The 123,261-nt window shown below is 45.1% G+C and overlaps 7 protein-coding genes across 35 annotated transcripts in view; 4 read left to right on the plus strand and 3 right to left on the minus strand.

Moving 5' to 3' along the window:
- The window catches only part of SYCE2 (synaptonemal complex central element protein 2), a 6,956-nt gene extending 3,703 nt beyond the window's left edge, over positions 1-3,253 (plus strand). The window contains exons 3-4 of the mRNA XM_007489130.3: positions 2,188-2,398; positions 2,926-3,253. Of these exons, the coding sequence (XP_007489192.1) occupies positions 2,188-2,398; positions 2,926-3,120 (406 nt within the window). The 3' untranslated portion in view covers positions 3,121-3,253. The remainder of the gene's footprint in view (positions 1-2,187; positions 2,399-2,925) is intronic.
- A 6,306-nt stretch (positions 3,254-9,559) lies between these two features.
- On the minus strand, positions 9,560-32,176 carry GCDH (glutaryl-CoA dehydrogenase). The gene is made up of 11 exons (XM_001377725.4): positions 32,055-32,176; positions 31,676-31,794; positions 28,297-28,440; positions 27,955-28,017; positions 19,091-19,261; positions 17,714-17,843; positions 17,012-17,228; positions 16,512-16,615; positions 15,918-16,043; positions 14,109-14,269; positions 9,560-10,143 (listed from the first exon to the last, which is right to left on the minus strand). Exons 2-11 carry the CDS (start codon positions 31,773-31,775, stop codon positions 10,070-10,072), a joined length of 1,290 nt encoding a protein of 429 aa, XP_001377762.2. The 5' UTR covers positions 31,776-31,794; positions 32,055-32,176; the 3' UTR covers positions 9,560-10,069.
- Positions 32,177-40,271: 8,095 nt separating this feature from the next.
- KLF1 (KLF transcription factor 1) lies at positions 40,272-43,484 on the plus strand. Its single transcript, XM_007489132.2, has 3 exons — positions 40,272-40,519; positions 41,419-42,244; positions 42,732-43,484. The coding sequence occupies exons 1-3, from the start codon at positions 40,424-40,426 to the stop codon at positions 42,905-42,907; spliced, it is 1,098 nt and encodes a 365-aa protein (XP_007489194.1). The 5' UTR covers positions 40,272-40,423; the 3' UTR covers positions 42,908-43,484.
- Positions 43,485-47,526: 4,042 nt separating this feature from the next.
- On the plus strand, positions 47,527-50,469 carry DNASE2 (deoxyribonuclease 2, lysosomal). The gene is made up of 6 exons (XM_007489133.2): positions 47,527-47,994; positions 48,703-48,871; positions 48,975-49,053; positions 49,343-49,504; positions 49,630-49,827; positions 50,033-50,469. Exons 1-6 carry the CDS (start codon positions 47,900-47,902, stop codon positions 50,380-50,382), a joined length of 1,053 nt encoding a protein of 350 aa, XP_007489195.1. The 5' UTR covers positions 47,527-47,899; the 3' UTR covers positions 50,383-50,469.
- An 8,441-nt stretch (positions 50,470-58,910) lies between these two features.
- MAST1 (microtubule associated serine/threonine kinase 1) lies at positions 58,911-92,650 on the minus strand. Of its 24 annotated transcripts, none has more exons than XM_056822664.1 (28): positions 92,549-92,650; positions 85,728-85,759; positions 85,010-85,030; positions 83,233-83,321; positions 82,629-82,704; positions 71,477-71,555; positions 70,949-71,109; positions 70,745-70,820; positions 70,107-70,316; positions 69,796-69,897; positions 69,464-69,596; positions 69,203-69,270; positions 69,016-69,101; positions 68,656-68,864; positions 65,885-66,023; positions 65,192-65,324; positions 64,950-65,115; positions 64,434-64,535; positions 64,214-64,336; positions 63,976-64,085; positions 63,701-63,867; positions 63,271-63,518; positions 62,325-62,513; positions 62,004-62,233; positions 61,231-61,353; positions 60,945-61,081; positions 60,469-60,656; positions 58,911-60,370 (listed from the first exon to the last, which is right to left on the minus strand). In XM_056822664.1, exons 1-28 carry the CDS (start codon positions 92,618-92,620, stop codon positions 59,031-59,033), a joined length of 4,809 nt encoding a protein of 1,602 aa, XP_056678642.1. In that variant the 5' UTR covers positions 92,621-92,650; the 3' UTR covers positions 58,911-59,030. The 24 variants fall into 24 exon arrangements, with proteins under 24 accessions (XP_056678642.1, XP_056678645.1, XP_056678644.1 ...); XM_056822667.1 differs by having other exon boundaries at positions 60,469-60,653; positions 62,004-62,230; positions 85,010-85,033; XM_056822666.1 differs by having other exon boundaries at positions 62,004-62,230; positions 85,010-85,033.
- On the plus strand, positions 82,233-96,960 carry RTBDN (retbindin). 6 transcript variants are annotated; one of them, XM_007488467.3, is made up of 7 exons: positions 82,233-82,543; positions 92,097-92,390; positions 94,231-94,423; positions 94,719-94,779; positions 95,089-95,217; positions 95,963-96,059; positions 96,384-96,960. In XM_007488467.3, exons 2-7 carry the CDS (start codon positions 92,160-92,162, stop codon positions 96,741-96,743), a joined length of 1,071 nt encoding a protein of 356 aa, XP_007488529.1. In that variant the 5' UTR covers positions 82,233-82,543; positions 92,097-92,159; the 3' UTR covers positions 96,744-96,960. The 6 variants fall into 6 exon arrangements, 4 of the variants coding, with proteins under 4 accessions (XP_007488529.1, XP_007488531.1, XP_007488532.1 ...); XM_007488469.3 differs by lacking the exon at positions 82,233-82,543 and having other exon boundaries at positions 91,368-93,475; positions 94,081-94,423; XM_007488470.3 differs by lacking the exon at positions 82,233-82,543 and having other exon boundaries at positions 91,368-93,475.
- Positions 96,961-102,681: 5,721 nt separating this feature from the next.
- On the minus strand, positions 102,682-104,583 carry LOC100009856 (V-type proton ATPase subunit d 1-like). Its single transcript, XM_056822687.1, has one exon. The coding sequence runs from the start codon at positions 104,531-104,533 to the stop codon at positions 103,478-103,480; it is 1,056 nt and encodes a 351-aa protein (XP_056678665.1). The 5' UTR covers positions 104,534-104,583; the 3' UTR covers positions 102,682-103,477.
- Positions 104,584-123,261: the final 18,678 nt, after the last annotated feature.

Below are 123,261 nucleotides of genomic sequence, written 5' to 3' on the forward strand. Positions count from 1 at the left end.
TGGATTTTATAGTTTATTTGGTAGGAAATGAGGAGTACAAGGAAAGTTTGTTAATAGAGGAGCAACACCATTGTAATAATGTACTAAGAAAATTACTCAGGCTGTAGTGTGAAGAATGGATTGAGAGAAGGGAGAGCCTACAGCAAAAAGAAGAATTAATAAAGGCAAGAAGTGCTGATGGCCAGAATTAGAGTAGGTTGTAGTAGAGAGAAAGGGGCATATGAAAGAAACAGGTTTTGTACCAGCTCCAACTCTGTTATTTTAAACATTACTAAATTCAGAACAGAACTGGAGAAAGAGAGCAATTTGGAATGCCTTTGGGTTTACCAAAGGAAAGAATTCTGGGACAGTCTGTCCATTTTTGACACTCTGTATTTTTATAAGGAGCTAGGTTCAAATTTATCATGGTCCATTGCAAAAAGCACTGAATTTAGACTCATAAGACTTGTGTTCAAATTTCTGTTCTCCCATGGACCTTAGCCAAGTCACCTACCTTTCATGAACCTCAATTTCCTCATCTATAAAATTTGGGGTGGGGGAAGGGGTTGGCCCAGGCAACTTCTAAGGGCCATTATAGCAATAGAGCTATAATCCTATGACAAAGTTAAATGATATGTGGAAGGCCACTGGAATTAGTGACAGAGCTAGGACTTGATCTCAGGTTATATGATTCTAGGCCAGTACTCTTTCCATGAATACCACACTGCATCTCTTGATAATCTTTAATGTCCCCTCTACCTCTGAAATGTTCTGAATTTGAGTTTAAACCCAGTTCACCTTTAAAAAGGCAATGAGGTTTTTTTAGACATTACAACCCCCAATAGAGTATATAAGAGTAGATAGACCTAGTTATCAAATGCTTAGCAGAATAATTAAGTAGTTAGTACATTTATTTTATGGGGAAAGCTATGTTCTCATGCCTTGGCTCTATCCCCCACCCCCCTTCTGGAAGTGTTTCAGAGGAACATCATTATGCCTGGAGCTGAAGATTTTGTCTTGTTCCTCCTCGAATGTTTGATTAACTGGCCACGTCTCTTGAGGGTTGCTGCCTGTGGTGTTCGTAAGTGGCATGTGTATTGTTTACTTGTATTTCTGTGAAAAGCGACAAAGCTAATCACAGCAGGCTTCTCTGGCTTCCACTCCAGCCAATCACAACTTTACCTTAACAGATGGCTTGGTTTACTGAGGCCTGTTCCCGCCACTGTTACCACAGGCGGAATGCCAGCACAGGCAAGGCTGTGGAACTGGATGTCCTAATCCTTCCAACAGCATTAGGGATTGAAGGAGATCCTGAGGACAGACTAGAATATATTAATGCAGCAGCGATTGATTGAGCCTCAGCTCACAGCCTTACACACACAAGGATGTCAATGTAAAGCCCTTTGCATGTGGGCTTTCTTCCCTGGACTTTATCCATGCCACCTCAACAAAATCCACTAAGGAAATGGAGGAGAGGATTCATTTTCTTTATTAAGCTTAATTGGCGAATGCAGGCATAGAGAGGCTTGTGATTAATTAGCATCCTGATTAATATGCAGCTGCCTTAGTATTAAGAAAAATTAAATATAAAAGAATAGATCCCCATGGGAGAGGCTAGTCAAATAAACATGATTTCTGGGAACATCTGATTTGGTCTTTTGTTTTATGTATAAATTTGAATTCGCTGGATTAATCCAATCATCTTCCATTTGCTTTGAGTCAAAGGAATGATTCCATCATGAGATATCTCTCCTCATGTAGGAGTGGTTTTTGGCTATAAGCAGCCTGAGAAGGATTTATATTGGTAACCCAAGGGGAAAGAACAAATCTTATTTTCTTTCATTTCAAAGCCTAAGAAAGAAAAGAAGGTCCAGAGGGGAAGGATGGGGATAGGGCAAAATCCCTAGAACTTGAGAGGTTTCATTTAATTCTTTCCCATCCCCAGATTTGTGCCCAGTGTCATTGTCACATAATGACAAAATTGGAAGGGTCCAATTGCTTCAACTATAAGATGAAGAAATAGAGGTCTTATGAGGTGAATTGAGTCACTCTAGGTCATATAGTGGAGCACAGAAGACTTAAACCTAGATCTCCTAAATTCTGGCTTTCTGCTCTTTCCACCACACCATGCTGGCTTCCCTTTCTTGAGATATGCTTCATGCAACCCCCCTTAAACATGCATTCTGCTCTTTCCCTTCTGTCATCCAGGCATAGATTTTCTAGCCCTTCACTGTCAGTCTCCAATGCAGACAGCCACACAGAAACCTTGGATGGGAAGACATCAAGTTTCTTTGTAGCTCTGGATGCCAGCATCGAAACTTTACAAAAAAGGGCCCAGCAGCTGATTGACAGCATCAATGAAAGCAGGCAGAAGGACCACACGCTCATGAGCAACTTCAGAGACAGCCTCAAGATGAAGGTAGAAAACCTTAAGTAATAACTAGCCAGAAGTGTCAGACTTTTGAGAAACTGCTTGGACTACAGTAAAAGCACAACAGTTCGTCAGGCAGGGCCAGTTGCTACAGTTTTCTTTAAGGAAGAAGGTGTTCTTTCTCTTAGGCCAAAACCAGAATTATTACCTCTCCATAAAAGAACTAGTGGTAACATTTAGTCCCAGATTTCTTCTTCTTACTATTTGAGCTTTAGCTGCAGTAGCCCACACTCTCCAGGCTAAGCATCACTGTGAACGTGAGTGAAATCCAGGGAAGTCTGAACATTTAGAGAATGCTTATTCTTTGTTTTAGGGTCTGATCCTTTTTGAAATTTTAGATTAAAAAAATCGCTTTTTTTTTCCCTACTTCATTATTCTAAGAGCAGAGAGTAGCATTTTTACCATCTCTAAGGGGAAAGCATTACAGAAAAACACAGAAAGGGCCTGTTTAGAATAAACACTTTATTTCTATTCCTGTTTAATTCCTGAAGAATATTTATCTTTTGCCTTCAAAGGTGTCAGATTTGGTTGAGAAGTTGGAAGAAAGGATGTATCAAATTTATGATCATCATAACAAGCTCATTCAAGAGAAGCTGCAAGAGTTCTCAGAAAAGATGGAGAAGATCAATAATTTAGAAACTGAGCTCAAACAAGTCTGCCACACTGTGGAAACTGTATACAAAGACTTGTGTGTGCAGCCTGAAATATGATAGTATCCCAGGAAAAGACCACCTGAGAAAAGAGTTGTAAGTCAATGAGCATGAGAACAAAGCTAAGATAAAATTAAATGTTGCACACATTACAATAATAAACATTCTTCACATGTGCTGTTCTACTTGAAAATGATTTGCTCTTTAAACAGCTTATACCAGAAAGTACAAAATCAAATGGTTGTTAAAATTAACATAAAAAGGTAGGTTAAATTCTTGTATGCAAGGATACTCTGGGGTAAATGGTTTCTTTCTTTCTTTTTTCTTTTTAAAAAAATTTTTTGGGACAGCTAAGTGACTCAGTAGATAAAGAGTCAGGCCTAGAGACAAGGTCCTGGGTTCAAATTTGGCCTCAGCCACTTCTTAGCTGTGTGGCCCAGGTCAAGTGATTTAACCCTACTTGTCTAGCCTTTGCTGCTCTTCTGCCTTAGAATTGGTGTGCCAATTCTAAGAAAATAAGGGTTTAAAGGTATTTTTGTTCTTTTTTCCAATTATATATAAAGATAATTTTTAACATTGATTTCTTAAAATTTTGAGTTCCAAAGTCCCTCCCTCCCTTCCCTCCCCCTTCATTAAGAAAACAAGTAATTTGATAAAGGCTATGCATGTGCAGTTATGCAAATCATATTAGTCACATTGTGAAAGAAAGCACAGACTAATAAAAACACACAAATAAAGAAAGTAAAAAATAATATGCATCTATTCGCATTCAGACTCCATCATTCTTTTTCTCCAGAGTTGGATAGCATTTTTCATCACAAGTCCTTTGGAATCATCTTGAATCTTTCTATTCCTGAGATGTAAAAAATAGACTCGAATACAGGACTACAATCCCCACGAGCCTTTGCTCCAGTTCCCCAGAATGCCTTGTAATCTTACCTGGGCCGAGATGGAGAAGGTATTTAAGCTGATTCAAAGGCTTTTGAGGCCGCTCTCTCTCTCTTGGCTCTTTTTGGACTTCCGTTTTGGAGCAGGTGGTCTCTTGCGTGATGTGAGGTTATTTTGTCTAGGCCTCTGGCCTAGGCACATGTTTCTTACTTGTATATTCTTTAATCTTTAACTTTTAATAAACCTCTAAAAAATAAAATACTTCTTGCAGAGAGAAACTAATTTCTACCTGCCTCAGTCTCCCCATCTCCCCTAAATTTTAATCTTTACAGAGAATAACCAAGTCATTCACAGTAGATCATTCTACAATATTATTGCTATGTACAATGTTCTCCTGGTCCTGTTCTGTTCACTTGACTTTGCATAGTTCATATGAGTCTTTCCAGGTTTTTCTGAAAGCATCCTGTTCATCATTTCTTATGGCACAATAGTATTTCATCACAATCATATACAACTTGTTCCACCATACCATAGATGTTGGGAAGTCCCCTCAATTTCCAGTTCTTTACTACCACAAAAAGAGTTGCTATGCATATTTTGTATGTATATATCCTTTTCCTTTTTTTTTTTAATGTCTTTGGATAAAGACTTAGTAGTGATATTGCTGGGTCAAAGGAGATACACATTTTGATAGTTCTTTGGGCATAGTTCCAAATTGCTCCAGAATTGTTAGATTAGTTCACAACTCCACCTTTAGTGTTCCAATTTTCCCACATCCCCTCCCACATTTGTCATTTTCCTTTTCCATCATATTAGTCAACCTAATGAGTATGAGAAAGTACCTAAGTGGTTTTCATCTGCATTTCTCTAATCAACAGTGATTTACAGCATTTTTTCATGAGTATAGATAGCTTTGATTTCTTTCTCTGAAAACTACCTTTTCATATCTTTTGACTATTCATCACCTGGGGAAATTCTTGTATTCTTATAAATTTGACTCTATATCTGAGAAATGAAGTCTTTATCAGAGAAGCTTGCTATAAATTGTTTTTGTTATGATTACTATGTATTTTCCTCCATCATATTTTCTTCCCTTTTATTCTCTCTCTCTCCTTTTACCCTGTCTCTCCTCAAAAGTGTTTTGCTTCTATCACCCCCCCAATCCACTCTCCTTTCTATCTATGCTCTGTCCTTGTCTTATCCCCTTCCCCAATACTTTGATAAATTTCTATTCCCAACTGAATATGCATGTTATTCCCTCATTGAGCCAGTTCCAATGAGAATAAAGTTCAAGTGTTATCTTCTACCCCCTCCCTATCTTGTCCTCCACTATAAAAGCTCTTTCAGGGGGCAGGTGGGTGGCTCAGTGGATTGAGAGCTAGGTCTAGGGAGGTCCTAGGTTCAAATCTGGCCTCAAGACACTTCCTAGTTGTGTGACCTTGAGCTATTCTCCTGGTTCTGCTCATTTTACTCTTCATTAGTTCATGTAAGTCTTTCCAGGTTTTTTTTTAAAGCTTCCAGCTCATTATTTCTAATGGCACAATAGTGTTCCATTACAATCATATGCCACAACTTATCCAGCCATTCCCCAGTTGATGAACATTCCCTCACTTTCAATTTTTTTGCCACCACAAAAAATCCTGTTATAAATATTTTTGTTTCTATAGGTCTTCATTTAAAAAAAAATGTCTTTGGGATACAGACAATACATATTTCTGGGTCATAGAGTATGTACGATTTTATAGCCCTTTGGGCATAGTTCCAATTGTTCTCAGAATGGTTGAATCAGTTTACAACTCCCCCAACAATGCACTGGTGTCTCAGTTTTTCCATGTTATATTCAACTTTTGTCATTTTTCATTTGTCATAAGAGCTAATTTGATAGGTGAAAGGTGGAACTTCAGTGTAGTATACATTTCTCTAATTTAGTGATTTAGAGCACTTTTTCACTTAACTATACATAGTTTTGAAAACTTCATCTGAAAACTGCCTGTATATATCCTTTGACCATTTATCATAACTTGTATTCTTATACATTTGACTCATTTCTCAATGTATTTGAGAAGTTTTATTAGAGAAACTAATAAAATTTTTTCACCATTATGATTACTATGTATTACCCTCCATCTTATTTTCCATCTGTTTTTCCTTCTCTCTCCTTTCACCCTGTCTATTCTCAAAATTGTTTTGCTCCTGACCACCACCTTTCCCAATTTGCCCTCCCTTCTATCATGCCCCCTACCTTTTCTTATCCCTTTCCTCTTTTACTTTCCTGTAGAATAAGATAGATTTTTATATCTAGCTGAGTGTGTATGTTCCTCCCTCTTTGAGCCAATTCCAATGAGAGTAAGGTTCAAATTCTCCTCTCTGCTCCCCCACCCCATATTTTACTCCACTATAAAAGTTTTTCATGCCTCTTTTGTGTGAGACAATTTATCCAATTCTACCTCTCCCTTAACCCTTCTCAGTGCATTCCTCACTCCTTAGTTTTTATTTTTTTAGATATTAATCCATCATAGTCAACTTATACCTGTGTCCTCTGTTTAATGTATATTCCTCCTAATTGTCATAAAAATGATAAAGTTTGTAGGCATTACAAGTATCATCTTCCCATGTAGGGATATAAACAACTTAGCTTTCTTGAATCCTTTATGATTTCTTTTTCCTGTTTATCATTGTATGCTTCTCTTGAGTTTTGTATTTGAGAGCCAAATTTTCTATTCAGCTCTGGTCTTCAGGAATGCTTGAAAGTCTTCTATTTCATTGAATACCCATCCCTCCCCAGAAGGATTATACTAAGTTTTGCTAGGTAGGAAATTCTTGGATTCATTCCTAGCTCCTTTTGCCATCTGGAATTTCACATTCTAGGACCTTGGATCCTTCATGTAGAAGCTGCTAAGTCTTATATTATCCTAATTGTAACTTTGAATTGTTTCTTTCTGTCTGCTTGCAGTATTTTCTCCTTGGCCCGGGAGTTCTAGAATTTGGCCATAGTATTCCTGGGAGTTTTTATTTTGGGATCTCTTTCAGGAGGTGATTAATGGATTCTTCCAGTTTCTATTTTTACCCTGGTTTTAGGATATCAAGGTAAGTTTTCCTTGATAATTATGGCTTTAAGATAGTCCAATAAATTTTCAATAATATCTCTTCAAATTATTTTCCAGGTCCATTGTTTTCCAATGAGATATTTCACATTTTCTTCCCTGTTGTCAAAATAACTTTGAGTTTCTTCTTTTGTTTGCTCATTTTCTAGTCTTTTTCTTGATTTTTATCTTAAAAAATTACAAAGATGGGCTCTGTTCCTGTGGTCAAAGGGGTACAATCCCAAGCTTCCAATTCTTTGTACAGCTGCTTTCAGAATTAGCTCCAGGGATCTATAAGTTTTCAGTTCATCCAAAGTGGTACAATCTAAGGAGAGGTGTGTTTAATACTTTCCTGGCTTATGTTCTAGTCTGTGAGGGACCACAAACACACTTTTCCACCTTGAAACTGTGACTAGAGTATCTTGCTCCCCTGTGGCAGCAAGTACTTGTATTCTAGTTTTTCTCTTTGCCCTGGAATTGTGACCTGGATCTCTGTATGGGTAATGCATTAGAATTCTGCATCCAGAGCCAGCAAAGAGCTATAATTTCCTTCTAACTAGTCATCTGATCCCATTCCCATCCATGGGATGAGAATTCCAAAAGCAGCTGCTGCTGATTCAGGTGCTCCAAAGGCCTATGCTGGCTTGATTAGTTGCGGCCTCATTTGACACAACAGTCTATGCTCTACTCCCACTCCAGAGCAAAAGACCTTTTGTGTTGACCTTTTAAGTTGTCTTGGATAGAATAATTGTTTCATCTTTTTTTGTGGGTTCAGCCACTCCAGAATTTATTGAGACATTATATCAGAATTGTTTGGTGTGTAATTTGGGAAAGATCAGGAGTGGTCCTGTTCCTTCTCCAACATCTAGGCTCTGCCCCAGTTCAACTCTTCTTAAATTATCTCTCTCCAAACTATTTTATAGGTCAGTTATTTTGTCAATTAGTTATTTCACATTTTCTTCTATTTTTTTTATTCTTTTGATTTTACTTTATTGTTCTTTGATGTCTTAGAGTCATTAGTTTTCATTTGCCCAAATCTAATTTTTAAGAAATTATTTTTGTTACTGAGCTTTTTGTACCTCCTTTTCCATTTGGCCAGTTCCACTTTTTAAGAAGTTCTTTTCTTCAGTGGATTTTTTTTTTGGCCTTGTTCACCATTTGGCCTATTCCATTTTTTTAGGGTGTTTTTTTTTTTAGTATTTTTGTGCCTCCTTTATCAAGCTGCTGACTCTCTTAAAATTTATTTTCTAGCATCATTTTCATTTCTTTTCCCAATTTTTCCTTTATCTCTCTTATTTGATTTTTTAAAATCCTTTTTGAGATCTTCCAGGTCTGAGACTAATTCACATTTTTCTTTAAGGCTTTGGGTGTAAATGTTTTGACTGTAGTTTAAAAAAACTCGTCTTAGAATAGATACTAAGTTTCAATTTGAAGGCAGAAGAGTGGTAAAGACTGGGCATTTAGGCCTGTGACTTGCATCAAATTTGAATCCAAGTCCTCTTGATTCCAAGCCTGGCACTCTGTCCACTATGCTATTTACCTACCTTTTTGTAGTCTTCTGAGTTTGGGTTTTAATCTTCCGTGTCACCAAAGTAACTATATGGTCAGGTCCTTTTTTCTGGCGTTTGCTCATGTTCCCAGCCTATTTCTTGACTTTTAACTTTATGTTAAAGTTGGAGTCTACTCTCTCCCAGGCTTTAAGGTTTTTTGTGTTGTTATTTTCAGAGTTAGTTTTGAGAGTACATAACTTTCCATTCTTCCAAGTTGGTATGATCTAAGAAAAGGTTCCCTGATTCCCTGAGGCCACATGCTCCAGTATGCTAGTGCTCCTTCTTGCCCTGGGACTGTGACCTAGAACCATGAATGGGCAATGTACCCAATACCAGCAAAAGATCCCATATAATCTCCTTCTGACCAACTGTCCAACTCCTTTACTATCTGTAAACTGAAAACTCCAAAAGCCATTACTATTTAGTTGCTCCCAAGACTTGCTGCTGGGTTGCTGGGATCCAGCCTGTGCTGGACTGTGCCCCACTCTCACCCCAACGAAACAGACTTTTCCTGCCAACCTTCTAAGTTGTCTTCAGCTAAAAAATTATTTTATACTGTCCTTGTGTGGGTTCTGCTGCTCCAAAATTTGTTTTGAGTTATTATTTTAAAGTAGTTGGGAGGGGAATTTGGGATAGCTCAGGTAAATTTCTGCCTGTACTCCCCTATCTTTTGGGTTAAATTTTGAATATTTGCCAGTCACCACAATGTCCTGTTCTTCCTAGAATCTCTATGCCATTCAATCCTCTAAACACTGGAACAAATCAGACTTGAAGGACTTCAGCAATTTACATTCTTATTTTAAAAAACCACAAATTATCAAGTGGACAAATGCCAAAGCTAGGGTATGTTGGGAGAAATATGGGTACTAATTAGTATTTTTAGCTGTCTTACAAAGTGATCCCCCCACAAAAAAATCTTACTTTTCTAGCAATCCTCCTTTCTTTTTTCTTACTCAGAACTAAAAGGCATGGGCACAGTTTTGATCAGCAACACATGGTCTTTATTAATTCACTTGTTTCCAATCTGCTCCCAAGTCCAGGACACTGAATAATACTCCTGGAAATGAGTGAGCAATCAGTGGGGTCGGAAGGCATAAGAGCAAGGAAGCATTATAAGTTTGGGTGAGAGACTTTAGTTAACTCAGTTACAAATCAGCAGCTTCACAGAAGTTGCTCTGAAGTTCATTCTTCTTTCTCTTACCCCCTAATTAAAAAACCACTTGTTTCCCAAGTTATATAAAATTAATCATAGTTGGTGAGTTGAAAGGGCATGGCATAGTGTGTACAATCACATTCTTTCAGCATTTTAACAGAAGAGTTGATTTTAGAGCAAGGCACATTGAGATTACAGAAATTCGTTTCTTCAGTTTCAATTTCCATCTTCCAGAAAGGAAAGTAATAGCCACTTTCCCAGAAAAGCAGACTTCACACAAGATGAAATGACTACTTTTTCTGAAGGATGTTCATCAGCTCTTAAATAAAACAGGCTTATTTCCCACTAGTGAATGACTGAATTCCCGTGATAGCTCTCCCAAGGATCAGGGCATGGATGTCATGAGTACCTGAAGAAAGAGAATTGAGAGAAGCAGATTGTTTTAGCTGGCCTCAGAGTAGATAAAATTAAGAGTCTTCTTTTGCCAGTTTTTTATTCTATTAGTCATTGACATCTCTGACGATCTGATGTAAAGGCTCCAACTCACATGGTGATCAGAATTGTTGTAGTCAATACCTCCTGCCACAATCAGACTGGAAGTCAGCCTGCCTTTAGGGAAGAGCCTTTGGGACCACTTGGAAATAGGGGCCAATGGAAAGCAGAGGGGTTCCTAACATCCAAACACAGCCCCTGGATTTTTTTTTTAAACCCTTACCTTCCATTTTGGAATCAATACTCTGTATTGGTTCCAAGGCAAAAGAGCAGTAAGGGCTAGGCAATGGGGGTCAAGTGACTTGCCCAGGGTCACACAGCTGGGAAGTGTCTGAGACCCTAGAACCTCCCGTCTCTAGGCCTGACTCTCAATCCACTGAGCCACCCAGCTGCCCCCAGCCCCTGACTTTTGAAGAGTCGACAATGGGTAAATACCCCTGCTTCTGACAGGACTGAATGCACATCACATCTAGTGTCATATGCCCAACATGAATCCCTTAATCTTGAGAACTAGCCTCAGGCAGCACACGAATCCAGACTATAATCATACCTTCCTGCCCTAGCAAGCCCAAGGCCAAAAGAGCTATTGTGTCCACCACAAAAGTGTTGGGGCTTATTCCTAATACAATGAGGAACAGGAAACACATATTATGCCCCACTTATCCTCAATTAGTTAGCTTTTTCCCAAGCTTTTGCTTGGGATTCTGGCGATTTTGATCTAGTCCCAAGTATGCCAATGAATCATTGTAACTTTAGGCTACTCACTTCTCCTTGAATTCATTTCTTCTTTTTGCAAAATGAAAAGATGGAACCAGATCTCTAAGGCCCCTTCTAGCTCTAGAATTTTATTTTCAAAAAAAGGCCCTATGACTGTCTGTCCTTTGATCCAGCCATAGCACTGCTGGGTCTGTACCCCAAAGAGATAATAAGGAAAAAGACTTGTACAAGAATATTCATAGCTGCACTCTTTGTGGTGGCCAAAAACTGGAAAATGAGGGGATGCCCTTCAATTGGGGAATGGCTGAACAAATTGTGGTATTTGTTGGTGATGGAATACTATTATGCTCAAAGGAATAATAAAGTGGAGGAGTTCCATGGGGACTGGAACAACCTCCAGGAAGTGATGCAGAGCGAGAGGAGCAGAACCAGGAAAACATTGTACACAGACTGATAGACTGTGGTACAATCGAAGGTGATAGACTTCTCCATTAGGGTCAATGCAATGTCCCTGAACAATCTGCAGGGATCTAAAAACACTATCCACAAGCAGAGGATAAACTGTGGGAGTAAAAACACCAGGAAAAGCAACTGCTTGACTACAGGGGTTGAGGGGATATGACTGAGGAGAGACTCTAAATGAACACTCTAATGCAAATACCAACAACATGGAAATGGGTTCGAATCAAGAACACATGTGATACCCAGTGGAATCATGCATCAGCTATGGGAGGGGAGGGCGGGGGGAGGAAAAGAAAATGATCTTTGTTTCCAATGAATAGTGTTTGGAAATGACCAAATAAAACAATGTTTAAAAAAATCTTAAAAAAAAACAAACGGTCCTATGGGTTAACAGGTCAAAGATACAATCCTTGGAAAATGAACCACAGGGGACAATTATGAAATTGTTTTAAAATGTTCTGCTCATATCCCAACATCCCATTGTTCAATCCAACAAACATTTATTTCATTCTTATTACATGAGAAGCATTTGTGATAGCCACTCAGGATATGAAGACTAAAAACTAAATATTTGCTAGACCTTCAAGAGCTTATATTTTATGGTGTACGTGTACGCAAAAGTGTAATCACAAAGTATATGCAAAATATTACAAAGTAATTTAAAGAGGGAGAGAGCATTAATGACTTGGGGGAGCAGCATCAAGAAAGACCTCAAGGAGGCAGCACCTGAGCTATTCTTTGAGGGAATGAATCCAGCAATTCTAAGAGCAGAAATGAGAGAGGGTGGTAGAGATTAGGGACCACCTATGAAGTCTGGAGCTGGAATGTCATGTACAAGCTTCAATGATAACAGCACTAGGCCTATCAAAGATATCAAAGAAAAAGACATGTATTTACTTATGGCAGCTCTTCATGTCAAAGCAAAAAACTGGTATATCAATTAGGAATAAGTGAAGAAATGATGGCATATAAATATGCTATTATTATTCAGGCCTTTTAGTCGTGTCCAACTCTGTGACCCCCTCTGTGGTTTTCTTGGCAAAGGTACTGGAGTTTTATGCCATTTCCTTCTCCATTTTATTTTACAAATAAAGAAATTGAAACCGTTTAAGTGATTTGCTTAGGATCATATAATCTGAGAGTGGATTTGAACTCAGTTCTTCCTGACCACAGACCCAGTGATTTATTGACTTTACCACCTAGCTGCCCAGCATATACATCTGAGAGAATAAATATTTTTGTGACATTAGAAAAAATGAAAGAGACAATTTTAGAGAAGCCTGGGAAGACTTATATGATGCACAACAAGATACGTAAACCAGAATAATTTATGCAGTAACAATAACATTAATAAAGAAAACAATTTCAAAAGACTTAAGAACTCTCACCAGTTAAATGACCAATCTCTTGAGGACTCAAAAGGAAGTATGCTACCTACCTTCTGATGGAGGAATCAAGGTGGATTTGTTTTTCTTGACAATATTAGTTTGCAACAAGGATTGTATTTTTCTTTATTTGGGAAGAGTATTTGAAGGGGAAAGGGGAGCAAGCAACAGCATTACCAAAAAAAGAAGAAAAGAAAGGGCCATTGAAGAATTTTTTTAAATGCATCGAAGAGAATAGAAAGCAGTTGAGAAGGAAACACAAGCAGCATAGCTTTGAAAACTAATAAAATTTATCATATACTTTTAAAAAAGCAAGCTATACATGGACAACTGGGTGGCTCAGTGGATTGAGGTCCTAGATTCGAATCTGACCTCAGACATTCCCCAGTTGTGTGACCCTGGGCAAGTCACCTAGCCCTTACCACTTTTCTACCTTGGAACCAATACACAGTATTGATTCTAAGATGGAAGGTTAGGGTTTTTTTTTTTTTAAAGCAAGCTATACATAAAAGGAATTCTTTATTTTACAAAGCATTCCCTTTTTCTGTCCTATTTTATATATGGAAATCTTTCTTGGTGTTTGTAAAGTTCAGAATTAAAACTTTAAAACTCTCAAAAAATGACTGCAAAGAGTAGCTAGAAGGCCAGTTTGATCTGAACATAGATAGCATGGATAAAGAAGAGTATTAGGAAAGTATCCTTGGAAGGCAGACAGGAACCAGATTGTGGAGGACTTTAAAACCTAGGATTAGGATTCTATAATTTATCCTAGAAGCAACAGGGAGCCACTGGAAATTTTTGAATAGGAGAGTTAATACTGTTAAAACAGAGATTTACTATATATCAGTTTGGCAGGCCTGTGGACAGAATGGAGAGAGACAGCTGGAAATAAAGAGACTAATTAGGAGGGTAATGAAATAGTCTAGACAAGGAGTGATGGAGGTCCTAAACTAGGGGTCGGATACAAGGGATGTCATGGAGGTTGAATCGGTAAGATATGGCAAAGACTGGTTGTGGGGTTTGATGGAGAGAGAAGAGTACAGGATAACACCTTACTTGCAAACCTGAGTGACTAGAATGGCGGTACACCAAACAGAATAAGCGAAGTTTGGAGGAAGGGATTTTTAGGGACAAATAACCAACCAATTCTATTTTGGACATGCACTGGTTTTATGGGTCAACATTTGTCATCAATTTGCCCAATGTCAAAAGCAGAGCTAAAACTGGAATCCAAGTCTCTCTCCTTTGCCAATTCACTGACCTATTCAGAATCATGGAGGCCACGGGCCTTCTGTCTGCCTCCGAACAGGGTCCTCACCTTCGTAAGTGTTTACAGCTTCCAAGTTCATGACGTGCCGGATCACATGATACTCATCAGAAATCCCATTCCCACCAAGCATGTCACGGGCCTGTCTGGCAATATCAAGAGCTTTGCCACAATTGTTCCTCTTCAGCAATGAAACCATTTCTGGGGTGGCCCTAGAACACACACACACACAGTTAATCCCACTGATTAGACTGATGAAGGAGAAACTCTGACACCTTCCATGGCTCCCTATAACCTCCTAAATTAAATCCAAACTGTCCCTGCCTTTATCTGTCAAAATTTTATCCATGTCAGGAGCTGCCTCCTTGGGGAAACCTTCTTCTCCATCCCTAGTTAGAAGTGATTTCCCCCTTCCCTGGATCCCCACAGTATCTCTCTCCTATGGTTGTGTTCAGATCCTGTTTCATATTACAATGATTTGGCTAGATAGCACCACTACTGCTGCCCACTGCTGCCTGATACCAGCATCAGTGCTAAGCATGGAACCTTACACAACAAGGGTTTAGATAGACAACAATCTGGGAATACTTGGTAAACTGAATTCCTCATATAGGAAAGGAAGGGATTGGACCCAGTGATTTCTAAGGTCCCTTCTTGGCCCTTCCCATTGGAGTCAAGAACTCGATGACATCCTGGGGCAGGGCAAAAAAATCTCTTAAGAACAAGAGACTGAATCTTGGAACCAGTTCTCTGTCCCCATCTTGACTGTGAGCCCTGTACTTTGCCACCTTCTTTGGCATGGAGATATTGGGCTCTCTGCATCCCAAGATATTGCAAGGAGGCAGCCACAGGCCAGTCAATGCACAACAAGTGTGGGAGCCTCAAAACTCTGGTTCTGAATGACAGGGAGTTGGCATTGTAAAACTTGCCTTAGTGAGTTCCTCAATACATTTTAAAAATTCATTAAAAAAATAAACCTACCCAATACTGTCCTTATTTTATGATCTCTGTACACAAAGGGGTATGTGAGTTTTAAATATAGATTTATTAGAGCATGTAATGTGTACATACACTTTAGATTGTATTTCTATATTACCATAATTTTATGCTAATTTAATAAACCTAATGCAAATGTCTCATCTCCAGAAAAAAGGATGGAAAGCCTGTGATTCCTAGGAACTGACATGTTTGTGTATGGCTGTTCTTCATGCTAAGCAAACTCAAGAAAACTTAAGTTTACATAAAGGATCATTTGGAGAAAGATTTTGCCATCAAGTTCTTATGAAAAACTGCCCAACAGGGGCTGGTCACCTTGAGGCAAATCACTTACCCACAAAGCATGTCCCTACTTCCTCCCTGAATTTTTAAGAAGCTCGCCTATTAGTCTAATTAAAAACGGATCGTCAACCCTCTTAGAGCTCCTAGCTTCTGGCCCACGGCTTAAGTATTTCCTCTTGTATGTGACCCTTCCTGGGTCTCCTCAGGGATAAATGTACTTTGCATAACTTCGGAGGTGCTTTGTATTTACCAATCTGTAACTATGTATTGCCAAGGAGGAAGAGGACTTGGGGGCAGTAACTATTTCATTTTTGCCTTTCCACCCTGCAGTGCCTTGCACAGGCTTAAAAACTGTTTCTTGAATCACACTGAAGGAAAGAAGGTACATTATGAGAGGGCAACATGTAGTTGAAGGGCTGTTGCTAGGCTATGGTGCTAACGTGCCGGCTTAATGTATATAGATGCTTTCACAACCAACGGCTCTTGTCCCTCACCTACTGTGCTTGGTGGACCTAGTTAGCCCCAAAGCAGCCAGCCTCTACCTGGCCAGCCCTTCACCCAGCCTTGGTCCGAGCCCCATACTTGTCCTGGTCCTTCAAGCGCCCAAGCTGTAGGCATGCATGTAGACCCAGGGTGATCTCTGTGAGCATATCAGCCAGTTTCTTCTGGATGAGCTGGTTTTTAGCCAATGGGACTCCAAACTGCTTCCTGGATATATGAGGGCAAGAAGAAGAAGCAAAAGCAGAACAAATAGAGATATCAAAAAAGACCACAGGCCTTGAGGTGGCTGGAAGAAGGCACTGAGGGAGCAATGGAAAACTTCTTGGAGGCAAAATGATGCATTTCTGCAATATTCCAACTGAGGAGCCCAAGATCAGGACAGAGAACCCTAGGAAGCCTGCCCAACCATCACAGCCACTGCAGTGAAGATCGCCACGGGGAAGGCTCTCATCTTCTTCTTCACTCCCACCCCTCCAGTGTTGGGCGTGCTCCCCTCCAACCCTAGGCTAGACTCTGTCATGCCTTTCTAAAGCCCCTCCACTTCTACAATCAGGCCAAACCCATCTCCTCCAGGAAACTTGCCCTGATCAGACTTATACTTTGGGGCCATCTCGGGTACTACCCAGGGTGAAGGGAAGAGGAGGAATGGAGAAGAAAGGTCCCAGCTCCAGTTACCTGTCTAGGGTGTACTGCCGAGCAGTATGCATACAGAACTCTGCAGCACCCAGTGCCCCCCAAGCAATGCCAAATCGAGCTGTAGTCAGACATCCAAAGGGGCCCTGTGGAAAGAGAGAAGGGGCTGAGCAACCTTTCTGTGGCAAGGATTTGGTGGTGGGTCTTCATAGGACACTGGAACATCCTCATCTAGGGAATTGCTAGAAAGAATCTTAAAAACCATCTAGCCTAATCTTATTTTACTGAGAAATAAGCAGAGGTTCAAGGAGGCTAAATGACTTGGTCAAAGTCAAAGAGTGAGTAGTAGTGTCAGGTTTGGAACTCATGTCCCCTCCCTAAATCCAATGCCCTTTTTTCCATATCATGCCAAACCCCTCAAATCTCCCCTCTTCCATAGACCTTGATTATCCTCATGCCCATTCTCAGGGCCTGGGGATACCTATTACCTACTAGCCTCCCTCCTCCTCTCCTGTCCTTTTTCTGACCCTGATGTCACTCACAGAAAGGCCAGATGCATGAGGCAGCAAATTCTGTTCGGGTACTTCCACGTCATCCATAAGGATCATTCCTGTGATTGAGGACCGAAGTGCAAACTTTCCCTCGATTTTGGGAGCTGACAATCCACGCATCCCCTTCTCTAACAGGAAGCCCCGCACTTTACCATCCTCGCACACAGCCCAGACCACAAATAGGTCAGCCACAGGTGAATTCGTGATCCTAAGGGAAGGGATAGGGAATAGCTTTGACGAGATCCCCTTCTCCAATAAGTTCTCCACCACCAAAGACCCATCCATCCTGTTCTTCAAGCCTTCATAGGATGATAAATATTTGAAGCCAGGGGGCAGCTGGGTAGCTCAGTGGATTGAGAGCTAGACCTAGAGATGGGAGGTCCTGGGTTCAAATCTGACCTCAGACACTTCCCAGCTGTGTGACCCTGGGCAAGTCGCTTGACCCCCATTGCCTAGCCCTTACCACTCTTCTGCCTTGGAGCCAATACACAGTATTGACTCCAAGATGGAAGGTAAGGGTTTAAAAAAAATATTTGAAGCCAGTAGGGACCTAAAACCATTATCTTGGTAGTCCAACCCTCTTATTCTATAGATACTGAGCCTGAGTTCTAGAGAGGAATTTGTCCAAAGTTATTCAGTCAATAAGCATCAAAGCCAGGAGGGAGCCCCCTCCCCACCCCTTCACCCTCTCACCAGGTCTTGGAGCCATTCAGGGTATAGGTCTTGCTGGCTGCATTGTATCGGGCCTTGGTCTCCATACTGCCTGGGTCACTTCCATGATTGGGTTCCGTCAATCCAAAGCAGCCCAGGATTTCCCCCTTTGCTGTCAATCAAACCCATTGTCATAGAACTCCTATTTCCCCAAGGAATTTCTCCCCTTCCCCAGATCACCTCCCTATAATTCCCATTCCACAGGTATCTCCACGGCTCTTGGAACTTGCAAAGTTCTAACTAGCAGGCACCAATGAAATTCAATAATCCTGGGGAGACTGGTGGTGGGAATGTCGATCAGCAGGATTGATGTCAAGGGGGGAAATTTATGGGTCATGGGTTAACTAGTTGGGAAAATGCTTAGGGGTCTCAGGAAGAGGATCACTGAAGGGCTGGCAGGTTTGGGAATCTGAATCCGATTTTGGGGTATATTAATGAGGGCAGAGCTCAGGAGTCCATAGTGGGTCAGCAGATTCAGAAAGACTTGTTTGGGATCTAAAACCAGATAGTGGGAAGGGAATGGGGTGGGGAGAGAAGAATTACAGGAAGAGTAATGGACTCACAAAAGTAGACCACAAAGAATTGGTAGGTCTGAGAGGGAATTTAGACATTATCTAATTCAGTTCCTTTATTTTGTATATAGTAACACCGAAACCCTGAGTAGTTAACTATCTTGTCCAGTCACACAGCCAGGAATAGAATCCAGATCTCTTGACTTCAAAGACTAGAAAAGGCTGCTTCTTGCTCAAAGGACTCAGGGAAGGCCAGCTGAGAAAGGACTCAGGGATCCTTGAAGAGTGGGTTAAATTAGAAACTGAGCTTGGAAGAAACCTCAGAGGCCATCTAGACCCACCTAAACTCGAATAAGAGTGCCACACATCATTTACCCAATAGGGAGTCACCCAACCTTTGCTTGGAGACCTCTAGGGGGACCAGCTACCTCCCTGAGCATCCATTGGACAGCTCTAATTGTTAGACAGTTTTCCCCAAAATCAAGTATGAAATTTCCTCTCTGCATCTTCTACTCTTTACCCCAGTTATGCTTCTCTGGAAAAACTAAAAAAAAATTTACTCCCTCCTTCATGTGATAGCACTTCATATATTTGAAGATAGCTATCCTTTTAGCCCTTAAGTTTTCTTTTCTATAGCAAAGGAGGGGGATTAGGGTTCCATGGCTGGTCAGTTGGGAATGGAGCACTAGGGTCCAAGGAAGTTCAGGGTCCTACATAGATTAGGAGGTTCTAGAAAGATCAAGGCATCTGAGTCAGTCAATAAGGGAGAGACTAAGGAGCCCTTGGAGGGTCAGTGGGCTCAGGAAGATGGATGAAGACTCTTCTATTCCAAGTGCACTGCTCTCACCCAGTCGGGGCAGGAACCTTTGCCGCTGCTCTTCAGAGCCATAGGCATAGATGGGGAACATGACCAAGGAGGACTGGACGCTCATGGTTGACCGGAAGCCACTGTCTACACGCTCTAGTTCCCGAGTCAGAAGTCCATAGGCTACATTTGAGGTTCCAGCACAGCCATACCCTAGAAAAACAAGCACAGTCCATCAGATAGGCTGGGTCCATAATCCCCAGGAACTTCTGGAGGAGAACAATCACTGAGCTGATAGAAATCATTCTATCACCCTCGGGCTGGCCCATGGAGATGAATAGCCCATGGCTCAGACCCAATCCCCAGCCCCACAATTCTATTTTTTTCCAACATTTTCCCATTTTTACATGATTCTTGTCTTCCTCCCTTCTTTCCTGCCCTCTCCCAGAGTTAACAAGCAATTCTATCTGGGTTATACATATATTACCACTCAAATCCTATTTCCATATTATTCATTTTGTAATAATCTTTTAAAACCAAAACCCCAAATCACACGTCCATATAAACGTGTGATAATCATATGCTTTTCTTCTGTGTTTCTACTCCCACAGTTCTTTCTCTAGAGGTGGATAGCGTTCTTTCTCATAAGTCCTTCAGAATAGTCCTGGATCATTTCATTGCTATTAACAGCAAAGTCTATCACACTTGATCATCCCACAGTGTTTCAGTTACTGTGTATGCTATCCTGATTCTACTTATTTCACTCCGAGTCAGTTCATGCAGGTCTTTCCAGTCTCCCTGAAATCATCCTGCTCATCATTCCTTTGAGCACAATAGTATTCCATCACCATCACGTACCACAATTTGTTCATCCATTTCCCAATTGAAGGACATCCCCTCATTTTCCAATTTTTGCCATCACAAAAAGTGCAACTATAAATATTTTTGTATAAACAGGTCCTTTCCCATTTTTTTTATCTCTTTGGGATACAGACCCAGTAGTGGTATTGCTGGATCAAAGGACATGCATTCTTTTAAAGCCCTTTGGCCAGCCCCACAATTCTTAAAAAAGTTGAAATTTATATGTGCTCCCAGCTAACTTCATTGTCAATAATTATTGTCCAGCATGAAGGACAGCAAACTGTTGGCAAAGAGATCTCTGATGCCATGTGTTAAGAATAAATAAGGGTTAAATTGTAACATGGTATGATTTTAGGGTGAAGTCAACTAAAGTTCTTTCACTTTTGCCAAGAACAGATATGCATATAATTGAACCAAACCTAAACTGACTGTTCTGTCAATTATATCCCAACATTATTGATGTATATAAATCCTGACAAAAACTTTCCAATGAAGAAACAATTAGATCAAAATTCTGAAAAATAAATTTTGAAGAAATAGTTGTATCATGCTCAAATTACTTTTGGATTACTACTTTGATACCTGGATCAAAAAATTTCATGGTCTCTTGCAGAATGCCTAAAGGCATATACTGCTTTTTTTGTTTGTTTTTTTAAACCCTCACCTTCCATCTTAGATGTATTGTGTATATTGGTTCCAAGGCAGAAGAATGGTAAGGGCTAGGCAATGGGGGTTAAGTGACTTACCCAAGGTCACACAGCTAGGAAGTGTGTGAGGCCAGATTTGAATCCAGGATCTCCCGTCTCTAGGCCTGGCTCTCAATCCACTGAGCAACCCAGCTGCCCCCATAAATACTAAGTTTCTTTTTGGGAACTCTCGGGAGGAAAGGCACCTGCTGTGGCTACTATATGCCTTTGGTTTCAGGGGGGAGATAGGGGAAAGGGGCAGTTGCACTTCATGTTGGAAAAAAAACCCAAGTTAAAGAAATCGATTCTATAATAATAATGATACTGGCTTGATAAGAGGAATTAAGCCAACTATAACTAGTGCCAATTTATGACTATAAAGATAAGCCATGGCCATGTGTTAAGAAATATCCTTTGTTTGAAGCTCAAATTGGAGGAATATTGCCAATAATAGAAGACTTAGAAAAATATAAGGAGTTATTAATAAAGTCCCCCATGTAATACTCCTACCCTACTGGTAAGAAAAGAAGGATATTAGGTTATAATAAATAAAGGTCAACCAGTTTGTACAAGATTTAAGAGCTATAAATAAATGTTATTCCTATGACTCCTGTTGTTCCTAATCCTGTTACCATTATAACTTCTGTACCTCTGACTGGATGAGTTTTTTCAAGGATCAAGGATGTTCTGGCTTCTTTTCCATTCTATTAACTGAAGAATCTAAATTCTTGTTTGCTTTTACTTAAAGAATTTCTCAAGGGTTTCATGAATCCCCTACTATCTTGAAAGAAAATTTAAAGTTGCTTTTTTTACCAAAAGGGTCTTCCTTTCAATATGAAAATGATTTATTGATAACTTCTGAAACTGAAGGACAAAATAAGATTGAAACTCTTGCTTTGCTTAAGTTCTTAGCTACACAAGGATGTGAAGTATCCTTGGACCAGCTACAATATTGCCTGCTAGAGGTGAAATAAATAGGATGTTTCTTCTCTGAAAATGGAAAGGATGTATTGTCCTCCAAAGAGACCAATTCTAAGAAGGAGGACTGCACATACTAAAAAATTGCTGCACAATTTTTTCAGTTTGATAAGGCTACTGGAGACAGTGGATTGCCACCTTTCCTGAAATTGTTAGGTTTAAAAAATTTTTTTAACTTTTATTTTCTGTCTTAGTAACAACTTCAAGACAGAAAGGCAAAGGCTGGGCAAATGGGGTTAAGTTACTTGCCCTGGATCACACAGCTAGGATGTATCTGAGGCCACATTTGAACCCAGGACCTCCCCCTTCTAAACCTCACTCTCAATCCACTGAGCCACCTAGCTGCCATATTAGTCTTTAATTCTGATGCGGCATAATAATTTCTCTAATGCCTTAGAATGTAAAGAAAACCTGAACAGGCCCTTTTAACCTTAAGAGAGCCAAAGCATCTCCTCTAGCATTAGAAAGATTCAATATTAATAAGCCTTTCCATTTACTTTGCCATGAAAAAGATGGGATGCCAAGATTAGAGCTATATCACTAATCCACAGCTTTTTTTCTCAATTTAATTGGACCCCACTTCACTGTCCTCAGGGTGCCAAAATGCCTGTGGCATTTACTATGGCTCTGGCTGATAAGGGAGAAATTACAGGCCTTAACCTGAGGACATGTTCCCCTATATGCATGTTCTCTGTAGTTAGGAATTTCGAGCAGGGCATAACAGAGAAAGCTGACAGCATGAGACCCTGCAGACCAACATTCCACTCAGAACTCCCAGGACTGGGACTGGACACAGGCAGTTGCTGGAGAGAAAGCTGGTGGACTCTGGAGGAGAGGGAAGCTGTTTTCTTTAGCTGCCAGGAAATTGGACCAGCTGGAAGGAGTGGTTGAGTGAGTGATTACCCCACACTGGTGGACAGTGTGTGTGTGTTAATCCTCATCCCCTCCTGAATCCTGTGAGGACTCTTCATTCTGAGACTGCTGTCTGGATCAAAGAAGGCCTCTTGGTTGTGAGATCTCTTTGGGCCCCAGTTGTCTTTGCCCCTACAAATCCTTTGCTAACTTTAATTGTTCTTTTAATTAGTTAGGTTAAGATAATTTTAGAAAGTTTAGGGTTTTAATATCTGCAGTGGGGTTAGAAGTAAGGTAGTCCCTTTCTTTCTCCTTTTAGGTAAATAAACTTTTATTTTATATACATATAGCTTGTTTAATCCTTCCTTTTAACCCTCCCCATAACATCCCCAAGATATGGCTATGTCCATGTCTGAGTCCATTAGATCCACTTTTGTCTCTAAGTCGGCAAACTATTTGTGAACAAGTCTGATTATCTTAAGAACCAATAGGATAAGAGTAGGGACTTTTTTTCTGCTGAAAGTTTCAAACTTTTCAAAAGACATAATCTCTCCTAATACTGGTCAGGATGGGAATGTAAGGAGAAAAAGAAGATGGGGAAGAAGGAGATTCTCTCCCCTTTGTGAAATTTAGAGAAATGCAAACTTGTGAACTGAAAGAAAATCTATTTACCATGAATTTCCAAATTGTGGATTAAAAATTTGAGTAAGTTTGGGGTTGCATTTCCCCAGTACTAGGGCACATACAAATAGCAGACCCCTTTCTCTCTTCTCTTGAATGATAGATTTATTGTTTTAATGTAAGGAAAGAAGGTGAATAAACAGAACTAAAACCAATTTAAAAGTTCTATCTACGATGAAATCCAAAAGCAGAGGAAGAAAAAAGCAAACAGATTTTGCAGTTTTTAAGCCTTCTCTGGTGAACCTCCTACTATTAACTCTTCTTTCCAACTTAAGAGTTTAGATCAAAAAGCAAAATCACCAATTAACTAGTGATTTTTTTAAAGATCAAAACTGTTAGATGAGTGAAATTTTTTTATGTAAGGTAATTTAGAATGTCACATGATTTGCTATTAGTTTTATGTTGTGCCTGTTTTAAGTAAAACTGTCAAGTATTTAGTTGGGCATATTTTGTTTTAAAATGAATAATAGTAATAATTACTTTGTGTTTGGGGAAAAATACAAAAGCCTTTGTAAATTCTTATCATCTATAAATTTTGGGGGGGATTTGTCAAGTCTGAATCTTCAGCCTTAGCAAGGAGCTATAAGAATGCTATGGCTAGAGGCAAACTAGGTGGTTCACTGGATAGAGAGCCAGGCCAGGAGTTAGGAGGAGCTGAGTTCAAATCTGCTCTCAAACATTTTCTAGTTGTGTGACTCTGGGCAAGTTACTTAACCCCAATTACCTTTCCTTATTGGTCTTCTGCCTTGGAACTGATACTTAATATCAGTTCTAAAATGGAAGATAAGAATTTTTAAAAGAATGTTATGATTAATGAATGCCTTATTTAGAATTCATAAACTGGCAAAAAATAAATGTTTTTACTGAGAAACTGAGATTCCCTCTTCCAATACAAATTACTCACAAAGTGATGGATAATTTACAAGTTTGCTTCTAGTGTAGAAGTGATTTATATGATTATTTGTCTATTAATTATGAAAATTATGAAATTACACCTAGAATAATATGTATTGATGTTATATCTTTAAATTGAATATCAACAGATTTTAAAGGATTTTTTTAACCTTGACGTTAAAATGCAATACCTTATGAATTCCAGGTCAACAGTAGCCAGTTCAGTGTTTTTCTGGGTTCTGATTGAACTGTCATGCATTCACCATATATGTAAAAATCTAGAATGTGATTATTTTCCTAATTTCTAATGATTGATTTTTATACCAGGATATGTTTATTAAACTAGAAAAGAAAGATGTTGAATGAATGCTTTTGAAAAAATTTTGTATGTACTTACTAAGTACAAAAATAAATGTTTCTACTTATTGCTAACTAACTTATTGCCACATAAAAAACAACAATCATGGAAATGGGTTCGAGTCAAGAACACATGTGACACCCAGTGGAATCACGCGTCGGCTATGGGGGTTGGGGGGGAGGAAAAGAAAATGATCTTTGTCTTTAATGAATAATGCTTGGAAATGATCAAATAAAATATTATTTAAAAAAAACAATCATACATTGCTCTAAATTGTAAGTAGTGGAACTTGATATGTGAAGTGAAACCTTACCTTCCATCTTGGAGTCAATACTGTGTATCAGCTCCAAGGCAGAAGAGTGGTAAGGGCTAGGCAATGGGGGTCAAGTGACTTGCCCAGGGTCACACAACTGAGAAGTGTCTGAGGCCAGATTTGAACCTAGGACCTCCTAGAACCTCCTGTCTCTAGGCCTGGCTCTCAATTCACTGAGCCACCCAGCTGCCTCTTTGCTCTGAGTTTTGATCACAGATGTAACTAGTGTTAAACTGATACTCCCATCATTCAAAGGAAAATGCCAGGAACAACTCAAAAGGAAGCACCAACTGAAAAATACTATTGGTGCACATGGATGACTAGGAAGGTTGAGAAAAAATCTTTATGAAGGTAATGGCAAGACCTCTTGAAGCAGTTTCCCTCCTATGATATTTCTTTTCCAAACAGGAATATTTCCCACCTAGATGATTCTGAGACTGGCTATTATGCCCTGTGAATAATATGGAACTTGAATATAGGACTGACTGTTCTAAAAGGTATCTAAGACTTTCACTTGAAATCAGAGTTCATTGAATTTTGTCCTCGTATACCTAAGATAATTCAGTCTATGATATTAGGCTTAGATCCAAGGGAATAGTAGCTACTAGTAAAACCATGTCCTTCCTCTTGTCAGAATAAATTTCTTTGAAAATGTCAAGAGAACTGCAAATTAAAAAAAAAATTTAATGGATTTTAATGCTACAATCAATGAGAATCTTTGCTCTCCTAAAATGGAATGCAAATATACAGGACTTATTGCTTTGATTTTGTTGTTCTGAATTTATGACAGTAATTTTTAACTTCTAAGCCTAGATGTCTAAGACAAATCAGTTCTCAGGCTTGTCATTTCCTTGTTCATTGGTTTAATAGTTATATATTCATGTATAAGATTATGTCTACATAGTATTATATCTTAACTGAATGATATGATGATAGGGTAAAGCTGTGATGTGATAAATATGTAAAAGTTTTCATTTTTAATGGATTAGTACACTTTACTTCAGGAAAAGTCACAATATTATACCATTTCCACTTGAGAACTAAGATATATATGGCTAGTTTTTAAGTGTCTTCCACCGGATCAAAGTATATACTTAAAGGTCTCATGAGAGCTGTAATTGTACCAGCAGCCTTAGAAGTTTGGCTGTTGGGCCAGTGAAAAACAATGGAAAAGGTCAAGGAAAAGTGGTGATCCTATAATTATCCATTTTAAACTTTATCTTGGGGCTAACAGAAAACTATTACATCTCTTTCACTTCCATTTGAATATCTATAGATATCTACAAGTCTACCACCCAAATGCCTAAAAACACAGGCTTTGGAGAGGTTTTAGTTATTGTTATCCATAGGATCTCAAGTTGGATTGACGCTTTTACCGATACAACTATTTAATTTAATTAGTTGTCGAGAAACTTTTTAAATCGTGTTAAGTTCTTGCCATCTCTCTATGGCTCTCTCTCTCAATCTCTGTCTCTCAAGAGACAGATGGGATTATTTTACAAAGACAGGTCCTCACAGATCTTCTTCCTCTAAGACCCTTCCTCAGACTTACTCATACCACATACAGGGGCCAGGTAAAGATAAAAGGAAAAACGAGAGGTGAAGACTGAAACTCCCTGAACTTTCAGATGAGTTACAAGTAGATAAATGTAATGTTCTTCCTATAGCTCTGATGTTTTTAAGGTTAATTCTATATGGTTTAAACTGGCTTTCATCACATGAACTAATTACTGGAAAGCCAATGTGACTGAGTTTTTAAGATCCCATTAAATCATACCAAGTTTTATCATTAGTGGGTTTATGCAGCATTAAGGTAGCTTGGAATCTGAAAAATGGAACTAGTGAAAGAAAGACCTCTACAAATATGTCCCAAAACTAAGGTTCTTTCCAAGTACTGTTTTGGTTTGTTTCGAAACCCTTACCTTCTGTCTTAGAATTGATATGAAGTATTAGTTCCAAGACAGAAGAGCAGTAAGGGCTAGGCAACTGGGATTAAATGACTTGCCCAGGGTCACACAGGTAGGAAGGCCAGATTTGAACTCAACTCCAAACCTGACTCTCTATCCTCTAAGTCATTCAGCTGCCCCTGTTCCAGGTACTGTTAAATTGTTAGCCTGATCAAAGACCCTGAGATGTGATTCAGAGACACATAACTGAATGGACCAAAATGAACAATTTGTGGATAATGGTTTAGAACAGATCCCTCTGACATAGAATTTCCAAGGAAAAATGCTTCCAGAAGCAGATGATTTCATGAACTACATAGCTAACCCCCAAATGAAAGAATAAGAAACTCAGTGTTTAAATAGACATTAATTTAATGTCACACACATGTTCACCCAAACTCTTAATATTATCCAGTATGTGAATTGCATTTGGGAGTTAGGGAATGGTACAGGATATTTTAAGGGATATTCTCTGAAAGTAAACATTTTCTAAATTTTCTGATTCAACCTTGTAATATTATTAGTTTTGTTATTAATGGTGCTGCTCTGGACATGTTGGTTATACAAATATGTGTATAATCACAAGTCAATATGACTTTTGAAAAGATTTGAACTCTCTGAGAAAGTGATACTATATGGTCAGGGTGCCAGGGCGGGAGTAAGGAAGATCTGGGTTCAGATCAATACTTAGTCTCAATTCTAAGACCTAGAAAATAAGGATTAAAAAAAAAGAAAGTGATACTATAAAATAATATCAAAAGGAGGAATTTACAAGGAATAAATGAGGGTTAAACTGTAACAGAGTACAGTATTAGCATATACCTATACCTATGGATCACCTAAAATTCTTTAGCTCCTTCTAAGAACAGATGTCCCTACTTGAATCAAACCTAAATAGATTGTTCTGCCAATGTTGTTAATGTATCTAAGTCCTGGTAAAATTACCAATGGAGAAACAACTGGATGACAATTCTGAAAAATAAATGATCAGAAATAGTTGATGTATGTATGAGTTACTTTTAGATACCTATAAAAGTTACTACTCTCTTCCTTGCAAAAAAAGTGCTGTTGCTGATTTTCCTCTTAGACCCTGCACGCTGCCTACGGGTATATTTTCTGGACTTTTTTGGTAAATTTTGTACTATTTCAAAGACTGTCTCTATACATTCTCATTCCAACCTGACACTGGCACACAGTAAATTCTTAATAAATACTTATTTTTTTGTACTGGGAACAAACTAGAGACCCAAACTTTGTCCTAGCCTCTGTTGTTCAAGACAGCAAGCTCACAGGGAGAGACAAGAAACAGGAAGAAAGTTGGAATGTCTTCTACCTACCTTGAATGGTCGGACCTAGCACACCCAGTTCCCCCATCTCTGAAACAATCTCCCGGTGAAACACTACAAGAATAAGAAAACACAGTCCATAAATGTTTGGACAAACCTGAGGCCTAATTCCAGCCCCTCCTCCTTCCCTAGTCCTAAGGAGAGATTCCAATCTTGTCTCTAGGGAGACAATCTTGTCTTCCAAGGCTTATGGGAAAAAGACAAGACCTTCAGGCTCTCTGCTATTCCCAACCCCAAAGGGCCTCCATTCTTGATTGTTCCTGAAGAGACAATCTTTGGGGCTAAAGGGAAGCCACCCTCCTCTGAGGCCTTGCTCTCACCCAAGACCAATACCTTCATTCCGATTAGCCAGGAGAATCCGGGGCATCAGCTTTTCCTGGCAGTAGGTTCGGAAAGTATCTCGGGTCAGGATCTCATCAGGGGTCAGCTGTGCTTCCAGAAGAAGTGGGTCCTGCCAATTGAATGTAGGGCGGGAAGCTTGAAGGGGCAAAGACAAGAGGATGTTAGGGTAAGAGGAATGAAGTTCTGCTCATTGCTCAACCCGTTCCCAGCTCTGTTCTCCTACTCTGAATAAAGAAAAAGCTGGCTTTGTTTCTTGATTGAAATACTTCCTAAAAGCACTACCCAGGACAAGCCATTTTTACCTCTCTGAGTCTCAGTTTACCCATCCATAAAATGCGGATAATATTCCCTGTGGATCTTCTCTATCAGAGTTGTTTTTCACTGTGCGAGAACTTTGCAAATCTTGAATGGTTTACAGAAATGGGAGCCCCTGTTATTCACCTAAAAATTATCCCTCTTCCTCTCCCAACCCACTCATTCACAGGGCTTTGGTTAGGGTTTGAAATCTGACCAGATTCTGCGACTAGTGGGCCAGAGATGAGGCAAGGCACTAGACATCATATTCTGGCTTGTTCATACATTTACTCATCAAAGACTTCTAAAGCATTGTGCTTAGACTTGGGGACACAGAGTTAAGGTAAGACAGAATATCAGTCTTTATGCATCTTGGTCATGAAGACATTCCTTCATTCATTCAACAAATTGTGAATATCTGTGCTTAAGCGTGGTGAGTCGGTATTTACCTAAGACATAGTCCTCGCTCCTACTGAGCTGTAAACCCTGGAATGTTGATGATACAAATCCAGATAAGTATAACACTCACTGGGACATGTTACAGAAGTAGAGAAAGTGTGCTATGCATGCATCAAATCCAGAAGCTACGTATTATCTCTAGAATCACATAGAAACTTCCACTGGATTGGGAGCCCCTTCGGGGCAAGGACTGTCTTTTGCCTGCCTGAATCCTCGGTGCTTAGCAAAGTACCTGGCACAAGGTAGGTGCTTAATAAATGTTGCCTGATTAGCTGGTATGGAAAGCTCTTCATACCCTGGGTCTGCCCTACCTCTCCACCCTTTCCGAACAATTCATTACTCTCCACCATGCGGGATGGTCCAACCATGATAGCCTTCTTGTTGCTCCTCACACACAATATTCAGCTTTCCTTCCCTTCTCCATGTCTCTGCCTATCCCCAGGGCTTAGCCTCAACCCAGTTTCTTGGCATCATTGGTTTTTGTCAAGATACAGCTCAAGGGCTGCCTTCTGCCTGAGACCTTTCCTGATTCCCCCTCACCCAGCTGCTACTGTTTTCTGTCCCAAGGTTATGCTGTATCTGCTTTGTATGTGTGCATATCTATATGTATACCTGTTGTTTCCCTGAGTAAAATATAAGCTCCTCAATGACATCTAATTAATTGCTTTTGTCTTTATATCACCAGCATCTAGCACTGTGCCTGACACCTAGTAGGTCCTTGGTAAGTGCTTCTGGTCAGCTAGATGGTACAGTGGATACAGCAAAACTTGAGTTCAAATTTGGCCTCAGATACTTCCCAACTGTGTGACCCTAGGCAAGTCATTTAACCCTGTTGGCCTCAATTTTCTCATTTGTAAAATGAGCTGGAAAAGACAATAATCCACTCCAGTATCTGTGTCAAGAAAACCCAAAATGGGATCACAAAGAGTTGGACATGACTGAAAAGATTGAGCAATAACAAAATATCTTTACACAAGCCACAGATAAGTAAGTGCTCGTTGACTGAGGAAAAGATGGGGATCCAAGATTAGGGAAAGCTTCCTGAAGGTTCATAGAATCATAGATTTAGAGTTGTAAGAGACCTTATCAGTCAGAGTCCAGTCCTCTGATTTTATAGAGGAAGAGCCTGAGATATAGAGTGGATAAGTCATTTGCCCAGAGTCAAAGATATATAGGTAATGTCTAAGGTAGGATGGTGCTAAAGGATGACTAGGAATTTAACTAGTTAAGAACGGTAAGGAAAGAGGTCCAGGCATCTTGAATAGTTTGGGAAAAGGCTCAGTGCAGGAGAGTGCCACGGTGTTTGGAAAGAACATGGTCCAGTTTGGTTGGAGGACTGTAACTCAAACTAGAAAGGTAAGGGAGGTGCTAGATGCTGGAGTGCCTGGAATGCAAGGCAGGACTATAATCAGCACCAAACATTTTTGAGCTAAGGAGTGGCACATGTAGATCCATATAGAAGAATGTGAAAGAGAGGGGCAGGGGAGAAAGGGAGAGGAAAGAAGGGAGACAGGAGACGAGATAGAGAGGGGGAAACTAAAAGAACCTGACTCTGAGCAGGGTTTTTAACCTTTTTTGTGTTATGGACCTCTTTGGCAATCTGCTAACACTTCTGACCTTTGTTCAGAATGTTTTTTAAATAGCTGCAGAAAATGCTACATTTTGTTTTAGTTGAAGGTTAGTGAAAATAAAGATGTATTTTGTTTTCCATCCAAGTTAACAGGCTCCCTGAAATCTATCCATCCAACACCAGGTTAGGAACTTCTGACTTGGAGAATTCATTCCAAAAATCAAATTGAGAGGGGGAGGTAATCAGGGGAGTTGCCTCAATCAGCTAGATAAGTAAGAAGATTTTGGTCTTTTCTAGGACTTAGACTGTATCATACTTTGGACACACTCTTTGGAACATCATGCAAGCCAGGATTCACAGGATGATAAATTGGTTGACTATCACTCTAATGGACTGTTTTGGGAGGAGCCACTCTTTTATGCTGGCCTATAAAATTCATGAATACTTCCCTGCCCCCATTCTTTTTATATTTAGGTCCACTAAAAACACCTAGCCATTTCCAAGAGACACCAAAGTACAAGTCTAAAGTTCCACAGGAAGATATCACTACATGTTTCAACAAAGGAAGTTTCTTTTAACCTCCTAAACTAACTTGTATTAAGTATCACACTGGGGAATAACACCTACAAAAGTGCGGTACTTTCTGCTCTCTAGAAACTAACCAACTTAACTGTTTTACAGAGAAGGAAACAGGCCAGAGAATGTAAAATAAAGTGCAAGATCACATAGCTAGTAAGCAGCATAATCAGAATTTGAATCTGGGAACCCTGAACCCAAATCCAGCGTTCTTTATAACGTCTTGACTGCCTTTCTTGGATGGTCAAGTCCAGAGGTTCCCCTGGACTCTTCTTGCATAAGGGCAAAAGTGTCCCGGGGGATGAAAATCTTAATAGACCAGGGAGTCTGTGAAAGGGGCACTGAAACTGGAGAAAGGGTCGATGCTTGTTACTAACTGAGCAGATGTCTTTCCCTCCTGGGTATGGTTTAAGTGAGCTCTTATGCTTCCTTCCAGCTTTAACTCCCCGTTCTTCCCTTGTCCCTACTCACCCCGGGTCGCAGCCTGGGCGGTTCGGCCTCTCACCAAGGCCAGGATTGGGCTGTGGACTTGGCTCAGGAGCCGCCACGTGGATACACCCTTCAGCGCCATGGGGTGGAAGGGAGGCTGCCTGAAAGAGGAGGAAGAGAAACTCAAGGTTCAGGTCTCCTGCCTGCCTTCAGTCCCGAGATTCTGTCCTAGCGAGAACCCATTTCCCCGAGGGAAAGACTAGAACGTGGGAAGGGGCACTGGAGTCCAGGTCAGGATGGCAGCTTCAACCCTAGTAGGGGAAGCCGAGAGGATACGACTTTCCACAAACCCAGACTCCTCCAGTCCCTCGGCCCGGGAGAACGACCCCCTCCCCCCGGCCCAAATCCAAGTGGGAATCACCCGTAGGTTACGAAGTCCGAGAGTCAGCTAGATCTGGACCACAAAAATTCAGTGGTACTGAAGGGGGAGGAGCACATTTCTGCCCCTTTATTGGTCCGAATGTAAGCGGCTCTGCACTGAGAGGGGCGGGAGTGTGTCTTCTTAAAGGGGCAATAGCTAACCTTTCTCTGATGAAGCCTAATAGCCCTCACAAACAGAGCAGGCCTCTTTAAACAAGCCTAGCACAGTGAAGGCGCTTGGGCAGAGAGCAGAAGTCCGTTCTGATTGGCCATGAAAGAGGTAACCTTTAACTGTCACTCCCATTGGTCCGCTATAGGGGCGTCCTGTGGGCTGCGTTGATCCTTGGAGGGTTTTTTTTGCGTCCCATGGGAGAGACTCTATTCCTAAAGAGCAAATGAATCCTGTAGGCAGGCAGGGGTCCGGCGGGGTTGAAGCTCTGAGGCTTTGACGCCCGGACTTTTCCTCCTTTCACTGGACCCAGGGATCTCTGGGATGAGGAAGAGGCTCTGGACTTCTGAGAAAGATAATGCAATCGATTACATATCGGCTTGTAATGTGAAGTGTTGGTCATTTTTATTAATGCAAATGGCCATGTTATCACTCTTGGTATATGATGGTACATTTAGAGAATCAACCAAAAAACTAACTGAAACAATGAAAGACTTTGGCAAAGTTGCAAGATGTAAAATAAGCCCACATAAATTATCAGCACTTCTATATATTACCAATAAAATCCAACAGTAAGAGGTAGACATAGAAATTCCACTCCAAATAACTGTAGAATCTAGTACAGGTTAAGAAATAGAAGGGTGGATCAATGAAATAAACTTGGGGTAAATGACCTCAGCAATCTAGTCCCAGCTTTTGGGATAAAGACTCACTATTTGATAAAAACTGGGAAAATTGGAAAACAATATGGCAAAATTAAATTTAGATCAATATCTCACACCCTATACCAAAATCAGGTAAAAGTGGGTATATGATTTAAACATAAAGAGTGATATGGAGAGGTAGAGGAGAGCCTGATTGCAAATACTAGACTGAGAGGTTTCATTTTAACTTAAAGACAATGAGTGTCTCCTAAAGACACTTTTTGGGGGTAATTCCTAATAGGGAGAATGCCCAGGTGGATAATATTATAGAATCATATAATCATTAAAAAACACACACACTTTACTTTCTGTCCTAGTAACAGCTCTTAAGACAGAAGGGCAATGACTATGCAAATGGAGTTGTGACTTGCCCAATTCACACAGTTAGGAAGAGTCTGAAATCAAATTTGAACCCAGGTCCTCCCAAATTCAGGCTTGGTGCTCTAGCTCCTGAGCCACCTAGTGGCCCCTCATAAAAGGGCATCTTGTGAATCCATAACAGCCCCTTTTCTAAGCACTAGAGTAATTTATTGGGTAGACTGAGCTTATTCAGATTTGCCTACTCAGAGGCACTTTAGCAAAGCAGATAAGAAGTGGACTTCAAGTCAGAAGACCTATTTAAGTCAACATATACTGTTGGTGTGACCCTGAGACAGTCAGTTAACATCTCAGTGCTCTAAGCAAGTCTCTAAGGGTAGAAAATGCTGAGAAGTTGTTGACATGCCTTGATAGGGGGAGGTTTACCACCTAGAACAGTGATGGTAAACTTCTTAGAGATGTGAGTAATGTGAGAAATGTCCTCAGGCATGCATGGAGAAGGGGAGAGGAGTAGTCTAACCCTGCATCCCTCTGGCTTTCTAGTAATGAACTCTGGAGAATTCTGTGCTAGGATGATGGTGTGTGTCCCCACAGAGAGAGCTCTGAGTGCCCCCTCTGGCACCTGTTCCATAGGTTCGCCACCATGGACCTAGCATTTCCCTATATCTCTAAAGTCATAGGTCCAATCCCTAGCCTCTGACCTATGACTTTAGAGATATAGGGAAATGCTATTCCACTCCACCCCCATAACCATTATGGTTTTGTTTTTTGTCAGATCTGATCTGGACCATGAAAGAACATTTGTGCTTTCTGATCTGAGCCATGGAAGGGCAGCTGGGCACTGGGCTTCATCTTGGGGAAAAGGTTGTATATCCTATCAGCCTCCACATCAAGGAGCAGGCAGATTCAGAACTATATTTTTTAAAGACCAGAAACATAAGTTGATATTGGGTTACCCATTTTTTCCATTGGTACTTTTCCTCCTTAATTTATATATGCCATATTCATAGTGGGATTCTGCAGAGATCTTTGAGAGCTGGCTTGCAACAGACTCCTGGGGAATAAGGGAGGAAGAATAAATAGAGGGGGAACTCGACCTATGTTTTCATTGTTATAAGGGATCCCCAGTGAGGAAAATGCCTTCTATCACCACCTGCTCTACAATTTATAGTGTAACCTGAGAACTTGGCCTAGTAACTTTCCCAGAGTCAGTCATAGAGCCAAGGTGTTTCAAAAGTAGGAAATAAGGGAGATGGCATCAAATTCTCCATCACATGGACAAAAGCCATTATTCTCCTTTTTTCCATGAAAATATTCATTCCTTCTTCTCCTCCAGGGATGCGGCTGCAGGGAAAGAACCAGGTTTTTTTCTCACTCCAAGGCTGGAGCTTCAGAGTTGGAATCAGAGTAAGACATGGACTAAGATTCCCAGGGACCAGTGTTCCTACAGTCACCAAGGGAAGACTTGTCCTTGGCATGTGGATATTCCATACAAATCCTTTCTCATCTTGGCCTCTTCTGGTCTTGTCTTCCTACAAGTCTCAGTTTAGGTACTACCTCTAGAGGGGTCCTTCCCTGAAAATGCTCTGATTTGGGGATTAACCCAATCTTTTCTGCATTCCATAGACTGACTTCATTGATAATGGCTTATAAGGTACTAGAATTCAGCACAGTTTTTATGGGACTGAATGGGACAATTTTATTATTGAGTGTTGGGAGGTGCACTTTCAAAAAGGCACACTTCCAAGTAGAATGTAAGCTCCCTGGTGGCAGGTACTGTTTCATTTTTGTCTGTTTCTCTGGCACCTAATATAGTGCCAGGCCATGTAGTAGTAGTAGTCTCTCAGTAACCGAGGATGACGATTGTCTTTGTGCATTTTTGTGCACAAAGACACTTGTACGTGAAGATTTAAGTGGAAAAGTCGATGCACAGAGACAGTCCCACTCTCTCGGCGTTGGGAGCCTGGGTCCATTGGCATGAAAAGTCATTACACCTGGAGACTTCCTCAGCTGCATTGGATGGCCGTGTTGTCTTTTGTGCTCCAACACGCCCTAAGCACTCCACAGTGCCTTGCTGCATCGCCATCTCAGCCGTTGAACCTTCTTGTTGGTTTCTTCTGTCTGTTCCGCCAAAACAGACCTTAATTAATGTCTTTTTAACTAAACTGAATTTCCTGATCTCCACCCCAATTAGGGCTCCTTCCCTTTTCCAATGATTACATATTGACTTTTGGATGCACATTCTTTCCCTTTTGGGTCTCAAGGTCCTTGACTTATAAACTCATTTTAGTCTTTGTGTCCCTATTGGCTGGCACAGTTCCTAGCTTAATAAATGCTTGTTGTTTGGTTGATGGTGCAGTGATATTCTTGGAATGGAATGGAAGCTTTTTGGAGGATAGCAATGGGGTTTCCTTTTGTTCCTGCAATGGCTACCAGCAGAGCTGGCATTTAATAGATTTTCGCCGATTTGAACTGAGCAGGGAAGTGTCAGATCCAGGACTTGGGAAAATTATTCTGCTAGCTATGTAGGGGATGGATGGATTGAAAAGGGAAGAGTCTGGAAAACAGGAGACCAATTAGCAGGACCATAACCAACAACTCTTTTTTTATTGAAAATTTTTATTTACTTAATTAATTTAGAATACTTTTCCATGGTTACATGATTCATGTTCTTTCCCTCCCCTCCCCACCATAGCCAAAGAGCAATTCCACTGGGTTTTACATGTGTCATTGATCAAGACCTATTTCCCTATTATTGATGATTGCACTAGGGTGATCCCTTAGAGTCTACATCCCCAATCATATCCCCATTGACCCATGTGATCAAGCAGTCATTTTTCTTCTGTCTTTCTGCTCCCACAGTTCTTCCTCTGGATGTGGATAGGGTTCTTCCTCATGAGTCCCTCAGAATTGTCCCGAGTCTTTGCATTGCTGCTAGTAGAGAAGTCCATTATATTCGATTGTACCATAGCATATCAGACTCTGTGTATAAGACATTACCAGGAACACTTGCAGCTAGACTGAACTCACACTTGTGGGAAGGGGGTGCTAGTAAAGAGGACAGCACACTGTGATGCAGTTATTCTGGAAGAGAGGAAAGATTATCAGAAGGACCATACTATATCTTAAAGCCCAGGATCCTCAGATCTAGGAGAAAGCAAAGGGAAGGCAATATGAAACAGGAATGATACAACTATGGGATTTGTAGATGGTGAATTAGGTCTGGAGACTATAGTGTGAGAAAGGAAGGCTGGAAGGAAAAAATAATTTCCCCTGCTTTTTTAGTGCCCCAGAAAAAAGTCCTTGTTGCTCTACCCTAGTTACTCTGCCAAGTAGGAAGATATTGAAAGAGTCTAAACCAAAGATAATAAGGGTCTCAACCAAGGGGGTTGTTGTATCAGTGGAGGGAAAAGGATAGATGCAAGAAATGTCATAGATACAGAAATGACAAAATTTAGTGGCTGACTGGATATGGGAGAGTGAGAAGTCTAGGATGACTCTAAGGTTATGAACCTGTGTACTTTGGAGGGTAGTGTCCTCAACAGAAAAAAGGAAGTTCAGAGGAGGGTCAGGTTTAGAGAGGAAGGTCCATAGGTTTTGTTTTAGATTTGTTGAGTTCAAAGAACCTAGGAGACATCTAAGAGGAAGTTGATCAGTCAGGACTAGTATTTGCGTTTGCAAATCATATGACTAAGCATGCTCTCTCTTCTCCTTCAACTTTGAGCTCCTTGAGAGAAGGGGCCATAGTTTTTGCCTTCCAGTGGATCCCTAGCACTTAGCACATGCCTGATGAGCTTAACAAATGTTTGTTGATTGATTGACAAAAATAAGTAGTTAACTGTCACAGTAGGATAAGGCTAACTCAAGTCCTGTCACTCTAAGTTCAACACTCTTCCTCCTGTATCCCACTCTATCCTTTTATAATTGTGGGCATAGAATTGATACCTGAAGGCACGAGAACTGAGCAATGTCCACAACAATGTGTATGGAGGACCCAAAGGGTAAACACCCACAATCAGAGGATATGTTATAGATGACTGATAATCCTGCGAAGGGAACTGAGGGCTGGTCAGGTCAGAAAGCTAGTGCGAGAAGCAAAAGAAGGCAATGTCATGAAAACTCTAGAGCAGACAGAGTTTCCTGAAAGAGGGGGCAGTCATCCACATCCCACAGGCCAGAGAAGTCACGAAGAATGAAGACTGAGAACTGGCCATTGGATTATTTATTTGTTTTAGATCGAACATTTAAAATATCATTGGTAACCATTTTTTCTTCTTTTTTTAAACCCTTACTGTTTGTCTTAGTAATAACTTTATTTAGGCAGACAGGTAAGGGCCAGGCAAACAGGAATAAGTGACTTGCCCAAGGTCACATAGGTAAGAAGTATCTGAGGCCAGATTTGAATCCAGGTTCTCCAATTGCAAACCTAATGCACTATCCACTATGTTACCTAATTTCCCCTATCCTTTGTAACCTTGAAAGGAATAGTTGAACTATAGGGTCAGTAGCCAAATTGCAAGGAATAAATAAATAAGTAATGAGGAATCAGATGAAGAAGGAAGTTTGGCAAGAAAGGGAGAAGAGTTGTGGGGAATGCATAAGGAGAAGGTGAGGGAGATGTGCCATAGACCTAGTGTTGTTTCAGTCATGCCCAACTCTTCATGACCCCATTTGGGGTTTTCTTGGCAAAGATGCTGGAGTGGTTTGCCATTTCCTTCTCCGGCTCATTTTATAGTTGAGGAAATGGAGGCAAACAGAGTTAAGTGACTTGCCCAGGGTCACCCAGCTAGAAAGTATCTGAGGCCAGATTTGAACCCAGGAAGACTCAGTTTCTTGTCTCCAGGCCTAGTGCTCTGTCCACAACACTACCCTTTGACGTAGTGGACATGCTTAATAAATAAATGCTTGTTGATTTTATTTTTATTATTAGCTTTATGATTGGGTGTAAGAGTCTGCATCTATAGCTGTGTGTAATGACGAGTGTGTGATTCTGTACAGCTTTTTTTAATGGCTGTGACTGTGATTGGGGATGTGACCTTGCACGTCTGTGTACAATAGTCCTTGTATGTGATTGATATGAATTCATTTTGGCGCCGTATGGTTGGGTGTGACTGCATGTATCTGTGTAGTGCTATCATTATGAGCCAGCTGGATCTGTTTTACACCCCAGTAAGCTTCCTGACAGTAGGACTGAGTGTCCCCAGTCCCGGGGACCTGAAAGGCTTAAAGATCTGTGACCTCACTGCTAATCCACCCTCCCCCCCATTCCCATCCCACCCTATATTCCAGAGTTGGTTTAACCAACTTAACATGTAATTGAGGGGGTGTCGAGGTGGCTCAAGGGTTTGAGAGCCAGGCCTGGAGTTGGGAGGTCCTGGGTTCAAATGACACTTTCTATCTGTATGATCCTGTGCAAGTCACTTAACCCCCATTGCCTAGACCCTTACTGCTCTTCTCCATTGGAATCAATACTTAGGATCAATTCTAAGATAGAAAGCACGCGTTTTTAAAAATGTAATTGAGGAATATTTAACAAAATAAATAAAAAACAATAAAATGTAGATGATTTTACACTTTAACACTAAGTCAACATGCTGTCCTTACAGATGAGTAGTCCCCATTGCTATTTGTTTAACAACACTGCTCTCTTCTTTTATAAGTGGGGAAACTGAGGCCCAGAGACGGACAGGGTACCGCGGGAGTGAAGGGTCTTTGACTTGAGGCTCCTGGCCTGGCCTGGGTTCTTGGGCTGTTGGGTTCGAGCCTGGTATCTATGCTGGATGTGCACACAAGGGGAGGTGCTGGGACCAGGGCTGCCGAGGCCGGGGGAGTCAGAGGGGTCACTTCAAGGACAGGCCCAGGGATAGAACTTCCTGGGACAGACCCCACCCTGGGGTGAGAAGGGTGGGAGGGCGGGAGGTCAAGGGTCAACTTCCCCTTCTGCTCCCACTCCCTCCCACCCCAGCCTGGCCACACCTGCTGATCCCTCTGTGTGGCCCCTCAATGTAATCAGAATCACCGGCCTGGTTACGTGCTGATAGCAGGGCATCCAGACTCAACCGTCCTGCTCGTTGGGCCCAGCTGAGAGACCAGATAAAGAAGCAAGGGTTAGGAGGGGGTAGGTGTTGCCCTACCCCCTCTCTCCCTAGAACAACAGAGCAGGCAGTACCTGCTGAGAGCTTCCATCCCCGAAGATGCCCCCCAACATGCATGAACGTACAATTCATGGGCCTGCTGGAGTGGGAGCTCTGAGTCACCCACCAGGGCTCCATTATCCATCTGGGCAGGCTCCTTGGAGGAGGTGGGCTTTCTTTGGCCACTTTTGTGTAAGTTAGATAGAAATAGGACAAGGAGAAGAGGGGAGCCTATAATCCAAGAGGAGTAAGGGTAAGACCCACAGACCCCCAATACAAGCTCCTTCCCTTCCTGGCCTTTCCCCCAGGTCTCATTAGATCCCAGGCTCAGAGGGGAAGGCCCTCCTCTGATCTCCCCTAATTTCTACTTCCTTTTCCTGACCCACTCACCCCTGGGGGGCACACCGAGTGAGCAGGCCCAGTTCTTGCAGCAGCAAAATGGAACAGACTTTTAAAATTATATTCCTTTGGGCCTCCTCCTAACCCCCTACGTCTGCGTCCTCCTTGCCCCAGCATGGCCCTAAACTCTCGCCCTGGAAGGGATAGGAGGGGTCCCTCCGAGGAGACCCTCCATCTAAGGACTCTTCAGCATGGGAGATGAAGGATCCCGGATTCCTGATCTGAAGCGTGGAGGCGGCACAGCTGGGCAGTGGGAGTCTGTGGCTTAGGGCCTGGACCATCCGTGGAGAGGGGCAGGTCTTGGTGTAGGTGTAGACATGAGGGTTGGATGTGGGGGGGCATCCTTGGTCCGGGTCTAGGCTTGGTCTCTGGGCAGGCACTAGACAGAGCAGAGAGGGGCAGGAGGAGGAGTTTCAGGGGGTGGCTGAAAGCCGTGAGCCCCAAGAGCAGATGTTTGTCTCTAAGAACTTGTAACCCTGGGGCTCCCCCACCCCCCTTATCAGTCTTCTCCCGGCCAATCAGCTGCAGGCAGAGAGGCTGAGCTGTAGGGATCTCAAAGCCCTCAGAGGCTGTATCCAGATGGAGCTGGAGGTGAGAAGGGCTCAAGGAAGGCTGAACCTGGGGAGACAGAAGTTTGGCTGCTGCAATGGCCTCCCTGGCAGAACCTTCTTTGCCATCCATCAACAACCTGGCCAGCCTGGGACTGGGGCCCCTGCAGGACACACAGACCAGGAGCCACAAGGTGGAAAACAGGGTGGTGCCAGGGGATAGGAGTGGAACAGGGAAGGGGGTCTGAAGCAGGGCTGGACTGGGGGCTTAGAAACTTGCTTTGGGTTTGGGCTGGGCTGGGAGTTTGGGAGGGGGCCTGATAAAGGATGTCTGGAAGGGCAGCTAGGAAGCACAGTGGACAGAGTGCCAGCCTGGAGTCAGGAGGTCCTAGGTTCAAAACTGGCCTCAGATACTTCCTAGCTAGCTGTATGACCCTAGGCAAGTCACTTAACCCTGATTGCCTAGAATCTTGTCAGTCTTCTGTCTTAGAATTGATACTAAGAAAGAAGGTAAGAGTTTAAAAAAGAAAAGAAAAGAAAGGAAGCATGGGACCATGGGAAAACTGAGGCTCTGAGTTAATTGGGGTATGGTTTAGAGCCAGAGAGGCCAAAATATCCCGTCCCTCCCTTTGCCTATGGGGTCTTTGAATGACCTGTATGGACAAATATGCTTTTACAAGACTACCTCTCCTTGCACTTACCTCTAGGAGAAAGGAGGAAAAAGGAGGGAAAGGGCCCTAAGGCCCCAAGTGGGAAACCGAGGCACAGCTTGGGACTTCCCGCCAGCCTAGCCTGGGCTCCATGTGTCCTCAGCTCCCCCATCCCCCTTGCCATCTCAATATGTGAGTCTAGATAACAGTCTTATCTGTTCCTTCCAGTCTCAGGGCCCAGGAATGCTTTCCTCCACATGTCGGTGGATGGGGTGCAACAGGGGTTGGGGAATAGAGAGACAAAGAAGCAAAGTCCTATCTCTCAGGACCCCCAGGCCTGACCCCTCTTTCTAGACTGGAGGACAGAGAGACCTAGGCATGGAGGCCCTCGGACCTCTCTTCTGAGGAGTCTGACACTGCCTCATCTTCTATCTCCCTGACAGTGGTGGCAAATAGATGAGCCTCAGGATGTGGACCTCCAAGGGGCTGGTCAATGGCCTTACCAGGTGAAACAGGAACATCGAGACCCAGGACTCTGGCCTGAGCAGATTGAAGGGGACAGAGGGGCAGAGGGAGATGACCCTTGCTGGGACCTGGATTTTCTTCTCACCAACTTCCCTGGGCCAGGACCAGGGCCAGGGCCAGGGTTGGGACCAGGGCCAGGTGTGGGGTCAGGACCAGGGCCAGGACCTGAGCTATGCCTAGCTCATCCTTGTGGCCTGTTCCCTGAGGGCCCAGGCCTTATGGCTGAGCTCCAGGATCCCAAGGAGCAACCCAACTGGGGCTGCTCGGTCCCTCGGCCCCTAGCCGTGGATGCAGTGCCCTATGGAGCAAACGCCTTGCCTCCAGGTCCCAGCCCCAGTCTCAAAGTTCAGACAGGGCTACCCCCGTACTCACCTTCCTGTCTTAGGGAGGGAGGGGGCAGCTTCCTCCAGCCTGGGCCTGGGTACCCAGGACCCACCACTCCGGTGATGGCTCCCTATGGGCTGCTGGGGACATACTCTACCTTCTACCCAGCCCCTCACTACCAAGCCCGATTCCAGCTGTATCGGAGAGAGCCCGCACCAAGCTCCAGCCCGGGGTCGGGGTCCTTGGCCTTCCTGGGTCCCCCAGCGCCTTCCGAGCCAGTGGACGAGGCCACCAGGCCCAAGCGAAGTCGCCGGCCTTGGGCCCGGAAGCGCCAGGCAGCTCACACGTGTGGACACCCAGGCTGTGGGAAGACTTACACCAAGAGTTCCCACCTCAAGGCCCATCTAAGAACCCACACAGGTGAGAGCCTAGTCCAGAGCTGTGGGAGGAGGCCATCTGCCTTATGGGCCATTGATAATCCTTTGGAGAGCTCTGATGGAGGAGGGGGAGGCTCATGACCATTCTCTTGAGATCCCTGCACTCCAGGCATTATGGGGGATGTCATAAATAATCTCCGGGCATATCCTGGAGGAATGAGGTTATCGGTTCTCCCTAAGGGTCCCCACACCGTGGTGGCCAAGGGTACACCAGGTGGGGGGTGTCATGGAAAGTTGTCCCTGGCATTGTGGATGAGAAGCTAAGCTTCTCGTGGGTACCCTAGATGGGAGGGTGAAGGCAAATTGATCAGGTCCCCAGCCCCCTCTTCTGGGTAGGGATGAGGTCCTCTGACACTGCCTCATCTTCTGTCTCTTTGACAGTGTTGGCAAATAGATGTCATTTGGGAAGGTTTGGGGGTTTCACATACACACACATGCACATGCCAAGGGAAAATCTACCTCCCACCTAGGAGAGAAACCCTACGCTTGCTCCTGGGAAGACTGCGGCTGGAAGTTCGCCCGCTCTGATGAGCTGACCCGCCATTACCGGAAGCATACTGGGCAGCGCCCCTTCCAGTGCCAGCTGTGTTCACGTGCCTTTTCCCGTTCAGACCACCTCGCCTTGCATATGAAGCGCCACCTGTGAGGCTAAGCCTGGCCTCCAGGAACAGGATGGAGCCCCAGGCAGAGCCTGGGATAAGCCACAGAGAGGAAACCATAGGTAAAAGACTTTGGACCAAGCCATAACCTGGATCGTGGAAGGAGGCAGAGACAGAGGGAATCACAGGGCGCCCAGAAACAGAAGCCCCAATGGCCAATGGACTGAGATCTCGAGCCCAGCCCAATAGCTGGCCATTTCCTGCTGGGGACTGCCAGCCAACAGCCACCCTCAGCTCTGGGCACTGGACCCATGAGGAGTGTTGTCTGTCCTTGGGGCTGCCATGCCTCTGCCCTCATCTGCCCTCTAGACCCTACTGCAGCTCCTCAGAAGGGATCTCCTCTGGGCACAGGCTCCCCACTTTCCTCTGGATGCCCTCCTAGTGATTACCAAACCGTTGCTGTAAATGGTTAATGCTCCTCACCCCACCCTCCCTCCAGTCCCAGCCTGCCCCTCTCCTCCAGCCTAAGCCCATCTATGGACAGTCTGGGGCTGGGCTGCCCAGAACCTGCTTTGTCAAAACTGCCTTTCCCCTGCTGTTCTTGGATAAAATTTCAGATTCTGACTGGCTTGACTTTGTCAGGGACAGGGTGGGGAGACAGAGCTGGGGACAAGAGAGTCCTGAAGGAGTTGTTGGGGAAACACCCCCAAGTGTGTGGTAGGGTTTCACCCCAAGAATGGGAGACTCAAGTCCGGTTTGATCCAGAAGAAAAGAATTTTATTTAAAGAAGAGGTTTAAGGTGATATTGTGGATGGAATAGCCTGGGGGCTAATAGAGTAGCCCAAGGGTGATAGAGTGGCAGTCCAGGTATGGTTCAGGGTTCACATATTTATTGAGGGTCTGGGAGTTTCTAGGGAAATCTTCCCTTTCTCCCAAACCCTGGAAAATGGGCATGGCTAAATTTAGGTGGTGGTGTGGGTCTGAGTTTGGACACTTATGTCATAAGGAATAAGGAGCAGACACAGGTTTGGGGGATTCTTTTAATACCTGAGCCCTTAGTGCACAGGTCCATATTCCCCCCATTGTTCACCACTCATCTCTCTTCCTTTCCAGAATGTTCTCTTCAATGATGGGAATGGGGAGGGGGATGCAATCCATTGGAGAACCACTAAAAGTAATTCATTCTACCCAACAGTAAAATAAAAAATATGAGAAATTAATAAATCCACTAGGCACAAAGCTGATGGCCAGCATAGAACATCATAGATCCCATATATAGAATGAATGGGTAACTGATCAACAATAGGGATTCTGCAGTTCATGCTTGAATAATGCTGTTTGCAGTTGATGCTTAACTGGTGAGAAGAGCAAACTTTCAGAGGATGAAGGTCCTGTTCTATTACTGTCCCTCACTGCCCACTGCCAGCTGCCAGCAACCCCACACATGCCTGATCCAACAAGAAGAATACCAGAGTAGACATGGGAAATCCCAGCTCTTGCATCTGCCTTACTGTCCCAGGAAGGGCAGGTCAGAGCTTGGGCTAAGATGGCCCAGCCTCAGTTTGTGCTCTGTGAATACAAAAAGAGACAAAAACAGCCTCTGTCATTAAGATGCCTGGATGCAAATGGAGGAGATGATATGTCAAAAAAAAAAAAAACCAAACACATGCTTCAACATGACCAGGGTAGAAACATGTTTTGCATGATTATACATGTAGAACTTAGATCAAATTGCTTAAGGTCTCCTGGAAGTAGGAGGGAACAAGGGAGGGAGAGAATTTGGAGCTCACAATGTTAGAAAACAAATGTTAAAAGTGATTTTTACATGTGATGGGGAAATATTATGTATTTTTTTAAGTCACTTTCATTGACTGGGGTCTAAAAAGGCTAGGATTCCAGAAGGAAGGGAGGGAATAAAAGGCTAGTAGAAATAACTAGGTTGCCCAGTGGATAGAGTGACAGGTCTGAGATGAGAGGTCCTGGGTTCAAATCTATCCTCCAACACTTCTAGCTCTGTGGTCCTAAGCAAGTCACTTAATCCAAATTGGCTAGAACTTCTGCCTTGGAACCAATATTTAGTATCCATTCTACGACAGGTGAGAGTTTAAAAAGAAACAAACAAACAAATAAATGAACAAATGAATGAATGAATAAAAGGCTAGCTTTGAAGTTAAAAAAGGGGGTGCTTCTGTGGTATAGTTAGTATAAATTGAAGGGGATGGTGGGAAAGCTCCAAAACCTTGAAGGGAACTAAGAAAGAATCCTTCAGCAAGTGGGATTTAAGCTGGATCTTGAAGAAAGCCAGGGAAAGTTAGGAGTGATAAGGGAGAACATTCCAGATGTGGGGGGTAGCCAAAAAAGGTGGAATGTCTTGTGGGGGGAACCGCAAGGAGGCCCATATAACTGGATCATGGCATACATTCAGGGGAATAATGTATAAGATTAGTCAGGTAAGAAGGGGTCACACTGGGAAGGGTTTTAAAAGCCAAATAGAGGGTTTTATATTTGATCCTGAAAGCAACAGAGAGTCACTAGAGCTTATTGAGTGGGAAGGTGGAGACATGGTCAGATCTCTGCTTTAGGAAAAAATTACTTTGGCAGCTGATCAGAGGATGGATAAAAGTGAAGTGGAGAGATGATGAAGGGACATCACAATTGTTGAATCAATTGGAAGGGACATTAGAGATCATCTAGTCCATGCTAAGGAGACCCTGAAAGGGTAGGTGACTTATCCAAAGTCATACAAAGTAAATAGCAGAATTAAAAAAAAGGGGTAGGAAATGGAGGTTAAGTGACTTGCCCAGAGAAGTGTCTGAGGTCAAATTTAAACCCAGGACCTCCCATCTCTAGGCCTGGCTTTCAATCCACTGAGTCACCCAGCTGCCCCCTAATTCTTTTTTTAATTAAGTTTATCTATTTAATTAATCAATTAATTTAGAATATTTTCTCATGGTTACATGATTCATGTTCTTTCCCTCCCCTCCTACTAATCCCTCCCATTGCCAAAGAGCAATTCCACTGAGTTTTACATGTGTCATTGATCAAGACTTATTTCCATATTATTATTTGCACTATGGTGATCACTTAGAGTTTATATCCCCATCTTGGTATCATTTCTAAGAGAGAAAATTAACAGGGGCTAGGCAGTTGGGATTTAAGTGATATAGTTAGGAAGTGTCTGAGGCCACATCCTTTGAAATGGGAGATCCTGGGTTCTCCAGGCCTGGCATCTATCCATTATGCTATCTAATTGCCCCATGATTAACAGAGATAGATAGATAAATAGATAGGGAGATAGAGCTCATTTGTACATAGTTATTTGCATATTTTCTCCCCCATTAGGCTGTGTGCTCCCTGAGGGTAGGGACTTTCCTCTTTTTTCCCTATTCCTAGCCCTTAGCACAGTGCCTGACACATAAAAAATGCTTAATGTTTTTACTGACTGATAGGGGCCAGGGAAGATGATCACTTCCAATGTCCTTACTCAGTTGTCCTTAAGGTTGATGTGGACCATTCTGGAAATGAAGGACAGACTCCAGGAAGACGGTGGAAGGCTGGAAGGAAGGGACAGGAGAGCCTCTGATCATTTCAGGCTCATTAGTAGAAAAGGCCACTAGATGAGATCAAGAGCCTAGCTGAGTGTCAATGGGTCAATAACTACTTGCTTTTTCATTTTCTCCATGGCATTGCCAGCATAAATTATCAAGAGCTGGCTTTCAGCTTTGGTGATAGTTTTGTGTGTTTAGTAGTTTTTCTTCTTCCTTAAAAATATCTTCAGCAGAGGAAGCATGGTGTGTATAGCAGTGTACAGCATTGTATTTGAGGGCGTCGAAGGATCTAGGTTCAAATATCCAGATCTAAAACTTGACCACCTGTAATTCTGGGCAAGTCCTGTTTCTTCTCTAAGTATGTTCCCTCGTCTATACAATTAAATAAAATAACCTCAAAAGTCTCCTTCTAGTTCTAAAATCTATGACCCTCTAAGGCTAACTCACTTGCCCCAAACCACACAGCTAGTGACACAACTCCATTCCCAGGTATTTGGCTCCACATCCAAGAGATCTGTTACCTTATCCTGGAGAATGAACTGAGAAAAAGCAGGAAAGGCAGGGGTGGGAATCAGATGGTGGGAGGTCTAAAATACTGAACAGGGAGATGTAACTTTTCTAGGTAGGCAATAGGGAACACCCCTGCCCCTGCAAAGGGTGGAGACCCCAACTAGGGGTGCCCTGAGGAGAGTGATGGGGTAGGGATAATTAAATCCCTCTTCTCCCTTCACCAAATCCCAATGATCTTCTCTGGCCGTCCCATCTCAAGCTCTATTGCCCATCTTGGTGCGAGGAAGGGAAATAAATCCAACCCTCCATCCCAGCCCTAGGAGCCTTCAGGAGGCGATTGCAGGTCCTAGAATCTCAATCCTGGGCCGGAAGGAATGTCCTCTACGAGAATTTTTTGCCGTAGGTCCTGCAGGTGGTTAAGAAAGGAGTGGTTATCCCATTATTTTACAGACTGCAAAACCAAAGCCCAAAGACAGCTAAGTTAATAGTCTCCAGGTGGCTTGAGAGTTAGGAGGAGGAGTCTGGCTGGAAATGCAGTGGGCGGATCATGGGCGGGCCAGACTGGAGGGGCGGGGTCAAGGGCGGGATCAGTGGCGTGGGGGCTGTAATGGGGGGGGCGGGCCCCGGAAGGGTGAAACTTACTCAGTGGGTTTAAAGCCCCAGGGCAGAGGGAAAGGTGATACTGGGGCCTGCCCTGGGCTGAGGGGCTTTCCCTTCCCCCTCCTGGGCGGCGACCTTTAACTCTAGAGCCCTAGAGCTGCCGGCATGATTTAGGGAAGTGAGAGTTTGTGAGGGAAATCTCGGGGTCTGTGTCTTGTGCTCAGCCCCAGCTGACACACTGCGGAGCCTCTCAGGCCTGGCCCCTAGATTCCCCACTCCACGGTTGGCGCTGTGATCGGCCAGCGCTGTTCCAGGGAGGGGACCTCACCTCCAGCGCCCACTCTCCCGCCTGCTTCTTTCAGACCTCCTCCTCCTCGCCTCATGACTGTCCTCCTGCTCCTGGCAGGACTCCTGCCGGCTGCCGCCGCCGCCGCCACCATCTCCTGCTATGGAGACGCTGGACAGCCGGTGGACTGGTGAGTGACAGATTCCTCCAAACTTTCCTTCCCTCGCTTTTCGTGGAGAGAGCAGGAGATGATGGGATTCCCACTCTCCACTTATTACTTTGGTGATGTTCTTGGGCAAGCCCCTTCTGGGCTGTGGGACTCAGTTTCCCCAAATGTAAAATGAGGGGATTGAACAGATGAAGATCCACCTAGAGCCAGCGGCATCCCTGACCACAGTGTCTTTCTGTCTTTTTCCACAGCTTCCTCTGCCTGTCTTCCCATTCTTATTCTTTCTGCCTTTTTCATTTTTGCTATGAAACTGTAATGACCAAGTAGCATCTTTCATTGTCTTTATTTCTTAGCTATGCAGTGCTGATATGGTTTGCTTTAAAAAATGATCTAAGGCTAATTGCTCAGTGTGGGATAGTGGGTAAATGGCTACGGTTGGGGTACTTGTGGGGCCTTTCTCTTAGGGTACCCAGTCTTAGCTATAGATCTAGATCCTGGAATGAGTCCTGGCTTGAGAGTCAGGAGAACTGGGTTTAAATCCTATTTCTATGGCCTTGGACAAGTCCCTTCCTCTCAAATTTCCCCATATGTAAACTAAGAGGCTGAGACTAGAAGATGGCCTCTAAAGTTCCTTTTTTATTTAAATTCTACAAAAGTCCACTGCTCTGGCCACAGGCTAGTTTTCTCTCTCTTCTTCCCTGGTTACCTTGCTCCTTCTTTCTTCCCCAGGTTCGTGATCTACAAACTACCTGCCCTGACCAATTCCTTGAAAGGACTCACCTACATGTATCTAGATGGGAACAGTGGGGGCTGGCAAAAGGGTGCCACATCGATCAATAGCACCCAAGGGTCTATGGGGCAGACCTTGAATCAGCTCTACAAAGGAAACTTGAGTGAGGTGAGGGCCAGGTGCTTCAGGGAGGTGATCCTAGGAGCACAGTGGGCAGGGCTGGGGACTAGCATGGTACCCTATTCATGTTTTACCTTATATTTCCCTTTAGTTGGCCTACGTATTGTACAATGACCAGCCACCCTCAGGTAATGGCAGCCCTGACACCGACTACCGAGGACACACCAAGGGTGAGACTCAGCCTTCTGTGTCCATGTCTGAGATTGATATATTATTCCTCTATTTCCTGTCCTTAAGTGGCCCATTCTTCTCTCTGTGTTCCTTGTAACTCAGGTGACCCATATTTTCCCAGCTGTATTCAAGTCAGGCTCACCTTCCTGCAAGTGTCAGGGCTAGGCTGGGCTGATCAAGAAATTTTAATCCTGCAGTTTTGTTCATCTCTCCCATCAGCTTCTGGGACCTCTGGGCCTCTCCGTGTCTTCTAGCCCCTTTGTCTGAGCTTCCCCCTCTCCATTCTAGGTGTGCTTCTTCTGAACAAAGATGGCGGCATCTGGTTGGTCCACAGTGTCCCTCGATTCCCGCCACCTGCTAAATCATCCTACAGCTGGCCCCCTAATGCCCAGACCTATGGACAGACCCTATTCTGTGTCACCTTCAGCTATAGCCAGTTCCAAGAGATTGGTGAGCTGACTGGAGAAAGCCTCAGGGAGGATCTCAGGGGAGGATGTTCCTATGGATTGATCTCTGGGAATTTATGGGTAGTTGACTTGTTTTTCCATTTTCTACATCTGGGTGTCTTCCTTTAGGCAAACAGCTGACCTATACTTACCCCAGGGTTTATGACTACAGACTAGAAGGAAGCTTTGCCCAGGACCTGCCAGAGCTGAAAGATGCTGCCCAAGGCCACCATGTGTACCCAGGTCCCTGGAATCGAAGTGTAACCCTCACCTCAAGAGCTGGGGCTGTCTTCCAAAGCTTCGCCAAGTTTGACTACTTCCATGATGGTGAGGCCCAGGTGGGGTAGGGGCAGGGAAGGTAGTTATTCCCACTCCCACCTCTAGTCCCTGAGGGTCATCTAGGGGGTCCAAAGAGTGAGGCCACAGACCTTGGATAGATGCAGAAAGGGAAGGTTTAGAGAGATTTTCAGCTATTTGGGTCAATTTGGGGTAGAGCCAAGACTAGGACTTGACTAGATGCTGTCTCCCATAGACCTTTACTCAGGCTGGCTGTCCACAGCCCTGGACAGTGATCTGTTTGTCCAGTTTTGGCCCAAAACACCTGCAGTATTGCCTTCCAACTGTTCCGGCCCTTTCCATGTGCTGAATGTACTAGAGACAGCCTTTCCTGACTCAACTGTGCCTGCCTTCAGTGCCACCCATGACCATGCCAAGTGGTGTGTAGCACTCAACAGTAGCTGGACCTGCATAGGGGACCTGAACCGCAACCAAGCAGAGGAGCAGCGTGGTGGAGGCACTCTCTGCTCCCAAATGCCTGCTCTGTGGAAAGCCTTCCGGCCCCTAGTGAAGGAATATAGGCCTTGCCCATCCACTGAGGCCTGAGATCAAGGGTCACTGAGTGGAGAGAAAATGCTGGCCCAACATTCTCACAGAAAACTCACAGGGAAGAATAAAGTCATTGGGAATCTACATGGTCTGTCTTCTGCTCCAACAGAGCCTGTCCTGCTCTTCAGTTTCTACCCCATTTTTCCTGTGCCTGTTTATCTCTTTGCTTAGTGAATTCTTAACCTTTCTTTAAAACCCAACAGGGATTTAAAAGAACCCTCAACTACCACTTCCTTTAGGAAGTTTTCTTTGATTGCCTCCCTTGCCTTAACAAAGGCCTTTCTGCTTTGATCCCACCATTGTAGTGATTGGTCAGGACTTGGAGATAACCCTAGATTCTTAGAAGGTAAGCAGAAGAGCTCAAGACTGAGTGGATTCTGCTGAGCTGGAAGGACCTATAGTGACGCCCCCTTGTCTCCAAACCATTTGGTAAACTCCCATGGCTCCCTATCACCTCTAGTATCAAATATAAACTCCTCTGTTAGGTCCTTCATAACCTGGCCCTCTCTAACCTTTCCTGGCTTCTCTTACCTCTGTGTACCTTGATATCCAGGAACACTTAACTGCTTCCTATTCCTCCAACAAGACACTCCATCCAAGTCAACAAACATCCCTCTGTCTCCAACTGTCTGTCTGTCTGTCTCCCTCTCCATCCCTTTCTCTCTGTCTCTCTGTGTCTCTGTCTCTCCTCTCTGTCTCTGTCACTGTCTCTGTCTCTTCTCTCTCAAAATCATTACCTTCTGTCTTAGAACCCAGGACCTCCTGTCTCCTATCTTCAGGACTGACTTCAAATGTAAGCTCACTGGCTGTCACCCAAGACTAGAATTCTCAGCACCCTCTTCTCTGCCTCTAGGCTTCCCTGGCTTCTTTAAAGTCCCAGTTAAAATTCTATCTTCTACAGGAAGCCTCTTGCAATCCCCCTTAATTCTAGTGCCTTCTCTCTACTGATTGATCAAAATTTGTCTTGTATATAGTTTGTTTGAATGTAGGTATTTATTTGTCTCTCCCATTAGATTGCTCTTGCTCTGCAGAGCAGGCACTGGTTTTTTGGGGGGAAAGAGGGGACTACTTTTTTTTTCTTTTTTTTTTTAATAATATATTTTATTTGATCATTTCCAAGCATTATTCGTTAAAGACATAGATAATTTTCTTTTCCTCCCCCCCCCACCCCCCATAGCCAACGCGTAAGTCCACTGGGCATTAGATGTTTTCTTGATTTGAACCCATTGCTTTGTTGATAGTATTTGCATTAGAGTGTTCATTTAGAGTCCATCCTCTGTCATAAGAGGGGACTACTTTTATCTAATATACCCAGTACTTAGCACAACTGCTGGGATATAATAGATGTTTAATAAATGTTTGTAGAGGGTCAGCTAGATGGCTCCATGGATAGAAATCTGGCCTCAGACACTTCCTAGCTATGTAACTCTGGGCAAGTCACCTAGCCCAGTGATGGCAAACCTTTTAGAGTACCAGGCCTCTGGGTATGCCCCACCCCCCCTCTTACTCCACATGGAGGAGGGAGAAAGCACTCCCATTGGGCTGCTGGGGCAGAGAGGTGGGTGAATGTTCTCATCAAGTATGGGGGGAGGGAGTGGCTTGAGAGCTCTGCTCCCCTCCAGCTTTGCCACCTGTGAGCTGCCCACCTTATCCCCTGAGCACTCCCATTGGCTGTTGGTCAGAGGGGCAGGGATGTGAAAAAATGTCATCAGGCATGATGGGAGGTGGGGAGAGCAGCTCCACCTGAGTCCCTCTGCCTTTCTAAAAGAAACTTCGGTGGGGAGAGGGGGGTTTAGGGAGGGTGGCTGAGTACCCACAGAGATTGCTCTGCGTGTCCTCTTTGGCACCTGTGCCATATGTTTGCCATCATGGGCCCAGCCCTTATACCCTTCTGCTTTGGAATGAATACTTAGTATAGAATCTGAGATAGAAGGTAAGGGTTATAGAAAAGAAAAAGAAATGTTTGTTGACTTACCAACTGAGTAAGGGTCCCAGGGATAGACAACTCTGCTTTCTGAGGACTTGTTTTCTGGGCTAGCCTTGACTCAGGTTTGTGTGGTGGTGGTTCAGGTTTGGGGTTGGAACAAAATAATACATTTAAATAAAGTGAGAGACAAAACCCCAAATGAGGCATGTAAACAAAATACTTAGCAAAAGACATTTGGTAAATATAATATTTAGTTTACTTAATAATGGGATGTGGAAGATGGGGCCTGGCCAGTGAAATCTTGACAAGGGTGTGGTAGAGGGGTCTTCTCCCTCCCTACTTCAGAGAATGCACAAGCACCTGATGACAATTTCTTGGACTTTCCTGAGGAGTGATGGAAAACCTTTTAACTGGCTGCTAAGCCAGATTCAAAATGTGCATACAAATGACCAAAAGAATTCTCCTTCTCCTGATGGTTTTCTTTCTTGTTTTTAATTTGGAAATTTTTATTTAATAAATTGGTTTAGGATATTTTTCCCTGGTTACACGATTCATGTTCTTTCCCTCCCCTCCTCCCCCTACCCAGTAGCCCACGAGCAATTCCACTGGGTTTTACATGTGTCATTGATCAAGACCTATTTCCATATTATTGATATTTGCACCAGGGTGACTTGATGGTTTTCTAATGAGAAGGAAGGGAAAATACTTTCAGTCTCTGAATGTGTTTGTAGACAGGGGGATGATGAAGCAGCCATGACTGTAGCAGCCCATCTTGCTATCTCCAGTCAGCTGCCACGTGGTCATGAACGCTGGGTGCCACTTCTCTTCTGTCTTGTTTGCATGCATTCTTTCTTGGCTCTGGCTGCAGGATTAATGGAGATGGAACAGAGCAGGCGCCTTTGGAGGTCAAATCACTAGAGGCTACACAGCAGCTGAGCAAGAAGAGGAACCAACCCTAAAGAGCAATGTACTTGGCTCAGGCCAGCAGTGAAGTGGGGGCATGTGGTGCCTACAAGCCATGGAGTACCTCAGCCACTGATTATGTCACTCCCAGAAGTGAATTTAATGGGGTGATTGTTTCTCATCATCACCTCAAGTCCGAGTCTGCTTTCCTCAAGGACTGAGCGGGTAGGGGACAGTGTGCTTTCAGTTTGGAAAGTTTTTGTATTTCTTTTCTTATCTCTAAAATGGGGATAATAATAGCACTCAGTTCCCAAGCTTGTTGCGGGGATCAAATGAGAATATTTGTGATGTGTTTAGCATAGTACTTGGCACGTGGGGGGCACTCTACACTGTTGCTGTTGTCTTCTCAGGAAAAAACCTTTTGTGAATTGATGTGAGCTGGTCCATTTGTGTTGGAGGAGATATTAACAGGTGATTGATATTGAGGAGAACAGACTGGATGGAGGCTTGTGAACCCTCCCCGCCCACCTTAGCTCTCCAGAGTTACTCCTAGAACCCTGAGGGGAGATATGGCGGGCCCCTGACCCAATAGGACTTGTGGAGATTGAGACCTAAACCTGATCCTGTCCCTGCCCAACTCGAGATGTTCCGGTGACCAACTGGAGCAGAAGTTGCTGCCGACTGGCAGTCTAAGCCTTCTATGCCCTTCTGAATCTGGCTCAAGTAGACCTTTTAAGCCTGGCTTCACAGTATTCTCCTGCACCATATCACTTTCCAGCCAAACTGGTGTTCTTGCTGTCTTTTGTGCATACAGTGTGTTGGTTCTAAGGCAGAAGAGAAGCAAGGTCTAGGCAATGGGGGTTACGTGACTTGCCCAGGATCACACAGCTAGGAAGTGTCTGAGGCCAGATTTGAACCCATGATGCCCTGTCTCTAGGCCTGGCTCTCAACCCACTGAGCCGTTTAGCCCTGGGACTATTTTTCTTAGAGTGGTGATTGGGAGGACAGCAGTGATGACTGACCTGTGTTATCTCTCATCACTATACACTATGAGAATAACCTAAATGGAACAGGATGCTGCCCTGGTTGGCAGACATACCCAATGTCCCCCTACTTGGTTCCTGGGAATTTGCTCTAACCAAAAAGCTGGCAGAAGGGGATTGAGGTGCCTAATAGACTTGCCTTCCCAGACAGTGGTCTGGTAGAAAAATTGTCAGGAAAAAGGCATCATATATTGAAATGACATTTAAAAGTCATTTATTGTTTCTCTGCAAGTTTGGTTATAGTGATATTCAATGATGTTTTCAATGAAACATTTAATAAAAATGAAAAAAATCATGAATTTAGAAGAAAGAATTTGGAAGAAAATGAAACTATCCCCCTCTTTTATACATGAGGAAACTCAGACCCAAATGACTTGCTCACAGTCACCTGTGGCAGAAAAGTGGCGTCCATGGTTAGGAAGGCAACAGTCCTACTGTATTTTGCCCTGGACAGACCTGAATGACACTTCGTATTTGAAATATTGTTTCCATTCTGGTTGTTGGTGTAGGAAGATGATCAGGGCCATGGGTTTCATCACGAAGAACAATGATAAGGAGGGGAGTATCTAGGAAAGGGTAACTAGAATGGTTAAATGCCTCGAAACCATTCATGAGTCATTTGAGTAAACTGGGGATACTTAGCCCAGAAAGGTCTCGGACATGATAGATGCGTTTGAAAAATCAGTATAGGAAGCTGCTTGGAGACTGCTCTAGATTCAAGATGACTTCATTCCGAGAGGGATAAACCAAGATGGGGAGGACGGGAGACCATGCCATGCAAGGACCAGAGGAAGGAACCGGGAAGGTTTGATTCCATTAAATTCAACAAACATTTATTAAGCATTTATTATGTGTAGAGCGCTGTGCTAGATGCTGGGGATACACACACAGAAACAAACAATCCCTGCCCTCAAGGAGCTTCCATCCTGCGGGAAGGTAGTTTACAGGGGAATATGTACATAGAAAAGTAAATTAATATATGTAAATATGTGATATATCTGTATGTATTTATATAGTATATTTGAAGTAAATACAGAGGGGTCACAGGGGAAAGCACTAACCACTGGGTGGGGGCATGTGTGGCAGAATCAGGAAAGGCCTTATGTAAGAATTGATACCTGAGCTCGGGCTTGAAGTCAGCCAGGATTTCCAAGAGGCAGGCGAATTAGGAGAGCATTTCAGACATGGCGGATGGGTTTTTGAGGAAAAGGTAAGAGATTTGTTCCCTTCTGTTTTTGTGTTGATAGGGCAACCCAGAGGGAAATTCCAGCAGGCAGGTGGTAACATGGGACTAAGACATAAGGAAAAAAGATAAGAGCTGAATATGGAGATTAGGAAGTCAACTGCATAAAGACAGTCATTGAACCCATGAGGGCTTATTGGGTCACCAAACATAGAGAGGTGAGCACAGGACATGTCACATGGTACACCTACAGACTGAGGGCAGGCCATGGATGCTGATCCAGCAAAGGAAACCAAGAAGGAGCAGTCAGACAGGCAGAACCAGGAGAGAGGTGTGTCATCAGAACATGGGAGATAGTCAATAATGTCCCCGGTCATAGAGAGGTCAAGAAGGATCCGAACTGGGAAAGCTATTCGATTTGGCAATTAGGAGACGGTTGCTAATCTTGGAGAAAGCGATTTCAGCTAAATGAATACTTTTAGATTGCAAGGTTTTGAAGATTGAAGAGTTTGGCTATGAAAAGGAGGGAAGAGAAACCAAGGAAATAATTGACCTAATGACTACAACAGTGTGAATAGAAAGGAAAACCAGCGAAAAAATCAAAAGTGAATGTTGCGAAATTCCAGAGAACAAGCAAGGCTCCAAAAAAGAGATAGAAGACACCCATACCCCAAGTCTTTGCAGATGTAGGTCCATGAGTGTGACATATTGCGCATACTGTCCAGACTTTTTTGATGTATTGATCTGTTCTACTGATATTTTTTCCCTCTTTTTTTTTTTTGTCCTTAAAAATACTATTTGTTTTATAGGATGACACTCTGGGATGGGAGGGAGAAAGACATAGTGGAGGAAATGACAGTCTTTAAAAAGCTGTCAATAAAGACTGAATTTTAAAAAATTGGGGAGACCAATGGATGTGATCAAATGATAGGAACAAATAGTTCTGAAAAAAGAATTGCAGAGTATTAAAATGCGGATCACAATAGCACCTTGTTTGGATCAAATGAGGTAATTGTCAAGTGCTTAGTATAGAGCCTGGCACATAAGTGCTATATAAATGTTAGCTATTAGTATTATTAGCAAATATATGAAAACTTATTCCAAATCACTGATAAACAAGTCAAAACAACTCTGAGGCTTAACCTCACACCCAGAAAATTAGGAATTGGATGAATGGAATTTGTTCAGGTCAGAGGGGCTGCAAAAAGATAGGTCCACTGTTGGGGAAGCTATGAATCACTCAATATTCTGGAAGCAATTTGGAATTGGTAGGCTTACGGGGACTTTGCTCCTTCCTCTGAATTTTCCATTTAAAACCTACTTGTTCAGATCGTGAACCAAGGAGTGTGGTGGGTAAGTGAACGAACTCTTCATACCCTTTTGCCCAGAGATCCCACTCTGTTAGGTACATACCCTTCACCTTGAAGTGGAAGAAAATAGAAAGGTCTAGCATACAACAAAATATTCCCAACAGTACTTATTTTAGTAGCAAAGATGTGGGGACAAAACAGACACCCATCGATTCAAGAATGGCTAAAGGAATTATGTAATAGAATGTAATGGAATATTATCACGCAGTAAGAAATGACAAGTTTGAACAATTCAGAGAAGCATGGGAAGACCTAGGTGAATTAATGCATATTGAAGCAAGCAGCACCAGGGAGAAAATATGCACAATGATTATAGCAAAGGGAACGAACGGTAAGGGCAAAACACCATAGAAATTGTAATGTCCATGCTTGGCCCCTGAAGAGAGCACACCAAATGTGCTTCCCTCACTTCTTTGCAGAGTGAAGCCCCTGTGGACTTCTGCAAGTGGAATACTGCCTTGGCTTTCAGATGTTTCCTTTGGTCATGCCCAATTGTTTTTTCTCCCCGTAGTTTAAAATATTCTGGTATCAGAGATGGCTTGATAGGGAGAAGGAAAGAACATTTTTTGGAAATAAAGGTGACCACTAAAGTGAAAGGTAAGATTTTCACAGGGAGAAGACAAAAGGATGAAAAACAGATGTTTTGGGGGTCATGAGAATGACCATATTTGAAGAGCTAGCACGAAAAGAGGAATTCCGAATTTTATATATGGCCCCAGCCTGCAAAACCAGCAAAAATGGGTGCTGCGGACAGAGAAATTTGACTCGATATAAAAGCTCCCTAAAAATGAGTGCTAATCCAGAAGTGGAGTGGCTGTCTGGGAACCCAGTGGAGGTATATGGTAGAGGTTATCTCATTCAGGTACGAGATGGATCAGATAGCCTCCAAGGGCCCTCTTTCAGGCCTGGCCTTGGCCTGCTCTGAGCACGTTTCAGTGCTGGGCCACACTTTTTTGCATTTCTCTAGTTCCATGACCCTACTTCTATCTCCTATGTATCATAAAACAAAAACCATCCACAGTGTTCTCCATGGCAAGTCTTCCTTTTCTTCCTGATCAGAATTGTCTTCTCAGAGCTTCCCATTCCTCCGAGGACAATTTCCCCCCAGAGCCTTAGGGCAGGGTGGACTCCAAATCTGATGGTGCCCCGTTGTCCCCTATGGCCACTCTAAGAAGTAAATTATGCCCTCTGAAAGTTGCCATCCTTTCTACATTTGCGACTCAGACCGAGCTCCCCATTTTTCTACCTCCTGAGAAAATGAGAATCTACACTGGTGCCACAGCTACATCCCTTGGGGCAGAGAGCGCTCCGGCAGAGGTGCAGCGAGATGTATGTTCCCAGCATTCCTATATCACGCTTACCAGGCTATTAATCTGTTCCCCACACTTACAGCCATCTTCTAGTCAGGTTATCTAAAGTGGACTGGCGTGATCAAATACTATTTTGCTTTCTATTCAGTGATTGTGGAGGCACGGTGGATAAGAGCTCTAGGTCCAAGTTCAAATGTGACCTGAGACACTTAGACCCTATGACCCTGGGCAAGTCACTTAACCTCTGCCTGCCTCAGTTTCCTTGACCATAAAATGATCCTAAGAGCACCTATCTCCCACAGGGTGGTTATGATGCATGTGTGTAGGTACACATATAGTTATAAAGCATCTGGCATACAGTAGGCACTTAACGCTTGTTCTCCCTTCTCTGTTCCATTGAACTTTGCTCCCCTACTATGACTCCCATCCCCCTTCCCCCAACTGGGGATCCCCTCACTTAAGATAGCTCAACAATGTTCTTCCTCAGCGGTCCATCCCGTCCGAGGCACTGAGCCCTCTAATGTGCTGCTCTGGGAGCTCCATGTCTATCTATCGCCAGGCCAGTTACGGCAGAAGCCAGGGATACCTCTCTGCCAGCCGGCTTTTCCTCCCGGGGTGGCCCACGCATACTCCGTTTCTGATGGCTGCCTCTCCTGCGACCGAAGGCATCTTTGCTGCGAGCGCCCTTTTGTGGTCCCCGCCGGGGTGCTCCTCTCTGCAGTCTCTACAAGCTACTGCTGGGATCCCCCCGCTGCCCCCTGCGGCAGGTCCAGAGCCTGGAGCCCAGAATGCGTGACACGCACTTTATTTATATGTGTACATATGTATACAACCCACTGTACAATCTGCCGCCGCCCCTCCAGTCCTGTTTACAAAGGTCCGGAGGTGGGGCAGTGCCTGGGCCCAGCTTCAGTTGGCCGAGCCCTTCTTGGCCAGGCCTGGACCGGGCGTCGGCTCAGGACAGCGAGCAGGCAGCCCCGATTCACTCTTGGGGCCCGAGAGCGCTGGGAGAGGGAGGGCAGTGGGGACTTGTGGATGGCCCGGGTCAGAGCCAGGCCCATTCCTAGCAGAGGGGGGGGATGGAGCAGGGCTGGAGCCTGGGGGCTCCGGAGAGAGTTTAGGAGAGGCGGGTTTTGTTCGGGGCAAGCTCAATGTGGTTCTTTCTTCTACCACCTCCAGGACCCAGCGCTCCTTGGCCACCCTCCCGCCGGGAGCCTCAGGGGGAGGCCTACACACCTCTGACTTGGGCTCCACAACAATGGGTACAGGGGGCAGGTCGCTGCCTGGGCCTCCCCGGGGGGAGGTGGCTGCCTCGCTGGCACTGCTGCGTCTGCCCACCTCATACTCTTGCACCGGGCTCAGGGCTGCCTTGGCCAAGGCCCGGGCTGCCCCACCTGCGTCCTCCGTCTGCACCCCCTGGTGCCTTGTGCCTGCCCCTTCTCGATCCAGAGTTCGGCCTGGGGTTGGGGCCCGAGGCGGGCACCCAGGAGGGATGCAGCCCCCTGACCATGAGGGCTCCCCCCTACTGCTGCCCACTTCTCTTTCCTTACGGGAAGACCCTTCGGGCTCTGGGACTTTGCCTGGACCAGGAGGTCCTGGGCCAGCTGCTGGCTTTTCTTCCTTGGGACCTTCACCCCCCCGTGGCCCGGCTAGGAGCGGGTCTCCCCCACCCAGACTCAGGGGTGACTCTTGGCGGCCCAGGCGCCTCATGGGTGGGGGGCGGGGAGCCCCGGGCCCTTCGGCAGTGGCAGGTGCAGGGCCCGTCTCGCCCTCGGCCTCAGCAAGGCTGTGTAATGCCAGCTCTCCATGGAAGTCCTTGCGGAAATCGGGGTGCCCCACTTCCAGACTGTGCTTACGCAGTGCGCCTTTCTTGTCAGTGCCCAATGGGCAGCCCAGCTTCTCGGCAGACTGGACCCTCTTAAGAAGCGGGGAGCGGGGGGGCTCAGCACTCTTGGGGCGCGGGCGCACCACAGGTGGAGATGAGTGTAACTTGGCAGGGAAGCTCTGGGTGGTGTGGGAGCTGCCCACGGTGTGGCCAGGCAGTGGGGGAGGCGAGGACTGTGTGGGTGAGGGCGTGTGTGCCAGCGGTGACAGGGGGATGTTGCCAGCTGACTTGCAGCGGGCTGAGCGGTACTGTCGGTGCAGTTTGGGGGACAGGCCGTGAAGAGTGCTAGGCCGGATGTGGTGGGAGGAAGAAGCTGGGGAGTTGGGGGTGCTGGAAGCTGGGGAGCTGCTCTGAGAAGAGGCACCTGCAGGACAGGGAAGAGATTGTGAAGGGGCCCCTGGAATGTCCTCAACCCTGGATGCCCCCCACTCCATTGCCCACCCTTGCCACGGGAAGCCATACCTAGGTAGGCCGAATCCGGCGTGGAGCGGTAACTGTGTGTAGGGGAACGGGCGGGCAGGCCGTGGGTCGGGGACCCAGGGAGGCTGTCGCTGGAGGAGAGGGAGCGATTGAGAGACGAGAGGGAGCGGCTCGTGTGGAGGAGGTTGGACTGCTTGGTGATCTTGCGGAACAGAGAACTGCGCTTCCTGCTGTGGGCACGAGAGAGAGGTGGAGGCCGGGCCTGGTCCTGTGGCCCTGGAGCTCCCCCAGCTCCCACCTCACAGCCCCAGGGTTCAAGGCCATTATTTTATAGGGAAGGTTAGCTTCCCCCTTCCCCCATCTGTCCTACTCCAGGATGGAGAACTGCCGAGTAGGAAGAAAAAGTGAAGATCATCTAATGTCCTCCTTCTACAGAAGAGACCGTGGCAGGAGCCAGACCCGCGGCTCCCACGGCTGTCCTTCCCCCATCCTGAGCTGCGCTGGCGCTGGGCCCCTACCTCTCTTGACCCTCCTTTGCTGCTGGCCTCTTGTTCCTCCGGGCCATCTTGGCCTTGTAGCTGCTGCGCCTGGCGGGCCCGATGCGGATGGACGTGTTCTCAAAAGGTGTCGTCGTTACGGCCACTTTGTTCCCGCTCTGGAAGCCCCCGAGCAAAAAGGTCACCCCTGACAGTCCTTTGGAAATGTCCTGCTCCAGGGCCCCTCCCCGTCGGGCACCTTTCCTTCCCCGCCCCAGCCCCTCTCCCCTCCCTGGGGCTGCCCTTCTTTCCTCTCCCCGATTCTGACCTTGAGGATTAGCTCCACCACCTCTGGGTGCACCATCCCGTGCACAGGCTCCCCATTGACATGGGTGATGAGGTCCCCTGCACAGAGTCCAGCCTCCTGGGCAGGTCCTCCCTCCTCCACATGCTGCCAGGGAGAGGGGACAACAAACGGTTATGGGAATCTCCCTTCCCGGGCCGAGGCTCACCCTGGGACACCTGGCCGTCTGTCCCTGCTGGGGGGCAGCCCGAAGCCGTGCTCAGTCAGCATCTTACAGAGGGCGGACGGAAATGAGTCCCATTTCTAGAACCCTCTCTGATGCAGAGGGCGTCTTCCTCCTAAGGATGGTACAGTAGAATGCACACTGGCTCTAGAATCTGGGCCTTGGGTCACAGTCATCTACTTACCATATGGCTCCCCCTGAGCAAGTCATTTAACTGCTCTCAGCCAGTTTCCTCATTTGCAAAATGAGGGGGTTGGGCCAGTGATCCCCAAGGTCCCTTCCAGCTCAACAGCCCATGATCTTATGATAAAAGCCCTGTGAGGATGGGGGCACAAGAAGTGTGAACTTCATTTTATTGGTGACAAAACTAATGTTCAGAGAGACAGTGACAGGCCCAAGGTCACCCAGCTAGTAGGGAGCACAGCCTGGCCCCCACCCTGGGTCCTCTCTAGGTCTTGCCCTTGCCCGGTTCACCGAACTAGCAACAGTGGGGGTGCCGGAGTTGCTGGAAGTAGAGGGGCTCTTCCCCGAGTGACCACCATCCTGCCCCCTGCCCTCGAGGTCGGGCACTCACCCAAACGATGTGATGGACGCTATAAACATCCGAGTCGCCCATGTAGACACGGATGGCCCTAAGGGTAAAGCCGTACTTCTTGCCGGAGCGCTGGATGGTGATGGGGGAGCGGAGGGCACTGACGGCGGGGGAGTAGTCCCGACTGGGAGACGAGTCCCTCGATGACGGGTTGGAAGAAAGTGATCGAGGGGACATAGGACTGGCCAGGGGGGAGCTGCCATGCTGGTCTACTGTGGACATGGGGATTGTGGGTGGTCAGCAAGCAGTCCGCACCACGAGGAGGACTCCACTCTCTCCTCACCCTCCCCAGCCCCAGAGCACCTGTGGGGATCATGACCGACAGAGCCGTAGCAGAGGCTGACTTGATGACTTTGCCCCCAGGGCGTGAGGGCCGCTTCTCCGCTGGCTCTCCAGAGATCTGCTGCTGGTGCCTTGCTCTTCGGAGGACCAGATCATTGGTGGCCTTGGGGGCTGAAGGGTCTCCGTCTTTTGGCGGTGGGATCAATTCACCTGGTTGGAAATAATGGCCACTATAGCTCCCCCGACCGTTACCAAGTACACTCTTCCAAAGGGTTCTGGGAGCTGGGAAGTAGCTAGAAATGGAGCCTTGGAGAGGTCCAGAGGCCAGGTCAAAAGCTGATGTTAGAACTGGGATTTGAACCTGGACTACAGTCCAGATATCTTTTTATTATACCTTAAAGGGCCAGTATGGGGAAGGAGGATGGAGGGAAAGGGGAACGAAAAAATACTGTGACCCAATTGGCACTATCTTTAGAGAAATCTGACCCCTGCACCCTCCCCAGAAATTGACAGCAGGGGGATGAACCTGAATGAGAGCTTAAAAAAAAGGAGTCAGCCCTAGGACCCTTAGTATCGCAGGATCTGGAACTGGAAGAAGCTCAGACATCATCTGGTCCAACTCTCACTTTCAGAGAAGGGTCAGACTCGGATAAGGAAGGGATTTGTCTGGGGTCATCCAGCTAGTAAAGAGCAGAGCCCTCGTGCTAAGGGAAGGGAGCCATAGAAAGCACCTGCTATGTGCCAGAGACTGTGCTAAGTACTTTACAAATATCTCCCTGGGAGGTAGATGCTCTTATCCCCATTTTACAGTTGAGGAAGCTGAGCCAACAGAGGTGAAGTGACTTGTTCAGGATCACAAAGATGGATTTGAATTCAAGTCTTCTTGATTCTAGGCCCAACATGCAATCCATTTGCAGTAGAGGCCCAGGCTAAGGGGGTAAAGGGGAGAGGGAAAAAGCATACTCACCAGGCTCTGAGTCTCCAGTGCTTGGGGTGCTGTCCCCTGCAGTTCCTTCCTTGGGAGCTCTGCTGTCTAGACTTCCAGGGGGATCAGAGCTAGGCCGAGGAGGCCTCCGCACCCTCCCTTCATCCTCATCCTCCTGGGGAGCGCTAAAGCGGCTAGGCTCCAGGAGGGCTGAAAAGCGTCGTCGAGCACCCAGTGGGGGACTGGCCTCCCCCTCCAGGAAGGATGACTCAGAGGCTGACAGGCGTTTGCTAGGGTAGGAAAGGCCAGGGGGGTCAGAGGCAGCATTTGTGCTAAGTCAAAGATCTCCCAGTCTCAAGTGGCTCCTTTGCCCCAACACGGGGAAGAGAACTGGAGGCTCTGCCCTGCCCCCCAGCCTCCAGATCTCTCCCTGCTTTGGACCCCCTCCCCCCGGGGTTCTGCCCCAGCTCACATCTCAGGGGACCCCCCCCTCCAACTCTTGTCTCGCAGCGTGAGGCCTCCCAGCCCCTCCCGCTTGCTGGCTGCCTTCTCCTCTTGGCTCTTGGTGCTGGCTTCCCGTTTGCCACTTGTGGGAGGTTTGGGCTCGTGCTGGGACAGCTGTTCCATGCTGCTGTACACCTGGGGGAGGGGCCAGTCATCAGGCTGCAGCCTCGGGCTGAGCCCCTGCGCTGGCCCTGCCATGGCTGGAAGCTTCCCTGGCCACAGGGTTGTCCTTTCCCAGCTTACTTTGCTGAATCGGGGGGAACAGGAGGAGAACTGGCGAATTTCCACAGGCTCATCCTCCGTCGTGTCATCTTCATCGTACGAGTTGACATGATGATACCTGTCGGAGCGGGCTGGGGGCCGCCACGAGACGAGCATTAGGGCAGGCTAAGGAGGCCGGGGCAGCTCCTCCCCAGCCCTGTGCCACTGCCAGCCCTCCCCCCTCCCTCGGGCCCCAAGGGGACAAGGGCTGGGAACTCACTGTCAAAGTAACTGGTGTCATCCTCTGACTCCAGGTTGGGGATGAACTCAGCTTTCTGCCGTAAAAGGCCTGTCCAGTCCAGCTCCCGGAAGAAGCTGTGCTCCTTCACCTCAAATGCACCCCCTGCGGGAGGAGTTGACCATAGATCCTGGGCAGGGGGCCCACAGGCTGTCTGTCTGGGGATGAAGGGGGACACCCGATGCCAGACACCCCTCCTTACCTGCACCCAGGCGCACCAAAGGGTTGGTCTGCAAGAGGCAGGAGATGAGGAGCTGGGCATCCGTGGGCAAGGCTTCCTCCCCCTCAGGCCATAGGATGTCATCTGCAAGGAAATGAAGTGAGGGGTGAGGGAGGGAAGAGAAGAGCAGAGAGAGGAGGCGAGGGGAACTCTGCCATCACCTCCTATGGGTGAGATGAAGTTCAACTGTGCCAGGGAAAGGCAAAGCCCACGATCCTCCCGCACCCCGGGTCCCCGTTGTCCGTGTGCTCACCCTCTGGACATGAGCTGGGACTACTGTGTAGTGAGTTTGTGTACATGCTGCATCCCCACCCCCAGAGAAGCCTCCCCTTTGTCAAGGCAGGGACCCTGTCTTTATCTTTGGTCCTGGGGTCTAGCACAGGGTCTTGCACACAAGGTGCTTACAGTTTTTGGATGAACGTGAGAACAAGTGATTGCCCAAGTGGGTTAAGGGGGGGACGGCGGCCAGTTGGTAGGACAATGGACAGGCACACGCACCACTGATGACCTGCCCAAACAACTCCTCGGGAGTGTCTCCAAAGAAAGGCACACAGCCCACCAGGAACTCATAGAGGATGATGCCCATGGCCCACCAGTCCACAGGCTTCCCGTAGCCCTGGCGCAGGATCACCTCGGGTGCGATATACTCGGGTGTCCCACATACCTGTGTGAAGATCCCAGCCATGATCCCTAAGTCAGACCCCCTCCCCATGCAAAGCCCTGCTGCCTCCTTCTCCCACCTGCTTATCCAGGAACTCTCGGGCGTCCTTCTCGATGTGACCCTCATACAGGTTGGTGGTGAGGCTCATCAGGCCCATCTTGGAGAGGCCGAAGTCTGTCAGCTTGATGTGGCCCATGGAGGTGATGAGGAGGCTGGGGGCATGGGGGCACCTCAGAGATACCAAGCCCCATCCCGCCCCAGCCTGGCATAGCTTCAGGACATCCCTCTCTCCGTGCCCACCCCCTGCCCAAGTCCATGGCCACAAGCCTCTTCCCAATGGAGACCACATGCCAATGAAGATTGGGGATTGGCAGGGATGGGAAGCTGGGGACTGAAATGAATGGAGCTGGGGAGCAGTGATACACGTACAATACATAGAGAGGAGAATAAGGGGACAATACACAGTAAATAGGGAATGTAGGTACTAAGAACTTGCAGGGAATGGAAAACATTTGGGCAGTCATTTAGGAGGAGGGGAAAAGTGGGGAAACTGTAGGATGAGTGGCAGATGAGGAAAGGGCAAAAGGAAGTGAGAAGTGGGTCAAGTCCGGGAGCATGGGGGATTAAGGGGAAGAAGTGTGTGAAGAATTGCAGCTAGAGGAGGAAGAAGAGCCCAAGAAAATCTGTGGGACATTAGATTGTGGGGAGGCGAGCAGGGAATGGGTGGGGGATCAGTGGGGATTGGGGTGGGGTCAGGAGGGGAGTCCCCTACTTGTCAGGCTTGAGGTCTCGGTGCACGATGCCATAATTGTGCAGGTACTCCAGAGCCAGCACTGTCTCTGCGAAGTACATCCTAGCCATCTCCACAGGCAGGGCCCCGATGTTCTTAAGCAGTGTGGCACAATCACCTCCTGTAGGGGGGACCCCCCAAGTCTGGGTCCTTTCGTCAGTCCCCACAGCTTGCTCAATATCCACCTCTCCTCTGGTCCTGAATCCTGGCTGCTGGGCACTGGGCACAGGGCTTTGCCCCTCAGATGACAGAGGCCATGTCTCATCTGGATGGCTCCCCTCAGCAGGCCCCTGATCAGAAGAGGGGACTCCCAAATTTGCCTTCCTCTCCACCCCATCTCAGCAAATGGCTCAAGTCCTACTTTACTGAGGAGATGGAGGCCAATTGGGAGCAACCATACTTTCTCTCATTCAGATTTTTGCATCCTTATCTCTCTCTCTCCTCTTTTGGCCTGGTCTCATAGGATGAAGTGGCCCTTCTCCTTTCCAAGGCTACCCCTTATACTTGTTCCCTTGATCCCATTCAAATTCCCTTTCTCAACTACCATTTCTTCTTGGATATTGACTCTAGTCCTGCTGCCGGAAACATGCCCATATTCCCCTATTTTTAAAGCAAAAACAAAAACAACCGTCTCTTGACACTGTCACTTTCTCTAGCTTTCTTCCTTATCACCAATAAAACTCTGAGAAAGAATAGTTCACACTCCCTGATTCTGTTTTCCTATTACTTCAACACTCTTCAGACCCTTGCAATCTGATTGCTGATACTACCATTCAACTGAAAATGTTCTTGCCAGTCAAGCCTTGATCTCTCTTACTCTCCCTCTCTCCCCTTTCCTTCCTTCCTCCCTCCTCCTTTGCTTTTTCTCTCTCCTCTCTCTACCCTCTCTGCCTGTCTCTATATCTCCATCTCTTCCTTCTCCCTCCATTACTTCCTCTTTCTCTGCTTTCTCACTCCTCTCTTTTCTCTCTTTCTGTCTCTCTCTCTCCCTCTCTCTGTTGTGTCTCTCTCCCTCCCTCTCTCTCCCTCATTCTCTCTCTCATTCTCTCTCTCTCTGTGTCTATCTGTCTGTCTCTCTTTCTCTTCCCTTCCCTCCCTCTCTGTCTCTGTCTCTCTAACCAATAACTTATTAACAGCAAAACCTAATGATGTTTTCTCAGTCATGGAAGTGCAAAACCTCAGAGTGAGAAGGGGTCTCAACAGCAATTGAGTTCAATACATGCCTGCACCAAGAGCCCTCCTTTTTTAAAAACCCTGACCTTCTCTCTTAGAACCAATACTAAGCATCAGTTCCAAGGCAAAAGATCACTAGGCAATCAGGATTAAGTGACCTGCCCAGATCACACAGCTAGGAAGTGTCTGAGGCCAGATTTGAACCCAGGACCTCCTGTCTTCAGGCCTGGCCTTCAACCAGTGAGCCACCTAACTGCCCCCAAGATCCCGTCTGCAATGTACTCCACAATGCTCATTCATTCTCTGCTTACAAAACAATATGAGGAAGGACCCACTGTGGCGCCTGTCACCCTCACCCAAGGCAGCCCATCCCACTCCAGGGAGCTCCAAGAGTTAGCAATATTGTACAATGATCAACTGTGAATGACTTGGCTATTCTCGGCAACACAATGACCAAAGACAATTCTGAAAGTCTCCACTATCACTGACAGTAGTCTGGCAATGCCATCTGCCAGCTATTCCAGTTTTCCAGAAGGTGGTTTGGCTGAGCCAGCTGAAATGACCTCATCCATCCTCTTTCTTACTGTTTCTGCAGCTTCTCATGGCCTTTATCACCTCTTGCTTGGACTATTAAGCGAAGGTAGGTGGCGCAGCAGATAGAGCACTGGGCTTGGAATCAGAAGACTCATCTTCATGAATTCAAATCTGGCCTCACACACCCTGGGCAAGTCACTTAATTAACCCTGTTTGCCTCAGTTTCCTCATCTGTCAAATGAATTAGAAAAGGAAATGGCAAACCAGTTCCGGATCTCTGCCAAAAAAAAAACCCAAATGGGGTCACAAAAAATCATGGACCACTGAAATGACTGAACAATAACCACCTGGACTATTGTATTAACCTGTATCTAAGTCTCTTCCAGCTCTACTCCATCCTTCACAAAGCTGGCCTTTTCTGCTGAAAAAAGATACTAGATAAAATACAAATATACAAATAATATAAAATGGGGCTGTGCCTGGTTGAAGAGTCTTTGTTTTAGCCTTTTTATTTTTACGTAATAAACTCAGAGGAAACATTTTTTTGATACAAATTCTTCAACCTGATGTTTAAGGCCTTTTACAACCTGACTTTATTTAGTCTTTTTATTATTATTTCCCTCTAGACAAACTTGACTGCTAGCTGCTCCCTAAACTCAACCAGTAGCTGCCGCTAGCCTATAAGCTTTCTCAAAGGGTATATTCTCCATGCCTGAAATAGTATCGCACACTTTTCTTCCTCTCTATGTGGTAAAAGCCTTGGTAAAAGCTTTGGTAAAAACCAAAATCCAGCTCGGGTGTCACTTCATCCAGGAAGCCCTCCCCGATCATTTTTTCTGGACCTCTATATTGCTTCTGTCTCCATCTAACGTGCCTCACTTGTGCCTTGGACCCTTCCCCTCTTCCAGCCTGTAAGCTCTTTGGGGCTATTTGCATCCTTAGCACTGGGCACTGAGCCTTGAACGAAGCGGGTATTGAATACATGTTAGTCACTTTGCAATAAGCAGCCTTGCCAGGGCCGGTCCTAGTGACCACCCACCACCTACCTTCCACATATTCCATGACCATGCAGAGGTGGCGTTTGGTCTCAAAGGAGCAGAACATGCTGACGACAAAGGGGTTCTCGGCAAAGGTGAGGATGTCGCGCTCCACGAATGCCTGCTGGATCTGGTTACGAAGGATCAGATTCTGCTTGTTGATCTTCTTCATGGCAAAGCGCTGGCGTGTCTCTCGGTGCCTCACCAAGTACACAGCCCTGCAACGGGGGGTACATCCGCATCCCTCTGGCCTCTTCCCCTGGCCCCCTCCCCCCTGGCCCCTGCCCCCTTCCCCTCCTGGCTGCCTCCTCTCCTCCAGCCTCCTCCTCTCTCCCCATCATCTGTGTGGCCTCAGCTCTTGGATCGTACCCATAAGCGCCATTGCTGATGAGTTTGATGGTCTCAAAGTCACTCTCACCAGGGGGTTTCTTGGCCTTAGGGGTAGCTCCACGCCCCTGGAAGGAAGGGAAGGAACAGGGAGGAAGTGGTATCAGGAGGAAGGGGGGAACCTTGAGCTCCTCTCAGGCCTCTGCCTTTCCCAAGGATGGCAGCTCACCTCTGCAAAGTCATCCTGCTCAGGGGTGTTGGAGCCTCCACTGTCTTGGTCCTCAAGGTGAACTACATCTGGGGAGGGGTGGAGGATTGCGGAGGGTGTCCAGATTCCTGGATCACTCTCCCTACACCCTACCCTTTGCATATCCTGGGGCAGGGGGACAGGCATCCTTCAAGAACCCAGTGTCCCGGTGAGGAGCCCTACCCCAGCCTTTTCACCCTGACTCTCACAGAGGGTGGAGAGGGCGGCCCCCAGAACCAGCACCTGGAAAGGGGTCTCGGGTGAGGCCAAGCTGGCTGATGATGTAACGAGGGATATCGGTCTTCACCAGGTGCCCCTCTTTGGCATGGTCCTCTGCCGCCTCCAGTAAGTGGTAAAACTCCTCTGGGTTAAATTCCTGAAGGCGAAAGGAAACGTGGCCACTACGAGGGTTAGGTACAGGGCTCAGAAGAGTGGCAGAAAGCAAGGCCAGGGAGGACAGTCCCTCCCAGAAGAATCCAGTTTGAGCCTCAGCATCCAAAGGCCAGCCCTGGCCTGAAGGAGGTCCAGCCCCCCCCCCAGCCCTCTCCCCACCCTCCCAGGGACCACCCCCTCACCAGACACTCTAACAGCCGGGCTGGCCGAGAGATGATGATGAGCAGTTTCTTCACGAGCTGAGTGACAAAAGCAACTTCCAGGCTTTCGGAGCGTTCATAAGCCTGAGAGAAGAGGGAGAAGCAGACCTGCGTAATCCGGACAGCAAGGCCTGGTGGGGAAGGACGGGCTGGCGCAGGGGAGGTCAGGGCCAGGCGGGCCTGGGGGACAAGCTCTAGGGATATGGGGACAGAGCGAGAGCTGGAAGTGGCAGAGAAAGGGGAGAGGGGAGGACAAGCTGGGAGGCCCAGAGGGGTCAGGCTCCTGCTCTTACATCCTGTAGCAGCTTCTCCAGGTTCTCCTGCAGCTCGTAGAAGTAGACGGTGGTGATGAGGCCATCATGGGACTTGGCCAAGCAGTCTCGGGCAAGCTCGATGATCTGGTGATGGATAAAGCTGAGGACGCCGTCGGCCAGAGGGAGCACGCTCTCAGGCTCGAAGGAGCGGGTGAAGTCGCGCAGCTTCTCTTCCATCTGAGCCGTAGCCTGCAGGCAGAGCAGAGACGCTGGGAGGCCCGGCCAGGCTGGGGGGGAAGGGGCTCCGGGGAGAGGAGGCTGTGGAAGGGAGGCTCAGGAGCTGGGGCGGCACCGACGGAAGGTCCAGCCCTGCGGGATCGGCCTCGGGCTCCCACGGCAAGAAGCCCACCAGAAGGAACATCCTCCGATTCAGGCTTCTCTCCCCCCACCGAGCGGTCTCATGACGGCATGAAGGACCTGAGGCTGGAGCGATGACGGCACGAGGGCATGGGGCGGGGGAGCTGCTGAAGGGGCAGGTGCCGCCTGCCAGCCTCTGCCTGGGATGGGGCCTGCAGGGGCGCAGAGTGACCGCTAGAGGGAGCTTGAGACTAACAGGCAAGAGCGAGTTGTGGGAAAGGTGGCTGTGCAGCCTGGCTGGAGCGGGGAAGGGGTCTCACCTTGGGAAACCTCTCCTTGTACACATGGTTCATCATCACGATCTCATTGTCGTAGGAAGAAGGGGAGCGCCCGGGGCTGCAAGGAGAGGTCGTCCGTTCTGTTCTCCAGACCCTTCTGCTTCCGGGGGCTCCCTCCAGCTCCGGCACCCCTGGCCCAGGTCCTGACCCACCCTCCTGCCCTTGGCCACCCCACACCGGCCTGACCTGAGGCTTCGGGAGCGGGGCCGAGCAGCAGGTGAGCGACGGCCCCCATCCTCGTCCGGGATGCTCTCTGTGCTGCCAAAGTGCTTGGACAAGAAGTGCAGCTCATCCACCGTTGGCTGATAAGGGAGCTGGTGAAGCCGCTCTTGGGAGGAGCAGGACGACTGGGTGGTCCATGGGAGAATACAGTGGAGAGAAGGGCAGGAGAATTAGTCAGAGCCACGAGTCCCCCTCCCCCCACATCACTGGCCCACCAGATGGACACGGGGGGCCATAGGTGAAGTCAAGGATTCTCCCAGGGCAGACAGAGAACCCGAGGCCCAGAAGTGGGCTGAGAGGGAAGGGCTGCTAGAGACTTTTTTTTTAAGCAGAAATACTTAAAGCTTAAGAGGATGATTAAATGGTGGACCCTGTGGATGGAAAGATCCATAATGAGACTAGGGGTGGGCAGGGAAAGGGAAGATGGGAATACAGAAAACTAGTGGGGATTGCTGGAGTCTCCTGCCTCCAGCCTCTATTTTCCTCACTTACAGAAACTGTGGAGCTGGGTGTGTTGGTGCCATAGCCGGAGGAGGGGAGGGAGGCCAGAGACCAGCGGCGTCCATCTGCCCTGGAAACCAATCCATAAAGACCTCAGAAGCAGCTGAGAATGTGTTTCTCCTTTCCATTCTATTTACACACACACACACACACACACACACACACACACACACACACACACACACAGTTTTTGCCTTTCCCCAGAAGCCTCTATGGATATGGGTACCAACCACTCTACAGGAAGCAAGATGGCCTCAGAGTCTCTGACCCAAACCCAGAATCAGGAATAGGACATGGTGGGGAGGGAATTGAGGCAAGGGTTCACAGAGAGAAAGAGGGAAAAGTCTGAGGAGATGGTGATGGGGAATGGAGATGGGTAAATGAAGGGGAAAATGGAAGGAAATTTAGGGAAAGAGAATTAGGAAGAAGACTGGGAAAGGGTAGAAGCAAGAATATGAGAGAAGACTGGTCAAGGGACAAGGAAAGAAAGAAAGACTGGGAAGAAAAGAATAAGAGACTGGAGGAGAAAAAAAGGAGGTGAGTATATTAGGGGGGAGGAAGGAGAAAAAGATTAAGAAGAATGAAGGGGAGAGGGTCCAAGAAATAGGAGATTAAAGAGAAGTAAAGAAAGAGAGGTTAGGAGAAAGAAAGAATAAGAATGGGTGAAGAAGAGATCAGGAAGAGAGACAAAAGGGAAAAGACTAAGGAAAGTGAAAGGGTAAGGAGAAGAGAAGGGAAAATGAGAAGAAAAGACAAGGGAAAGAAAAAGAGGAGCAGAAATGAGAGGGGGGAAGAATTACAGGAAATGGGGACAGGAAAATGAGTGAAGAGATCTGGAAAGGAAAGGAGGGAAGAATGGGGGAAAGGAGACAAGATGAGGGGAAGGAAGACTACAGGTTATCTTTAGTCTACAGTAGACTAGAAAAGGACAGGAAGAGAGGAAGGAGACAATATATATACACAAGATTTCTCTGTCTTTCACACACACACACACACACACACACACACACACACCTACCTCATCCCTGCCCCTTCCTCACACACACAAAGCCTATTCTAAGCCTTCCTTCTCTTCATAGTCTTCTTCATACCATCCCACATAAATTCATATGTCCCCAGTCCACTTTTAACATATCCACTTAAAATGTCCTCAACTCACCTCTCTTCATCAATTCCCTCATGCATGTCCCTATCCCCCCTCACACCCAATTTGCTCACATCTTCCATCCCTTATTTCTCACACTCTCACAGAGATCCCTATTCCCCCTCAAACACTCACTCACACATCCCACTCTCCCCCTCACATCTATTCATTGACATTCACCTTCATATCCAGATTCTCATAGACTCTCAGATACTCACTCGTATACATACTACGGGCACCCTTCACCCACTTACTTACTCATAGACTCATTCCAACTCTTTTCTCTCCCACACACAGTCATCATCAGTTTAGTCATAGAGGTTTGAAATCTTGGTCAACCTCAATTCTTCCCTCTCCTTCATCCCTATCTCTAATTAGCTGCCCAAGCCTGGCTGAATCTAGTATACTAGTCTCAAATCTGACCACTTCATTCCATTCACACCACTAACACTAGTTCAGGCCTTCATCACTTCTTGTCCAGACCATTAGAGTAGCCTCCTTAACAAGTCTCCTTGCCTCCAGTCTCTTCTTTCCCCAATCTATCATTCACACAAATGCAGAGTTGATATTCCTAAACTGAGCCCACCCTGTCAATCCTTTGCTGAAGAAACTTCAGTGATTCTCTAGAACCTCTGGGACAAATCACCGTTTGGCATTTACAGCCTTTTATATAATCTATCTTTCCAGACCATTCACCTTGCTACATCTCATACACCTTCCATTACAGTCAAATTGTCGTATTTGCTATTTCTTAAATATGATGGATTTTCACATCCCATTTCCATGCCTTGGCACAGGCTTCCCTCCTCAGATCCATCTTGCACAACCTCCTAAAAGTTCTTTCCTATTTCTTATAGTTGTTAATGCTTCTCCCCCAAAATAATTATTTCTTTCATATATGACTATAGATTTGTATTTACTTATCTGTGTACATGTTGTTTCCCCCCTGTAGAATATAAACTCCTCAAGGGCAGGAATTGTTTCCAGTTTGTCTTTGTGTCCCCAGCTCCTAGCACAGTGCTCGTTGACTTGGTTTGAATTGAATCTTATTTGCCCTTTCTCAAGGATATGCCCATTCACTGTGTAAGCTGTCCCTTCCCCCTCCCTATACACATCCATTCACACATTGTCCCTTCTCCCCCTTCTCCCATAAGGCTCAACCCACCCTTCTCACCTACCTCCCACCTCCCCCCTCAGTCTGCTATATACACTTATCCCAATCCTCTCTCCCTCTCACAAATAAACACACACACTCATCACATAAATCCCACTCCTATCACCCCTTCCTTCACACCTTCATAGATCCCCACCTCCAATCCCCACTTCTCTTACACACTCACATCCCACTTCTTCACAGGAGTTCCACAAGAACACACACACCTCTCTTTCCACCTCTTCCCACCTCCCCTTCTCTCTCTCTCTCTCTCTCTCTCTCTCTCTCTCTCTCTCTCTCTCTCTCTCTCTCCTCTCTCCTGTCTCTTCCCCCTTCCTTCCCTCTCTTCCTTCCTTCCTTTTTCTTTCTCACACACAGACCCCTCTCACACTCACCCCTCTCCCTCTACATGTACCTTCTCACACTCATACTTATGTTCCATTCTCATATACCTTCATACGTGTTTCTTCTCCATTCTCTCTTACACATTCATTCATAAATATCATTGTTTCCTTCTCACACATTCATAAACATCCTCCTCTCTCTCATACATGCATATCCTTATCCCCTCTTAAATATACACACTCATACATGTTCATAACCTCTTCTCATATGCACACTCATACTTATCTCCATGCCCATTCTTTCCACACACACGTACACTCATGCATATCCCTATACTCTTCCAATGAACATCCCTAGATATCTCTCACACACAGACCCCCTTCCCAATAGATTCCTCTCATACATATAACCTCACCCTAAACAATTCTCAACACCCAAGTTCCTTATACCCAGACTCCTTTCTTGCCTCCCTCCCCCTCCCCTTCACATTCTCAAGATTTCACCCTCTATCACTGTCCTCCTAAGTATAACCATCCTCTTTTGTGCCCCCCCCACTAGTCCTCCTCTCCTTCACACCCAACCCTCCCTATTTCCCACCTACCCATCTCCTCTCTCCCCACATACCTATTTCCCTTTCTTTCAGATAGATGTAGATCTCCCATACACCCCTCTTTTACACAGATGTCTAATCCCATTGCCCTTTTGCTCTACACCAATGTCTTCCCCTCTCTCCCTCTCTCTCACACACACACAACATAGATGCCTTCTCTTTCTCATATCCAGACAATACCCATCCCCCTTCTCTCTCAAATGCACATCCAGGTCTGGCTCTCTCTACTACCCATGCTTCTCCCTCTCTTCTCCCAACCGCACAAATACTACCCATCCTCTCTTCTCCTCACACACACAATCTTTCACCTTCCTGAATACAGCAGCTCTTTGCCTCACACACACTTCTTTCCCTTCCACAGACACACCCAGATTTTCTCCCACTTTTGAAGGACCCACCTTTCTTTCTACCCACACTGGGGACCTCTTGCCCATCCCTTTTCTCCCTCACATACAAATGGACCTCTCCCATACACACCTATAACCCTATGCATTCCACATCCATTTTCCCTCACATATCCATGCCCTTTCTGTTTCCTGTACAAAAAATATTAATACCCCTTCTCTCCTCCCTACGACCTGCCCATTCTTTTACACATACGTTGTACAAACTTACCTATATACCTCTTTCTCCTAACACTTAGCCCCCCTTCCCCACACACATGTATCTCTCCTCTCATACATTTATCTTTCCTCTTACATATTCATCCCTCTATCTTAAATATACACAAATTTAAACATACACTTTTCTCTTTTAAATACAGGCATGTCACAGCCTCATTCTACCTCTTCCCTCCCCCATCTTATCCCTTTCAACCCTTCTCTCCCCCTCTTCTATCCTGACTAACCCACTGACATGCCCATTCCCATTTCTTATATACTCCCCAAAGATTACTTCTTCCCTCCTTTCCACAGAACATCATACTCTGCCCCCCCACCAACCCCCCTCATCTCCCTTCTCACACACAGAATCTTAATAACTATTCATACACATATAGGTCTTCTTAACCTCCCTGTACTGTGAAGAGAAATCTTGTGTCTCTTCTGATACAGACAGCCTATGCCTCTTCTCACAGAGACCCCCAATTCTCTCTCTCTCACATACACAGACCCCACCCATACTCCCTCTTATAGAAAGATCTGCCATCTTTCTTTTCTCATATACATATATGCAAGCATGTTTCCATCCCTTTTTCACACACCTCTCTCCTCCCTTAGTCACAGCACACAGCCATATATACCATTCTCCTTCTCCCTCACATATATAGCCGTCTACTCTTTCCATCTCCCCACACACAAGAATTCATCCCCATTTCTCATACACGTGCCTTCTCTTTCCATGCACACCTGCCACATACACATACCCCACTTTCCATTTCACAAACACCCCAATTCTCCCCTCACACATTCATCCCTCTCTCCCAACCCTTCACACACATATGTCCTTCCCTTTTCTTTCATACTCCCCAGTTCCCCTCACATAAGACCCACATTCCCATCTCCCATTAGCATACATTCCCTTCTCCTTTTGTCAATCACACTTTTTCCATGTCTTCATTCATGACTTTCTTAGTCCCATCCTCACCTCTCATACATATATCCACATATTTCATACTCATGCCTCTCTTACCCCAAATCCATACACATATGCACCTATCTCCTCTCCCCCTTACACACATCTCCCCCATTGCCATCTCTCATCCACCTACACATCTACGTATCTCCTCTCTTATCCACCCAAGCACACTCACATACATCCTCCATCTCAAACACATATACTCCCACACGTCCCCACCCCACCCTTCTCATACATGCTGATGTCTCTCTCTCAAAGCTCATACATGTTCCCAAGTCTCTTCTCTCATACATGCTCCCACATCCCTCCTCCCCCAGACTCCTTTGTGTCTCCATCCCCTCTCTACCTCAGCTTCCACATGCACACCCATTCCCTGCTCCTGTCCCACACCTTTCCCCTCCTCTTTCCCTAAGGTACATATCCATTGCCTTTTCATAAAATACCCATCCCACCTCACATAATCACTTGGCCCCATTTATCACACAATCATACTAGCTCATACTTGATTGTCCTTGTTTCATACACACAACAGATCTTCTCTTACAACACACACCCAGGTCTCTTATATTCCCCTCTCCAACAGTTATCTGCTCTCTTCAAACACATATCATTCCCTTTCTCCACCCCACCAAATATATATATATATATGTGTGTGTGTGTATATATATATATATATATATATACCCCTCTCAGATATGCATATATATAGATTTCCCTATTCTGCCCAGATGTACAGGCCTCCATTCATTCTCTCACATAAATTGACTCCCCATCTCCATTCTCATACACTAGGAACCCTACCCCATTAACCACAGACTCCTCCATATTCCCTTCACATCCAGATTTCTCTAACACATTCTTACATCCCTCATACACATATCTTCATGCATGTTTTCGTCCTCTACTCTCTTGAAGAATCATAAATTTCCATCTCCAACCCACATCCAAATCCAAACCTTCTCTCCCTTGCACAGAAATGCACAATCTAGAACATATACACATTCTCCATTTCTTATACCACACTCCCCCAGTCTCCTCCAGACCCTTATTCCTCCTCTCATATATGTATGAACCTCTTTCATGCCTAATCTTTTTTTTTTTAATTCTTATGTTCTGTCTTGGAATCAATACTGTGTATTGGTTCCAAGGCAGAAGAGTGGTAAGGGCTAGGCAATGGGGGTTAAGTGACTTGCCCAGGGTCACACAGCTGGGAAGTGTCTGAGGCCAAATTTGAACCCAGAACTTCCCATCCCTAGGCCTGGCTTTCGATCTATTGAGCCACCTAGCTGCCCCCTCATCCCTAATCTTGCTCCTCACTAAGCTCTCCACTCTTCCTCTTGTACATGGCCCTCCCCATCCCATTTTGACATAAACCAGCTCAATTCTTCTCTTGTACAACCAGACCCATCCCTATTCACACACAATATACATTGACCCTAAAGTACAGAAACTTCAAAGCACAAAACTGTCCTAGCTCTTACACACACAGTCACATGCACGCATTTCCTTCATCCCACTCCTCCCTCATATCCTTCCCATATCCTTCATAAATTGCCCATGCAGACTCTTATGTCCTCTCCTTGTCAACACGCATCACTGCCTCCAAACACTGACTATTCATCCCCAGTCTCATACTATGTGGATCCACCCATCCCTAGTCTCTTATTGATACATGAACCTACCTACCCTGTCTCTCTCATAGACCTGGATCTCCCTACACACACACACACACACACACACACACACACACACACACACACACAAATCCAATTTCTCCCAGATGTACACACACCCATCCCATTCACTCTCACAATCTCTTCGATGTACCCCCAACCCCTCTATTTCCCTAGAGATCCCCAGCCCCATCTCTTACACACACGACACCCTACCCTATTAAAATGTCACATCTTCACTCTTACACATCCCTATTCCTTTCTCGAATAATCACCAACCAATCTATTCCCCACCCATTGTCACATACATGCCTACAACCCCTTCTCCATATACACTCATCTCCCTATCTCTACTCTATCAAAATGTATATATATTCCCTTTTTGACATATAAACCTATCCCCCCTCACACACACCAATCCCTCTTCTCATACCTGCCCACGAATTTCCTCTCACTCTCACCCATACCCATCCATTCATTCCCTCTCACACATAAGCTCATTCTCCCTCCTTCCTTCCCTCCCCTCTCTCACACACATCCATAAACATTCATCTTCTATCTCTCACAATTTACTCCTTCTCACAGTCAAATTCTTATCATAAAATAGTCTCTGATAAACTAACACACCTTCACCCAATTGCTCCCCTTCTCTAAGACCCATCCTCCATCTGTTTCACACAGTCCTCCCACATATACTCATTTCCCCTCTCTTTCGCACTCCTATTAAATTTTCTTACACTCTCCCAGCCTTACTTTCATTTCAGACTTATCCATTTACACACACACACACACACACACACACACACACAAATTTCTTCTCTCATGTGTATACAACACACATACGCACACAAAAACCTCATTCCCTGTCTCGCCTCCACACCTGCATCTCATCCATCTCTCTCATACATAAAGCCCTCTGCTCACAAACTTAGCTCCACCCAGGTCCTTCCTTCCAGTTTCTCTTAAAGCCCAATATTGCCCACTTCTCATATACAACCTATCCTACATCCTCTTCCTCTCTCATTCCCAGGTTCTCTACCCACATTCTCTCACCCATATCCCAGTGCTTTTTTTTCTCATAAACCTCCATCCCCAACTAATTTTTCACTCTCACACATATTGCCCCTGTCCCTTATCTTTCAATATATTCTTCTTCTCCCCTTCATAATATGCACATCTCCCTCACACACCCCATCTCCTACTCCCCTCTTCTTCACAAACAGATCACTCCTTCCCCCAAACCCTACTTACTACCTATGCTTTCCCTTTATTCTCTCTTTCACACACAAAAATGCTCATTCCCCTTTAGTCCCAAAGACTGCTCAATGCCTTCTCAAACAAATGGATCCTCTCATCTCATATAAACTCCCTTCCCCTTTCTGCCACTTAAAAGGAATCTTGTCTTCTCTCTCACATACAGAGACCTTCCATCCCCATTCTCATACAATATGGAGCCACCTATCTCTAGTCTCTCATTTCCAGACAGATCTATCTCCTGTCTCCTATAGACAACCAGCTCCCCCCTATATAAACACTCACCCCACTCCCCATCTGCCCCTCCTGTTTTCACGTACATAATCATTCATCCCCTCTCATATATATAAATTCCCAAATCATCCCTTAGCTCACATTAATACACCATCTGTCTTCTCATTTGCACTGCCCTCACACACACAGACCCTTCCATCCAAACCTCTCACACACAGATGTGCCCCATCCTTATTCTCTTATATGAATACAAGTCCTTTACCTTCATGCCCCTTTTCTCTCACGTACACATTCTCATCTCTCTTCTTAACAGCCCATTTGCCTTTCTCATGTATCTACATACACTAGTCCTCTCTCAAAACACATATATTCCACTCAAACACAAACCCTCTATACACATAGATCCTACCCTTATCTCTCATTCACACAATCCCTCCATTCCCTCCCTTTCTCTCTCTCTCTCTCTCTCTCATACACACACACACACACACACACACACACACACAATCTCACTCTCATATAGATGTTATACCTATAAATTCTATTCCTTTTTCTCATACACAAAGAGAGCCTTCCATCTCCTCCCTCCTTTTTTTACATATCCAACCCCACTCTCATACGTAGACCCTCCATACATGCAAATTCCATCCCTGGCTCTCAGGGAGGCCTCCTCAACCTCTCTCTCATACACAATTCCCCCATTTCTCTTCTCTCTCTCTCATACACACACACACACACACATGTCCTGACTCCACCCACTCACAGATCCATAACCATAACCTTAATCCTTCTCAAACTCTGGCTATTCCCCCCTTAGACATGACTACCCTCTCATTTCTACTGTGATCCCCCATTCATCTCTCTCACACACACAGACCCTCCCTTCATCTGGTTCAGTATTTACATAGCATTTTAAGGTTTGCAAAGCACTTTACATTATTGGTTTATTTGATACCAACCACACTAAAAATTAATGCAATTATTTTCATCAACATTTTACAGATGAGAAAACTAAGACTGAAAAAGGTTATGTGCCTTGCCAAGAGCTACACAGTGACTATGCATCTGTCTTCTTTACTCCAAGTCCAGAGATCCATTGTGCAAATCTGCTCTGAGGCTATCCCTATTCTCTTATAATACATACTCTATCCTTCTGCATACATACAACACATAGAACCCTGATCTCCCTCTCTCACACACAAACTCCCCTTTCCCATTTTCTATGCACAGACTCCCCCCAACCACCTCACACCCTGATAACCTCATCCCTCTTCACTAATATAGTCATCTGAGACCCACAAACAGGCCATGTCCAAACTCCTCTAATAAACACAGACCCTATCTCATACCACATACACAGAGACCCATCTTCACTTTCCTGTACATATACCCCTAATCAATCCTCTTACCTTCTTAAGCATGGATCCCATCCCTCCCTCACACATCATCCTTTTAGTGTTGAGGATCAAATACTAGAGCTGGAGTCAGGAAGACATAAGTTCAAATCTGCCCTTAGCTACTTACGTTTCTAGCCAAGTATCGCTAGGCAAATCACTTAACCTCTGTTTGTCTCAGTTTCAGTTTCCTCTATTATAAAATGAGGGATAATAATGGCACCTACTTCCAAGGGTTGCAGTAAAGGTCAAATGGTATATGTATAAAGTGCTTAGCACAAGGCCCTCTCCCTCTGCTCTACCACTCTTTACACACACACACACACACACACACACACACACACACACACACACACACACAAATCCTTTGTCTCTTTCTGACCCTCACATCTTTTCTCATATACACATACGTCTTCCTCATATAGAGGTTCAAACATGTCCACACCCTTCTCTCCTACCTTCATATGTATTTCATCCTCCCTCTTTCTCACACACAATATTCGTCCAGGTCTTCCTCCTCCTTCACATATTCACAGACACTTTCTCACAATATACTCATTCATGAACCACTCTTCCATCTCAAATTCATGATACAGACCCATTCCTCCTGCCACACAAATGCATACATTGTCCCCATCCTTTCATATATGTTCGGAAGCACGTGCTTCATCTCACCAAATTCATACATGCTATCAACCCTTTGATACATTCAGAGCCCCTGATCCCTTAACATGCATTCACTCACCAAGCTTCTGCCTGCCCCTCCCCCACAGGTCACATGTGGCCCTCAAACACCTTCTCTCCAACATATGCTTTCTTTCCACACATACTCATTCATACACAGAGCCCTGGCATCCCCACCCCCTCTCCTCCTAGTCTAAGGTATGAACATGATCCCATCACTTCACATTCCTCCCTTTCTCAGGACAGGTACTCGTCCCTTTTCTCTTATCTCCACAGCCCTCTCCCACAATCCCCATTTCCTCTCTCTATCTCCTCCCATTTCTCTTTCATATAGACCCCCATCTCCCCTCTAACACATCCCATCCTCCACATATCTCCATCTCCCCTTTATGTACCTCCTTCCTCCTCTCACAGTCATCCCATTCCGTCGCCCATCCCCATGTCCCCTATTACTCTTTAAGGTACCCCTATGTCCCCTCACCTCTCCTCACCTCAAGCCCCCTCCTCAAAACACAATCCCATCCAACCCCCTCTCTCCCACACACAGGTCCCCATCCCCCTCTCATACACACATACAGCCACAGCCCCTCCTCCCCTCAGCCTCACCCTAGGCTAACGGCTTCCCCTCCCCCAAAGCCTCCAGAACGTTCTTTCCCTTGGGAAGGGGGCGGGGGAAGGGGGGAACGCGCGCGCGCGGGGCGGTGGTTGAGGGGGGTCGACGGCTGCTCGCCAGTTGGACAGTCAATGCTAGCGCATCCAGTATCACCATCCGGGTTGTCATAGCAACACTGAAAGTACCTATTGGGAGCGCGTCCAACTAGGGAAAGCCCCGCCCCGCCCCCAAACCAACTCCTCCCTACTTTTGCTTTCCCGGCCCGCCCCACCCCTTCCCCAGAGAATTGGGCGCGTGGCAGGTCCAACTAGGTCCACAATAGCTTTCCCAGAACTCTTCTCCCTCCCTGCCCGATCCTACCATAGCCATGGGCGCAAAGGTGGGCAGCATATAGCATCAATTCTCCCAGGAGTTGGGGCGTGGGGGGTAGGGGCGCGCAGCAGTGACGAGGGTAGGACACTCACCTGCGGGAGGAGGCGAACGAGAAATGGGCAGGAGTGCTGGGTGAGAAGTTGCGGGGACTGTCCAGGGGGCTGCTGCCTGAAGTGGGAGGAGTTGCGGCTTAGGCCAGAACTGTTGAGTCCAGGGTTCCCTTCCCTCTCAATCCCCTCCGCCATGTGACCCTTTCCACAATTTTACCTCAACATTAGCCATCCCAGCTCCCTCAATTCTGGCCCCGCCTCTGTTTGACCCTCATTCCAATCTAGATTTTCTCTGACCCTGTGAGGCCCCATCTGGTTCAGTCTCTAACCCAGCCAGCTTTGCTCCGATCCCGAGCAGTAACTCGGACTGCCTTTGAGTGCCCTTCCAGATCTAGGTCCGAGATCCTAATCTGCTCTGGATCTATTCCAGGCCGCCCAACCTGACCCAACCCACTCAGCGGTTCAGTCCAGTCCAAAACCAACCTCGCCCCACCGCTCTTCTATTTAATCCCGCCTCTGTTCATCTGGCCCCACCTCCTATCCTATGTGGCCCCGCCTCTGGCCCGGACAGCCCAGCCCTTCCCAGGAGACCTTTCACCCTCTCGGCCACCCTGGACTGGCTTTCCACTCCCACCCTAAAACTCACCTATGTGTCCAGGGAGTGGAGAGTGGGGCCTCGGTAGGGTAGGTGACGTGCTGGTCAGGATGAGGCTTTTCCTATTACTGGTACGGCAGCTGCAGGAGGGGAAGGAAAGGGAGGGGAGGCGGGCAGTGCCGAGCAGAGCGGAACAGAGCTGGCCCTCAGCTCTACAGTCTTCCATTCCTATTCCCCCAGGGGGCCAAAGCTGGGTGAGCTTTGGGACCTGCAGTTCACTGGGATTATAGTCTGGGACCAGGTGCTAGGAGCATCCCTGGAGCTTATGTTTCAGGGCAAGAGTCCATGTCTCCATCCCACCCTAGCCAAAGGCCCCTTAGCACCTGGAGTCAGTCAAGAGTGAATGTGTCAGTGAATGAGAGAGAGACAGAGACAGAGACAGAGACAGAGATAGACAGAGACAGAGACAGAGAGACAGAGAGATTGTATGTGTTATTGTATGTGGCTGTATATCTGCCACTGTGACTTTCTGTGATTCTATGATTTTGCTGTGACTACTGAATTTGTATCTGCCTCTGCCTCTGTATATCCTTGTGTTTTTTATAGTCTGTGTTGTGTGTGTGTGTGTGTGTGTGTGTTTCAGTGACTGAATCTGACCTGATAAGAATGAGTTTCTGTTTCATTGTGTTTCATTGTGTTTCTGAGCCAGGGCTCTGTGTGTGTGTGTGTGTGTGTGTGTGTGTGTGTGTGTGTGTGTGTGTGTATGACTATACTGCTACATATGTGTCTAGGTTGCTGTAGCACTGTGCTCATTTTCTGTAGGGCTCTGTGTGAATTTCTGTGCCTGGGTGAATTCTTTGTGACTGAGTTTCTATTACTACTGTGCCTATGTATCAGCCTGTCTGCCTGTGTAGCGTCTGGATCAGGGTATATCTGTGTGAGGAGGGGCAGGGAGCCCCATTTCTCTCCATCCTCCAGTTGAAGAAGGGAGACAAGTTCAGAAGGGGACTCAGAGGAGGGTGAAGTCTCCAGCCCTGATTCTACCACCCCCCCCACTGCCCGAGTGTTGTCGCTGCAGCTGCTGCAGTGAAGCATCTCATTAGATCAGGCAATTGGGAAGGGGGGGGGGGGACAAGGCCTGGTGGCCTTACCTATTGTTCACAGAGAGCAGCGCCCCCACATCCCTTCTCCACCTCCCTACTCCACTCCCCACTCCATCTCCACCCAAATTCCCCAAACCCCAGTGGCAAGGGCAGAGCCCAGCTGTGCCCACAGACAAAGGCGGTGTGCCCGCCCAAAGCTCCACTTTCCCCCCCACCACATCATGCCCCCTCCAAGGATGTACGGGCAAAAGCAGCATCTCATTTCATCCTGATCCCCAGCCCCCAACTCCCAGGGCCGCTGATAGAGCAGACCTGCTGCTCCACACACACATCTGGCGCAGCTGGGCCGCCTCTGCAGCAGCAGCATCCCTGGCCTGGACCCCGCCCTTGCAGCAGCAATATAGAGGCGCCTCAGAGCAGGGCCAGGCCAACTCCCACGCCACCCCCCTAAGGGCAAGAACAAGGGGCTAGGGGACGGTCCAGGGACCTAGCCTAGGGCCCGAGGGCTGGCATGGTCTCAAGAAGGGAAAGGGGTTGGGGAGGATCTCAGAATCTTGGGAAGGTTCCTTGGGCAGAGGAAATGGGGGAGAGTGGGCAATAAGGGGTCCTAAGGCTTGGGGGAATCAAATAGGACCCGGACTCTGGGGAGAACACGAAGACAGTGGATGGGAGTAAGGGGTGTTTATTGGAGGTGGGGTGAGTGGTCGGGGCCGCGGGGCTATTACCTCTTGGTGCGGCGGAACATGCTGCTGTCAAGGAAATAGGGCATGGAGAAATTGGAGAGCACGGTCCAGAGCGAGTCAGACATGGTCCAGGGGCGGCGGCGGCGGCAGCGGCGGTGGAGACATGGCGGCGGCAGGTGCGCGGGGCCGGGGCCGGGGCAGGGACGGGGAGCTCAGCGCCGCAGCCGCAGCCGCATCCAGCCCAGCCCAGCCCGGGGAGAGCCGAGAGCAGCGAGCAAAAGAGCCAGCGAGGGACAGAGGAAGGGAGGGAGCACGGGGGAGGCGGGGGCCAGAATGAGCGAGGGAGGAAGGGAGGGGGGAGGGGGAGGCCCCGCCTGAACAGGCGGCACGTGGCCCCGAGTGTCTGTGTCTGTCTGTGTACACGCCTCCAGCCTTTCCCATGAGGGAGGACCCCCAGGAGGCAGAGTTTAGGCCTCCTCCCCGCAGGACATACAGGCCTAGTTCCCCAAATTCCAAAGAGAACCCCTCCAGGTCAGAGGCCTGGGCCGATTGTGGCATTCCCAAGTCCCAATGGTCCCAAGCCCTATGCCCTCAGAAAGCACCTCTGGTTTTAGGGAGCTCCCAAGCCCCAGATCCTGGCACCTCATAGATAAGGGTGCCTCCAGACTAGAGCCAGAGCCCCCAGACTAGCTTCAGTTCCTAGATTCCTCTCCTCCCCTACCAGCCCCACCCTTACCCCTGGGAACCTCCAGTCACTCACCTGCTACTCTTTCTGGGCAGAGGCAGATCCTTCTGAAAGGCAAACATGGGAAGTGAGGGTACTCAAGAGCCTGGAAGATCAGCAGGAATATCTCTGTAACCACCCCCACTCTTCCCTCCCTCTCCCAGGCTCCTGTACCTGCTTTGATCCTGGGAGTTGCCAGGGATACAAACAGTGGTCATTCCATCATCCTGACAGGACTCAAGAGTAGGGATCCAGTGTCTCCACCAAATATTACCCCCAAAGTCCCTCTTTCCACGGCCCCCTCAGACTAGGACTAACCTTCTCCCTTTGTCATTTAGAAAGACAGGTAAGCTAACTAAGGCTAGTTGGGCCAGGGCCCAACCAGAAAAAGTAGGGATGGACTCAGAGGGCAGCTGGAGGTAGATTAGGCCTTGAATCCCCTGAAAATAAGATATTCTACACCCCATTGAGGCTGTGGCTTTCAAAATTGAAAGTGATCTTGCCCTCATGAAGACCAACAAGTCTACTAGGAGCTATAGATTTTACTCTAATAGGACAAAACAAAAATTGTTCAGTTACATGATGAAGAAGAAGTAACTGACTGGAAGGTGAAATTCCCTGGATCCCTCTTTCCAAAACTAGTTTGGTCCTTTAGTGCTTTTGACCTGGAAATATATATATACTAATATTGGTTCCAAGGCAGAAGAATGATGCTCACTTCAGCAGCAAGGCAGAAGAAGGGCTAGGGGATTGGGGTAAAGTGACTTGCCCAGCTAGGAAGTGCCTGAGGTCATATTTAAACCCAGGACTTCCTATTTCCAAGCCTGGCTCTCTATCCACTGAGCCACCTATAGCTCATAGTTTTAAAGAGGAGGAACTTAAAGGACAGATTGCTGATAGGAATTACAGCAAAGTCACAAATCTAGAAAATGTCAATAGGCTTGAAACCTCTCCTGAGGCCAAATACAGCACTCTTTTCCCTAACCCATGCTTGCTTTCTGTTGCAGTTTAAGATTTACAAAGTATTTTCCTCAACTAGTAGTTGAGGTCAACCAGAAGTAGAGAGGTCAAAGGTGTTTTACAGATGAGAACACTGAGACCAAGAAGTGAAGTGACTTGCCTACAACCTCACAACCAAGAAGCATCAAAGCTCAGACTTTAGGTCAACTTATTTCAGATCCTGTTCTCTTCACACCACACCATCCCAGCTACCTTTGAGGGAGCTCCTCTACCTTGGTCCAAATTGTCTGGAGGGTCTAAAAACTCGGAATTCAAAGGGGGATAGAGAGGAAACTAAAGTAAAATAGTAGTCATTGAGATACTTCCCTCCATGAAATATATTTAATGATTCAAAAGGAAAATTTTGCTAGTGTTGAAATTTCCTTTGGGCACATCTGCTCTAGGATCCTTCCTAAAGGCTACAAACTGAAATCTGGTACTTTTTAGGGTTGTTTGGCTATAGAAAAGAAGTCATTTCATCCTTGGCTTCTGTTATGGGCAATCCTAGAGCCAGCTAGACACCTCTGCTTGTCAGGAGAGCCAATGATGAAAGAAGTGACTAAGGGAAACTATTTGGAAATGTGAAGAGGGTTCTCTATACATGAAGAGAAGGCTGGAGGCCAGCTTAATAAATCCTGGGTCAGTGAAATCTGGTCCTTCCACAGTTTTTCTGGGCAGGTCCAGGTCCAAAATGAAAATATTTATATGGAAGACTTCTGGGATATATAAGGAAGAGTTTCTAGGATATGGGTGTCAGTATGGAAAGGAACTCAGTTAATAAAATTAATTCCCTAATTTTCTACAAGAATAAATAGGTCTAGAGAAGAAAAGTAGCCTGCCCAAGACCACATTGGAAGTTAACAGCAGAGCTAAGATTGGAACACAAAGACTCCAAGTCCATTTCTCCCACTAGGCCAGGATACTTGAGGACCATGATGGTTTCTGATCTCACCCCTAGAAATGGGAGAACTACCCCACATGTCCCAGACCCTACCCTTTCCCTCCAGCTGGGGAAGCAAAGTCCAGCTCTTGGAGAAAAGGAGGGAGAGAAGACAGAATTTGCAGCCCAAAGGGCCAGTCAGAAGTAGTGTTCATGGAAGAATCCGTATGTCCTCAGCCTCTTTCCTCCCTCTTCTTAATCCCAGGCTCTCATTGAGCCATCTCTGCTCGAGATCCTTAAATCCAGGCCAGGTTTTCATGCCGCCTTTATCAGCCCTGGGTGAATGAGCAGTGGCCAGGTTGGTTAATCTGGACCCGCCGGGAGTCTGCAATGGTCTGGGCAAAATTCTGGCACGGAACACAATCCCTGAGAGTGAAGCCCCAGGGCTAGAGAGAGCAGGGCTGGTGGGGTTGGGTCTGAAAGGTTCTTTCTGGAGCCCTGGCACCGCTGGCTTTCAGTCTCCAGAGTATTCCTCGGACTCCTGATGCCTTGAGTATCTCCAAGCTCTGGGGGAAGGTCAATGATAGAATCCAAGGGACCCGTTTGCCAGCCCCACGCCCTCACAAATATCCCCACTTTGCGTTCGAAGTCTAGGCTTCCCCTTTGTTGAGGACCAGAGAGGTGTCCCAAATTCTTGGTCTCAAATAGATACCAACACATGGACAGTGCCACCACCCTGCGGACACCAGGGTGCACTCTTGCATAGGGACCTGGACAGCCCCGCTGCTAAAGGGCGGGTGACTGGGAGGTGGCGACGTGGGGATGCGGAGGGGACAGAAAGGATCATACGGCCATAGTTGCTGAGGACAGAGAGAACTCAGCTTGGCGTGTGGATGGAAGCGGAGACATCCAGGCTCTTCCGTGAGAAAAGTATATAGCTTGGGCCAACTGTGGGAGCTCGGAGAGAAAGAAGCCTGCCTAAATCACCTCTCCTCACGCTCCACTGTTTCTAGTACTCGATATCCTTTAAACTCCTCGTGGCTATAACACGACTCTTCCCCGAACAATGCTCAGTTCCCCATAATCCTATCCTCCTCCACCCCCTGTAAAACTCCCAACCTCCTTCCCCCCCTTGCCCCCCCCTCACCCCCCCCCCCCGTTTAAGTCAGAGTCCGATCTTCCGTTAGCTCAGTCCCCAAAAGGCTCCAAACCCTGGGTTCACTCCACGCCCAAGTCTCCAACCTCTGGCTCCGCCTAGTTCTGCCGAGCCCCACCCCTCCTTCCCCGTCCACCTCAGGCTTGGGGCGGGATCAAAAGGGAGGAAGCCCGCGTGGCACTGAGCCAATGAGAGAAGACTATGCGACCACACCCCTCCAGGCCCCGCCCCTTCTCCGTCTGACCTCCGCCTGGACCGAGCGGAGCAGAGTCTCGGACCTCCATCTAACTTGGTAGGAGGAGTGCCTGTCAGTCCATACCAACCTAGGCATCCCTTCAGGCAGATTTGTCTCTGTCGCAGCCTCCTCTCCTTTCAGAAACTAGAGACCTTTTTCCTTTTCTTCCTCGCGTTCTCCCCTAACCTCGCAGAACTTCTGTATGTACTCTGCCTTTCCCCAGTAGCTGACCCAAAGCCCTTCAGAGGTCATCTATAACCTTTCCTGCTTCCAGGTGGAGGGAGTATTCCATCACACGCACACACAGTGCCTAGCCTCCAATGCCTCCTAGATGCCTGAACCTGCCTCCGACACCCAGAGTTGTTACTGACATCTCATCGAACTCTCTCCTGCCACACTAATTGCTCTGTTCTAATCGGTCCAAACTCCCCACACTTTGGCATTCCCTAACCTATTCCCAAGTCTTTCCCACATAGTAGCTCTTCTTTCCACTAGAAGGTGACTGGGTGGGAAAATGGTGAAAGGAGAGTCATAAGAGGATGGAGACTAAACTGCAGAAGCCTGCCCTGCTTCCCAAACTCTAATGCCTTCAGACTGATGGACCTAAATTCCCCGACCTAAGGCTGGAAGGGAGGTAATTATGTGGAGGTGGACCAGGGGCGCACGCGGTTTGCATCCCTTCAGGGATTTGTGGGAAGTAACGCCAAAATAGGGACAAATAAGCATCATTCTGCCTTGATTTTTAAGTCTGGCGGCCGTCGCTCTTCAGGGAAAACAGGATTATCCAATTCATGCTTGCTCACCCACTCCAATCAGTGAACTGTGGAGCCTGGTGCTAAAGACACTGAGGGCTCACCTCCATTCCTCTGGCTCCAACCTATTTCCTTCCTCTATGGGCCTCAGTTTCCCAGTTCTTAGTGGGCAGCCCGCCCCCCCTCCTTGCGCGTGCGCAGCTCGACCTCGAGACTCCCGCGACAGTGAGGAGCTAAAATTCGCTGCCGCCCACCGGCCAGCTGGCCCCACCAGGGCCAGTGGGGGAGGGGACAGGAACGAGGATATACGCTGCTCGGGGTCTCCAGTCTCCTCCTCGCGTGGCTAGAGGGAGTAGGAGCTAGTGGTTACTTCGGGTTCACCAGACCCGGCTCTTGCCTGGGTCAGTGATCGGTTTAGCCCGATCCCGAACACAAACATGTTTACGGCCGCGGAGGCAGAGGCGCGGCTAGGGTGGCCCCGGGGGCCTCAGGGAAGAAAAGGGGAGGGGTTCCCTAGGGCCATAACTTTCCATTCTCCTCCCACTTAGCACTGCAGAGTCTGTGAGTTGGCTCAGTGCCCCCAGGAACTAGAACTGGACCCCTTCTCCAGACACAAGGAATCTGTCCAGTCACCTTTGAAATTCAGCGACCCCGCTATCCTTGCTCCAGTGCCTCTGCAGGACCAGAACCCAGAGTGACCCTAGGCCAAGCCTTGGCCCTCCTGTTCCACATTTACCTGGGCCCTCAGTTTCCCAGATTGGGAGTGGGGCAGAGCCCTAGGCAGAGGGGCGGAGGCGGCTCCGCGGACCTCCCCGCAGCTTCTAGCGCGGCAGGACGCAGGGCGGCGTTTTGGGCGGGTCATTGCCCTAATAACTGGCGACGGCCCCAGTCCCAGATGGGTACCTTCAGACCCAGCCCCTGTGCTAAAGCTTCGGTGGACCCAAGTCTGGGAGGGGCTCGAGCTAAAGCTGAATTAGGTAAATAGGGAGCTGGGGATGTGAGGAAAGTGAGTCTGCAGCTGGGGCCAAGCTATTCGCCAGGGTCGCAGGGGGCTGCGTTCCGACTTGGCCATTAGCTTAATGACTAGGAGACTGCTACGGCTCCAGATCCTGTCCAGTATTCCTGACCCGACAACCCTCAAGGAACAGAGAAGCATCCTGGTCCCTGGCCACAGCCCTGCACTGTCCCCTAACCTAAACCTAATCTGAATCCCAAATCCTTCGTTCTAGTGCCCCTGTTCCAGTAGTGCCGGCCCCAGCCTCATTCTCAGCCCTTCATTCTTAGTCTTCGTTCCAACCCATAGCTTGCTCTGCACACACAGACCCGCAGCCCCAGAGGGCTTAGCCCAAGCAGGGGCCCTGATCTGGGCTGGAGACGAGTAGCCGAGACTGGAGCTCTGGGAATGCGGGGCAGTGAATGTGGGGCCAGGATGTGGGAGAAATGAAAAGGACTATGAGGCTGGAGATCAGGGAATGCGGGGCTGGATGAGGGCCGGGGAATGCGGAACCAGGGATCCGGAGATGCAGGGCCAGTGTACCTGAAGCCTCCGGCGCCGGATGATGCCGGAATCGTCCATGGCGGCGGCGGCGGCAGCAGAAGCAACGGCAGCGGCGGGAGAGGGAGCGGCTGCTCTCCGGCCCCCTGTGAGGGAGGGAGTGGGGGGGAGGAGCCGCGGCGGTGGGAGAAGGTGGGGGGCGGGGGCGGAGCTATGAGGGGCGGCCTGAACAGTCACTGCGTCTGGAAAGCTGTAGCCGCAGCCACGGCCACCACAGGAGAGACAGCTCACCTAGACAGACACGCTCCCCTCACAAAGACACGATCTTCTAGCCACAGAAAAAGAACCCCCCCCCCAACAGAGGTTCAAAGACGTTTTCACGGAGACGTCCTATGAAGAAACCCCCTCTTCCCATTCAGTGGCATCACCCCCCCTAAAGAGAAAGACACCCCCCCTTCAAAGTCACAGACTCCCTCACAGGAACACCCACATCCACCCCACACCCAGGGGATTACTGGGAGTTGGGCGGAGCTGGACAGGATTTATAGGTCAGATTAGGATCCAGCTAGGGGAGATGAAGGAAAGAGTAAGCCTCCAAAATAGAGAAGGAGCCCGTCCTAGGACTCAGACCATCCACCCCATTGCCTGTGGCTTTTCTGTTTTCTCCTGGAGCATATTGGAGGGTCTTTTCTCTGTTCTCTGTTTTCACATACTTTCTACAGTCCAACCACCTTTGGGAAGACTTTGGTTCCAAGTGAAAAGGGCAAAGGCCCAAATCCTCCTTCTCTGGGTTGGACAGAACAGCCTCACCCTTCTCCTTCTCTTCCCTCTTCCTTCCTCATTGCATTTCCCTTACTTCTATAAAAGACCCCAGTTTTTTATTCTCAGCTAATGGACTCTCAGGACCAGAGCCAAGACAAGATGAAATAGTGAAAAGACTGGAATCTCAGGATGCCAAAGAGTGGACCAAGGAAGGAGTTGAGTTTGTCTCAGGAATTCTATCTTCAATCTGCCCAACAGAAGGCCAGGTGCCTAGGGGAAGCTACACTCCTGACCCCAGAAGCTGGAACTGTCAGAGACTGGGGTCACCTTGTGCGCAAACGCCACCTGCCGGCCAGACCTTGGGGGTCTATAAGGCATTGGGGAAAGAAGTATCTGTCTCCGTCTCTTCCTTACGTCTGGGTCAGTCTCGATGTTTTTATCTCTTTCTCTGATCTTTCAGTACCAGCAGCTAGGTGCCTCACTATCTTTCTGTGTTTCTCTGTCTGAGTGGACTCCCACTGTATCTACTGATTCCATTTTTGTTTCACGCTTCCTTCCCTATTTCTCTGTGTATTTACCTTTCTTGCCCGGTATAGTTGTTTCTGACCGTCTAGTTCTCTCCTTGTCGCTATCCAAGGTGCTGATTTCATCCAGTTCCACTAGCTTCAGACCTAGGAAATAAGATCGGGCTGGGGTGGAGCTGGTGTGAGGCAACAATGACTGTCGACAGAACCTGAAGCATTCTAGGCACCTGGGTCCTCCTCCTGATTTAGTGAAGGGTACTGAGGATGTTTCTCAGCACCCTATTAGACCAGTGCTCTAAGATTCTTCTGCTACTTCATCCCTCCCTCATCTAAGAGTTCTCAAATGCTCTCAGCTCTTGGCTCCAGCTCCTCCCTCACCTCCCTGGGGATAATAGAATAGTCAAGAGAATTGGAAGGGGGAAAGTGCAAGCTCTTGGCTCTTGTGACATTTCCTGTAGCCCTTAAGACACAGAATAACGTGTAGAAACTGCCACAAATATCTATTATACAAACAATACACTCACTCTGTTATTTCCTCTCCACAATACACTACAGTAAACAGACATCCACATATGAAGACTTAGTAGACACTTCTCCCATTTCCTTCCCCCATCCTCACTAATAATGACAAAATCTCAGGTCTGGTCCATATCCTATCTGAGAGAGACAGAAACATTTAGGCTTACACAGAGACACATTTTGAAATTCAGCCACTCTTCACTTTGTGAATTTCTCCAAACCTCGATAAACCAACCCAGTAAACCTGCCTCCTGGACTGTAGGGGCGGACCCTAGTTGGCTTTTGTCCCACCCTAGCTTCCTTCATCTTCATGACCTCCCCGCCCCATTCCACTCAGTCCCTCCTTCTCTCTGCTCCGCCCCTGCCTGACTTCCTAAGTCCGGCAGCCCTCACTAGCTCAACTGCAGAAGAAACACGGAGCATCAAACCTTGGACAGTGCTACCTGGAGAGGTTGAAGCCAGGTAAAATCCCACCAGGCCAAGACCTTGGAGTTTAGATGAAGCAGGAAACAAGTACGAGCCCTCCCTTGACGTCCTCTTAGGGATTTAACCTTTCGGTAGCCCTGGAATTCCTTTGGAGGAGCAAATATTTTGATTCTGGGGATTGACATTCTCCTGGAGTTTGCTCTCCCAAACTCTTTTACCTGAGCCCTAATTGAGTCAGGCAACTAGTTAGATGCAGAGATGGGGCTCTCTGTGATCACACGTGGCCTAGACAGTGTGAAGGGCTGAGGGTGAGCAGCCACAGCTAAGCCGATTTGCCTTAGGAGAATGAAGGAGGGATGGGGGTAGGGTTGTGATAACCATGGCCCTGGCTCTTGTCAAGGTCATCAGTGCTTAGACAAGAGCAGAACCTGGATGAAGGGGCAGAGCTGAGGAGTCTGGAAATCAGGAAGGCAGGATCCTGCTGGTAGTGTAGGACTGGGAGGCAGTAGTGTGGGACATATGGTATGGGACTAGCAAGCAGGGTCCCTGGTGAAGATTGAGTTGAAAATCAAGGATCCTAGAGATAACTAGGCAGCTCTCGTCAGGATAAGCTGGGTGCCCTGAAAAATCTTATCTTCCAGGTGGACCCCCACCCAAACTATATATTGCTGTGAAGAGGTGTATTAGGGAAGGACCAAGGCAGACCAGAAAGGACAATAAGCCTGTTATCCCCAAAAGCACTGTGAAGGAGGACTCGAGTGCAGTGACTCAGTTCAGTTTTTGATCCTCAGGTGGACATGAGAGGCAGTGTGGCTTGGGTCCTAGGTCTAGCCTGGGCTATGAGTCTGCTGGGGACTCCAGGGACCTTAGGGCTAGCTGGACATGATGACGGTGCTGCCAGCCACAAATGCCTAGGCACTGAACAAGTCAATAAGGAGCCCAAGTTCAATGGGGCACCAAGTTGGTGTGGACTCCATTCTGCTGGTAAGTGATATCCCTCCCCTTTCTGATCTTCCTAGGATAGACAAATAGTTCCCCCTCTCTCTGGACTTCCTACCTCTCTGAATTAATTTAGGAAAACCACACATACACACTTGTTACCCTAAGGTTGACTCAAGTCACCATAATCTTGCTTCCCAGGGAGACCCCAAGTGCAACAAGAATCCCTCTCACATTCCAGGGCCAAAGAACTTCAGGGGAGGGCAGTCCTAGCTGATGTCCTCCATCGAATGTCCCAGTCCCTCTTCCAGCAAAACTTACCTTTTCTCTTCCACCCCAGGCTCCCCCATAATGGCAGGCATCTGCCTCATTTGGGACCGCTGTGGGGGCCTGAGCCCCAGGTGAGTGCAGTCCTTCCATCCCTTCCACTGCTGGACCATCCTGGAATAGATGGATAATTGATGCACTAGAGGATTTGCATGCTTTTTACATGTATTTGAAGACACTCAAGGACACAGCCATAGAGATACCCCACATCAGTTTAAGTCTAACCTAGAAAAAATATCTGAGCTTCAATTACTTCCCCCTCTGACCCTCTGTACGCTCTACAGTCCCTGCTGCCCTAGGCTAGGGCTGGCTTTGTGTCTTCAGAGTCCGTTGTCTGAGGCTCTGGAATTCTCTAATCTTTAATCTCTCCTGGGCTCCTCCAGATGTGAATCCTTCCTACAAAGCCTCTCCCATTTCCTCTACTGCTCATTACTGGCAGGCAACTGGGCCCATCCTGAGAAACATGGAAGTGTCCAGGCCCTACCAATCTGTGCTGCTTTCTGTGACCAGTGGTAAGAGGGATAAGTTCAGGGACACGAGTAAGGCCTTCTGAGAGCTTGCCTTAGGATAGAAATAAAGTTAGGAGTCTGAGGCAGTTTGAGGGGAGGGACCGGGCTGGAGGAGGGAGGCAGGAATGAGATTGTACTGGGGGGGATCCATAAGGAAGGCAGAAGTTTCGATTAAGGTGCATAGGAGCCTGCTTTCCAGTTCTGTCCTGGTCATCCTTGACCAAATGGTGCTATTAGTATAGCTGTGGTAGAGGGTGGAAGAAGCTGATACCCCAGTGGGTCATTTCCAGGTGGAGCCATGGTGATTTAAGTTCCACCCTCACACCTTGGGGGTGGGGGGGAGGTGGTAAGGAGACTTGCCTGGCTATGAGAAACAAGGTTGGAGAACAGGCCACAAGGCAGAAGATTTTGAATATTTGGATTAGAATTTGTGGCCACAGAGTATTTTAGACTAAGGGAGGTAAAGGGTATGGTCAAAGCCTAACTTTAGGAAAGGGAATAAAACTGCTTAGGCAGCATACACTGAAGACAGAGAAACTTGGATGCTGAGAAGTTAGTTGTTTAGTAATCCAGGCATGAGAAGGAACAAGAGTCTGGGATTGGGAGTCAGGACACCTGAACTGGTTAGTTTTGTCAGTTCAAACCCCTGTCCCCCGAGTCTGGAATGTTGAGAGAAAGGGTGGGACTACACCAGCTAAACTTCCATTTCTGAGACCCTGATTCCCTAGTTGTTTCTCTCCCTGTTCAGGTTTTCAGCCTGCAGAGATGACCTGACCTGTGGCCGGAATTGGCTCTTCCAACCAGGAGGAGGGAGTTGTGAGGGTGGCTGTCTCACCTTTGACCAGGTGAGGACCCACCAGAAGTCCAGGTCCAAGTGGCCCCAGATCCCACAGGGTCATGACTTTCCCATGGTCTTGGCCCAGCCCCTATCTGACCTCCCCATCTCTCCTTGCTCCACGTATTGGGTAGGCCCTTTCTTGCCTGCTTTGGCTTGAGCCTACAGGCCCTCAGAGAGGCCCTAAACATGAACTGCACCTGCTCCCTTGCCCCCTGGTTCACATCTGGCCCTCATCCTATGAGCAGGACCCTCTTCTCTTGATATCCTGGTCCCCACTTCGATTGCTTAGCTCCTCTCCTCTACCTTAGTCTCACCTCTTACCTCCTTCCAGACTAAATATGGATCTAACCCCGACCCTCAAATGCTATTGATCCTAATCTGGTCCTACAGACCTTCCTGGATGCCAGAGACCTGTGCAATTCTGCTTTGGGAGACTACCTGGTTGCTGCACCTGCTCCCTGTCCCTTCCTTCAGCTCTCCATCTCTGACTCAAAGCCTGGCCCAGAGACCCCATTCAGCCCCGCCTGCCAAGGGGGGCCACTGCCTGGACCTCGAGGGCGCCGGGACCACCGGCTTAGACGCCGAGCACTGCTCCTCCCTCCAGTGGGCTTCGGCAGTGGCAGTGGCAGTGGCAGCGGTAACAGCCCCTAGAGGTTGCAGGAAGCTGGGAGAGAAAGGAAGGATGATTTAGTGTTGAGAGCTGGGAACCTTGACAAGCATTCAGGACCTCAGTGGAGTCAACGAGAAGCTCCCTCTCAGCAGCCTTCCTTCCCTCAGCTCCAGCTACCTCCCACTGGCTTCCCCGTGCTGTGCCCCCAGATTTTATCCTCAGATCCCGGCCTGATCAGCTCAGGAGAGTGGGATACAACACTGACTCCTTGAATAAAATGCACAGCTACAAAGTCCAAGACTCAGTTGCTTCTTGTGAGGTGTGTGTAGTGGGGGGTGGAGGGGGGGTGGATGGCATTTAGAAGATATAATAGTCTAGAAATCTTCCCAGAGTCTGGGGAGTCACAAGTTGTAGCCTGGAGGATAGGGAATGGGGCCTGGGACTCCCTCCTCCTCCACTTCCCCAGTCTTCAGATTTTAGCCTTTGGATATGTATTAAATATATATCTTTCTGTGTAGGCTTCCTCCACAATAAAGCTGGGGAAAATACTTGATTTGGAGACAGAGGACCTAGGTTAGAATCCAAACTCTGGTTATTGCTACCTATGTGACATTGGGAAAGTTCATTTACATTCTCTGGGTCCATTTTCCCATTTGTAAAAGGTGGGAGTTGGACTACAATTTTAAAGGCCTGATTGGTGCCATAGCACCACCATGCTTTGATTTGGGCTATTCCCCACCCCATTCCTATCCTGCACCTTCACTTCACCTTCGATCATACACTATTATCCAAAGATTTCAGTCTTTCTCTGACATTAATAGTCCCTGACTCTGGACCCATTTGGAACCAAGTCCTGGGGTAGTCTGACCTATAAAAGAAGGGTCAGATTTTTTAAAAATATTTGTCTCTGGTTTATTTATTATACTCTCACCCCAGACTAGAACTTTAGGGAAAATTTTTTATTATTATTAGAAACCCTTACCTTTCATCTTAGAATCAATACTGTGTATTGGTTCCAAAGCAGAAGAGTGGTAAGGGCTAGGCAATGGGGATTAAGTGACTTGCCCAGGGTCCCACAGCTGGGAAGTAGGAAAATTTTTTAAACAGATCTTAGGTTTGTCTTGTGTCTAGGGTTTTCCCAAAAGAGAGTATCTTATCTAATAAGACATTCAATACCGGTATCCTTCCTCCATTACAAAAGAAATACAGTTGTCCCTCACTTTATCGCGGTTCACTTATTGTAGCTTCACTGTATCAGGGGTTTTAAACATATATATAAATTCTGTATCATGGAATTTTCCCTATATCACAGGATTTTATGGATGAATACCATATTATGCATAATGGAAATGCAATATGCCACTACCTCTTGTGCTTGTCCAAGTTTTCCAACGTGAGATTGTACATGGCATGCTATTGGCTGATGGAATGAAAGGTGATCAACCACAGCACTGTGTTCTGTATCCTGGGACCTGATTGGCTCAGTGGAAAATAAGAATGTGGAAAAGGTTTATAGGAGAATGGGAAGGGTTTATAAAGCCTTAAAATATATATAAAGAATAAAACAAATATAGCACCTCCACTTCTCAGATTTTCACCTATCACAGGGGTCTCTGGAATATAACTCCCACAATAGGTGAGGGATCACTGTACTCAAAACATAAAAGATTTATAAACACATATTGAAAAATAATTAAAACATGAAAAAATAACTCATAACTCTTCTGCTCCATGCAGGTAGATGCTTAAAACATTGTTGGACTGTTTTACTTAGGCTTTACTGTCCAAACAGCATGTTCAAAGTCCTATCTTCTGGTGTCAGGGCAAGCTTGCCAGGCCTGTCTTCCTGACCAGGTAGTCATCTGATCCTTCAAGATTAGAAATTATGTCCAGCTGCCATTCACCTCAATGACTTTAGACATCTTAAGGGTCCTATAGAGATGCCAAAGTTTGACATGTCGTCTCAAGATCACTATTTAGTCATTTGTGCTCAGGGAAGGAAACACAAAGCAGAAGAGGCAACTAGAGTTTTGAGATGCAATCTCAGGTTTACCTAAAGAATCACATCAGGCATAGTTTCAAATTGTTCCCTGTAATGGTTGGGCCAGTTCACAACTCTACCAATAGTGCCTTAGTGTCCCTATTTTTCCATACCTTCTCCAATTTGTCACTTTCCTTTTCCATCATGTTAGCCAATTTTTTTAAACCCTTACCTTCTGTCTTAGAATCAATATTGGGTATTGGTTCTAAGGCAGAAGAGTGGTAAGGGCTAGGCAATGGAGGTTAAGTAACTTGCCCAAGGTCACATAACTAGGAAGTGTCTGAGGTCACATTTGAACCCAGGACATCCGCCTCTGGGTCTGACTCTCAATCCACTAAGCCACCCAGCTGCTCTCACCATGTTAGCCAATTTGATAGGTGTGATGTGATGTTTCAGAGTTGTTTTTGCCTTTCTCTAATCAATAGTGATTTTTAGCATTTTTTGAAACTATTGATAGCTTTGATTTCTTCTGAAAACTTCATATTCTTTGACCATTTATATGTTGGAGAATGCATGCCATATTCTCTCTCTTTTTTAAGTATATAATAAATTCTACTCGCTATTCTCAAAACTGCCATTATGCTTCTTTCCAATTTCTTGTTTTCTTCTGTGCATTTAAAAATATGCCAACTCTTTTTTTGTCATCATTATTGCTAACTCCTTCTATGCTACACTCAAATTAAAGACAAAGAAAGAAAAAAGTCCTGGTAACAAATAAGGATAGGAAGAAAAAGGAAATCCACCCAAAGTTAATATTAAAAAATGTATATCTCTGCATCTTATTGCCCATCATCTTTCTATCTGAAAATAGATAACTAGCTTCATTGCTGGTCCTCTAGAGGCGTGTTTGGCCATTACATTGATAAGAGTTCTAAAGTCTTTAAAAGTGGTTTTTCTTTACAATGTTACTATCTTTGTATAAATTTTTCTTCTGACACTTCTCACTTCATGCTTCATTAATTCATGTCACCCAGGGCTTTCATAAACCATCTTTTACCATTTCTTAAAATACAATAATAACCAACTATATTCATATATTCACATAACTGAACAATTTCAGTTCAATCATTCTGGATTAAGAGGTACCCACACCCCCTAGGCTCTAGGTTTGTTTGTTTTTACTTTTACTTTCTCCTTTTTAATTTCCTCCCCTCAGAATTGGGGAATTTTATTTTGTTTGCAACAAATTCCCTCCTCATTTTATTGTCTGTAATTTTCATCATGCTACAAACATCCCATCCTACACTTGTTTCCCTGTTGAACTTAATGGATTTCTATGAAACCGTATATGTGTTTAACTCTCATTTCAGTTAAGAGTAAGCTTCAGGGGGCAGCTGGGTAGCTCAGTGGATTGAGAGCCAGGCCTAGAGACAGGAGGTCCTAGGTTCAAATCTGATCTCAGCCACTTCCTAGCTGTGTGACCCTGGGCAAGTCACTTGACCCCCATTGCCTAGCCCTTACCACTCTTCTGCCTTGGAGCCAATACGCAGTATTGACTCCAAGATGGAAGATAAGGGTTTAAAAAAAAAAGAGTAAGCTTCATCTGCCTATACCCCTTCTTCCATGGTTGCATACTCTTCTTCTCACACACCCCACTTAGGAGAAATAGCAAGTTCCACCCTCTTCTTCCTTTCTACATTAGTATATTCCTTTGACTCTCTTTTCTTTCTCTTTTTTAAAATGATCAGAACTGAACCAATCCCCCACCAGGTTCTCTGTCTTTCTTACTGAATTCCCTCAATATTCTTCAAAGTTATTGTGGTTCTAGGAGGATACATTTCTTCTTTTTCATTAGAATATTAACATTTTTTAAATGTTAACAGTACATCATCTCAGAGCTCCTTCCAATTGCTTAAATAAATTGACCTTTCTATGTTCCTCTTGATTCTTGTGTTTGCAATTCAGAATTACAACACAGCTTTAGTCTTTTCATCAGAAATTCTTGGAAGCCTTCAAAGGTTGATTTTCCCCCCTTGCAGGATTATACTTAGCTTTGTAGAGTAAATCACTTTTAGTTGTAAGCCTGTATCTATTGCCTTTTGGAATATGGTATTCTAATATCTCTTCTTGTTTAAAGTAGAAGTTATTTGTAGTTACTTGATAACTAAATTGTTTCTTTCGGAAGGCTTACAGTAATTTTTTTTTTTTGATGTGGAAACTCTGGATCTTGGCTTTGACTGTCCTGGGGCTTTTTCTTTTGTGGTTCTTTTCAGGAGGTGATAGATTCCATCTTCATTTTGTCTTCTTGTTCTAATTGATCTAGATGGTTTTTATTTATGGTTTATTAAAATACAGAGTCTAAAATGTTTTTTCAAAATATTTTTCAGAAGATATAGTAGTTCTTAAATTGTATTTCTTTGTCCTGTTTCCCAGGTCAGATTTTTTTTCAATATTTTTTTTTCTAATATTTCTTGCTCTCTCAAATACTTGATTTCTGTTTGGTCTATTCTAATTTTCAAAGTGGGCAATGAGGTGGCACAGTGGATACAGTACTGGGCCTGAAATCAGGAAGACATCTTCCTAAGTTCAAATCCAGCCCCAGATACTTACTAGCTGTGTGACCATGGGGAAGTCACTTAACCCTGTTTGCCTTAGTTTCCTCATCTGTAAAATGAGCTGGAGAAGGACTTGGCAACTCTTTTCAGTATCTTTACCCAAAAAATCCCAAACTGGGTCACAAAGAGTCAGACATAACTGAATTACAGCAAGAGCAAGTTTTTAGAATCTATTACTTAAGATTTAACATTTTCTCTTCAAAACTTTATTCTTCCATTTCTTTCCCTCCAGAGTTTTAATTTCATTTCATTTCTTCTATTCAGGCATGGAATTCTTTTTTTTTTTTAATGCTTACCTTTTTTGAATCAATTCTAAGGCAAAAGATCAGCAAGGACTAGGCAATTAAGGTTAAGTGACTTGTCCAGGGTCACATAGGGAAGTACTACAGAGTTGCCCCTTATTTGTGGAATTTGTATGGAAATTTTTTCTCCATTTGAGTATCTACTTCTCTTTTGGGAGATCTCTAGAGCTATAATTTTGTTCTTGTTTTACTGGCTGGTGTTTTATTACTCTCTCCAGCTTTAACTCTTGAAATGGGGCATTGAGGCAGGACATGACTCCCATTCTTCTGTGCTTCTTGGTGATAAGGTAAGCCCTTCTTGAGTTCATTCTGGTTCTTCTGGACTCCTGCCTTCACTCCCAGGATTAGGCTCTCCTGAATCTCTGAAGTTCACAGTGATGGATTTGTAGGATCCTCTGTGGCTTCTCAGGACAGAACATTAGGGCACTTCAGAGGCCCTGGGTCTGGGATGTCCCTACCTGAGTACTGCAGTCCCATGTTTCTTGCTGCATTTCTCCCTAGGGCTTTCAAGGTTCCTAACTGAGGGGCCTCCTGATCTCCATGAACTTTCTTGAGGAATCCCTCGGCCCCTGTTGCCTACAGACCCAGAACCCTTCAAACTACACATTTCTCTGGCCTGCTTCTGGTCACCCTAGGCAGCTAATGAACACTTGCACTGGCTTTACTGGTAGCCCTCTTTCCTCCTTAGGTTTCTAGCTAACCCTCTTATACAGTTCTGAGATAGAAGAAATCTCTGGAGTTTCTCATTAGGTTTCTTGATCCTTATTCATCTGGTGCAAATTTCAGGGTTTTATCACAGGTATGTAGGAGCAGAGCAATCTCTCTCCTGTCAGTCATCCATTTTGCCTAATTAACAAACATATCCTCTCTTTTTTTACATTTTAAAAATAATTTTTTTTCAATCAGCAAAAATCTGTCTTCTCTCTCACCTCCTCCCTCCTTCCAAGTGAAAAATAACAAATTCCCTGTTCCAAACATGGATAGTCAAACAAACAAAAACCTACACTGGCCAGGTAGAGAAAAATGTCTTAATCCACATTCTTTCACTTCTCTATCAGGAGGTGGGTAGCATGTTTCATCATGAGTCTTCTGGAATCATGGTTGGTTGCTATATTGATCAGAGTTCCCAAGTCTTTTTTTTTTAATTATGTTATTTATTTATTTCACAGAATGGGCAACTTTATTGTTAAGAGAAACAAACCAAAACAAAAAACCTCAAGGTATTTGAGAGAATAAAGATATCTCAGGATTTGGAGGAGAATCTGCACAGTCCCCTGACTTCTATCCCAAAATCCTGCCTGAGGGTGGTAGGGAGAGGCAAAGCCCCTTAGTTGCCAGAGCCAGAGCCCTGGCTTGTGCTGGTTTGGGGTGGGGGAAGGTGTAGTCTGTTGTGTATGTGTGCACTTATATGTGTCAGGGTGAGGGAAGACTGTCTGGGTTACTCCCCTGCCCCTAAAACTCAGATATTCTTTTTCTACTGGGGATAGGGCATTGGGGCAGCCAGAAGGAGGAGACTGGCAAGAGCCAGGTAACATATGGGGCAATAAAACTAGCTTTCCTGAAGGATTATCAAAGTGTGACCAAGATGCCTTTAACATCTGTAAATATTGAGGCAGTGGGCCCCCTGTATTTAACTCTTAGAGCTGGAGTTTTACCAACACAGATATTTCAGAGGCTATTTGTTGGGGTAGGGGCTCAGCGCCAATACTCAGATTTTAGTCCCCCACCACTCTAGATAGCTTCAGAGGACCAAGTCCATTTGGGGAAAGGAAGAGGGAGCTCTATTTCAACATTAGGGATATATGGAATAGGCCAGAACAGTAGGCCCAGTACCATGGACATGTGAGGACCCATATCCACAGAGCCCCAAGGCAGAGGACCCCATGGAGTCTGGGAATTGGGAATCCCAGGGGGAGGCTAAAAGATGTCAATGTAATTTCTGATCTTGTTCCGGTGGTTCTGGGCGATACACTCAGCAATCCACACAACATTCCGGCACTCCTGCTCCTTAAGCTTCACGAAGGCGTAGAAGATGCCAAAGTGGAACTGTCTGAGAAAGGCCAGTTTGTTCAGGTTCACCTCATGCTCAAAGAATCGGTCCTCCAAGGTCTTACCTCCACCATTGGAGCTAACTGCTTCAAAAAGCTCTTTATATTGTGGGTAGAAGTCAGCCACCGCTTTGACCTCCTTGAACTCATTGGCCTGTGCCAGAAGGGCCTGACCCTGCGGGTAGAGCAGCCCACAATTGGGGAAGAGATTGGCCCGGGCTTGCTTGGAGAGTTCGGTGCCAAACGAGTTGATGGTGATGATGAAGGCCCTTCTGTCCGCCTCAAACTCCAAGATGGGATTCATGACCTCAGCTGTGATGCCCCCCAGCAGGGTGCAGAATTGATAGAAAGATTCCAGGTAGGATTTGTACATCGTGTTGCGGAGGATTTCGATGTTCAGCTGCTGGAGTTCCTCCTTAGAAAAGTGGGTCTGGAAGAAGATAGCGAGCGGAGAGTCCACCAAGATAGCGTTGTACAGCTCTTCTTGTGTCTGAGCGATGTTCACGGCCTCTATCTGATCAAAGTGGCCCAGAGGGTGGCACTTGGGCATGAGCTCGGAGATGGAGCGCTCGTGTAGGGTGCCCGTTAACAGCAGGATGACGTTGTCGATCATGTAGCTGTAGGTGATGAAGTCCAGGAACTTGCTCAGCGGTTCAAATGCCTGGTTCCTCAGGTAGAAGAACTCTGACACCAACTTCTCCCTCATTCTGTCGTCAATCATGGACACGGAGAGTGGGGAGACCTCATTCGCCAGGAAGTTCCCGTAGGCTGTGGTCTGAAGGTGGAGTTTCAGATCCTCCAGCGACTCGCACTGCACCAGGTTCGTGTAATCGAAGTGGGTTAACAATCCCGTCTTTAAGCCCCGGACCAGCCCCTCCAAGTAGCCGTTGTTTGCGTTGAAGTGGAGCTCCGAGAACGAAAACATCTTGACTTGTGGCTGCAGGCCCCGCGGATCCAATCAGAATCGGAGCATGCGCGTGACCCCGCCCCTCTTGAGTCAGGTGACTCATTGTCTTGCCCAGGGCTCTTAAATCCTTCTAAGGTGTTTGCTTTGGGATAGCTAAGGTGACTAGGTGGGGAGAGAGAGTCCTGGCATGTCTAACCTCTGACACTTCCTTGCTGTGTGACCCTGGGCCAGTCATTTAACCCCGATTGCCTGGCCCTTTACAGTTCTTTTGCCCCTAATGGATATTGATTCTAAGACAGAAGGTAAGAGTTTTCAAGAATAAAACAAAATTGTTTAGCTGTGCTCCCCTCCAGCTCTGCCACCTGTGAGCTGCCCAGCTTACCTTACCGGCTATGCTCTCTCATTGGGCTGCAGGGCAGAGAGTTGGGGAATGTGAAAAAATGTCCTCAGTTAGGGTGGAGAGGGGGAGGAGATCAGCTAAACCCTTTCTAGTAATAAATTGGGGGGGGGAGGAGTTGAGTACCCACAGAGAGTGCTCTGTGTGCCATCTTTGGCACCTGTGCCATAGGTTCCCTGTCACTGATCTAGAGTACAGAAGATGAAACCTGTTGCTCACCTCCTGCTGGAGAGTTAATAGACTTAAGATGCAGAATGAAACATACATTTTTTGGAAATGGCCAATATGGGAATTTGTTTTGCTTGATGATGCGTATTTGTTATAAGTGTTTTGTTTTCCTTTTTGTTCAGTGGAAAAGAGGAGGAGAGTTGAGGAAATAGGAAACATTTGATAATTGATAAAATAAAATATAATTTAAATTCTTTAAGGCTTACTACATCTTGCTTTATTTCTTCAAACAGTTTTATTTAAATTTGAACTTAAGCTATCTTTTTTTTTTTTTTTGAGTCTTTGAAATGCATTGGAATCATTCTCTTATGCTGGATTTGTGCCTTGAGCTTCCCTATCACCATAATAGCTTTTTATAGTAGGATTCTTTTTTTTATTTGCTCAATTTTTTCTGGCTTACTTCTTGCTTTTGGACTTTAGGGCTGGTCTTTACACAATGAAGGGCATGTATAGACTAGTTCTGCTATTGTTTTCTTGAGGTATCAAGTGTTGCATTATTCCAGAATCTCGGTGACAACTCCAGCAGTGTCCCAAAAGTTCTGTGATCCCAGAAAAGTTGTATTCCTGCCTTTCTAGTCTGGGTCCTGAAAGTTTCTGACCTGGAGTTGGATCTGAGCATCATTTATGGGTTTGCCCCATTTTGAGTTCTAGTAGACTGCTAAGCTCAGGCACTGTCATACAGTTAGAAATTTCTGTTGGTAAAGAGTGACAGAACTGTAGGCTCCTCTTTGTTCTGGGATTCCTATTATTCCTATATAGCAGTGATGGTGAACCTTTTAGAGACCAAGTGCCCAAACTGCAACCTTCATGCAGCATATGAGCCTCCCACCTTGCCCCCCAGAGAGGGGAAGGAGGAAGTGCTCCCATTGGGCTGCTGGGCAGAAGGGCAAGTGAAGTGAGAAATGTCCTCAGGCACTCATGGAAAAGGAGAGGAGAGCAACCTTCTCTGGCACATATGCCATAGGCTCCCCAACGTGGCTATATAGGTTTCAGGCTGGCTGTTAATAAGAACTAAGACCACAGTCCATGACTAGGGCCTGAGCCACACAGCTTCCTTGAACTTGCTTCTTAATCAGTATACATCCTAGAGCCATTGACCACTCCTTTATATGTAGGTCTCCTCCTCAGGCCACCCTGGACCTGAGATCCAGAACTGGATTATAAGCAAATATATGCCAGTTTTGCATCTTTTCCTGAACCCTGCAGAAGTTTAGTCCCCTCTGTGCTAGATTTAGGACATCTTCCCATTCTAAAACACAGACTCTCCTTATGTAGGCATGCTCTGACTAGTGTCTGTAGACCTCTGTGCTTCCCTCTCCTGACCTGGCCTGGAAAAATGACACACTGATTTTTTTTCTTGGATTTCCTGATGAGAAGTTGCATTTTCTAGAACTGCTTGAGGGTGGAGGTGGGAGGGAAGGAGTTTGCTATATTTTTTTTCCTACCGCTTTGTTATCTTCAAGCATATACTCTTGATGCTATTCTCAAGAAGCTTCCAGATCTTCTGGGGGAAGAGGAAGGGAAAGAAATAAGTATTTGTATAGTGCCTATTATTTACCAAGCACTGTTATGTGCTTTACTATTTCATTTGATCCTCACAAAAACCCAGAAGGTAAGTACTATTCTTATCCCCATTTTACAGTCAAGGAAACTGAGAAAACAGACTTTCAGTGATTTGCCCAAGGTCATGTAGTTAGTTTCTAAGACTGGATTTGAACTTATATCTTCCTGATTCCAGGCCTAGCACTCTATCCACTGTGTCACCTAGCTGCTTTGGGGCATCCTAGCTTTCTACTTGTCAACCCTGATCCTTGTCACACTACCAAACCATCTTCTCTTGCTAGCATACAATTCTTTTTTTTTTTTTACATGAGTTAGTCCTACTTTTCAAGGATCAACACTGGTTTTGTGTTATAGCTCATTCACACCACACCACACATACTTTTTTTCAGAGACCTTATATTCTTGTTTTGTTGCCTGATAGCAATGCCAATAGAACATTAATATTAAAAAGATGGGCCTTCACTTTCATGGGAAGCTTAATGCTATTAAAGGGCTTTTGCCATTTCCTGAAGTCAATTTAACCTACTCTCCTTTCTTTTGTTCAATTCTTTGTCCAACTCTTTATACTTTTGTACTGTTGTATCCAAACTCTAAAAGTTATTCTTTCAAATAATTAATTGTGTTTTGCTGATCCAACCATTCTGGAGGGCAATTTGGAATTATGACCAAAGGGCTATGAAACAGTGCATACCCTTTGATCTAGTAATACCACTACTAGGTCTGTATCCCAAAGAGATTTTTAAAAAATTAGAAAGGACCTCTTTGCACAAACATATTTATAGCTGCTTTTTATGTGGTAGCAAAGAATTGGAAACTAAAGGGATGTTCCTCAATTGGGGAATGGCTGAATAAATTGTGGTATATGATGGTGATGGAATACTATTGTGCTATAAGGATGATGAACAGGATGATTTCAGAAAAAGCTGGAAACACTTATGTGAACTGATGCAGAATGAAATGAGCAGAACCAGGAGAACATCCTACATAATAACTGCAATATTTTGGAATGATCAAATGTGATAAGCTTTGCTACTAACAGTAATACAAGGACCTACAACAATCCTGAGGGACTTGTGAAAAGGAATGCTATCTACCTACGGAGAAAAAACTGCTGGAGTAGAAATGCAGGTGAAAATAGATGCTTTATCACTTGTTTATTTGGGTATATCCTTTGGGACTTTGGTTTTATAAGATCATTCACTTAAAAAATGAATAATGTGGAAATACATTTTGTGTGATAATACATGTATAACCCAGACTGAATTGCTTGCCAACTCTGGGAGTGGGGAAGGAGACCATTTGGATCATATAACTTTGGAAAAACTTAGGTGGAAATTTGTTATAAAAATAAAAATAATTTGAAAAAATAAAATTCATTGTGTTTTGGGAGTGGAGCCAAGATGATGGAATAGCAAGAAGCAGTGTAGTTGAACTTCCCTTTACAAAACATCTCCAAATAGACCTAGAAAACCCACCAAATGGGGGAAATCCAGAAGAAATCATGAGTTATTTGTCCAGCCCAAGTCAGCAGAGAAAGACAGACAGGCCAGGATGATGGAGACCAAGGGAGGAGCTGTGCACCAGGGCAAGAAGCAGTTCCAGACTCATACCAGGGCACCGTAACAGGAACATGTGCCAACTGGCAGTTTTTTCATCTAGTTCCAATCACTGGATGAGGGGGAAGGGGCTGGGACTAAAAGGGAGATCCATGCTAGGGGGTGTTCCTAAATTGAGAGGCCCTGGACAGTATAACTAGAGAGGAAGAAGTTCAGAAGTCAGCAGCAATGGTGTGGCTCAGGCTCCACATGGGGTAGAGCAGTGTCTCAGTTCCAGCATCTAGCCCAGTTTGCAGAGGATTACCAAGTTAGGAATCTCTAGCCAAAAGGGTGTAACATATAGTACTGCACACTGAGTCAGAAGAACTTTCCAGCTGATTGAGAAGGGTGGAATCTAGCAGTGTATAGTAAAGCGCCTACCAAACCGAAGTCAGAAACTTGCATAGATCAGACCAGGGGTAGCAATCAGATTTTGCCCTGGATCACATCCAATTGAGAGTACCAAAAGCTTGAGGGTCCCCAGACTATCCCTGAAATCCTGGAATACACAACACAATATCCCAAGAAGGCTGTAGCAGGACCCCAAGTCTAGCACCCCAAGATCAAGTCCAAAGTCAGGAAGTATACTGGAAGAATGGGTAAATTAAAAAAAAAATAATTCCAGCATAATGAGCTATTATGGTGGCAGGAACACTCAAGTCACAAACGAAGATGAGAATGGCTCTAAAATATCTATCTACAAGCAAAGTCTTAGGGGAAAAAGTTCTAAAATGTTTTCATCAATAGTAAATTTATGATTTATTTAAATTATAATATTTTACTAGGTAAAAATTTTATTAACTTTTTTTTCAGACTTTAATTCCAGGCTTGTTCCAACATAGGTTGCAAGGAATGAATTGTGTATAAACAATAAATGAAAAACACTTCATTGTCCAAGGAGTTTCAATATATTGGAGATCTAGTGCTCCAGATTCATAAACAAATATTCTTGAGGATAAAATTAGAAAGGAAATGTGTGTTATGGAAGAAAAATTTGGGAAGGAAATGAACAGTTTGGCACAAGTACAAAACTTTGCCCAAGCAATAATTCAGATGGACCAAAAAAAGAAGCCAATGACTCTATGAAAGAACAAGAAATACTTAAAAAATCAAATGACTAAAAAAAAGAATGACATAAGGTATCTAATAGCAAAAATAACTGACCTAGAAAACATTGAATAAAAACAATTTACAAACATTAGAATATCTGAACTTTGACCAAAAGGAAAGACCTTAAGTGTCATATTTCAAGAAATCATATTCCTACCTATGATCCCTGGACAAGTCATTTAATCCCAATTGCCTAGCCCTTGCTTCTCTTTTATCTTAGAATTGATACTAAGACAGAAGGTAAGACTTTAAAAAAAGAAGAAAATCATAAAAGAATATACTGACCAGATCTCTCAGAACTAGAGGGCTATGTAGACATTTAAAAAAGCCAAGAAATTCCAAAATGGAAACTCTCAGGAATACCCTAGTCAAAATTCAGAATTTCCAGGCTAAATAAATAAATAAATACTTGAGAGCAGTAGGACAGAAAGAGTTCAAGTACAAAGGAGCTGAAGACAAGAACATACATGATTTAGCAGTTTCCTTAAGCAAGAATAACTTACTCAGAAAAACTGAGTATAATGCTGGGGAAGTGGGGAAGGATCTTTAATGAATCAGAGGGCTTCTAAGCATTCCTGATAGAAGGGAAAAAAAACAAAGCTTCATAGAATCTTTGAAAACCAAACACAGGAGTTACAAGAAACATTAAAAGGTAAACATGAATGAATAAGATAGAGGTTAAGCAAGAATAAACGGCTTACATTCAAATATGAGGAGATGATACCTTTGTCCCTTCTGAATTCTGTCATCCAGAGTCATTGAAGGAATATAAATAGACTAGGCCTGGGAGTAGTTGTTGGTTTTTGAACATTTTAAGAGAAGAATGGAAAGAGAGAGGAATAGAACTACCATGAGGGCAGGGGAGAAAAAAGAAGGAAATTTAGGGAAAATTCTATTATATAGTAGTAGTCTCTCAGTGACGGAGAATGACAATTGTCTTTGTGCAGTTTCATCTACAATGTACCCTCATGTGGCTTTGGAGTCCAAAGGCTGAGGCACAGAGTTTGTGGCACATGGGGCATGGGACGCCAGTTGTTAAGGGAGGTGCGGTTGTGGCCTGGTGTCGGCGTTCACACGCAGCGGCAAGCGGTCATGTCCAGACCATCGTAGCTGGGTTTTGAGGACCATTACTTCGATGCTGGTGGAGTTGGCTCTGTCGAGGACTTCCTGATTGGTGATTCGGTCCTGCCATTGGATCCTCATGATTGACCGGAGAGAGCGTTGGTGGAATTGCTTCAGCTGTTTCATGTGCTTCCGGTACAGTGTCCATGTTTCACAACCGTACAGAAGCGAGCTGAGGACCACTGCGTTATACACTTTGACCACTGCATTATACACTTTGAGCTTTGTCACAGTGTTTACACCGCTCTGTTGGAGGACTTTGCAGCCCAGCTGCCCGAGTAACTGGCTGGCCTTTTGGATCCTGGCATTAATCTCGTGGTCTAGGGACCCATCATTGGTGATGGTGCTGCCCAGGTTGACATTGAAAGTGTTGACGTTGTAATGCACGGCTGGTTAGTTGGCCTCCCTGGTGCAGGTTGGAACAGCACCTCTGTTTTGCTGAGGCTGATAGTCAGGCCAAACAGTTTTGTTGCTGTAGAGAACCTGTCCACAATGGTTTGGAGATGATTTTCTTGGTAGGCCATGAGAGCACAGTCATCCGCGAAGAGAGCTTCCAGGATGAGTCTCTCTGTTGTCTTTGTTTTTGCAGTCAGGCGGCGAAGGTCGAATAGTGAGCCATCCAGTCGGTATTTGATGTAGACGCCCAGGTTTAGATCCATCACAGCATGTCATAATACTTGGGTGAAGTATAGGTTGAATAGTACCAGAGCGAGGACACAGCCTTGTTTCACGCCATTGGAGATGTTGAAGCGATCGGAAGTCTCTCCACCAGATAGGACTTCCCCTGTCATGTTGACATGGAAGAGCTGGATCAGTTTAACGAATTTTGCTGGGCAACGGAGCTTGCTAAGGATCACCCACAATGCGTCCCTGTTCACTGTGTCGAACACCTTTGTCAGGTCTATGAAGACAATGTAGAGACTTAGGTTCTGCTCAAGGCATTTTTCCTGCATTTGCCTCACTGTGAAGACCATGTTGATGGTGCTGCGATCTGGTCGGAAGCCACATTGTGATTCAGGCAGGTTCTGGTCTGAAATAGATGACAGGAATCTGTTGAGTATAACACTCAACAGGCGAGGGCAAGGGCGAGGATCTTTCCAGCAGTGGAGAGTAGTGAGATGCCTCTGTAGTTGTCACAGGCTGCTCGTGAGCCTTTGTTCTTGTATAGGGCTACGATGGAGCCATCTCTGAGTTCTGGGGGCATGTCTTCCTCTTCCCATATGCTGGTCAGCACTATGTGGAATGCCTGGAGCGCCTTTCCATTTAAGGCCTTGTACACCTCGGTTGGGATCCCATCTTTACCAGGTGCCTTGCCTGCACTCATTTGTTTAATGGCTTTTTGGACTTCCTCTATTGAAGGAGGGATGTCAAGTTGTTCAATGGAGCGGTTTTGGGGGATCTGGTCAAGGGCACTTTGGTCAACTGAAGGTCAGTTGACAAGCTGAAGGTGTTGAAGTAGATAACTATACAAACGAGGAGGATTAGGAGGAGCTAACATGTGAACCTCACTCTTATCTGAACTGATTAAAGGAAAGAATACACAGAAGTGGATCCAGAAATGCATTTCATTGAAAAGGAAAATCCCAGGGAAGGAGGAATTATCAAAGTGAGATTAAACAAAACAAATTCTAAGGATGTAAAAAAAAATATTTATAACTCTTTAGGAGACAAAGGATGGGGATCTGAGGGATAACCCATAAATTGAGGAATAGATTAACAAATTGTGCTATGTAAATGTGATGGAATACTATTTTTCTATAAGAAATGATGAAAGGAATGGTTTCAGAGAAAGTCTGGAAAACTCATATGAACGGGTACAGAGTGAAATGAACAGAATCAGGAGAACAATTTATACAAAGGCAACAATATAGTAAAGACAAACAATTTTGAAATAGTTTGAAACTCTTACCTATGTAATGATCCACCACAATTTCAAAGGGCTAATGACTAATTCATCTCCTGAGAGAGAGGTGAAGGACTCAAAGGGCAGAATGAGATGGATTTTTTTTTAACATGGATAACATGAAATTTTGTATTGCTTGACTACACATGTATATAATGGGTTTTTTAAATATATATATATGTGTGTGTGTGTATATATATATATGTATATATATATACATATATATATATATTTTAAACCCTTACCTTCCGTCTTGGAATCAATACTCTGTATTGGCTCCAAGGCAGAAGAATGGTAAGGGCTAGGCAATGGGGGTCAAGTGACTTGCCCAGGGTCACACAGCTGGGAAGTGTCTGAGGTCAGATTTGAACCTAGGACCTCCCATCTCTAAGACTGGATCTCAATCCACTGAGCTACCCAGCTGCCCCCTATCTAATGGGGTATTGTTTTCCTTTCATTCTTAAGAGGAAAGAAGCAGTTGGAAATGGGAGGATGAAAAGTTAGATTTTTGCTGATTAAAAAAATTCATATCTTTAAACCAGAAATTCATTGTGAATCCTAGATTAAAAATATTTTTCCAATTTGCTCTTAAAAAACAAACAAAACTTACCTTCCATCTTAGAATCAATACTATGTATTGGTTCCAGGGTAGAAGAGCAGTAAAGGTTAGGGAAAGAGAGTTAAGTGACTTGTCCAGGGTCAAATAGCTATGAATTATCTAAGGACAGATTTGAATCCAGGACCTAGGCCTTGCTCTCAATTCACTGAGCCACCTAGTTGCCCCCATCCATTCGGTCTTTAATAAATTTGCTTTTTTCCCTCACTAAAAAAAAAATTTGGGGGGTAATTTAAAGGCAAATGGGATTAAGTGGTTTACCCATGGTTATACTGCTAGGAAGTGTCTGAAGACAGATTTGAACCCAGGTCCTCTCAACTCCCAGCCTGGCACTGTATCAACTGAACCACATCCCTGACCCATCACCAAATTCCTGTTAATGACTAATGATCTCTTCCAAGAGGCTCTTCAGTTTTCCAGGGGTTGCTGCAATAAATACAATGCCATCCATTAATAAGAGCATCAGGAAGATCTCCCAAACCACAGGGAATCTCTTCAACCTGGACTTTGCACTACATCTCCACCATCACAGTGGCTTACACCTTTGTGAGCAAAACTACATCTTTCTAGCTTTCTTTATTCTTCTACCAGTGTTTGGGATGGGATAATCTTTTTTTTTCTTTTTATACCTTTCAAGAAATCTTGGATGATTTTAATGTATAGATGAAGGATACTTTGTTCTATAAGGGATGCCAAGATTCATTTTCCTCCACCAAAAAATGAAATGCTTGTTTATAACCAGCAAACAATAAGGGGAAAGCACAGTGGTGCCTTAGGTTCTTTACCTGAGGCAGTTGTGAAAAGGTAAACAAAGCCCAATGGAGTATGGTTTATGAAAGCCAGCTTATTTCTTCCTTTCCTCCTGGAGGATGCCTTTCATTCCTATTTAGATGGCTCTCCTAAAGATTGCATGCAGAAGAGAAACCAGGGCCCTAGCTAGTAGTTATTACTTTTCTCTCATCATTCCTATGTGAATATGGTCTTAAAAATTTCCCATGTCTTTAGAATTTTCCCCTGCTTTAGATACCTTGGTCATCCACCACCACCCACAATACCCTTATGGTTATATTACTTCTTGAGCAAAATCTGGCTGCTTTTCTCTTTTCTGGCCTCATTAGTGCCAATTCTGCCCCCCTGGAAGCACATCTGGAACCCCAGAAATGCCATCGTCACCATTAGAATTTTATGCAGCACTTTAAAGGTAAATTAGTTGCTGCAAGGAGATTGAGAGAGCTGAGAAAACAGAGCAGTCAGTAAACCTCTGACTTATTTGCTAAACAGAGAGAGTTGCCAAAGGTAACATTTGGTTGGCATGTAAACTTGTTAAACATCTTACAAATAAAGGTGTTCAAGGCTTACTAGAAGTATCATCTCATAAATCAGAGAGAACCAGTGATAGGCAAAGCGAGTTTAAGAGAAGCTTGGCAAGAAACCAACTAAGCAAAGTCACCCCTCCAAAGGCATTTGAGGACAACAATGGGGCAACAAACAGAAGAAAAATGGAAAAGATTTGCACAAAATTATAAGTGGCTTCCTCTAGCAAGGACAATGGAAGCAGCATGCTTGAACCTTAACATACAGTGTACATAGACATCCATGAGTGTTGGTTGCAGGGGGTCTGGAATATTTCCAAGGTTAAGGGAGAGAGAATCATGGAAATTTTAGAGCAAAATTGAAGAAATCAATATTGTTATACTTAAAAACCTGTAACAAAGGGGGCAGCTGAGTGGTTTAGTGGATTGAAAGCCAGGCCTAGAGATGGGAGGTCCTAGGTTCAAATCTGACCTCAGACACTTCCTAGCTGTGTGACTTTGGGCAAGTCACTTGACCCCCATTGCCTAGCCCTTACCACTCTTCTGCCTTGGAATCAATATAGAGTATTGATTCCAAGACAGAAGGAAAGGGTTTAAAAAAAACCAACATGTAACAAATATAGACTCTAAATTATCACCCTAGTGCAAATATCAATAATATGGAAATAGGTCTTGATCAATGATATATGTAAAACCTAGTGGAATTGCATGTTGGCTATGGGGTGAGGGAGGAGGGGAGGGAAAGAACATGAATCATGTAACCATGGAAAATATTCAAAATTAATTAAATAAAATAAAAAATAAAAACATATAACAAGATATGGTAATGGTTTAAAGAGCCCTAAAATGAAAATCTGGCTTCAAATATACCTCCAATCCACCATGTTTCCATACATATTCCCCTCAGTTGCCCTCTTCCACTCACTCCACTTGCCCCAGGACTGCTGCCCCTTAAATAAATTTCCACAGTCTGGAAGCTGAAACTATGAAGAAGGACTTTGAATATTCTAACATCTTCAGTGGTTTTCTTTCCAACCACTACTCCTCTGCCTGGACTTACTTACATCCTCCCACCCCCCTGATACACTTCCCATCTCAGTGATTCTAAACTTAGTACTGATGAACAAACTCCAGTGATGTCTAATTGCTCACTCCTTAACTCCCACCCATCTCAACTGAAGTGCCCCAATATCCTACCTCAGATCTATCTGTCTCTTCCTGTGCCCTCTGGAACACTGGTACCATAACTGACAACAAGGAAATTATCTTATTCTTTTCTTATAGATTCACTAGCCAGCTTCTCCAAAATGGCTATTCTAAAATATCTTCTCTCAAGGGCAGCTAAACTTCTTAAGAAAGTCAGTTACACAAATTGGGAAATAATCTTCATAACAAAAAGCTCTGACAAAGGTCTAATTACTCAAATTTATAAAGAGCTAAACCAATTGTACAAAAAATCAAGCCATTCTCCAATTGATAAGTGGGCAAGGGACATGAATAGGCAATTTTCAGTCAAAGAAATCAAAACTATTAATAAGCACATGAAAAAGTGTTCTAAATCTCTGATAATCAGAGAGATGCAAATCAAAACAACTCTGATGTATCACCTCACACCTAGCAGATTGGCTCACGTGATAGCAAAGGAAAGTAATGAATGCTGGAGGGTATGTGGCAAAGAGGGACATTAATTCATTGCTGGTGGAGTTGTGAATTGATCTAACCATTCTGGAGGGCAATTTGGAACTATGCCCAAAGGGCGCTAAAAGACTGTCTACCCTTTGATCCAGCCATAGCACTGCTGGGTTTGTACCCCAAAGAGATCATAAGGAAAAAGACTTGTACAGGAATATTCATAGCTGTGCTCTTTGTGATGGCAAAAGATTGGAAAATGAGGGGCTGCCCTTCAGTGGGGGAATGGCTGAACAAACTGTGGTATATGTTGGTGATGGAATACTATTGTGCTCAAAGGAATAATAAAGTGGAGGAATTCCATGGGGACTAGAACAACCTCCAGGAAGTGATGCAGAGCAAAAGGAGCAGGACCAGAAACACATTGTATACAGAGACAGTTACATTGTGGCACAATCAAATGTAATGGACTTCTCTACTAGCAACAATGCAGTGATCCTGAACAACTCTGAGGGATCTATGAAAAAGAACACTATCCACATTCAGAGGAAAATATGTGGGAGTAAAAACACTGAAGAAAAACAACTGATTGACTACATGGGTCAAGGGGGATATGACTGGGGATGAAGACTCTAAATGAACATCCTAGTGCAATTACCAACAACATGGAAATAGGTTCTGATCAAGGACACATGTAAAGCCCAGTGTAATGGCTTGTCAGCTATGGGAAGGGGGAGGGGAGGGGAGGGGGGGATAGAATATGATTATTGTAACCAAGAAATAATGGTCTAAATTGACTTAATAAAATAAAATAAATAAAATAAAACAAAGACTCACAGTGATAGGAAACTAAAAAAAAAAAAGTTACATTATATGCCTTCCCTTCTTTTTCTCTCACTCTTCTAAATCTTCTGCAATATAGCTTTCAATGTTATTACTCAACCAAAACTGCCCTCGCTAGTTACCAATGATCTAATTGCCAAGTCTATTGGCCTCTTCTTATTCCTTATTCATTTTGCTCTATTTGAAGCTTTTGACATTGTAAACTACCATATTCTCCTGGATATTTTCTCTTCTCTAGGTTTTTGAGACATTACTTTCTCCTGGTATTCTTACCTGTTTGACCTCTCTTTAGCCTCAGTTGCCTTTTCATTCATGTCACATTCACTGTGGGTATTCCTCAAGGTTTTGTTAGCTTCCTTGGGTTCAGTTAATATCCTTTTTTTTTAAAAACCCTCTTCTTCCACTTTAGAACCAATACTATGCATTGGTTCTAAGACAGAAGAGTAAGCACTAGGCAATGGGCATTAAGTGACTTGCCCAGGGTCACACAGCTAGGAAAGGCAAATTTGAACCCAGGTCCTGAGCCACCTAGCTGTTCCCCAATTTTTTTCTGTAGATAATTCCTATAGCTATATATCCAGCCTTACTTGCTCTCCTGAGCTACAGTACTAAATCAACTACTTTTTGGACATACAAAATGGAACATGTTATAGGTGTCTCACACTTAGTTTAATACAGAACTCATTGCCCTCAATTCCCAATCCATTCCACTTCCCAACTTTCTTTTTAACTATTGAGAATATGGGCAACACACATCTCAGTTACCAAAGTCCACAACCTGTAAAAATAAATTTGGCGAGTTGAAAAAATAAAATATTTAGATGGAAAAACTGTTCCAATATAGGTTCAAAACTTTTCAAAACTGTTTAACTTGCCAATCAGGTTCAAACTGTTTGGATACTTTTGATAGAGGTAATCAAAAGTATCCTCAGTGATGAAATGAAGCTCAAATGTGAACTTCCCTTCAGGGCCAGGTGCAAGGATGCTAAAGAGACTCTTATTATAAACATAAAATATTTATTGAAATATATAAGGATAAGTAAAGGATTTCTAATTCTAAGGGATTCTAAATCCACCCAAATAAACTCCCAGGTTCCACAAGGAACTGCTTCTCCTGTGTTTCACAGGCTACACTAATCCTCCCTGATCTGACTAACCCAAATTTATACTATCTAACTAAAAACTACCACTAATATCCTTAGAAATATTAACTTCGCCTTCAAATTATAAAATAGCAAAGGCTAGCTGATTGAGTCTCAATAAGAATCAAGTTAGGACTCTGTAGTTGAGGCAGAACCATAAGGGTTAAAGCCCTCCTCTTCTCCCTGCTTGGGTTGCATAGTCAGGGTTGTGGGTTGAACTGTGTAAGACCTGCCTAGCTGTGTGCTCAAGGTTGGAGTAGCATCAGAGGGAGGACTGATAAGGTTTGTGAGAAAGAAACTGCAAGGTTGGAGTAGCCAGCAAAGGGAGGATTGATAAGGTTTGTGAGAAATTGTGAGAGACTGGGAAACTTGCTTCTCTGACTTTGTTTGGAATCCTCTTGGTTTTTCCTTGTGCCTAGCAGGTAACATCATGAATTCCTATGAATCTGCCCAATTATTGGTTCCTGCTGTTGCTGGGTGGTAACATCATATCTTCCTGTGTGTCTTAACCTATATATGCTTTGTGTGAAACCAATAAAGCTTTGTCTCTATGCATTTTCATATAGCATCCATTCGTTACTCTTCATTTCGTTACCCCAAGTGAGGTCACACAGGGCTGGCCGACCCTGGCGATGAGCCTTACAAAAATGGCGTCCGGATTTAGGGACATTATGCCTCGTAACCCAAATTCCTTTGCTAGTCATAGGATGAGTTAACAGCCTCTGCCGCGAGACTGCAGCTCGGGTGGGCAGGGGATTGAACAGAGATAAGAGTGCCACATTGGCGGGCCTCCTCTGTTCCCCAACTTTGTCTCTCTCTTTCTTTCACTTTTTAGTTTATCTTTTAGCAGTAATGGGTAATTTAATTCCTGTCCTTTTAAAGGAGAAAAATTGGCAAACAGTTCCAAGATCTCCTAGGAATGGGTTAACTCCCCTGTTAACACTATGGGGAGGATTGGGAAGGATAGGTTGTATCTCTCGAGAAAACGTTCATTATCCCTCTTTGATAATGTTCCAATCTCTCTTTCTTGTGAGCTCTCGGACAGCTCTAAGCTGTCCCCCGATAGTTCTAAACTGTCCCCTATAAGGGACCCCCTTCCCCCAGGTTCTTTTATTGGAACCCCCCCCTTCAGTTCTCTTTGGAGAACCCCCGATGCTGTGTGCTGGTCATGCAAAGTTTCAATGCTACAGAGATCCCCTCAGTGGTGAGTATATGAGATACTCTAAGGGTGAGAAGGAAATTATATTTTTTCTTTAGAATGGATCCTAAAACACTGATTTTTTTTCAAAGCATGCTTGTCACAATGTTGTGTGTTTCTGTTTATCATTGTCTTTGTCAAAGTCTCATCTCTATGTATTTTTAAACTGGACACTCACAAAAAGAAAGAAAAGAAAATGGGATAGTTGCAAGATTGAACTTGCCTGTCAAAAATCCTCAGCAGAGGACAAAAACAAATACCTGTTCAATGATTTTTTCCTCTTTCTTCCTTTGGATGGGCCCCCAAAGGAGCGAAAAAGAGAAAAATTCAGAGCAGGGAAAGGGAGATTTTTACTCCACAATTAGAGGCTATTTTTCATTTAAGATTAATGGTTTGATGTATGCAATTTGGGAGGATCGTTAATGATTTTGATATGATCTAAATTTAATTTTGTGTATTGTAGTAACTATTTGTCATGTTAATAATGTTAACCAGATTTTATTGAGCACAACAAAACTCATGGTTAGAAGTTTATTTTGTTAAATCTTGTTACGCATAATGGTTTCAGTGAATTTGAGAATTATCTAAATGTGGCTGATAGTCAGACTGATTCAGAGAGGGAATATTTTATTTTATAAGGACAAAAAATTGCTCTGGCTACTTTATAGATGTAAAAGTCATCCAGAAAAAGTTGTTATGTTGTTGAGAAGAACTTATTCTAGAAATTAATTTTGGGATTTTTTCAAATTAGATTTATTTTCATGAATGTGCTGTCAGGAGTAGTAACAAGAAATCATATGACACACAAGAAGTTTAAGTGATTAATCTGTTCATGGGATTTAATAATATTAGTACTAGGAATTTGGTATTTTGCAAGAGAAAATTTCTAAACGGTGTTGTCTTTGACTAAGGTTATATGAATTGCTTTTTAAAATGTGCACAATGTATAGGAAGGAATTTAAGGGTATATGATATGCAAACTGCAGCCTTGAAATCAAAAAGGGCTTGTCATAAGGATTAAATACAAGTCAGGATAGTACCTTTCCTCTACTTACAATAATGGTAAAGAGGAGAAGCCAGAAGAAATAAGAGTAATGGATAGAGATACTAGTTGATACTGTGAATTCTAGTGTTAAATAGATACAACAAATTATAAGTTGGAATTTAATCAGGTATGTAGCAATATTTTGAGCTAATAGAAAACTAAACTGTAGGTTTTATTCTACTTTAGACAGAAATTTGAGAGGAGTGCACGTAAATGCTTTGTACTTCAGTTTGGTTAAACACTGAAACATCGCTAAAGGACTTAATCAAAGTTATTTGGGAGTTGTGGAATTCAAACTAAAATCCACTGAGAGTAAATTATGAAAGAGGTTTGAGAAATTCAATATTTTAAATTATAGTAAGCTCACTAGTTAAAGAAGGATGAGATAAGACTCTTAAGTAATAAATCTAAACTGAGCCAAGCAGCCTTGGGATAAACTTTCTCAGAAGCTATTAACCCCTTCCTTGCACACAGGAAGGAGAAAGAAGTGCTTATAATTATTCTACACTGATACTTATGAACTGAAATAGGGACCTCAAAGAGTTAACAACCACTGTGTGATAGAACTTAAGATGAGTATATTTTAATTGTAGAAATGGAGGTTTTAAAACGCTCAAACAAACTTTGCCAGCCTTGTCTGACTGAGTAGCTTGTTTGAAGCTGTGGAATTTTAATGCAAACATTCCATGTCCAGAATGATAAGATTATTCAGCCAACAATATGTAGCTTCAGCCCTTCATTAAGACTACATTTTCCTGCTCTGCATATCATCCATTATATAGATTATATTCTTATTGCTGCTGAAGATGAATCTCAAATAAGCAAGTGCTATAGTTAATTGGAAATTACCTTGCAAAAAAACCATTTAGTCATTGCTCAAGAAAAGATTCAAAAAACAAGTCCCATACTCTATTCAGGGGCTCAGTTATATGTAACATCTGTTATGCCTCAAAAATACAATTAAGAAAGGACTGCTTTAATACCTTAAATGATTATCAGAAATTGTTAGGTGATATCAATTGTGTTAGGCAATATTCATTTCTTACTACAACTGAATTTCAACCGTTATTCAAAATACTGGAAGGGAGTTCTGATTTGAATTTCCCTGGAACTTTGACACCTGAGGCCTCTCTTGCTTTAGAGATAGTAGAAGACAAATTGAATCAGGCTCCACTTAACCGCTATCAGCCTCAATTAGCTGTGGAAGTGAATATTTTTGCAACTTTCATGTTACCAACAGGTGCCTTAACTGAGAAACAAAGAGTCATTGAATGGTTAAATCTAAAAGCAAAATGGGAAAGGCATAGAACATGTGATCTCAGGTTTAGGATAGTATCTTCATGAAATCTGGGTACCCATTGCTAAAGATATAATACAGAAATATTTACACAGTCATGACGAATGGTCTTTACTATTAGTGTACCCCATTGCTATTACCACCTACACTCCACAAGGTTTATTTTCTTTTTTGTCACAACGTCCTATTGTTTTTTCTCATATTCTAAGAGATCTTCCGGTATCAGGACCTAATGTTTTTGTTGATGCAAATGCTAATTACAAGGCAGGAGTATACAAGGAAAATAGCTCACCTGTCATTTTTACCTTCCCTAAAACAGATAAAGGACCTGCTTATACTTCCAAACAATTTTTTCTTTTTTGCCAACAAGGACAAACTATTGTGGAGCACAGTAATCAGATCTTAAAAAACATTTCTTTTAAAACAGAAAGGGGTAGACAGCGCCCCACATCGATGATTGGCAATAGCTGTATATACTATAAATAATTTGATTTTTACTTCCAATAATTTATCCAGAGCTGAAAATTTTTTTCTCTGCATTTTCTTATGAATGAAATTCAGGTACCACTCCTGTGCTCCCTGACCCAGAACAAAAATGTGGCATGTGGAAAGATGATAATCAAACTTGGCAAAGACCACCCAGTGGTCCTGCAAGGCCGAGGTTCTGTTTGTGTCTCCACAGGTAAAGACAGAGTATGGCTCCCTCCCCACTGAGTTCGAGAAATTGACCATAAAGAGAAGAACAAGGAGAGGACGCAAGAAGCCTCGCAAGGAGACTTGACAACGTCTCCATAAAATACTGACTCTTCTGCTTCTATTCCAGAATTTAAGTACAGCTATTGGAATAAAGAGATGGGTTTTTTGGGAACAACCACCTTGGGTAGAGTATGTCAGCATGGGACATGCTTTACCGGAAGTCATCTTATATACAAAAACTAACTGATATTCCTGGCATTTATCATTTTGAGAGACAAGCGGACAAACATCAGGCCAACAATTTGTGCCTTTCAATTGGAACTGGACTAATTGAGGCACCCCCAATGTGCCTTGCAAGAGACCATCCTGCATGCCTGCCCCTCAGATCTCTGCAGGTGCATTATTATGGTCATTCTGACCTGTCAGACTCTTTCTGAATAGGAACTTATCATGTAGACAAAGGGGTAAAATATGAAGGTTATGGCCAACTGCAATATCTAGGTTGGCTAGGGTAATCTTGTGATTGTATTTGGGGACAAGAAAGACCTATTTGTCTATATGTTATGGGATATGAACAAAGAGACACTGTTAATATGTTTCCGCCCTTGCTGTCATGTAGATCTAAAAGGGCATCATGTATTCATTGAAAAATATGATTTGGGTGTATTGGTATAACGACAAAAGGTGTATTGGAAAGAAACTGGATTCTTATAAATTTCATGATTGTTTTATAGGAGGATACAGCTCGCCTTTGTGGGTGATGCTCCCAGAACTAATTGGGTACATTCTGATAATTTCACACAGATTTTGACTGATTATGGAAAAATAGCCCTGGCATTGGATAAAGTAAATATGTCTCATTACTTATAATGAAAAAACAAAAACCAGTAAATAGAAGTGTTACATTAGACACTCAAGCTAGACACTCAGGGGGATGGTATCACTCACCTGCAGATAGAGCAATGGAAAGATTATCTCAACTAATTAGCTCTAGGGAAAAGAGATGTATTTCTTGCATAGTTTTAGGTATTGTAGCCTTGATAGCTGCC

This window comes from Monodelphis domestica, chromosome 3, assembly GCF_027887165.1.
Source record: "Monodelphis domestica isolate mMonDom1 chromosome 3, mMonDom1.pri, whole genome shotgun sequence".
NCBI lineage: Eukaryota > Metazoa > Chordata > Mammalia > Didelphimorphia > Didelphidae > Monodelphis > Monodelphis domestica.

Coding starts and splice junctions, on each gene's coding strand:
- GCDH (XM_001377725.4), bottom strand. CDS start 31,775: ATGGCGCTGAAGGGTGTATCCACGTGGCGGCTCCTGAGCCAAGTCCAC. Junction 17,229..17,713: donor CTGAATGGCTCCAAGACCTG/GTGAGAGGGTGA, acceptor CCCTTCCCTTAG/GATCACGAATTCACCTGTGG. Junction 16,044..16,511: donor CGGCAGTACACCCTAGACAG/GTAACTGGAGCT, acceptor TCATATATCCAG/GAAGCAGTTTGGAGTCCCAT.
- KLF1 (XM_007489132.2), top strand. CDS start 40,424: ATGGCCTCCCTGGCAGAACCTTCTTTGCCATCCATCAACAACCTGGCC. Junction 40,520..41,418: donor CACAGACCAGGAGCCACAAG/GTGGAAAACAGG, acceptor TCTCCCTGACAG/TGGTGGCAAATAGATGAGCC. Junction 42,245..42,731: donor CCATCTAAGAACCCACACAG/GTGAGAGCCTAG, acceptor CCTCCCACCTAG/GAGAGAAACCCTACGCTTGC.
- DNASE2 (XM_007489133.2), top strand. CDS start 47,900: ATGACTGTCCTCCTGCTCCTGGCAGGACTCCTGCCGGCTGCCGCCGCC. Junction 48,872..48,974: donor ACAAAGGAAACTTGAGTGAG/GTGAGGGCCAGG, acceptor ATTTCCCTTTAG/TTGGCCTACGTATTGTACAA. Junction 49,054..49,342: donor CTACCGAGGACACACCAAGG/GTGAGACTCAGC, acceptor TCTCCATTCTAG/GTGTGCTTCTTCTGAACAAA.
- RTBDN (XM_007488467.3), top strand. CDS start 92,160: ATGCCAAAGAGTGGACCAAGGAAGGAGTTGAGTTTGTCTCAGGAATTC. Junction 94,424..94,718: donor GTGTGGACTCCATTCTGCTG/GTAAGTGATATC, acceptor CTTCCACCCCAG/GCTCCCCCATAATGGCAGGC. Junction 96,060..96,383: donor GCTGTCTCACCTTTGACCAG/GTGAGGACCCAC, acceptor ACCTCCTTCCAG/ACTAAATATGGATCTAACCC.
- MAST1 (XM_056822663.1), bottom strand. CDS start 92,620: ATGAAATCAGCACCTTGGATAGCGACAAGGAGAGAACTAGACGGTCAG. Junction 69,597..69,795: donor CCCGGCTGTTAGAGTGTCTG/GTGAGGGGGTGG, acceptor TTTCGCCTTCAG/GAATTTAACCCAGAGGAGTT. Junction 68,865..69,015: donor ATCAGCAATGGCGCTTATGG/GTACGATCCAAG, acceptor CCCCCGTTGCAG/GGCTGTGTACTTGGTGAGGC.
- LOC100009856 (XM_056822687.1), bottom strand. CDS start 104,533: ATGTTTTCGTTCTCGGAGCTCCACTTCAACGCAAACAACGGCTACTTG.